We start from the raw sequence: 141,245 nt of genomic DNA, 5'->3' as shown, positions 1-141,245 counted from the left end.
GAAATTTGATGTTTTGTGGCAGTAGTAGAGTACAAAGATGAAATTGCAATATTCGAATGGATATTAAAAGATTGGATCATCAGTGTACATGCAACTGTCGCTTGGCTAAGAATAGATTTAACATGGGAAACTTGCCGTAGAAAGTGGTTAATGAGGCATCTTAATCGTTCCTTACATTTGATTAGTTCCTTATTTCTAGATTTTCTTTGTGGGTTTTTGTAGTTTTTCCCAATGTTGCTCTTTTTAAGTCTGAATTCTAAATGTGATTCTGTACCATTCAAAATGTTTGCAATGAAAATATGCTTCCTCTTACTACTAATGCCAGGATAACAATTTGCTGAATCTACAGAGAAGATTAACACACCACTGCTGCAGCAACATGATGCATTGATGTGTTTGTTTCATGAGATTATCAACATTAAACTGTTGAATTGCTCAGCAATGTAAATGAGTGCCATTGTGATGAGCAGTTTTCTTTTTTGAGAAAGGCAGTCAGCATTATCTCCATTTTGTTCAGAAGTTTTGTTTAAAGTTGCTAGTCCCTTCTAGTGCTTGAATCATGTATGTATAATACTACCTTGAGTAAAATAGATCAACTGCTGATACAGTATTTTAACACGCATTGTTTGTATTGGCTTGGTGTTGAGAGAAATAGTGGAGTAATTTCAACACCAGAAATACCTGTTATCTTCTACTGTAAAGATCTTTCCCTTCTCTTGACTCCCATGATTCTCCTTAAACTTGCATTTCAGATAGTTCCACAAATTTTGTCACTTCTGCTGAGCTTTACATTTTATATTTTTCTGTCTGGAATCCATTCCACCTTGAGTCTATTTTGAAGTCTTTTTAACCTCCTCTCAATGCAACACTTGTAGCTGCCTTTACAATTCCTTCCAGTGACTTCAGATTTGTGGAGTTTTGTTTTACTCCTTTTTCTGAGGATCAGAACATTTTGCCATTCGATGACATGTGCTGAAAAAGGCTGAACCCATACTGAATATGCTAGTTATTGACTAGTGATTTGCAGTAGCAAACATCTCCTTTTGAAATGTATCAACGTGTGGGAATCACTGAGGCCAAGAAGTGTTCCTGAATTAACTGCTCATTCAATATTGTTTTCAATTAACTTCTGAACTGCTGAAAATCTATTTGAGTGCAGAATAGAAATTCATTTGTAGCAGGTCAGAGGTTAAATGTGTTATAGTTAAATAGGAAATTATAAAAAGTGAATGTTAACTGCATTGTCTAATTACAAAATAGTTAAGTAGAAGTTATTCTTGTAACATCAGAATGTGCAGTACATCTCAGATGTGATTCTTACTCCACCAAACTGGTACAATGGAGAGTAGGAGAGCTACTCTTCCATTTTTTTTTAATGTAATGAAAGGAAAACTAAAGCTTTAGCATTCCAGCTATCTGCAACTGAACTAGTGTTTTGTGAATGTAGTATAGTTGGATGGAATTATTAGCCCTGTGTTCCTTTGTATAAGTTCAAAGTTAAAGTTCAAAGTAGGTTTATTATCAAAATACATATGTCACTATATACAACCCTGAAATTCATTTTCTTGTGGACATGTACAGTAAATCCAATAAACACAATAGAACTAAAAAAGAACACTGTTGATGGTGGGAGACTTAATAATGGCATTAAAACTTGAATATCAATGGTAGGTGGTTAGGGATTTGTGTTAGAAATGGATATTGACTGGAAAACTTGTAGCCACTATTAGTGTACAGAGTTGTTAAAGGGTCAAGAATTCTTTGGATTGGCTTGAAAAGCACAGGAAATGGTGACTTTGGGAAGCTATAAACTGGAAATTTTTATATGGGGATTGGGAACTGGAGTTCTAAATTGCAAGCAATGCCATTTCTGTATGGAGTGGATGTCCTTGCCTTTGGTAATTTAAGGAGTGTGCAGGTGCAATGGTATTTTTGACTGAGTAAGACCTGTATTCCTATGTACAATCAAATTTCCACTTTGAGTAAATACTTCTCTACAATGTTGCTTGAAAGTGCACTACACAAACCAACGATCAAATTAAATTATCTAATGTCTGCTTAATTGAGGCAAAGTAAGATAATTGCTTAGTCTGCAAATTGCAGCACTTTTTTTTTAGGGCATCTGTTTCTAGGGCTGAATTAGGTTTTTGTTGGTCTGTGCAGAAATCCATAATTTGATTTGTTGTCATCTTCTGAATATTGTTCATATCACCAATGCATTATTAGTGTTCAATTCAAAGTAAATGTATTATATGGAAGTAGGTATATGTCATATACTACCTAGAGATTCATTTTCTTGCAGGCATTTACAGGAAAATAAAGAAATACACAATTTATGAAAAACTAAACATAAAGCTTGACAAACAACCAAATTGCAAAAGAAGGCAAATGGTGCAAAACAAAAAATACTGGTTAATAACGTTCCTGTTCCTGGCGGTGTGGGACCTAGGGCTCCTGTACCTCCTGCTCGATGGTAGTGCTGAGAAGATAGTGTGGTCTGGATGGTGGGAATCCTTGATGCTTTTTTGTGGTAGCACAGCTTGTGGATGTGCTCAATGGTGGGGAGAGTTTTGCCTATGATGAGCTGGGCTGTATCCACCACTTTTGGTAGACTTCTATTCCTGGTCATTGGTGTATCCATATCATGGTGTAAACAGTCAGGGTATTTTCCACTGTGCATCTATAGAAGTTTGTCAAAGTTTTAGGTGACATGCAGAATCTGTGTAAACATCTAAGAAAGTGGAGGTGCTGTTATTTTTTCTTTGTAATGACGCTTGCATGCTGGTTCTAGGACAGATCCTCCGATATGATAACCAAGGAACTTAAAGTTACTATCTCCACCTCTGATCCCCGAATGAGGACAGGCTTATGGACCTTCAGCTTCTTCCTCCTGTAGTTGATATCAGCTGTTCGGTTTAGCTGATGTTGAATGAGTCATCGTTGTGGCACTGTTCAACCAAATTTTCAGTCTCCCTCCTATATACAGATTTGTCGCCACCTTTTGATTCAGCTAACAACAAATTTTGGTCATAATCCATTCTATCTCTAATGGTTTACATATTTGCAGATTTCTTTGAGTGCATACAGTAATAGAGAGAGTAGGGTATCTATGATACTTGAACCAAAGTTGGACTTCTCTAAGTTGTGCAGTAATTTAAATTCTTTAGAAAAGGTGAATGAAAAACGAAAGATGAAGGTATTTGCTTGCACCTCAGGGTGAGACCCAAAATATTTAGAAGAACATTAACTTTGAAAGGAGCTAATGTGTTTCTTTATCTTGCAAAACACTCTGAGCCAAATAGCTTTCTATGCTAGTTCTTGGAACATACCCTAAATCTTATTTCCCCTGCTTAATTCCCTGTAATCTATTCTCTCATGCCCCTCAATACCTTGAGTCTCCTGTCATCCCCTTTGGTTAGTTAGCTACTCAGCCAGGGTGTCTTGAGATGTGAAAGGAAATGGGAGCATAGGGTCACAGGGAGCATATGCAAACTTAACATGGACAGTACCTTGGGTATGGAATGAGCCTGGATTTCTGGAGCTCTATGGCAGCAGCATTAATTACTACTTCATTATGCAGCACTAGGGTTGCAATTGCCCTCGAGCTTAAATTTGAATCCTCCTCCAAACCTAGTCCAGAGTGTGAAACCTGAATCCAAGGGCCGTGTGTATTTGTGCAAATGATGCACAAAACTAGTCCTATGGAATTATTATTTTTGTTAATATTCAAAACAGCCAAATATAAAATTTGGAAATTGTTTTCTGATTTTGCGTACATATCAGCAAACTTGCTGTTACTGTTTGCAATGAGGGCAGTGTCTAGGGAAGATGTGCAGAATTGATGCACATTACAATAAGCCAAGATGAAATTGTTGAAAAATGCGGGTGAATAGAGCAGTGACTGTGTGCATGGTTATTTTTCCTCTTTCAAAGCCACTTATGGAACCTGAAACAGTTTACAGATGCCAAGAATTGCAGATTATCCATTCAAGTCTCAATGAATGCATACAATAAATATTGGAAAAATATTAGGGATAATGGGAGGGGAAAACTTGAAAATTTTGTTATCTTGTTTCAATTCTCACTACCAATCAATTGGCTGAAAAACATTGCAATCTCCAGAAAAAGGGAAATGATGCTGGTGTTTTGCGTTTTGACTTGTTTACTGTGGTGTGTAAATAAGGAACACATGGTATAATGTAATAGCCAAGGGTGCAATTTTTCATCCATTTTGTGGATATGATCCTAACTTATTAGCACCAGAGAGTGAGATACATTTTAAAAATTATATTTTGTGCTCCTCTGGATGAGGTATTTTTGTTAAAGAATGGAAAGCTGCTCCTCTTCCTAAGGTTCGGTTTAGAATAAAACTTTAATCTCATCCTGATGTTCTCAATTTTCAACTTCACAAAATCACTAAGCATTCAAGTTGTCTTTAATACTTTGTTTAGTGGAAAAATCCCAATCAGTGTTTGTTCCAAACTCACTTGAAGCCATTAAGGATTGTACATACAGGTAGTTCTGTTGTAGTGGCATAGTTGCATTCTTAAGAAACCTTGAGTTACAAAAAGTCAAGTTATAGAAACAATATGGGGGGGAAGGGGTTTGGGTGCTGGAGTTTCAGACTCGCAACATCAAGTTTATTTTTCCCACGGACTTTCTAAAATTAATGGTGTTTTCAATAGCTATACACTTATTACTGCAACCTAATAATACTAAAAGCTGTATGTTTTAAATTTTTACAATTAAATATCCTTGTACAAATACCAATAGAAGTGATTGCTTGTCATTTTCAACTGGCCTCCCATGGTGAAATTGGCAGCCTGTGTTCTTGAGAGTCAATGGTACTGCCAGGAGGTTGCAGGTAAGTTTGTCTATCTTTTTCCCACCTGCACCCTACCCCCAAACTTTACCACCAGCTCTTCTTTACTGTTTGTTGATTTCTACCGTATTTCCAAATCTAAATCACACTCTGACCTGCATAATACAAATGTTCAGAATTTATCAATTGTGTTATATTCAAGCTGCACCACCCCAGCAATCCCCAATTCTACCCTAGCCTAATCACAGGACAATTTACAATGAACCTACCAATTGGTATGTCTTGGGACTGTGGGAGGAAACCGGAGCACCTGGAGAAAACCCTACACATTCCACAGGGAGAACGTACATGCTCCTTACAAGTGACGTCAGAATTGAACTTTGAACTCAGATGTGCCAAGCTGCAATAGTGTCGTGCTAACTGCTATTCTACCGTGGCGCCCTAATATTTAATTTGTCTTATGGAAATGTCTGTTAGAGCAGAGCTACCTGTGTTCATTTCATCAATGGTTCTTGGATCCAATAAGATTTATCTTGTGGCCTTGAAGTCTGAGCTAGAATGGATTCTGGTACATGGGTAAAAAAGCAATTACTAGTCACTGCAGGACTTGATATTCATGGATAAATAAAAATGTATATGCAAAAGCTTACATAAGCAGGGAATTGGTGCATTTTTTTAAAAATGGTGAAATGCAAAAAGAAAATAATTGCTGGAATTGTATAGAATGATTGTGTTCCAAAATGGCTGCGTGTTTTAAAGCTGATTTCAAGAAGTTGTATAGTAATCAACCATGAAGGAAATGGCACTTATCACTTTTCAAGTGGTGTTAACTAAGTCAGGCCCATTGATTGTAGGTGACCTGTACGATACCTAACCTATTTTCTGGACAAAATTTTAATCAATTGTATTCACCACTCCATCTGAATTGCTAGTGTTTTCAGTAACTCAGACTGGTGGGTTGTGATGGAACATGTGTGAAGAATGGCTGTTGCATTGAGTAGTACACAGCACCTTGAATGTATCAGTAACATTGAGACTTAATGCATTATTTTTTGTTTCCAGCAGAGGCATGATGAAGAAGCTGTGGTGGACCAAGGTGGAACAAGTTCAATACTCAACATTCATTATGAAAAAGAGGAGCTAGAAGGTATATTTGTGCATGCATTACACTTTACAAGTCTGAGAAATATGTTTGGAAATGTTTCCTGATTGCATACCAAACCAGTAATTTAATATCTGGATCAGAAGACATTCAATCCCATTAGCAGATTAATATGATCTGCTGTGCAAACATGTTCTGATATATTTTGCTGTATACTCCTGTGCTTGATTGTCGAAGTAATTTTGGGTTATGAAAGATGTTTTAAGTACTAGAGTTGTTAGAAGCTATCATATCTCAGCTATGTCCACAATATAAAGGTAAATGGCACCAGAAGAATAGCTCCTATTGCTGAATGTTTTTTGATGGCAGACTATCCTGTTGCTCTTAATATTAGGCTTAAAAGATATCCAAATCTTCCAGTCAATGGCAAAAGGCCAGTGTTCACGGCTGGTTTTATAAAAGACTGTCCATAAAGACTTCTCCTGATGTGGTTTGCAATTAGATGCCATCTGTAGAGGATCTATAGTGTCCTGAAAAGATGATTTCACTGAGCTGTCTTAACAGATTGACGTTTTTGAGATCTTGGATCAGGAAGTGAAAGAGGCAAATTTTAATCTTTTCAATGTTTTACAGAAAGATTGGAAAATGCGTATCAGATTAGAGTGAATTGTATTAAGACCAAGGAATTCACATCTATCATTTTAGCGGAATGACTATTTAAACAAAATTTGCTGCATCAAAATTTGAGAAATTGTTCAGCAGCAGTTGTGCTCGTCGGATGTTAAACAGCTGCATCTTTCTTGGGCCATTTTCAATGTTTTCGATACTTTTTGCACCCAGAGTACTGTATAACATTGAAATCCATGTCAAATCACTAATTCTGTGTGCTTACACCCACAAAGATGAACGGGAACCATGCTGTGACTTCAGCTTCTGGATTTCTGTTTTTGAACTGCGTAGGTGCAGATATGGCAGAAGCTGCTGTCAGTGACTATGAATCCTGATAGTTATGCTTGTAGTTTCTCTGCAAATTCCAGACCATTATTACTGTAGTCAAAATAAACTCTTCTGAATTCCAATGTGAATTTTTTGATAAATCAGGAATCATACTTGATGTAAATCAAACTAGGCAAATGATATTAACAGTAAGGATACAGTACCTTTAAGGAAGAGTGAAATTGCAGTGTGTCAAGCTTGCATCTGGTGCATCCAATTAAACATGTCATTTTGGTAATTAGGTATACAATTTTTTTTTTTTGATTGGATGAAGGTATTGGGGTATTTAGTTCTCTACTTCAGTTTCACTAAATCCATCAAGCAATACCTGGTCAGCTAAGAATGGGTTGTGGGGGGAAGGGTGGAACACAGTATTACAGTCGAAATACTGTCAAAATTTCTTGAATCATTATGTTTGTGCTGGATGAAGCCCATCTCTGGGTATGCAAGGTTGTTGTATCTGCTTCCCTGATTGCAGTGTTGAGATTTCCACCATAAACGTGGCCTGAATTTTCAATTGCAGATTTTTGGTTATGTTCATTTACTCACAAGTTTGAGTATTTATGCCAGGCATGGGCTTTGAAGTTTGACTATCTATTTTGTATTGCCATGGAAATGGATAATATTCTATTTCTATTGACGAGACAGAATGACACAAGTTATATTCTAAGAATTTTGTATTTCCATCAACACAGTGTTAAATGAGGCTCCAGGAATTTAAAATCTTGATGCAGAGAACAGTCTGTAAAGATTTAGAATTCTAACTGAAGCATGTTCTGAAGATGAATTAATATTTTTAAAAAAAGAAGTTGCATTTTCTGTTTTTAGTTGTATTGGTTCTAGAAACATTCAGCAGGATAATCAGTATCTGTGGAAGGAAGAGCTGAAGTTTTTCGGTCAAAAATTATTTTTTTCCCCCCAAACTAAGAAAGAGGAAAATCATAGTCATAAGTTGTAGAGAAGCTGAGGTGAGAGCATATACAAGACAAAAGAAGAATATCTGATAGGAGGATAAGATGAAAGATCATCTTATTGATGGGTTAATGGGAGCAGTTGGTGTGAAATTTTAAACAAGGGAACATTAAATCTATAAAATAAGGGCAGTAAGTGAGAATGTAAAGATTGTGAAATGTAGAGCTTTTGGACATGCCCAATAGATCATTCTGAGCTATTGCAGATGGACTGATACAGACAAAGAATGCTTCGGGCAGTTGAGTTTAAAATTCAATGTAGCCAGATGGAAGATGAGGTGCTATTTCTTAAGCTTGTGTTGAGCCTTGTTTTTATGAAGCAGGAAGCCGTAGACATACAGGTAGGAGTGTGATAGGAAACACTGGATTGCTGAACTGCCCATATTAACCTATTGGCTGGATGATCTAATGTACAGCACATCTCCATGGTAACATTGGTCTTGTCAGCCATGTTCTATCCACCCTCTCTGCAATTTAAAGTCAACTTGTTTTCTTTCTTAGCACTGACAAAGGGTCTTCAACCTGAAGCTTTAATTCTTGCTCTTTCAACAGATGTTGCCTGAAGTTTCCAGCATTTTCTGTTTACTTCAGATTTCCAGTATCTCAGTTTTTGATTTTAACATCAACTGCTATTTATTTTAATATACTGAAAGAGCTAATACATGATTAGAAATGCCAATGTGTCCAGAAAGCAATGTGTTCTGGACAGTGGGTGGCAGGCCCTTATGAAATCAGGAAGCTGTTCCAGCTATTCTGTGAACACAAGAAATTGCAGCTCATTAAGTCTAATTGATCTTTTTGTGCCAGATGTATGACTAATGCACTGCACCTGAGCTATTTTTAGCCTCCATAACAGCTTCCTATTCCTGTCTCTCTCAGACTAACTGTTTTCTGGTTTGCATGATCTTGCAGTTCACAGAATAGTGTGTAGATAGATGTGCAATAAAGGACCAGGATAAGTAATTATAACATGAAGATAAGTAAATATAAAACATTGAGATTGATACTTGTAAATGTTAGTTTGAGAGATGCAACCACTGCTTTTCAGTGAAGTGTGAGCAAATATTTTATGTCATTATATATTAATAACGTTGAGCACTGAATGGCTTTAGTATGGCTGCTTGGAGCAATGTTGTGCAAGGTGATTCAGTAGTTTTTAAATTCTTGTCTTGGCTATTTGGAATTTTTGTTCCTAAATAGAAGCAAGAAGTCATTGGTACAAGTGTAGGGAATGGTATTACAATTAATTGTCATTGTCCTCCAATTTCATGTTCTCTTTTCTCATCATTGATGCTTCTTTGTAAGATTGTGTGTTCTCCCTATGACCATGTGGATTTCCTCTGGGTGCTCCAGTTTCCTTGCTTTACAAAGACATGTTAATTGTAAGTTAATTGGTCATGGGTTTAATTGGGTAGCATGGACTCATTGGGCTGGAAGGGCTCTTACTGTGCCGTATCACAAAATAAAATTTAAAAAAATTAAAAATTAGTCTGCAGCATAAAGCCAATTTTGAAGGTATGCATAGTAAATTGGTCAAGATAGACTGTTTATCTACTGGTTATTATATGAAAATTCTGTTGGAAAAACCAAGACTGCATCAGTGGTGATGCACGTCTGACTGAGGTGAATGATAGCTGTAGATTTAAAGAAGAGCCTTGCAGTATTGTTGAGAAAAGGATATAATCCTGATGATTGAGACAGTTTTGTGAAGCAACAACAACTGACTAAAAATTGAGGGACAATAATGAGAGTAATTTAGTAAATAATTATAAAGCTAAAACTTCTAAACTAGGAAAAAAAAAGAAAGGTAACCCTGTAAAGACAATGGCAAAGTTCAAGGTACATTTATTATCAAAGTATGTATACTATATACAACCTTGAGATTTGTCCCCTGCAGGCAGCCACAAAACAAAGAAATACAATAGAACCCATTTTAAAAAAAAGACTGTCAAACACCAAATGTGCAGGGGAAAAAGAAACAAATCATGCAAACAATAAAAGTAAACAAATAACATTCTGAACTGAAGTTCACAAACGTGAGTCCACAGCCATAAAGCCAGTCATCACTGCAGCCAATTCAGGAGCCCATTTGTTGCAAGCCATAGCCTCACAGATGAATAAACTTCGAGCTGAACTCCAGCCATCGCTCTCCTTTGGCCCTGACTCCTTGATCTTTTCAATCTGGCCCGGAACTTAAATCGGCCAAACCTTGGGTTGTTCCTCGCTCTTGAATCAAGGCCCTGCCACTTCAATATGCTCTACAGCCTGGGCCCTGCAGGCTTGATTCCACCTGACCTTTCCAATCTGGCCCGGCACTTAAATCTGTCAAACATTGGCTTATTTCTTGCTGTCGAGTCCAGGCCTTGATTCTGTTGCTTCAAATTGCCTCCAAGTCTGCTCCAGCAATGTCCAGACTTTAGCTCATTCCCTCCTCTTGGGCCCAGACCTCATCAAAGTTGTATGGTAAAATAAAGAATTGGTTGAGGCATTAAACAATTATTTTTTCATCTTGTTATTTTGGCCTTTTTGTTGTGGGGTTGGAGAACTGAAGTAAGTCTTGGTGAAGGCTTCAGTGAAACTCTGAAATTTTGTTTGCAATATTGATCTCAGTACCTCAAGCACATTGGATTCTGGTTAATTGGTCTATCAGTTAATCAGGGCAGCTGCTTATTTGGGATGGCTCTTAAAGATCGAAAGCTAATTGAGAAAATAGCTGGGGTTCCGTTTGTTTATTTGGGACAGGAGACTGTTGACAAACAGTTTCTAACTAGCGTCAGTCAAGTCTGCTCGTGTGGTCATTAGACACTACACTGTGCTTGGAGTGAATGGCTTTTAAATAGCATCAGTTGCGTGTGTTTGTTTTGAAAAAGCAGTGACTTTTGTCACTGATAGTTGGTGAGAAGTAAACAATAAGACAATTCAGAACTGTCTTGCTCACTGGTTGCAACCATTCTGGAGATGCCAGAAATGGCCAGGAATGAAAACAAAACAATTTCACTTCTTCAATAAATTAGGAATTGCAAAAAATTTGAAGATAACGGCAACCATAGTGAATGTTACAATGAAAATGAAGATTTGGAAGATGCAATCATTGAAAGCATTGTATGACAGCAGTCCACTATCTGCACTGACTCTCTGTGCTGATTCTGTTCATTTACAATCAATCAAAAGAACACAGTAGTGCATTGGTTATCTGTCATGTCAGATAATGACATTAAAACCTATGCAAGAGAGTTTTTAAAGTGGAAAAGCCGTTGCACTGGTACAGCTCCAGTTCCATTCTCTTGACCTCGAAGGTCCAGTAACATTAACTGGGGTCTTCCTTGGTTGCAATGGATAACCATGACTAGTCATGCTTCACAGAACATTACAGTACCACCTTAGCCGTTAAATCTCACTGTTGATTTCATCCACCCAGTCCACTAGAGCTGACTTCACGTTCTAGGACAGGCATGTCCCTCTTTTACTGTGGTATAAGGCCCGCTGACTACCATCACCTGGTTTAGCCTGCCTATCAAAGCAGTATACCGGGGTGTTGCTGTTATTGCATGCAAACAGCTACTTGGAGCCACAGGTGAGAGCTGAGTGGTGGGGACCAAAGGTGAGTGAGCTGCCCCATAATGGACACAAAAATCCCCTTCACCAGAAGAGCTACCCTTCCATGGACACCCTATACATGGCAGTGTACACTGGATGAATTGCTCCGTCGATAACTATTATGAACTAATAGTTATGTAGAACTGTAGTAGCATTGGCAGTGTTCTAATTTGTTCTGTACTTCATTTAAATACATGTTGCTCGGTTAAATGGTAGTTTTTCCTTTTTATACATTTTTTTAAACCTATTTCTATGAAACTTAGGACAGCTGCGTAATTGGGCCAAGATGTACTGGTCCTGATGTGTGCCTGCGTGCACACGCATCTGTGTGTCTGCGTGTGCGTGCTTCTGTGATGATGTCTTTTTCATGGCTTTTACAAAGTGCGGAGTGAGAGAGAGAGACTGTGTGGCGTGCCACTCCTCACACAGACATTTTCGCAGTATTTTTCCCCTTTATTTTATGAGGTTGAGTTGCGATCTCGACACTCAACCCAGCACAGATGGAAAGTGTACTTGGGAGCAGACCCGACTGGTTTCGAACCCGGGAACCTCCGCTCCCGGGTCCGACGCCAATGTCATTGCACCACCAGCTGGCCCCCTATTTCAATATGTCTTTCCATGGCCGCCTCCACTATCAGGATAAGGCCACACCTGGGTTGGAGGAACAACACCTTGTATTCCATTTGGGTAGCCTCCAACCTGATAGCATGAACATCGATTTTTCAAACTTCCAGTAATGCCTTCACCAACCCCCCCCCCCCGCCCCATCAGTATTTCTTGTCCCTCTCTCATGTTATCTCCTTGACCGCCTATCACCTCCCTCTGGTGCTCCTTTCCCCTTTTACTTCCATGGCCTTCTGTCTCTCACCAATCAACTTCCTTGCTCTTTGTTTCATCCCTCACCCCCCAAGTTTCACCTATCACCTGGTAGTTCCCTCATCCCTCCCCCAACCTTTCAAATCTACTCTTTGGCTTTTTTTCTCCAACCCTGCTGAAGAGTTTTGGCTCAAAATGTCAACTGTACTTTTTTCCATAGATGCTGCCTGGCCTGCTGAGTTCCACCAGCATTTTGTGTGTGTTGTTCCCAAGATATTTGTTCGGTTGGTGATGAAACATATTAACATCTGCCTGAGAAGTGACTTTGATCCACTCTAATTTGCCTACTGGCACAATAAGTCCACAGCAGATGCTACCTAATTGGCTCTTCACTCAACTTTGGAACATCTGGACATCAGGTTACTTTTCATTGACTACAGCTCTGCATTGAATACCATCATCCACTCAAAACTAATCAATGAGCTTCAAGACATTGGCCTTAATACCTGCTTGTGCAACTGGATCCTCTATTTCCTCACTTGCAGTTCAGATTGGCAACAACATCTCCACAATCTCCATCAACACAAGTGCACCACAAAGATATGTGCTTATCCCCCTGCTGTACTCGCTTTTCACTTATGACTGAGGCTAAGCACAGCTCCAATGTCATTTTCAAGTTTGCTGATGATACCACTGTCTTAGGCCGAATCAAAGGTGGTGACGAATCAGCATGTAGACTGAAAATCTGGCTGAGTGGTGCCACAATAATAATATCTCACTCAACATCAGCAAGACCAAGGAGCTGATTATTGATTTCTGGAGGAGGAAACCAGAGGTCCATGAGCCAGACCTCTTAGAAGGATCTGAGGTGAAAAGGGTCAGCAACTTTAAAATCTACTGTGTTATTTCAGAGGACCTGTCCTGGGCCCTATGAAGAAAGCATGGCAACACCTCTACTTCTTTAGGAGTTTGTGAAGATTTGACATAACTTCCAAAACTTTGACAATCTTCTGTAGATAAATGGTGGTGAGTTTATTGAATGGCTGCATTACAGCCTGGTATGGAAGCACAAATGTCCTTTTTGTGGAATTTTCCATTCAAGTAGTGGCTACGGCCCACATCCACCATGGGTAAAGCCCTCCCCCACCAATGTTCTCTCTAATTTTTAGTAGTCAGTGTGCGCAAAAAACTTATGCTGTGCAAATTTTTTTCCTGTGACATAAGTATGTGTGTACTGAATGCACACATGGCACAGTTTATGTAGGTTTACAAAATATTTGACATAAAACTACACAGAATAGCAACAAAATACCATATATATTTAAGTCACTCAGTTATTTTTTCTTTGGCATTTACCCATTCTTTGTAAACTCTATCTAGACTAATAGTTTCTACTATTTTGTTAAGCCATTCAACTTCAAACAAATTTGCAGTTCTTTTGCGCTTCACGACCTTCGCTTCTTTTGAATTCGACATAGTGAATCAATATTTTTTTCAATAAAAACTTAGTAAGCTATCTACGGGATTTGAAACAGATCTTTGTAAACTTTAGGATATGAACATGGTCCGCCAAACATGGCTGCCGCCGTGATGCAGCTGTACAAACCGGAACAGGAAAGGTGCGGTGACGTAAATTAGTGACGTGCATTGTGGTATTTGAAAAACCGACTAGTTAACAGAAACATTTAGCTAAAAGATTATTTTCAATAAGTATAATTATTAATTGCATTATTTGAGGTAACTAACCTTTTGTGCGCACATTAATTTCCTTTGTGCGCTGGTTGAAAAACGTGTGTGTGTGTGCACGCGCATAGCTTAGAGGGAATATACCTCCCCACTATTGAGCATGTCTACAGTGTTGTCACAGGAAAGCAGCATTCATCATCAGGGACCTACACCACCGAGGTCATGCTCTCTTCTTGCTGCTGCCATCAGGAAGGTGGTACAGTAGCTTCAGGACTCGTGCCACCAGGATCAGGAACAGTTATTACCCCTCAACCATCAGACCCTTGAACCAAAGGGGATAACTTCATCCAACTTCACTTGCCCCGTCATTGAAATGTTCCCACAACTTAAGGACTCACTTTCTCACATTTGTCTTTTTATGGACAAATGTTCTCTATTGCTTGCTTATTTTATTTATTCATTATTATTATTTCTTGTATTTGCGCAGTTTGTGTCTTTTGCACACTGGTTGAATGCCCAAGTTGGTGCAGTCTTTTATTCATTCTATCATGGTTATTATACTATGATGGATTTATTGAGTATACCCACAGGAAAATGAATCTCAGGGTTGTATATGGTGACACATATGTACTTCGATAATTTAATTTGAACTATTTACATTGAAGGGAAGTGCAATCACAAAATGCAGAATAGTGTTAAAGAAAGTGCAGTGCAGGGAGATGAGGTGCAAGGACCATGATGGCGTAGACTGAAGTGGAGTTCATCTTTATCCTGCAGTAGTCTTGTAACAGCAGCATAGAAGCTGTCTTTGAACCTAGTGGTACATACTTTCAAGCTTTTGTGTCTTCTACCTGATAGAAGTGGGGAGAAGAGCGAATGTCTGGGGTGGGAGGGATCTTGGATTACGTGAGGGGCTAGCCAGATGGAATACTAACCAGCACATTTCTAAATTTTGCAGTCATAATCTGACAATGTTAGCATTTGCCATTGTTACTCTGTGAAACAAGACAGTAACCAAGAATTTTGTTTAGTTTGATATGGAAATGCCCAAGGTACTGCCAATGATTCTATGTTTGAACAGACTACTTTGTTTGCTGCCAGCTCTACAGCAATCAAGAGAAATCAATAGAAATTGTGAATTTGAGTGGTTATGAACCAAGCTTGCTGAAAAGCACTCTGAAAACCTTAGAACATGAGGTTGATGTGAACTTTTAATGGTGTACTTAAGAATAATTACTATTAGAAGGTAGACCATCTGATGAGAGTGCTTTTGGATAAACCCAAGTATATCAGAATCGGATTTATTATCACTAACATTATTTTGCAGCAGCAGCACATAGGAAGGTATAAAAATTACAACAAGTTATGAAAAATAGTGCATAAGAGGAATAAAGAGGTAGTGTTCATGGACTGTTTAGAAATCTGGTGGAGGGAATGAAACAGCACGTAAAATCTTTACAAGACCATAAGATATAGGAGCAGAAATAGGCCATTTGGCCCGCCATTCAATCATGGGCTGATCCAATTATTTCATTCATCCCCATTCCCCTGCCTTCACCCCATACCCTTTGATGCCCTGACTAATCAAGAACCTATCTATCTCTGCCTTAAATACACCCAATGACTTGGCCTCCACAGCTGCTCCTGGCAACAAATTCCACAGATTTACCACCCTCTGACTAAAGTAGTTTCTCCGCGTCTCTGTTCTAAAAGGACGTCTTTCAATCCTGAAGTTGTGCCCTCTCGTCCTAGATTCCCCTACCATGGGAAATACCTTTTCCATATCTAATCTATTCAGGCCTTTTAACATTCCAAATGTTTCTATGCGATTTTCCACCCCCCCCCCCCCGTTCTCCTGAACTCCTTTCATTCTTGGAATCATCGTGAATCTTCTCTGAACCCTCTCCAGTATATCCTTTCTAACATAAGGAGCCCAAAACTGCACATGATACTCCAAGTGTCTCAACATCACATAGTCATAGTCATACTTTATTGAGCCTCAACATCACATAGTCATAGTCATACTTTATAGAGCCTCAACATCACATAGTCATAGTCATACTTTATTGATCCCAGGGAAAATTGGTTTTCATTACAGTTGCACCATAAATAATAAATAGTAATAGAACCATAAATAGTTAAATAGTAATATGTAAATTATGCCAGTAAATTATGAAATAAGTCCAGGACCAGCCTATTGGCTCAGGGTGTCTGACCCTCCAAGGGAGGAGTTGTAAAGTTTGATGGCCACAGGCAGGAATGACTTCCTATGACGCTCTGTGTTGCATCTCGGTGGAATGAGTCTCTGGCTGAATGTACTCCTGTGCCCACCCAGTACATTATGTAGTGGATGGGAGACATTGACCAAGATGGCATGCAACTTGGACAGCATCCTCTTTTCAGACACCACCGTCAGAGAGTCCAGTTCCATCCCCACAACATCACTGGCCTTCTGAATGAGTTTGTTGATTCTGTTGGTGTCTGCTACCCTCAGCCTGCTGCCCCAGCACACAACAGCAAACATGATCGCACTGGCCACCACAGACTCGTAGAACATATCCTCAACATCGTCCAGCAGATGTTAAAGGACCTCCGTCTCCTCAGGAAATAGAGATGGCTCTGACCCTTCTTGTAGACAGCCTCAGTGTTCTTTGACCAGTCCAGTTTATTGTCAATTTGTATCCCCAGGTATTTGTAATCCTCCACCATGTCCACACTGACCCCCTGGATGGAAACAGGGGTCACCGGTACCTTAGCTCTCCTCAGGTCTACCACCAGCTCCTTAGTCTTTTTCACATTAAGCTGCAGATAATTCTGCTCACACCATGTGACAAAGTTTCCTACTGTAGCCCTGTACTCAGCCTCATCTCCCTTGCTGATGCATCCAACTATGGCAGAGTCATCTGAAAACTTCTGAAGATGACAAGACTCTGTGCAGTAGTTGAAGTCCGAGGTGTAAATGATGAAGAGAAAGGGAGACAAGACAGTCCCCTGTGGAGCCCCAGTGCTGCTGATCACTCTGTTGGACACACAGTGTTGAAAGCACATGTACTGTGGTCTGTCAGTCAGGTAATCAAAAATCCATGACACCAGGAAAGCATCCACCTGCATCGCTGTCAGCTTCTCCCCCAGCAGAGCAGGACGGATGATGTTGAATGCACTGGAGAAGTCAAAAAAACATGACCCTCACAGTGCTCGCTGGCTTGTCCAGGTGGGCGTAGACATGGTTCAGCAGGTAGACGATGGCATCCTCAACTCCTAGTTGGGGCTGGTAGGCGAACTGGAGGGGATCTAATTGTGGCCTGAGCATAGGCCGGAGCAGCTGCAGAACAAGTCTCTCCAGGGTCTTCATGATGTGGGAGGTCAATGCCACTGTTCTGTAGTCATTGAGGCCACTGGGGCGCGGCGTCTTTGGCACAGGGACGAGGCAGGACGTCTTCCACAGTACAGGAACGCTCCGGAGCTTCAGGCTCAGGTTGAATACATGGCAAAGTACTCCACATAGCTGAGGGGCACAGGCTTTGAACACCCTGGTACTGACACCATCTGGTCCTGCAGCCTTGCTTGGGTTGAGATGTTTCAGCTGCCTTCTCACCTGTTCAGCTGTGAATCACATCCCTGCTCTTGTATTCTATACCTCTAGAAATGAATGCCAACATTGCATTCGCCTTCTTCACCACCGACTCAACCTGGAGGTTGACCTTTAGGGTATCCTGCACAAGGACTCCCAAATCCCTTTTGCATCTCTGCAGTTTGAATTCTCTCCCCATCTAAATAATAGTCTGCCCATTTATTTCTTCCACCAAAGTGCAGGACCATACACTTTCCAACGTTGTATTTCATTTGCCACTTCTTTGCCCATTCCCCTAAACTATCTAAGGCTCTCTGTTTCCTCAACACTATCCACTCCTACACCTATCTTTGTATCATCAGTAAATTTAGCCACAAATCCATTAATACCATAGTCCAAATGATTGACATACATCGTAAAAAGCAGCAGTCCCAACACTGACCCTTGTGGAACACCACTGGCAATGGGCAGCCAGCCAGAATAGGATCCCTTTAGAAAATAGGTGCAGGAGTAGGCCATTCGGCCCTTCGAGCCTGCAGCGCCATTTATTATGATCATGGCTGATCATCCAACTCAGAACCCTGCACCAGCCTTCCCTCCATACCCCCTGATCCCCGAAGCCACAAGGGCCATATCTAACTCCCTCTTAAATATAGCCAATGAACTGGCCTCAACTGTTTCCTGTGGCAGAGAATTCCAGAGATTCACCACTCTCTGTGTGAAGAAGTTTTTCCTAATCTTGGTCCTAAAAGGCTTCCCCTTTATCCTCAAACTGTGACCCCTTGTTCTGGACTTCCCCAACATCGGGAACAATCTTCCTGCATCGAGCCTGTCCAATCCCTTTAGGATTTTATACGTTTCAATCAGATCCCCCCTCAGTCTTCTAAATTCCAACGAGTACAAGCCTAGTTCATCCAGTCTTTCTTCATATGAAAGTCCTGCCATCCCAGGAATCAATCTGGTGAACCTTCTTTGTACTCCCTCTATGGCAAGGATGTCTTTCCTCAGATTAGGGGACCAAAACTGCACACAATACTCCAGGTGTGGTCTCACCAAGGCCTTGTACAACTGCAGTAGTACCTCCCTGCTCCTGTACTCGAATCCTCTCGCTATAAATGCCAGCATACCATTCGCCTTTTTCATGCCTGCTGTACTTGCATGCCCACTTTCAATGACTGGTGTATAATGACACCAAGGTCTCGTTGCACCTCCCCTTTTCCTAATCGGCCACCATTCAGATAATAATCTGTTTTCCTATTTTTGCCACCAAAGTGGATAACTTCACATTTATCCATATTAAATTGTATCTGCCATGAATTTGCCCACTCACCCAACCTATCCAAGTCACCCTGCATTCTCTTAGCATCCTCCTCACAGCTAACACTGCCACCCAGCTTCGTGTCATCCGCAAACTTGGAGATACTGCATTTAATTCCCTCATCCAAGTCATTAGTATATATTGTAAACAACTGGGGTCCCAGCACTGAGCCTTGCGGTACCCCACTAGTCACCGCCTGCCATTCTGAAAAGGTCCCGTTTATTCCCACTCTTTGCTTCCTGTCTGCTAACCAATTCTCTATCCACATCAATACCTTACCCCCAATACCATGTGCTTTAAGTTTGCACACTAATCTCCTGTGTGGGACCTTGTCAAAAGCCTTTTGAAAATCCAAATATACCATATCCACTGGTTCTCCCCTATCCACTCTACTAGTTACATCCTCAAAAAATTCTATGAGATTCGTCAGACATGATTTTCCTTTCACAAATCCATGCTGACTTTGTCCGATGATTTCACCGCTTTCCAAATGTGCTGTTATCACATCTTTGATGACTGACTCCAGCAGTTTCCCCACCACCGACGTTAGGCTAACTGGTCTATAATTCCCCGGTTTCTCTCTCCCTCCTTTTTTAAAAAGTGGGGTTACATTAGCTACCCTCCAATCCTCAGGAACTAGTCCAGAATCTAATGAGTTTTGAAAAATTATCACTAATGCATCCACTATTTCTGGGGCTACTTCCTTTAGCACTCTGGGATGCAGACCATCTGGCCCTGGGGATTTATCTGCCTTTAATTCCTTCAACTTACCTAACACCACTTCCCTACTAACATGTATTTCGCTCAGTTCCTCCATCTCACTGGACCCTCTGTCCCCTACTATTTCTGGAAGATTATTTATGTCCTCCTTAGTGAAGACAGAACCAAAGTAATTATTCAATTGGTCTGCCATGTCCTTGCTCCCCATAATCAATTCACCTGTTTCTGTCTGTAGGGGACCTACATTTGTCTTTACCAGTCTTTTCCTTTTTACATATCTATAAAAGCTTTTACAGTCAGTTTTTATGTTCCCTGCCAGTTTTCTCTCATAATCTTTTTTCCCCTTCCTAATTAAGCCCTTTGTCCTCCTCTGCTGAACTCTGAATTTCTCCCAGTCCTCTGGTGAGCTGCTTTTTCTGGCTAATTTGTATGCTTCTTCTTTGGAATTGATACTATCCCTAATTTCTCTTGTCAGCCACGGGTGCACTACCTTCCTTGATTTATTCTTTTGCCAAACTGGGATGAACAATTGTTGTAGTTCATCCATGCAATCCTTAAATGCTTGCCATTGCATATCCACCGTCAATCCTTTAAGTGTCATTTGCCAGTCTATCTCAGCTAATTCACATTTCATACCTTCAAAGTTACCCCTCTTTAAGTTCAGAACCTTTGTTTCTGAATTAACTATGTCACTCTCCATCTTAATGAAGAATTCCACCATATTATGGTCACTCTTACCCAAGGGGCCTCTCACGACAAGATTGCTAATTAACCCTTCCTCATTGCTCAAAACCCAGTCTAGAATAGCCTGCTCTCTAGTTGGTTCCTCGACATGTTGATTCAAAAAACCATCCCGCATACATTCCAAGAAATCCTCTTCCTCAGCACCTTTACCAATTTGGTTCACCCAATCTACATGTAGATTGAAGTCACCCATTATAACTGCTGTTCCTTTATTGCACACATTTCTAATTTCCTGTTTAATACCATCTCCGACCTCACTACTACTGTTAGGTGGCCTGTACACAACTCCCACCAGCGTTTTCTGCCCCTTAGTGTTATGCAGCTCTACCCATATCGATTCCACATCTTCCCGGCTTATGTCCTTCCTTTCTATTGCGTTAATCTCATCTTTAACCAACAACGCCACCCCACCTCCTTTTCTTTCATGTCTATCCCTCTGAGCTCCCATCCTTGGTCACCCTGGAGCCATGTCTCTGTGATGCCAACTATATCATAATCATTAATAACAATCTGCACTTTCAATTCATTCACCTTGTTACGAATGCTCCTTGCATTGACACACAAAGCCTTCAGGCGCTCTTTTACAACTCTCTTAGCCCTTATACAATTATATTGAAAAGTGGCCCTTTTTGATGCTTGCCCTGGATTTGTCGGCCTGCCACTTTTACTTTTCTCCTTACTACTTTTTGCTTCTACCCTAACTTTACACCCCTCTGTCTCTCTGCACTGGTTCCCATCCCCCTGTTGTGAACTAACCTCCTCTCGCCTAGCCTCTTTAATTTGATTCCCACCCCCCAACCATTCTAGTTTAAAGTCACCTCAGTAGCCCTCGCTAATCTCCCTGCCAGGGTATTGGTCCCCCTAGGATTCAAGTGTAACCCGTCCTTTTTGTACAGGTCACGCCTGCGCCAAAAGAGGTCCCAATGATCCAAAAACTTGAATCCCTGCCTCCTGCTCCAATCCCTCAGCCACGCACTTATCCTCCACCTCATCGCATTCCTACTCTCACTGTCGCGTGGCACAGGCAGTAATCCCGAGATTACTACCTTTGCAGTCCTTTTTCTCAACTCCCTTCCTAGCTCCCTATATTCTCCTTTCAGGACCTCTTCCCTTTTCCTACCTATGTCATTGGTACCTATATGTACCACGACCTCTGGCTCCTCACCCTCCCACTTCAGGATATCTTAAACACGATCAGAAATATCCTGGACCCTGGCACCAGGGAGGCAAACTACCATCCGGGTCTCTGGACTGCGTCCACAGAATCGCCTATCTGACCCCCTTACTATTGAATCCCCTATCACAACTGCCCTCCTCTTCCTTTCCCTACCCTTCTGAGCTACAGGGCCGGACTCTGTGCCGGAGGCATGGCCACTGTCGCTTCCCCCGGGTAAGCTGTCCCCCCAACAGTACTCAAACAGGAGTACCTATTGTCAAGGGGCACAGCCACCGGGGTACTCTCTATTACCTGACTCTTCCCCTTCCCCCTCCTAACCGTGACCCACTTGTCTGCCTCCCGTGGCCCCGGTGTGACCACCTGCCTGTAACTCCTCTCTATCAACTCCTCACTCTCCCTGACCAGACGAAGGTCATCGAGCTGCAGCTCCAGTTCCGTAATGCAGTCCCTTAGGAGCTGCACCTCGATGCACTTGGCGCAGGTGTAGACGTCCGGGAGGCTTGGAGACTCCAGGGCCTCCCACATCCGACACCGAGAACAACAAACTGCCCTCACACTCATACTGCCCCTCTCCTCAAATAACAACAGAAAATGAATACTAAACCTTCCTCGCCTCGCCCGTTTCCACCTAAGCCCGTTGAGCCGAAGCCCTTAAGCCTTCACTCTGCTCCCAGCTCACTCCGCCGCCCGTAAACTACGCTGCCCACTGTATGAGGCTCTGTTCCTTTTAAATATGCCGCACTGCACTGCCTGACGTCACACGCCTGCGCAGTCCCACCTCTCTGAATGCCGTTGGAGAAAAAAAACCCGAAAATTTCAAAAACGTCTTCCTCTGCACTCCCGCTCCGACTCTCAGACTTCCTCCTTCGAACTTTATTCCCACTCTCTGTTTTCTGTCAACCAGCCAATGCTCCATCCATGCTAGTAACTTACCTGTAATTGCACAGGCCCTCGTCTTGCTAAGCAGCCTCATGTGCAGCACCTTGTCAAAGGCCTTCTGAAAATCCAAGTACACCATGTCTACTGCATTTCCTTTGTCTACCTTGCTTGTAATTTCCTCAAAGAATTGCAGTAGGTTTGTCAGGCAGGATTTTCCTTTCAGGAAGCCATGCTGGCTTTGGCCTGTGTGCCTCCAGGTACTCTAAACTCGTCCCTAACAATTGATTCCAATTGTGGATCTTCCAGCTCCTGTACCACATTCCTGATGGTAGTAATGAGGAGAAGGCATATTCTAAATTGTGAGGGTCCTTAAGGATAGATGCTGTATTCTTGAGGCATCACCTTTTGAAGATGTCCTCAATGGTGGGAAGGGTTGCGCCTGCGATGGAGTTGGTTGAGTCTGCAATCCTCTGCAACCTTTTATGATCCTGTTCATTGGAGCCTCCACACTAGTTGGAGATGCAAGCAGTCAGAATGGTCTTCACCATACATTTGTACACCTCTTTGTCACCATCTGAAATTCTGCCAACAATAGTGGCAAATTTATTGATGGTATTTGAGATGTGCCTAGCCACACAGTGTAGAGAGAGTAGAGCAGGGGACTAAGCATACATCCTTGAGGTCTGCCTGTGTTGATGGTCTGTGAGGAAGAAATGTTATTACTGATCTGTTCTGACTGTGCTCTCCCGATGAGGCAGTCAATAATCCAGCTGCACAGGTCTAAGTTTTGGTGTGTCAGTCACATTTGGCACATTGAGTCTGCTCGATCATTTGGTTAAAACTAATTTATTTTCCTTCTCCACCCCATTCTGCTGCCTTCTCCTGTAATATTTAATGCCCTGACTAATCAAGAACCTATTAACCTCTGCTTTAAAAATACTCAAAGACTTGGCTGTCACAGCTATCTGCAGCGAATTTCACAGATTCACCACCACCTCTAGCTAAAGAGATTCCTCTTCATCTCTGTCCAATCGTCCCTCCCCACTGGTCTCCCTCCTGGCACTTATCCTTGCAAGCGGAGCAAGTGCTACACCTGCCTCTGCATCTCCTCCCTCACTACCATTCAGGGCCCCAAGCAGTCCTTCCAGGTGAGGCGACACTTCACCTGTTAGTCTGTTGGGGTCATATACTGTGCCTGGTGCTCCCGGTGTGGCCTCCTGTATATCAGTGAGACTTGACATAGATTGGGAGACCGCTTTGAGTACCTATGCTCTGTCTGACAGAAAAAGCAAGATCTCCCAGTGGCCACTCATTTTAATTCCACTTCCCTTTCCCATTCTGATGTCTCTCCATGGCTGCCTCTACTGTCGAGATGAGGCCGCACTCAGGATGGAGGAACAACACCATGTATTCCATCTAGGTAGCCTCCAACTTGATGGCATGAACATCAATTTCTCAAACTTCCAGTAATGGCCCCACCTTCACCATTCCCCATCCCCCTTTCCCTCTCACCTTATCTCCTTCCCGTCGCCTCCCTCTGGTGCTCTTCCACCCTTTTCTTTCTTCCATTGTCTTTTGTCCTCTCCTATCAGATTCCCCCTTCTCCAGCCCTGTATCTCTTTCACTAATCAACTTCTCAGCTCTTTACTTCACCCCTCCCCCTCCCAGTTTCAACTAGTGCCTTGTGTTTCTCTCTCCCCTCCATCCACCTTTTAACACTATTCCACATCTTTTTTTTCTCCAGATCTGCTGAAGGGTTTCGGCCTAAACATTGACTGTACTCTTTTTCCATAGGTGCTGCCTGGCCTGCTGAGTTCCTCCAGCATTTTGTGTGTGTTGCTCACAATATGCAAAATGTGGTCTGACCAATGCTTTATAAAGCCACCGCATTACAGCCTTGGTTTTTGTATTCTAGTTCCCTCAAAAATGAATGCTAACATTGCATTTGCCTTCCTTACAACTAACTCAACCTGCAAGTTAACCTTCAGAGAATCCTGCACAAGGACTCCCAAGTCCCTTTGCACTAACTATTTCTGAATTTGCTCCTCACTTGGAAAACCTGTGCCTTTATTTCTTCTGCCAAAGTGCATGATCATATGCTTCTCTACAGTGTATTCAATCTTCCACTTCTTTTCCCATTCTCCCAATCTTTCAAGTCCTTCTGCAAACTTCCTGTACAGATGTAATTTAATTCTCCCTTTCAAAGTGTGCATAAAAGGTGTTGAGCTCATCGGGGAACGAAGCATCACTGCTATTTATGATGTTGGGTTTTGCCTTGTGTCTCCAATCTGATTTGTGTCTCTAACTCCACACAGAATTGCTTTTTTGCTCCCACGATGACCTTCCATAGGTTGTACCTTGACTTCTTGTAGGGTTCTGTTCTTCAATGCGACAAATCTAGCCCTTAGTAGACTGCAAACCTCCTGGTTCATCCAGAGCTTCCAGTGTGGGAAGACTTGGTATGTTCTCAAAGGCACGCAGTCACCATCAGTTGTTCAAAGGTTAATTTATTATCAAAGTATATAATTGAGGTTCTTCTCTGGGTAGCCATGAAACCAAGAAAGGAAAGAAAGGCAGCAAGATCATCGACTCTTACATCCCACCTCCCTGCAAAAAATGAAGTCAGTGACGGCTGTGGCATATTCATTGAGATTGATGGTGAATTGCTAAATGTGGTGCAGTCCACCCTTTCAAGGCAGTCTTTTAAACACTCCTCTATCTCCCTTGACCATACTGTGGCTGTCCTCACCAATGGTACTGTGGTCCTCAGTCTCTGCCTAAATGCCAGGAGTAGAAGTGAAGCTAGTTGATCAGTCAAACTGAAGTGTGGGCATGGGATGGGACTGGTAAGTATTCTGTTGGTGAGTGTGTTGGCTCCTCTGGTTTCACAAGTGTCATGTTGGCGGTGGTTTGTCAGAGACTGCCAGCTAGCCTGGTTGAAGTCCTGCATCAGGGTGTAGCAAAGCATGAATACAAGGGATTCTGCAGATGCTGTAAATCCAGAGCAATACACAAAATGCTGGAGGAGCTCAGCAAGTTAGGCTGTATCTGTGGAGGGCAATAAGCAATCAATGTTGCAGGCTGAAACCCTTCAGGGCAGGGTGTGATGTTTTGTGACTATTGATCACAAGTTGTTCAGTTCCCCCAGTGCCTGCTGTATTTTTGCTGGGGTGAAATGTACACTTATACCAGGATGATTGTAGAAAACTACTTTGGTCAGGTCAGGTGAGCAGGACTGGAACAGAACCGCCATTTCTGTGCACTACGATGAGTTAATCATGAAATAAACACCTCTCCCTTTACCTTATGCTACCATCTGATCCAATTGGTGGAAGGAATGGTAGATGAAATTTAACTTGTTCAAGTGTAAAGTAATGCATTTTGGGAGGTTAAACTAGGGTGGGAAATGCATGGTGCGTAGCATGGTCCTGGGGAGTGTTGTGACATAGAGACCCAAGGGTGCAAGCACAGGTCGACCTTCACTAATCTGGCACCACTAGGACCTGAGGAGTGCCGGATTAGTGAAAATGCCAAATTACAGAAGGATCATATTAAGCAATAGCTCACCGCCTCATCATACCTTTAAAATATCATGTAAATCAGTACAAGTTAGATAATAATGAAACAAAAATATTAAATGAGTAGCAAGTGAAGTTTTAATAAAGTAATATACTGTACAGGCACAGATAAAATAAAGGGTACAGGTAAGTGTACAGGAATTAACTTATACAGAAAAGTTGAGCACTTCTGCTTCTAAAGTGAGACGTTTAATATACCTTCAGGCAAAGTTACATGTCTGCGTGTAGGGTTGTCAGGATCACCAACATTTTCATCTTGAAAAATGAGCGAAGCATCAGGAACTGGTGCTGAAACTGGCACAACAGTTTCTTCAAAGACTGTTGATGTTGGTGGCAGCACATCTGGGTGAGCAGAAGTTGATGGCACTGGATTTTGAAGTGTTAGCTCCCCTGTTGCACTTTTTCTAGCAATTTTTTTGAACATATCTTCCAAGGTAAGTTGTTTCATATATTTTGGTCTCTCTGATTAGCTTATCCTGCAGTATATAAACACTCATTATTTCTTGCTCAGTTATAAAACATCATTGCTCTAATCCTTTCAGCAATTCACCTGTCAACTTAATTAGCCTGTCAATAGAAAGTCTCTCTGCTACAACTTGTTCATCTTCATCACTGCTTTCTCTTCCAATATCTTCCTTCTCTGGATTTACAACCATCTGCACAATTTCCGAGTCAGTACAATGATGAACAGTAGGCTCATCCTCATCTGTATTCATCCATTCTTCAACATTGTCATCATTGAACCTTGATGCAAGATCCTTGGCAGCAGGATTAGTTAGTTCTTGAGCCAAAGAAAGCAGTTCACGTATCATCTGTTTTTTCTTGGAAACTCTAAAGCCTGTAAAGTCATTTCCAGTGTCTTCACCAGGTGCAGACTCAAACATTGAACCTGGCTGTAATTTATGCCAACCATTCTTCAGTGTGGATAGCTCTACAGACCTCCAAGCATTATCAGCACAGTAAAACATCTCTTTCATATTAACGCAAATACGAGAAGATCTGCAGATGCTAGAATTTCAAGCAACACACACAAAAAATGCTGTGAACGCAGCAGGCCAGGCAGCATCTATAGGAAGAGGTACAGTCGAAGTTTCAGACCGAGACCCTTCGTCCTGAAAGGGTCTCACCCCGAAACGTCAACTGTACCTCTTCCTATAGATGCTGCCTGGCCTGCTGCATTCACCAGCATTTTTTGTGTGTCTTTCATATTAAAATCCTTTATAAATTCCTTTACCGGTCTACCAGCATTAACTGCACTCAAAAGGCGCCTCATAAACAGGGAACGATACTTTGACTTGAGAGAACGTAATATGTCATTGTCCAGGGGTTGAATTAATGACATACAGTTTGGTGGTAGGAAGATACCGAAAATGTTTTTTTACCAGGAGTTCTGCTTTTGGGTGTGCTGAACAGTTGTCTAAAATAAGCATTATCTTGCAGTTGTGGTGCAGGCCAACAGAGTCACAGTGAGCTTGTGCTTCGGGAACGAAATAATTTTCAAACCATTCTAGTGTGATGCTAGTTGTAATCCATCTGTTTTTGTTAGCACGGTAAATTGCATCATATCTTTGAAGTCCCTGGGACGTAATCTTTTGCCAATGATCAGTAACTTACATCTGTGGGTTCCTGCACCATTAGAGCAGCCCAGAAAAGTCACATGATCTATTGATGCCTTATGCAATGTTGGTAATTCTGCAGCTGCTATTGTTAGTGTCCTTCTTGGTGTACATCTCCAATACAAAGCAGTCTCATCAGCATTGTACACCTGCTTGGGGCTTAATTTTTCATTGGAGAGTAACTTGGCAAACTCCTCAAGAAACTCTGCTGCTGCTTCCTTGTCTGCTGAACTACCCTCAGCAGGCTGAGGGTAGCAGACACCAACAGAATCAACAAACCCATTCGTAAGGCCAGTGATGTTGTGGGGATGGAACTGGACTCTCTCACGGTGGTGTCTGAAAAGAGGATGCTGTCTAAGTTGCATGCCATCTTGGACAATGTCTCCCATCCACTACATAATGTACTGGGTGGGCACAGGAGTACATTCAGCCAGAGACTCATTCCACCGAGATGCAACACAGAGCGTCATAGGAATTCATTCCTGCCTGTGGCCATCAAGCTTTATACCTCCTCCCTTGGAGGGTCAGACACCCTGAGCCAATAGGCTAGTCCTTACTATTTAACTATTTGTGGTTCTATTACATTTATTATTTATGGTGCAACTGTAATGAAAACCAATTTCCCCCGGGATTAATAAAGTATGACTATGACTATGTTTTTCACCACACACTGCACGGAACTGTAAGCCATGACGCTGCTTAAACCGATGAAGCCAGCCTTCACTATAGTCACACTCATAATCTAGTCCTAGTTCTTAATGAAACACTTTTGCTTGTTCCTTCACCATATCTCCAGATAGTTCAACACCTTCACTTACATAAAGATTAAACCACGTTATCAGCACTTTATCTGGTTCCGAACTTCTTCCGTCTTTCATTGTTTTTCTTACGCACATCTGTTTCTTTGAGCCACTATCAGCAAAAAAATGTAGCAGTTTTTTTTTCTGTTTCTTTATATCGTACACTGTGGAAGAGCCAATGTTGTAACACTCGCACAAGCTTTTCACCAATACACCACTGTCCAGTTTTTTTTCCAAGAGTTCAACCTTATCTTTAATGGATAATGTGCAGTGTTTTCACTTCACAGCACGAGGTGCATTTGCTTTACTCACTGGGCCCATAATTGGGGCTAAAAAAGAGCCAATGATATTAATAAATGCAGGAATCACCTGTCTGTGCTTACAAGAGCAAGCCAACACGTGAACAGATCTAGCGCAATCAAAACAATGTGCAGCAGATTGGTACGGTGGCCCAGGACATTTGAAATTACAGTTGCGCAGAAAATTTGAAATCAGTGCCGAATTATCAATGGAACCGGATTACAGGTAGTCAGATTAGTGAAGGTCGACTGTACATAATTCGCTGAAAGTAGTGACCAAGATAGATGCGGTCGTGAAGAAGTTCATTGGATGATGCATTAAGTACAAGGGTTGGAATAGTATGTTTCAACTGTATAAGATGTTGGTGAGACCACACTTGTGTATTTGGTGCTTTTTTTTAAAAAAAAATTTAAGATACATTAATTTATTGAGAAACTCTTCAAGCTGCACCATCCAGCAATCCCCTGATTTAACTCTAGCCTAATCACGTCTGGTCACAATAATGGAAAAAAAGAAGTGGTTAAGGAAGAGGGATTGGAAAAGTTACACCGGGATGTTGCTGGGACTGGAAAGCTAGAGTTATAAAGAGAGATTGGGTAGGACCTATTTTCTATGTTTCTATGTTCCAGGTGAAGAACCAGTAAGGGGAAAGATAAAGGGGTGGGGGAGGGGAAGCAGGGAGGTGATAGGCAGGAAAGGTGAAGAAAGAATAGGGGAAAACACAATGGGTAGTAGAAGGAGGCGGAACCATGAGGGAGGTGGTAGGCAGCTGGGGAAGGGGGCAGAGTGACATAGGGATAGGGGAAGGGAGGGGAAGGGAATTACCGGAAGTTGGAGAATTCTATGTTCAATTCCCTCCCTCTACCCCTATCCCAGTTTCACTCTGCCCCCTCACCTAGCTGCCTATTACCTCCCTCATGGTTCTGCCTCCTACTACTACCCATTGTGTTTTCCCCTGTTCCTTCTTCACCTTTCCTGCCTATCCCCTCCCTGCTTCCCCTCCCTCACCCCTTTATCTTTTCCCTTACTGGTTTTTCACCTGGAACCTACCAGCCTTCTGTTTACCACCCTCCCCCCACCTTCTTTATAGGGCCTCTGCCTCCTCCCTGTTCAGTCCTGACGAAGGGTTCCGGCCCAAAACGTTGACTGATCGTTTCCACGGATGCTGCCCGACCTGCTGAGTTCCTCCAGCGTATTGAGTGTTGCTTTTACCCCAGCATCTGCAGAGTATTTTGTGTTTAATATTTTGCCCAGGGTAGGGGAGTCTAAAACTAGAGGACATACATTTAAGATGGTTGGAAATTGGTTAATAAGTTTATTATTGTCACACATACCTGGGTACAGTGGAAAAACTGTTCTGCATGCATTCCATGCAGATCATTTAATGACTGATTTAAAGGGGACTTGGGCTGTAAGCTTTTCCACATAAAGGGTGGTGGTGTATGGAATGAGGTGTCAGAGGAAGTGATAGAGGCTGGTACAATTACAATATTTAAAAGGTATTTGAACAGGTTCATGGATGGGAAAGATTTACTGAGATGTTGGCCAAATGTGGGCATATGGGACTGACTCAGGTAGACACCTTGGTAATCATGGATGAGTTCAGCCTAAGAACTTATTTCTGTGCTGTATGATTCTATTTGGCACTGAAATATTGCATTAACTTTTCCTATTCTGGTGCTTAAGTTCTAAATTAATTTTTCAAATTGTAGAGGCAGATCTCTTGTGTACTACAATAAAAGTACTGTATTGGGAATAGACTGTAACAAGATCAAGTCAAAGAGACAGACATGAGGTTGCTTGTTGAGGGTATTGTGATACCAATGCTGTATTTAAGAGCTGCTTTGGTCAGTCCCTAAGCTGCTTCCATTTTTTTTTTTTTTTTTAGAAGTAATCGATAGATCAATGTATGATGATGAATCTAGTGTAACTTATTACTTTTCTAATGATTTTTGTCCAGCGACTATACAACTATACTACTCTTCCACCGAATAGCCTAACTGTGCAGCCCTGAGGTTAAAAATAATAAATGCACTGTGTAGCTGTGGGCAAGCAGATCTATTTTGGAATGGCAGGCAACACACACAAAAGTTGCTGGTGAATGCAGCAGGTCAGGCAGCATCTCTAGGAAGAGGTGCAGTCGACATTTTGGGTCGACACCCTTTGTCAGGACTGACGAAGGGGCTCGGCCTGAAACGTCGACTGTACCTCTTCCTAGAGATGCTGCCTGACCTGCTGCATTCACCAGCAACTTTTGTGTGTTACTTGAAATTCCAGCATCTGCAGATTTCCTCGTGTTTGCTATTTTGGAATGGTATTGTTTTGCTCATCAGATTTGACAAACACTTCCATTTCAGAAGATCAATATAATTTAAATTATTCATGCCCAAGATGTCTGAGCAGCATAGTTCCAATCACCAGATTAATAAATTTTCAAATTGGGATAAAGAGTAGGTATTTGAGAATAATCTGAAGTGGCCCAGGTTCAGAGTTTTATTAATCCCTGGTCATTTCAGTTTTTTTAGCAATTTAACACAAATTGTTGTGTGTTCTTGCTAAATAATAATAGTTTATAATTGTATCTTGTGTGATGTCCTACGTGTTAAGCTGTCAGCTTCCATATCATTAAATAAACCACTGAGCTTGGTGTCAGTTCACTCACTCCACTTGGAAATTTTCACAACAGCTAGTCAAATCTTAAGATAGCAGATTCTTCATGCTTTCATCAGTATGGAAGTTAACATCTTATCATTTGGATTTGTTGCTTCAAAATTCTTAAGGTCATATAATCGAAAGCTCACTGTGGAAGGTGGTCTCTGAATTCAATGTGACCAGTGTTGGCATGCTGAACAAGCTGCACTGTCAGCTCTGTTAATGGTACTGATAGTTTGGATAAATAGTGAAAACACAATTGATATGCTTTCTAAGCAAATTTGTTAGAATATGGTTAAATGGTTTAAGGGAAAATATTGTGTGGGTGAAAAGATTGAGAGATACGAGAAAAGGTAGTTGGATATTGCCCAGCTTGGAAAAGTGGTCTCCCTTAGAAGTTTGAACTGGATCCACTTGTGTGCACTTTGATAACTTCAGTTTGTATATAGAACCACAAAACTTCCTGCCAGTATGAATTTTGCCAAACAGCAGAAGGTCAGGTTTTTTAAAAATATTAAAAACTAAATTTAAAAAAATTAATTCAGTTGAACATAGTGAAATAAATTTAATATGGAGAATTATGAGCTCATGTATTTTTTTAAGTCCCCATCTTGCCATTTCAGGGACTTATATAGATGTACACCAATAAGCTTTATTTTTGTGTAGTGTCTGTTTTGCTATATATGGAATATTTATCACCAATAGTTGTGTGTCATTTCCCACAATTATACTGATTGTAATCTATGACAGAGACTTTTTTTAAACAGTGTGAAAACCTTTTATAGCCTTGTCTTAATTATATGTTTTATAGTCTGTATTCAGCATGGTGGCAGGTTTGATAGGAAGTCCTGCCTTCTGTAATGTATAAAGAAGCTTCAAAGCCCACCAGCGTAAAAATAGCAAAGAATCTTTGACTTGAGAGCAAATCACAGGGTATGGATGTTGAGTATGCAAATTAAGCTGATTGGGAATATATATTAATTAGTTTATTCCCAAGTAAGGGAAAATTGTTGCAGCTCTCTATTAGAGTCATATGCATTCAAAAAAAATCTGTAGAGAATATTTAGCTTTGCTTGTACTTAAAGAGCAAGTGTCGTTTACTACCACAAATACAAGAACATGGGTGTCAAATTGTATGTAACTTTTGCCATTATTAATTTTCACAGTCAAATATTAATTGGCTAAATTACATTAATTAGAGTGCAGTTAACTCTTGATTTATCAAATATATCAAAACTTAGCAGATTCTCTTGGATAATTATGGGTGAGGGAAACCACTGGGTAAGCCCATCCATTGAAGTTGTAGCCTCCCATTCCCTCAGTGGAGCATCTGAGTGTCTCTTAAATGATTCCAGGTTTTGCCTTTCATCTTTGTCACTGTGTGCAAGCTTATGCTGGTCCTAAAATTCTTTTGCCTTGTTAAACACTTGTCCTCTTATTTTATTACCACACCTTGAATTAAAGTAAGCCATGTATTTTTATCTATTTCATGTATACTTCAGCATGTTTATACAGTTCCAAATTAAACTCTCGTCTTTCTATTTCTCCAGTTTTCTTCAAAGCTCAGCCTCTGACATTAGAAATGTCTTGTGGCTGTTCTCTATACATTCTGATGTTTGAATCTCATTCTTCCATATCATAGTGACCAAATGGAATATACTGTACATAAAGAACATAGAATAGTACAGCACATTACAGGCCCTTCGGCCCACATTGTTGTGTCGACCCTCAAACCCTGCCTCCCATATAACTCCCCACCTTAAATTCCTCCATATACCTGTCTAGTAGCCTCTTAAACTTCACTAGTGTATCTGCCTCCACCACTGACTCAGGCAGTGCATTCCACGCACCAACCACTCTCTGAGTAAAACACCTTCCTCTAATATCCCCCTTGAACTTCCCACCCCTTACCTTAAAGCCATGTCCTCTTGTATTGAGCAGTGGTGCCCTGGGGAAGAGGTGCTGGCTGTCCACGCTATCTATTCCTCTTAATATCTTGTACACCTCTATCATGTCTCCTTCCATCCTCCTTCGCTCCAAAGAGTAAAGCCCTAGCTCCCTTAATCTCTGATCATAATCCATACTCTCTAAACCAGGCAGCATCCTGGTAAATCTGCTCTGTACCCTTTCCAATGCTTCCACATCCTTCCTATAGTGAGGTGACCAGAACTGGACACAGTACTCCAAGTGTGGCCTAACCAGAGTTTTATAGAGCTGCATCGTTACCTCACGACTCTTAAACCCTATTCCTCGACTTATGAAAGCCAACACCCCATAAGCTTTCTTAACTACCCTATCCACCTGTGAGGCAACTTTCAGGGATCTGTGGACATGTACCCTGAGATCCCTCTGCTCCTCCACACTACCAAGTATCCTGCCATTTACTTTGTACTCGGCCTTGGAGTTTGTCCTTCGGCCTTGGAGTGTGTACCACCTCACACTTCTGCCACTTCTCAGCCCACTTCTGCATCCTATCAATATCTATCTGCAATCTTCGACAATCCTCTACACTATCCACACCACCACCAACTTTTGTGTTGTCTGCAAACTTGCCAACCGACCCTTCTACCCCCACATCCAGGTCGTTAATAAAAATCACGAAAAGTAGAGGTCCCAGAACAGATCCTTGTGGGACACCACTAGTCACAATCCTCCAATCTGAATGTACTCCCTCCACCACCACCCTCTGCCTTCTGCAGGCAAGCCAATTCTGAATCCACCTGGCCAAACTTCCCTGGATCCCATGCCTTCTGACTTTCTGAATAAGCCCACAGTGTGGAGCCTTGTCAAATGCCTTACTAAAATCCATATAGATCACATCCACTGCACTACCCTCATCTATATGCCTGGTCACCTCCTTAAAGAACTCTATCAGGCTTGTTAGACACGATCTGCCCTTCACAAAGCCATGCTGACTGTCCCTGAACAGACCATGATTCTCTAAATGCCCAGAGATCCTATCTCTAAGAATCTTTTCCAACAGCTTTCCCACCACAGACGTAAGGCTCACTGGTCTATAATTACCTGGACTATCCCTACTACCTTTTCTGAACAAGGGGACAACATTCGCCTCCCTCCAATCCTCCGGTACCATTCCCATGGACAACGAGGACATAAAGATCCTAGCCAGAGGCTCAGCAATCTCTTCCCTTGCCTCGTGGAGCAGCCTGGGGAATATTCCATCAGGTCCCAGGGATTTATCTGTTCTAATGTATTTTAACAACTCCAACACTTCCTCTTCCTTAATATCAACATGCTCCAGAACATCAACCTCACTCATATTGTCCTCACCATCACCAAGTTCCCTCTCATTGGTGAATACCGAAGAGAAGTATTTATTGAAGACCTCGCTCACTTCCACAACCTCCAGGCATACCTTCCCACCTTTATCTCTAATCAGTCCTACCTTTACTCTTGTCATCCTTTTGTTATTCACATTATTGAAGAATGCCTTAGGGTTTTCCTTTACCCTACTCGCCAAGGCCTTCTCATGCCTCCTTCTTGCTCTTCTCAGCCCCTTCTTAAGCTCCTTTCTTGCTGCCCTATATTCCTCAATAGACCCATCTGATCCTTGCTTCCTAAACCTCATGTATGCTACCTTCTTCCACCTGACTAGATTTTCCACCTCACTTGTCACCCATGGTCCCTTCACCTTACCATTCTTTATCTTCCTCACCGGGACAAATTTATCCCTTACATCCCGCAAGAGATCTCTAAACATCGACCACATGTCCATAGTACATTTTCCTGCAAAAACATCATCCCAATTCACACCTGCAAGTTCTAGCCTTATAGCCTCATAATTTGCCTTTCTCCAATTAAAAATTTTCCTGTCCTCTTTGATTCTATCCTTTTCCATGATAATTATAAAGGCCAGGGAGCAGTGGTCACTGTCCCCCAGATGCTCACCCACTGAGAGATCTGTGACCTGACCTGGTTCATTACCTAATACTAGATCTAGTATGGCATTCCCCCTGTATTTAATGATCTAGCAAGCTCACTGCTCCTAAGCATTAGTTATGAAATTCAACAGTATATGGAGAGTACTACATAAAAGTGCATATTCTGTGCTTTGTGTTTCAGGGCATCGGACCTTGTATGTTGGAGTACGTATGCCCTTGGGTCGACAGAGTCACCGACACCACAGGACCCATGGATCAAAGCACAAGAAGCGAGATAGAGTGAAAGGTGCCATCCAGGAAGAAGGAAAGGGCAATCTCCCTTACGGTGAGGCACATTCAATCTCTCAATTACAATAACTGATTTTTTTTTTTGCATGGAGTCCCTACTTAATTTCAATTCTAATGTAGCTAATGCACAAAAATATGTAAAGTTGGAGAACAATGTTCATCGTACATGGGGAGGGAGTATTTCATGTGCAGGTTGGATTTGTGGATGTCACACTAGAATGCATCATGTTTCCATCTACTTTATAAATTTAAATATTGACTTGTGCAATTTTAATATTTTGACCTGGTTAGCTCCTATCAAGGTTGTAGTCTGTTTAATGTCTGTTTCTCATAGTTTGTGTATGTATGCACTATTTTGATTTATGCTTGTTTGCAACACAGTTACTGACCTTCAAGTTCCATTCTTCTACAGAATGGGTTGAACTCCTAACCTTTGAAGCAAGGTAATTTGTTAGTGCAAAGCATTGGCTAACGCAATATAGTGCAGCAATCTCTTTTTGCTCTGGATTATAGAGTAGGTCTTTCTTAGTCCATTAATTGAAATGTACAGTTTTGGCTGCATCACAGCAAATTCACACACTCATAGGTCATTGTGTTGGTTCCATCATTTGAATATCACCCTTGTTTCATGGAAACGAAGTTGAAGGTTTGTAGGGTACAGTAGCCACATGGGTCTTGATGGATGGGTATCTTTGGGGGGCTGTTCTATTGATCCAGAGACATCAATTTGAACTCTCCCATGATGACTATATTTGGAGGTTCAATTCTGGGCCTATCACTGCAAACTTTGGTCAGACCCAAGACTATCAAACTTCCATTCCATGAGATGAGGGAAAAGGGGTTGGTTGATAGATGTATTTCACATCCTGAAAAGTAGTGAGAAACTGTTCCCATTGGATTGAAAGGTATAGTAGTAAGTAAACCAAGACTCCTGTGAGAGATTGAAGGTGATTGGCAAAAAAACAAAAGTGACAGCAGTTTTTTTTAAAAAAGCTTGCATAGCAAGTGTGTATTCACAAGACAACTGGATAAGTATCTGAAAGGAAAGCCTTTGGAAGGCTATGGGGATAGGGTAGGAGACAGGATAAGCTGGACTGCTCTTGCACAGAGCTGATGTAAACAAATGGCCACCTTTGGTGCTGTTACCAATTTGAGCTTCACTTGCTGTTGTCTGTGTGCATGATGCATTAATGAACTGAGGCTGCTGGTTAGCAGCAGTGCTGTCATTATCTCTTCAAGATGATTTAATGTTTCTGCTACAGCATTTGTGCTTATTTACACTAAAGTGGACCTAAACTGGAAAAGCTAACCATAAAAGGCTTCTCCAATATAAATAAGCCTTGAATTTTTCATTTTCGTATTTGACTCCGTGTAGTAGGGGGCATTGTTTGCTTTGTTTTCATTTGGCAAAATCAAGGATTTTGGATCATTTAAAATTTTCAGAAATGCATTGTATCTTTATTTTAATATTGAATTAATGGTGACATTTATGGAGCAAGAGAATCGTACCTTTCTCCAAGGAGAGGCTGAATGATTTTGATTGATTTTTCTCCTTAAAGTGGAAAGAGGACCATTAGTGTGGCACTTATACACATTTGGAGATGAGATGAGCATTGCTGTCAATACATTAACTTGCCCTGACACTTAAACAACCAAAGATGGGTGACTGTCATCTGTTGGTTTTGACAATGTTTCCTCTGCATAATTATCTTGTACTTAGAACTCTGGTTTGGATTTGGGGTTGAGGCTTTCTTTGTGGTTAAAAATGTTTCTTGGATGAGGCCCATTATCTTAACAAATTTCTCATAGGAATCTTGTGATAGTTCTTGTATGCTGTTACGAAGAACAAGGCTGGGTTTTTTTTTTGGGGGTAGGATAGAAATGCACTTCTGTTTTACTGTTAATGTAATATGTAAGAGTCAGGGTTGAGGTTGGTACTCTCCATGTTATATGTTAATGATTTGGATGATGGAATCGATGGCTTTGTGGCAAAGTTTGTGGATGATACAAAGATAGTCGGAAGGGCAGGTAGTGTTGAGGAAGCAAGGAGTCTACAGAAAGACTTGGACAGGTTGGGAGATTCTAGACGTAGGGATAGACTAGGAGATGGGCAGAAATGTTGCAAATGCGCTTTGTGTATGTTCATGCACTTTGGTAGAAGGAATAAGGCTTATACAGTTTTCTAAATGGATAGTGAATTCAGAAATCAGTGATGCAAAGAGACTTGTGAGTCTTCGTGCAGGATTCCTTAAAGGTTAGCTTGCAGGTTGAGTTGGTGGTAAGGAAAGCAAATGCAATGCTAGCATTCATTTCAAGAGAACTAGAATATAAAAGCAAGGATGTAATGCTGAGGCTTTATAAGGTATTGCTCAGACTGTATTTGGAGTACAGTGAGCAGTTTTGTATCCTAAACCTAAGAAAGGATGTGTTGGCATTGGGGAGTCCAGAGGAAGTTTGAGAATGATCCCAGGAATTAGGAATGAAAGGATTAAATGATAAAGGATTTTTTAAAATGGCTCTAGGCCTGTCCTCACTGGTGTTTACAAGAGTGGGGGTGGGGGGGGGAATCTTATTGAAACCTCTCAAATATTGAAAGATCTTGATAGAGTGGTTGTGCAGAGGACGTTTCCATAGTGAGTGAATCTGGTGCAAAGGGCACAGCCTCGGAATTGAGAGGTATCCTTTTAGAACAGATGAGTGATTTCTTTAGCCAGAAAATGGTGACTCTGTGGAATTCGTTACTACAGATAGCTGTAGGTCCAAGTCATTGGGTATATTTAAACTGGAGGTTGATAGGTCTTGATTAGAAAGAGAGTCAAAGGTTAAGAGGAGAAGGCAGAAGAAAGGGGTTGAGGGGGATAATAAATCAGCCATGATGGAATGGCAGAGAAAACTTCGGGTCAACTGGCTTAATTCTGCACCTATATCTTATGGACTTAATTCTTCAGGCTCAGTTCAATCCACTACAATATTTTTGTCAATTTCTAGGTTTTTAAATCCTTGGAATCTCTAGTAATGTTACTGACTGAACATATTCTAGTATGTCTGCATACAAACGTGATTGTTTAATCATCTCTGCATTTTGAAAACCAAATTTTAAAAGCAAAACATTTTGACATTATGAAATGCTATATGTTGTCAATAGTTATGCTTCATAAACTACTTTATTTTTAAAAGTGAGTCCTTTGAGGTTTCTATTTTCCCTTCATTATAAAACAAAAATATTGACAAGTCTAAGTTGAAGGCAGTGTTTGAGCTGCTGTTTGAGTGTTCACCTGAAGACCACCATGGTCTTCTCTGGATCTGATGTTCCAGGTAAGCTTGTTTGCTTTCTTTGGGAAAAGGAGAAGGGGATCCTGACTGCCTTGTTGTTTTCTCTTGATATTTGCCTATCTTTGCAATTTCCAATCATCTATCAGAAATGGGCTGCCCACTCCTGTGGCTGTCTCCATGTGTGCATTTAAGATCATCTGATTGAGGCTCACTAACTGAAGTAGAGATGCCTTTTGAAAAGGTTGCTTTAGAAGCTCCTATTTGAGTATAAGAAATGGGATGTTAGCAGCTGTACAAATCATTGGTCAGGCCACTTTTGGAGTGTGGTGTACAGTTCTAATTGCCGTATTACAGGAAGGATGTGGTCGCAATATTGCGCACAAGAAATTCACCAGGATTTTGTCTGGAATGGAGGGCTTTAGTTACAAGGAGAAATTTTGTTTAAATTGGGTTTATTCTCACTGGAATGTAAGGGGCTAATAGGTAACCTTTTATTGAGGTTAGTATAATTGAGGAATGTGGATTGGATAGAAGGTCTTTTTCATAGGGTGAGAAAGGCCGAAACTAGAAGGCATGGGTTTAGGTGAGACCTATCTGAGGGGCAAACTTTTTCTATGCAGAGAATGTGGAAATATGGAATGAGCTGCCAGAGGAAATGTTGGAGGTGGGTACAACTGCAATTTTTTTTAAAAAAAAAACAGCATTTGGGCAGGTACACAGATAGGAAAGGAACAGAAGGATAAAGGCCTAATGTGAGCAAATGGAATTAGTACAGATAGGTTTGAATGAGTTGAGCCCAAGGACCAACTTCGGAGCTGTGTAGCTCTGACTCTTGACTCCCAGCCATGTTGAGAAATCGTGCAGGTAGGTTGATTGATGTAATTTTATAGTGTGGTTTTGCACTTTTGTGTAGATCAAGTAATTTCCCTGTGCCCCTCAAGAAACTGCCACAGCTCAGTATTTCCACAACTTGTATTACAGTACAATTTTTTTTGCAAGATTAAATGCAAGGCTATTTAAAACATCAAAATTTTTAAAAATGTAGATGCTGGAAATCTTAAAAAAAAAAAGAAAATGTTGCAAATACTAAGCAGGTCACTCTGCATTTGTAGGAGGCAAACCTTGTTGGAGAGTGATATGCATTTAGCATTTGAAACAGAAGCCATATCATTTATTCAAAGTAAGGTTGTATAGATGGTTGAAAAGAAATTAATAAGTGTTTTGCCTCATTTCAGTTAATTATCCAACTTTTCTCACCAATGGAGTTTCAGTTAATACTGATTTCGCAATCACACTGTCAAGTAAGCAAATTGTTACAATATCCCTAAGGAATGTCTGATGGAAGAGGACATTACCTCCCCACTGGTCCTAATCCAGAGAATTGGAGTAAAAAAATAAAATCAGTCCACAATATCAGTGCTTAAGAGATGTGTTCATGCTCCAATTTAAACTATTGCTGTTAGCTCATTACTTGGACAACATTCCTGGTTGGGTGCTGAGGGATTGTGCAGCCCAGCTAACAGAGGTCTTAATGGACATCTTGAACATCTCTCTGTCACTGTCCACTGTCTCTGCAGGCTTCAAGGTAGCTAGCTATCATCATTCCAGTGTCCAAGACTGCGACAGTAACTGCCCTAAATAATTACCGCCCAATGGTACTGACTTCAGCAATCATGAAGTGCATTGAACAGCATGTAATGGATTGTGTCAAATCCCATCTTCCAACTATATTGAACCCTTTCAAGCTCACCTACCACTCAAATAGGTCCACTGATAATGCCATTTCCCCAGCCCTCCACTCCATCCTGTCCCACCTAGAAAACAATGCCTCATATTCCAGGATGTTGTTCAGCTCTGTTTTTAACACAATTATCCCTCAGAAGCTGGTGGGTAAACTGTTTTTGTTGGGACTCAACACCCATCTCTGTAACTGGATCTTCGATTTCTTGATGGAAAGACCCCAGTTGGTCTGAGTTGGTAGCAACATCTCAAGCTCCATCAATACTGGTGCTCCCTTTCCAGGGCTGTCTGCTCTGCCCACTACTGCTCATGCTGCTGACTCATGACTGCTCTGCTAGGTCCAGCTCAAACCTCATCAAGTTCACTGGTGGTACAACAGTGGTTGGCCTCATTGGCAACAATGATGAGTCCGCATACAGAGAGGAGGTAAAGAGGTTGTCAAATGGTGTGAGAACAGCAATCTGAGTCTCAATGTGGAGAAGACAAAAGAGATCATTGTGGACTTCAGGAAGGTGTTCCATGGCTCTGCTGTGGAGAAAGTGAAGAGCACAAAGTTCTTAGTGTGCACATATCAGCTGATTTAACCTAGACCCGCCACGCTGGTATGCATGCGAATCATGGACTTTGACAGCAGAACTGCAAAAGAAGGTCCAGGCAGTAGAAATAAGATGCTTCAGAAGGGTCCTTGGCATTTCCTATACAGACCATGTCTCAAACGACGAAGTATGAAGAACCATCACCCAGCACATGAGACACTACTGAGATCTACTGTCCACAGTAAAGGAGAGGAAACAGCTGGCAAGGCCACATAACAAGATCAAGTGGACTCTCAAAGACCATTCTTCAGGGAATGGTGCAGGGGGAAAATGGGGACAGACAGAGGAAGAAATGGACAGACAGCATTGCATAGTGTACCAGAGAAAGCTTTGCCACAACCTGGGCACTCGCCCACAACTGTGAGAGATGGAGGCAACTGGTGCAGCGCCTATCTGTACAGCACCCCTACAACCCAGGTGGGTTGTAGGATCTATAACCGTAGTCACCACACCACCTCATTAGTCAAGAAGGCACAGCAGTGTCCATACTTTGAGGAGATTAAGATATGCAAGGCTACCCACCCCCATTCTAACTCCTTTCTACAGGAGCACCATCAAGACTGTCCTGTCTGTCTGCATCATTGTGTGGTACTGAAGACTGCAAGACCTTACAGAGGACAGTAAAAACCGCCAAGTGGAACACCACAGTCCCTCTCGCCCCTATTTGTGACATTTACATGGAGCTTTTGTATACAAAGGGCCCAAAGCATTGTTGAGGATCCCTACCACCCATCGGGGGGAGGTAGAGGAGCATCAGGATTAGGACCACCAGCCTGGGAACAGCTTCTTCCCTCAGGCTGTAAGACCTAATGAATGCCCTGCCACCACCTAGGCCTCATCATTAGGACAGCGAGCAGTTTACTTGTGCTATGCATTTCACATGCATTTTGAATTATTTCTTACTAATTTGTGGTAATATTTTGTTTCATGTGCGTTTGATATGGTTATGTATCGTGGGTGCACCATGGTCCAGAAGAACGTTGTTTCATTTGGTTGTACAGTGCCTTGAAAAGTATTCAGACTCATAACTATTTTCACATTTTACTGTCTCATTTTGTAAATTTAAAATGTATTGACGTAGGATTTTTTTGAATTGATCTACAAAACTGCATCATGTTAAATCAAAAGAAAAATGACAAAACCTGTCAAAAATTTACTAAAAATTGAAAACCAAAATTGTGGACCTGAAAAAGTATTTATCTCCTTTGTAATTGCATTCACACTAACATTCCTCAGGTGTAGTATATGTATTACCTTATCAACTCACCCAATTTGTTGATGTAGAAAATTTGGAGGATCACCTCTCTCTGTAAAATCCATCAGTATGATTCGAACAGAATAGGAGTGTCCCGCTCCCTCCGGATGAACCGGACCTGGTGGCATCAAGATTCATCGACACGAGGAGGACGTCAGAAGGGCCTTCCTGAAGATAACTCCAAAGAAGGCGACGGGCCCAGATGGCATCCCGGGATGGGTTCTCCGGGCTTGTGCAAGCGAGCTAGCTGGAATGTTTGATGACATCTTCAACTGCTCCTTGCTTCAGTCTAAGATCCCCTCCTGTTTTAAGAAGGCAACGATAATCCCAGTGCCGAAGAAGAGCAAGGTGGCATGCCTGAATGACTATCGACCTGTGGCTCTGACATCAATTGCTATGAAGTGCTTCGAGAGATTTGGTTACAGCACACATCAACCACAGTCTACCGGTCAACTTCGACACTTTGCAATTTGCCTACCGGAGGAACAGGTCAATGGCAGATGCCATCTCTCTGGCCCTACATTCCTCCTTAGAGCACCTGGAGAATAAAGATGCATATGTAAGGCTCCTTTTCATTGACTATAGCTCTGCCTTTAATACCATCATTCCAAATAAACTGATTCCTAAGCTCCGGAACCTGGGCCTTAGCACTCAGATCTGCAGCTGGATCTTCAACTTCCTCACAGACAGGGCCCAGGCTGTAAAAATAGGGGACAAGTTCTCCTCTACAATCACTCTGAACACCGGTGCCCCACAAGGCTGTGTACTCAGCCCCCTGCTGTACCCACTGTACACCCAAGTTTCCATCAAGCTCAATATATAAGTTTGCTGATGACACCACAATTGTAGGCCGTATCTTGGATGATAATGAGTTTGAGTACAGAGAGGAAATTAAGAACCTGGTGGTATGGTGCGAAGACAATAACCTATCCCTCAACGTCAGCAAGGCGAAGGAATTGGTTGTTGACTTCAGAAGGAGTAGCGGACCGCACGACCCAATTTACATCGGCGGTGCACAAGTGGAACAGGTCAAAAGCTTTAAGTTCCTCGAGGTCAATATCACAAATGACCTGACTTGGTCCAACAAAGCAGAGTTCACTGCCAAGAAGGCCCTCCAGCGCCTTTACTTCCTGAGGAAAGTTAAAGAAATTTGGCCTGTCCCCTAAAACCCTCACTAATTTTTATAGATGCACCATAGAGAGTATTCTTCTAGGGTGCATCACAACCTGGTATGTAAGTTGTCCTGTCCAAGACCGGAAGAAGCTGCAGAAGATCGTGAACACAGCCCAGCACATCACACAAACCAATCTTCCGTCCTTGGACTCACTTTACACCGCATGCTGTCAGAGCAGTACTGCCAGGATAATCAAGGACACGACCCACCCAGCCAACACAGTTTTCGTCCCTCTTCCCTCCGGGAGAAGGCTCAGGAGCTTGAAGACTCGTATGGTCAGATTTAGGAACAGCTTCTTTCCAACTGTGATGAGACTGCTGAACGGATTCTGACCCGGATCTGGGCCGTACCCTCCAAATATCCGGACCTGCCTCTCGTTTTTATTTTTTGCACTACCTTATTTTCCTTTTTCTATTTTCTATTTATGATTTATAATTAAAAATTTTTAATATAGAACATAGAATAGTACAGCACATTACAGGCCCTTCAGCCCACACTGTTGTGCCGCCCCTCAAACCCTGCCTCCCATATAACCCCCTACCTTAAATTCTTTCATATACCTGTCTAGTAGTCTCTTAAACTTCATGAGTGTATCTGCCTCCACCACTGACTCAGGCAGTGCATTCCACGCACCAACCACTCTCTGAGTAAAAAACCTTCTTCTAATATCCCCCTTGAACTTCCCACCCCTTACCTTAAAGCCATGTCCTCTTGTATTGAGCAGTGGTGCCCTGGGGAAGAGGCGCTGGCTATCTACTCTATCTATTCCTCTTAATATCTTGTACACCTCTATCATGTCTCCTCTCATCCTCCTTCTCTCCAAAGAGTAAAGCCCTAGCTCCCTTAATCTCTGATCATAATCCATACTCTCTAAACCAGGCAGCATCCTGGTAAATCTGCTCTGTACCCTTTCCAATGCTTCCACATCCTTCCTATAGTGAGGCGACCAGAATTGGACACAGTATTCCAAGTGTGGCCTAACCAGAGTTTTATAGAGCTGCATCATTACATCGCGACTCTTAAACTCTATTTACTATCGATTTGTACTCCAGGGAATGCGAAGCGCAGAATCAAATATCGTTGTGATGATTGTACGTTCTAGTATCAATTGTTTGGTGACAATAAAGTATAAAGTAAAAGTAAAGTATGGTAGATTTTCAACCGAGCAAACCAAAATGAAGAGCATTCAAGGCAGGTCAGGGAAATGATAATAGAGAAGCACAAATCTGGGGAAGGGTACAAGACCATCTTAAATGCACTGAACACATTTTGGAGCTCAGTGCAGTCCATTGTGGCGGGGGGGAGTGGAAAAAATATGAAACCACAGCCACACCTCTAAGCTTAAAATGGCACTTTTAAGAGGGGCTACTGTGGCACCAACAGTCACTCTGAGTGAGCTGAAGAAGTCAGTGGCTTCAACTGGAGATGAAGTTCATGGCTTTGCATAAAAAAGGTATTTATGGAAGAGTGACAAGGAAAAAGCCCTGGCTTTGGTTTTTTTTTTTGAAAAGCACATCCTTGCCTGTAAAGACTTTGAAAAGCATCACTTAGAAGAGTTTGTAAAGACATGGAAAATAGTCTCATGTGACCATAAAACTAAAGTGGAGCTTTTTGGCTTCAACACTAAGCTGTACGTATGTCTGGCGCAAGTCTAATACTGCACATCAGCCAGGTAACACTCCCCCCTACTGTAAAGAATGGTGGAGGTGGCATCATGCAATGGGGGTGCTTTTCAGCAGCAGGCATTGGAAATCTGGTCAGGATTGATAGGAAGATAGATGTTGCTAAATACAGAGATCCTGGATAAAAACCTGCTAGCTTCTGCCAGAAATCTTAAACTGGGGAGGAAGTCTGTCTTTCAGCACGGCAACAGCCCAAAGCACACTGTCAGAGCAACCATATTACAGTTTCAAATGAAGAAAATTGATGTCCTTGAGTGGCCCAGTCAGAGACCTAACCTTAGACCTTACCTGATGAGAGGCATTGATCGTGTGGATAGTCAGAGACCTTTCCCAGGGCTGAAATGGCTAACACAAGGGGGTACAGTTTTAAGGTGCTTAGAAGTAGGTACAGAGGAGATGTTAGGGGTAAGTTTGTTTGTTTGTTTTTTTTTACACAGAGTGGTGAGTGTGTGGAATGGGCTGCCGGCAACAGTGGTGAAGGCGGATACAATAGGGTCTTTTAAGAGAGTCTTGGATAGGTACATGGAGCTTAGAAAAATAGAGGGCTAGGGATAACCCTAGGTAATTTCTAAAGTAAATACATGTTCGACACAGCTTTGTGGGCTGAAGGGCCTGTAATGTGCTGTAGGTTTTCTCTGTTTCTATGTTTTAAACCGATCAAACGTCTCTGGCAAGACCTCAAGACTGCTGTCTGCCACCATTCCCCAACTAACCTGACACAAATTGAGCAATTTTTTCATGCATTACAAGTTTCTCTGTTCTTTTGAGAAGGAGCATGTGATTCACAAATAAAAACTCAGTGAAATTGCTCAAAACCTCTGGTTGTAATACTCATTTTTATGTGAACTAAGTGTTGGGGGCAAAATACTTTTACAAGGCACTGTATATGTACAGTTAAATGACAATAAACTTGAACTTGAATTAGGTTTGCATCCACCACAACCCAAGCTATTCATTTTGGGGGAACTGGGAAATTTGGCTCCCCTGTGGCCACTTAAAAGCAGAGTTGACCTTATAAAAGGAGGTTTACTCTGCAGAGAGCTGGAATAAAAAATGGCAATGTAAGGTGTTGCAAGAACACTCTGGTTCTGAGGCAGCCTTTGGAGGGCTTGATCAGGAGGAGAAAGGGGGAAGGAGATCACATTCCTCCCTTTCCACTCTCATTCTTCATTTTCAGAATATGGGAAGAAACCAAAGCACCTGAGGAAAATTCCATGGCATGGGGAGGACTACATGCAGACAGTGCCCAAGGTCAAGCTTGAACCTGGGTTGCTGAACTCTAATAGCTGTGTCAATGGGCAGCCCCTTCACTTTTCCACAGTCCCTGCCACCATGCTTAATGCTATATCCTTGTCATCTAGCCTACGTTGTTCATTACCCACTCATACCACTGATGTAAACTTCAACTCTCTGCATTCTTGCATAAAGAGAAAATGCTCAACATGTCAGGTAATATCCGTAGAGCAAGAGTTAATGTTCCAAGTTGGTGACCTTTCATAAGTCTGCAGAATTGATGAAACACGTGTATTTTAAGTTGCAGAGATGGAGAAGGTGGAGAGAATGGACCACAGTTGTTCTAGTAACACATGTCAGTGCTGTTTAAGAGGGTGTTGAATGTGTTTAAATCAGCTGATTTGTTTGGCAGAGGGGAGAAATGAGGACAGAGATGAAGGAAAAATATGCACATTTGCTGCTTTGGCATGCTGAAGCCCTTGGAACTCAACAATTTTGGGTAACTGCAGCCTTTCTTGTTTGCATAAGAACTGGCCATTTCTGAAAGGCCCTGAACCTGAAACAGTAATTGTTTTTTGACCACAACCTGTTCGGGCAAAACCAGCATCTGTTTTACTTCTGGTGTTAACTCAGTTTTTCTTTCTCCACAGATGCTGCATGATCTGCTGAGTATTTCTGTCATTCTTTTTTTTTTCAGATTTCCAGCAACTGCAGTGTTTGCGTCGCTGTTCCAGAACTATTCACAAAGAATTGACAGCACCAATTTAACACCTTACAAAATGAAAATTAGAATTCAATTATATATCCCTTTACTCTCATCTTGTACTGCACATTATGGAATACATGACAGAAATGTGCACCATTTCTAACCTCTAAGGATACCACTTAATGCACCATAATTTTTGACAGGGGGACCTATCCAGAGGAGACCAAGTCTGCTAGTGCATCATCCCCACCATGAAAGAAAGGCCATCATAGAGGCAGATGAGATTCATGGCCATGGTGAGTGGCAGTGCTGGAAGAAACATTGTGTAGGATTTCTACACACTCTTGCAGTCTTTCTTCTATGTTGCCTTGCACTTTGCATTACCAGACTGGCAGCTGCTACGAACAGCCCCTTCACTCTCCATTCTTTGTTTTTAAAAAAAAAAAGACTAACCATGGCCTTCTCTTTCATTGCAGATGCTGAAGATATGTTACCCCATGTGCAACTTCAGGAACAGGAGTTTAGTTTTCCTGAAGATGCATTATCACTCGATCTGACCCATCAGCTAAAAGACTGGCAGAAGATGCATGGTGAATTATTTTTCTTGATTGCAGGAAATAGGATGGAAACCAGCCAGAGGCATCAGCTTGTCTGTGGACGAGATAACGTTTTAGCTCTGTTTCAGAGATCCTGCATATTGACTTTGAAGAGCTATCATACCAAGGAAAACAGATTGGTAGACACCAGGAAAAGCTAGACATTCTAGGCAGTCAGGCAGCCAATGAGTTTGTGCATAATGGCTCAAAGAATGAAGCATCTGAATCAGAATGTGCGCAGGACATGGTGACCATTCTGTCCAAAGCTGAGCATGAATTCAACATAGATACCCAACATGTTGGAAACTCTTGGCTTCCACAGAATCTTGCATTGGTCTGAGGAGGTTGGGTAGCTCTCACCTTACTTTTCGTTGTGTCACATCACACTACATACTGTTTGCAAGCAGAGCTGAGGCACAATCTTGCATATTGCAGAGATCCATGGGATGCCATCTGTTGCCCTTTCTGGGCATGATAGTATCTCATTAGTGTTCCTGTTGATGCCATGCAGTCAGTTAAGCTGTTGCAGCCTAGAGCCACTTGTGATTATGCACCATATCCTAGAAATTGGATTTTGCCTTAGCTGGTGTGTTAAATGGTTACTACATTAAAAAGTGCAAATATGGGTAAAATTTTGCCTGCTTTTTCAAAAGGGTGGTTTCTTCCCAGTTAAATATGCATTCTTTTTTCCAATGGATCAGCCTATAGAAACTTGAAAAAACATTGGGATAATTAAGTCTCCATGGCCAGATAAGATATCCCCCAAGTTGCTATGGGAAGTAAGAGAAGGGATTACTGTGCCTTTGGCGATTACCTTTGCATCCTCACTGGCCACAAGAGTAGTGCCAGAAGATTGAAGGGTGGCAAAAATTCCTTTGTTCAAGAAAGATAATAGGGATAACCTTGGGAATTGTAGACCAGTGAGTTTTACATCAGAAGTGGGCAAATTATTGGAGAGGATTCTTAGAGACAGGATTCATGAGCATATGGAGAAGCTTAGGGATTAGAGATAGAGATCATGGCTTTGAGAGGGGCAGGTTGTGTTTCACAAGCCTGATTGAATTCCTCGACGCAGCAAGAAAACAAATTGGAGGTAGAGAAATGGCTGTGGTGTAAATCGATTTTAGTAAGGCATTTGACAAAGTTCCTCATGGTAGATTCATTTAGAAAGTGAAGAGGCATGGGATCCAGGGAAACCTGGCTGCGTGGATTTGGAATTGGCTGCCCACAGAAGGCAGAGAGTGGCAGTTGATGGAGCATATTCTGCCTGGAAATCAGTGACCAGTGGTGTTTTACAGGGATCTTTTCTGCAACCCCTGCTCTTTGTGATATTATAATGATTTTGGGGAAATGGGGAAGTGGGGGTGGGGAGGGGTTGTTAGTAAGTTTGCAGATTGCATGAAGATTGGTGGTGTAGTGTATATTGTAGAAGGTTGTTGGTTACAACAGGACATTGATATGGTGCAGAACTGGGCAGAGAAGTGGCAGATGGTGTTCAATCCTGAAAAGTGTGAAGTGATTCACTTTAGAAGGTCAAACATGAAGGCAGAATACAAGGTTAATGACAGGATTCTTAGCGGTGTGGAGGAACGGGGATCTCGGGGTTCTCCTGTCCATAGATTTATCGTAATTGACTTACAAGTTGAAAGGGTGGTTAAGAAGACGTGTGGTGTGTTGTCCTTCATTAGTTGGGGGATTGAGTTTAAGATCTGTGAAGTAAAGTTGCAGCTCTATAAAAGTTTGATTGTACCATGCTTATAAAGGGTGGGGTAAGAGGAAGATGTTAGAGGTTGGTTTTATTTGCACGGTGGTTGGTGTGTGGGATGTACTGCCAGGGTAGGTGGAAGAGTCAAATGCATTGGGGATATTTAAAACACTCAGATAAGAACATGGATAAAAGAAAAATGGAGGCTATGTAGGAGGGAAGGATTAGATTGATCTTGGAGTAGGTTGAAAGGTTGGTACAATATTGTGGGTGAAAGGCCTGTACTGTGCTGTACTCTGTTGTAATATTGAGTGTCCTCAGGAAATTTCTAGGCATGGCTTTCATTATTCAAGCAGAGACTGCAGCATATCTGTGCTCTACATGATTATGAAAATTTGCAATATGTGATATTGTAACATGTACAGCATTGAAAACTAATGCAGGAGATGCAAGCTATGATACATCAATGCCCCTGCCTGAATCCTTGAAATCACATCATCTCACTGATTTGTTGTAGGATTTGTCAGTCACTTTACTAGGGTTTATACATGAAAGCCAATGAGTTGCATGTTATTGCTTCAAATTCTATTGATAAGGCAAGAATATTGTGCACTGGATAAAGCCATTGCATGCACGAACGATGCTGCAGAAATACAAGGCATGTTAAGATGAATTGTGCTCACAAGTGCTTGGTCTAATTTCCCAACGTGCGGATACTGATCACTATCAATATTAAAATTTGTGTAAAATGGCTTCTGTAACACTTGTGCTTAAAAGGAGGGGTAAATTGGTCTAAATTTCATTCTTGATGGAAATTCAGATCTCTTCTGTCCCAAGCTAAAACCACCTGTGGGTTTGTTTTGTTGGAATAAAAGCAGGTAAACAAATATCTGTGGCAGGAAGTGGTTGTATAAGTGACCTTTTAATTCAGTTGTATTTCACACATTAAAACTTTTCTTGAAGGATACACACAGTGGAAGATCAAACAAGTTCAAAGTAAATTTATCATCAAAGTACATATGTGTCACCATCTACAACCCTGAGATTCACTTTTTTGCGGGCATACTTAATAAATCCAATAACTATAATAGAATCAATGAAAGACTGCACACAAGACAGACAAACAACCAATATGTAAAAGACAACAAACCTAATAATAAGTAAGCAATAAATATTGAGAACATGAGATGAACAGACCTTGAAAGTAAGTCCATAGGCTGTCGGAACAGTTCGATGTTGGTTGAGTGAAGTTCCCTCTGGTTTTTAAGAGCCAGATGGTTGCGGGGTAATAACTATTCCTGAACCTGGTGGTGTGGGACGTTATGCTCCTGTACCACCTTCCTGATGGCAGTAGTGAGACAAGAGCATGACCTGGGTGGGGGCTGGTGGGGGCGGGGGTGAGGTTCTTGATGATGGATATTGCTTTCCTATGACAGGGTTCCTTGTTGCTCAATGGTGGTGAAGACTGGACTGCATCCATTACTTTTTGTAGGCTTTTCTGTTCAAATGCATTGATGTTTCCTTACCAGGCTGTAATGCAGCCAGCTGGTATATTCTCCACTGTGCATCTATAAAAATTTGCCAAAGTTTTAGATGATGTGCCAAATCTGCGCAAACTTCTAGGAAAGTAGAGGCACTGCATGCCTATTTTCTTTTATAATAGCACTTGCGTGCTGGACCCAGGACAGATCCTCTGAAATGATAACGCCAAGGAATTTAAAGTTGCTGACCCTCTCCACCTCTGATCCCCTGATGAGGACTGGCTCATGGACTTCTGATTTCCTCCTCCTGTAGCCAATAACTAAATCTTTGGATTTGCTGACGTTGAGTGAGAGGTTACTGTTGTGGCACCACTCAGCCAGATTTTCAACCTCCCTCCTTGGCCTACAACAGTGGTGTTATCAGCAAACTTGAATATGCCATTGGAGTTGTGCTTAGCCACACAGTCATAAGTGTAAACAGAGTAGAGTAGGGGGCTAAGCACCCCGCCTCGTGGTGTACCTGTGCTGATGGAGACTGTGGAGGAGACGTTGCCTATCTAAACTGACTGGGGTCTGCCAGTGAGGAAATACAGTTTCCAGTTGCATTCTGCATTGTTAGGTTTCTGGTAGTGTCACAATTCATTGAGTCCAGTATCCTGAGGATCTAAACACACATTCTGGATGGATCTTGTTGCTTAATAGCCAACTAGGAAAGGTTGAGTGAGCTTAGGGCTTTTTCCTCTTTGGAGTGACGGAGAATGAGATAGAAAACATAGAAAATAGGTGCAGGAGTAGGCCATTTGGCCCTTCGAGCCTGCACCGCCATTCAGTATGATCATGGCTGATCATCTAACTCAGAACCCTGTACCTGCTTTCTCTCCATACCCCCTGATCCCTTTAATCACAAGGACCATATCTAACTCCCTCTTAAATATAGCCAATGAACTGGCCTCAACTGTTTCCTGTGGCAGAGAATTCCACAGATTCACCACTCTCTGTGTGAAGAAGTTTTTCCTCATCTCGGTCCTAAAAGGCTTCCCCTTTATCCTTAAACTGTGACCCCTCGTTCTGGACTTCCCCAACATCGGGAACAATCCTCCTGCATCTAGCCTGTCCAATCCCTTTAGAATTTTATACGTTTCAATAAGATCCCCCCTCAATCTTCTAAATTCCAGCGAGTATAAGCCTAGTCGATCCAGTCTTTCTTCATATGAAAGTCCTGCCATCCCAGGAATCAATCTGGTGAACCTTCTTTGTACTCCCTCTATGGCAAGGATGTCTTTCCTCAGATTAAGGGACCAAAACTGCACACAATACTCCAGGTGTGGTCTCACCAAGGCCTTGTACAACTGCAGTAGTACCTCCCTGCTCCTGTACTCGAATCCTCTTGCTATAAGTGCCAGCATACCATTCGCCTTTTTCACCGCCTGCTGTACCTGTATGCCCACTTTCAATGACTGGTGTATAATGACACCCAGGTCTCGTTGCATCTGCCCTTTTCCTAATCGGCCACCATTCGGATAATAATCTGTTTTCCTGTTCTTGCCACCAAAGTGGATTACCTCACATTTATCCACATTAAATTGCATCTGCCATGAACTTACCCACTCACCCAACCTATCCAAGTCACTCTGCATCCTCTTAGCATCCTCCTCACAGCTAACACTGCCACCCAGCTTCGTGTCATCCGCAAACTTGGAGATGCTGCATTTAATTTCCTCATCCAAGTCATTAATATATATTGTAAACAACTGGGGTCCCAGCACTGAGCCTTGCGGTACCCCACTAGTCACTGCCTGCCATTCTGAAAAGGTCCCGTTTATTCCCACTCTTTGCTTCCTGTCTGCCAACCAATTCTCCACCCACACCAATACCTTACCCCCAATACCGTGTGCTTTAAGTTTGCACACTGATCTCCTGTGTGGGACCTTGTCAAAAGCCTTTTGAAAATCTAAATATACCACATCCACTGGTAGTTACATCCTCAAAAAAATTCTATGAGATTCATCAGACATGATTTTCCTTTCACAAATCCATGCTGACTTTGTTTGATGATTTCACCACTTTCCAAATGTGCTGTTATCACATCTTTGATAACTGACTCTAGCAGTTTCCTCACCACTGATGTCAGGCTAACTTGATAGAAGTATATAAGATTGTGAGGCATAGATAGTGGACAAGCAGCACTTTTTACCCAGGGTGATAATGGCCAAAACCAGAGGACATCCTTTTAAGGTGAGTGGTGGAAAGTTTAGGGGAGATGTCGGAGGTAGAACTCTCTACGAGGGGTGGTAGTGGTAGAGTGGTAGAGGTTGATACAATAGAGATATTTAAAAGACAGGGGCATGGGTGTTAGAAATATGGAGGGTTATCAACTGTACAGGAAGGAGGGGTGAGATTGATTGTGGAGTAGGTTTATAAAGGTTGACACAACATTGTGGGCCAAAGGTGCTGTACTGTTCTATGTTCTATAATCTGTCTGGAATAAAGGCAGCACAGAGCACTAGTAGAAGAAACAAATCCTGCCAACTACTGAGAAACTGGCATGGAATTGTTCCTCTTGGTCAATGGAGAAAAATATCATAGGAAAGGAAAACAAGTGTTTGTGTTTTGAATGCCCTCAGACCAGTTCCATACTACAGTAAGGGTACAGTCACTGAGGCGCAACTTTTTCTTGCAACTACAGCTGCAGTCTCAGAGCTATTTCACTGTAGTTGCTGAAATCCTTAATCTATTCAACATGATCTCAAAATCTTTCTAGGATCTTCATGGTGATTACATGCGTCCTTTATTGTCAAAAGCAATCAATTACAGTCTAATTACCTGCTATGCTACATTTGCTTTTTAGACACACCTTCTCAGCGAGTTCAGTTCATTCTGGGAACTGAAGATGATGAAGATCACGTTCCACATGAACTCTTTACAGAGCTTGATGAAATCTGCATGCGAGGTGGTGAAGATGCCGAGTGGAAGGAAACTGCCAGGTCTGTGAACTGTGTAATGTTTTCATTCCGAGAAAATCTTGCAGGTAAGAGGTTTTATGGGGTTCGATTCCAGGAGTAATCAGCAACAGACTTGCCTAAAAGAAGCTCCATTTAATTTGTCAAATTGGTTGTCACAAAGCTTTCTCAAATTATAGTGACACATCTTTTTTAGTCTGTTATAATTCCTTGCAATAAACTGTAATTTATTATCCCACAAATATGTGATCACATGAAAACACTAAATCATCCATATGAATGAGAGCAGAAGAAAGGTTTTAGCTGTTAACATGATCTGTTGTCAATTAGAAAACCTCTTATTGTGTGTCCTTGGGATACTAAAAACAAATACAGAAATCAATGTTTGTATCTGGTTGACTCGTGTATTCACTCTTCCTCCACCCATGTAATCAATGGTCTTCATAACAGCTGTGTTTTAGCAGTAAACTTTTTGGTTCCAAATGTTTTTGCAAAAGCTTAGCATTCAATTCAAACAGACATGCTCTGTGGTTTGACAGGTGGTTGAAATTTGAGGAAGATGTTGAGGATGGTGGAGACCGTTGGAGTAAACCGTATGTTGCCACGTTGTCATTGCACAGCCTGTTCGAGTTGAGGAGTTGTATCATTAATGGGACAGTTTTGCTGGACATGCAAGCAAACAGCATTCAAGAAATTGCAAGTACGTCTAATGCAAGAACAGTGGTTTCATCAAAACAGTTTGTCATATTAGCAGTACAAATTGTGAAAAAATGTCAATCATTATGCCAGTTTTATCATTCCTAACATTAATTTAACATGCCCTTAACACCTTTTAATTTGTATTGTGCACAGTTCTAAAGTCCCATATTCTCTGTATTTGCTTACTTTGGCTTCTCATGGTTAATTTGAATTTGGTTTCCTCAGTTGAGCAATGGGGGTTTATATGGATTGTGTAGTTCTCAGTTTTTAATTTAAGCATGTTACTAGTCTTTGGGTGCAAGAGATTAATTATTTCATTTTCTTTTCATCTGTCTCAACTGTTGATTTCATTGCCTGTGATCATGGAAGATGAATGGGTAAAGGTGGTGTTAAATATCAATAATAACTTTGCTAAGTGAAATATGGTAAGCCAGGAAAGAAGTCGTCTTATGAGCAAGTTGTGGCTTAAACAACTTTGCTGTGCAACTTTTCTATCTCGTGTTACTATGGAAACCTTAACAATGAGCATTTCTCTACAACATGAGTCACCATGTAATTGGAATACAAAGGTGAAGGTGACTTAAACTATGTTTATTTAATTTAAGAAGAGCAAAGAAAGGAAAATGCAATAAAACTTGTTTTCATAGTTTCATATTAGACTTGCTTGAAGAAAAAGTAGTTTCAAGCCTCATCTGAACAGCTGCTGCTTCCAGTGAAGGCCATTATCACGAATGAAAAGACAAAAATGATAGAAAGATAGACTTGGGAATTCCAGCAAAACGAGTAGGTTGAAAAAAATGAACTGAGCCTTGAAATTCATCTTTAAGTTCTGTGTCATAATAAACCCTGCTCTGCTCTTGCCCCCTCCTTTTTCCATAATTTTGTAGCTTTCGGTGACCTTGACCTAACTGCTTCAGTTGTTCATGAAGTGGAGCAGGATGCAATTGTTTAAACTTTTTCAACATTTTTAAAGTATTAATAATCCACATTCACTTTGAAACTAATTGCAAATTAAAACATTACATTAATATTAAAAAATAACACTCATCGTTTTGAAGTGGCTCCATTCAAATGCATTCATATTTTTCATGCATCAGCTACAGCTGCTATAAAGCCAAGGGCCAGATACTGTACTCCACCTTTTTTAAATTCAAGTTTTTTTTCTATAATCTTGCCTCTTATGGAGATGAATGAATGAAATTAATGGAAGGGTGCTTAAAACAAAACTACCTAATACTGTTGGATGGAAGAATGCAAGTTCAGATGGCATGGTGGAATCGGTTTGGGGAATGATTAAATTCCTTTCATCTACCTAGGTAACATTGTGTTAATTGATTTCCTATTTCCATCATTAATATCATTAAGGGAGAATGTTCACAGGAAACCTTGATCTGCAATGTGTCCATTCCAGTATTGTTGTTAGTATTGGGTAGGAATTGCCTAAATTGTATTCATATGAAACAGTCATCATTGTGAGATCAAAAACCATTTGCCAGCCACATGGATCAGCCACCTTTATATTTTCATTTGACCACTAAGGATGACAACCAAGAGAGTCTCAGCTTTATGCATTATCTGCATTTACAATACTGTTGTTATCAACAGGTAAATAAAAATAACTAATGGGTTAATGTTATATCTCAACTGATTTCTCAGTAAATCTGGCCTCTAAGTTCATTTTAAATTGCAAGGTGGACTGGAGGAACGTTCTAGAACTACATTCTTTATTTTTCTTGGTGGCCATTTATGTGTGATAGCCAGACTAGTGGCTGCTCTCTTGTGCACAACTTCCCCAAAGGTCTTTTTTAGAAAAGGATTTAAATGGTTTCATGGTGTGAATGTTCTTCCAGATAAGCAATTCCCAAATGATTTTTCCAAATATATTAAAGAAAATGTATAATACAAACATCTGTTCTATATATTTGGCAATTAAATGGGATTTGTTTTATTATATGGGAAGTTTTAAGGTAGCTAAATTGACTCTTTCAATTGCAATTTTTTTTACTTGTGTGACAATGTCTGATTTCCCCCTCTTCTCCCCCCCCCCTTTAGACATGATTCTTGATCATCAGGAAGCATCCATGGAACTGGATGAAAACATTCGTGCGAAAGTGCGTGAAGCTCTTCTGAAAAAACATCACCATCAGATTGAGAAGAAAAGAAACAACCTCATTCCAATTGTCAGATCTTTTGCTGAGGTTGGGAAAAAGCAATCTGAACCTCATTCCATGGACAAAGCTGGTAAGGAAAAGGTTTTAAATCTAAATGAAAACTTTTGAGCTTGAGTGTTTCAGTGCAGCATGTATGAGAGTGACTCAGTGGTTAGGTATAAATGAGTACAAGACAAGGAAGTGACATACATTATATTTTTTAAAAAGCCAACTGAAAACTGTTTGCACAATTCCCCAAAAGTGAAGGTGCCGTGCTGTTGAAAATTGTCTTAAACCAGAGTAGGGCAAGTTCTGATATCTAGTTATCTCTGAAACTTTGCAACCTGTGTTTTCAACAGGATTTTCATTTGTTCCAGCAGTATTTTTCCAGCATAGAACTCAAATTAAACATCAACATTAAAACAACACAAAATACACTGAATTGAGATTTTTAAACTTGTGTGAGATAAATGTCAACTCTCATTCACTTAGAGCCACCATGTTTTACTAATCCTGTACCTTCTAAAACTGCTAATTAAAGAGCCACAATTCAAACTCCATTCTTTTTCCTCAGATCTATGATTACCTACAATCTCAAATCAGGGCAGAGCCTTGATTATTCTTCACGTGGAGGTCAGGTTCTTGAGTGACTCCCAGCTTGTGAACTTTGGGCTTTTGCTCCTGATCCCTGCTATACTTCATTTTGCTGCTCACTTTTATGTTAGAAAGGTCCCCCAAACTTTAGAGAGAATACTTCATCTACTTAATACCTTGGGAGCAGGCAAAGGGAACATTGCAGGCATCTCTGCAGGTGAGGGGGAGGAGAAGGGAGACTGCTTCCCTTGTTTCTCATCCACTACCTGCTCCACCAATCAGTGCAGTATCCATTCATTTAGTAACAAGTTCCCTACCACCAGGGTTTTGAGAATTATCCATTTAAATAGAAATTACTTCTACTAATTTGTGCCTGCCAAAACTGACAAGGTAAATTAAATAGTAAGATAGTGTTACTTAAGAAAACTTAACTACTCTGTTCTACAAACCCTGTAATTGAAAATCAACTTTCACAGATGTCTTTGCATGAAATATGATATACTTCACAGGTCACCTTAACCTGTTGGGTCATAATTACCTGTTGGTAATAAATGGATTTATACGTGCATTTCCTCTGGTTTCCTTGAGAGTGATCTACTGATATACAAATACATTGATAGATTAAGCTCTTTTGGAACTATTTATTCCACTGCTTATTTTCCATATTTGTCATCAGTACAATTCTGCCCAAACAAGAGTAACTAGAAGTATTGAAATTTGCCTCTATTCCCATTGCAGGCAATGCCTCTAAAAGGCAACTATGTCCTTCCTATTGTAAAGAGTTAAGTTACAGTGTATCTAAATGCACTGGCAACAGTAAATATGTCTCACTGGAAATTGGTTTATTTTGCCTGCCAAGTCAGTGAGGTTGAATATTAAAGCTTTTGAGCTCTGTTGTTTTTAAGTATTTACAGATATTGTAAGGGACACTGAGAGATATTTAACAAAGTTTCTACTGAAATTCTTTAGCCAGCTTGTGACCTCTGATACATCTGCAGATGGGTTTGCAGTGGGGTGACATAGGTGACAAGGGTCCAAGTGTTAGCCTTAAGTTTGCTGAGCATGCATGCTCAGTACTTCCAGCAGACTAACTTGATTTTTTGTTATTTAAGTTGGAGCATTCTATTGGATAAACATTATGAATATTTGGGTTAAGTTAAATCACAGCCCTGTTTCATTGGGGCAGCATCAATGGATTTGTCATTTTCACATTGGAGCAAAGTCAGACAAAATATAGTTATGAAGACAAGATTGCTTATTGTACACAATGGATTCCAAATTAAAGCTAATTTAGATTAATTTAAATAGTGTTATCAAGATAAATTGTTGAAATCATTTCTGTCAATGTTTATTCTAAATATTGAGATTAAACTGTCACCTGACACAGTTACTGTACTCAAAATAGACAAATGAAGATACTGGAGTATTGGATAAAAGTAATTGTATTTTAAGATGCAATTGTGATGTTCAAAAAGTGATATTGTTCAGTGTCACTTAGCACTGTTTAGTCAATGACTTTAATAACTGTCTTATTGAAACTCCAATTCCCAGAAATGGGAATCAAGAGCAAATATTGCAGGAAATGCTGATGGAATTTTTTTTTTAAATACTTTTGTTTAGCTGTTAAATGTCCTGTGGTTCAGCACATTAATATAACCACACTGTTTGCAAATGAGTGGCAGGGTGTAAATTTGTTCCCAGGATTATTCTGGTAGGAACTTGCACTCCAAGCATGAAGAATTGTTGATGCTATCAAGCTCATTAACTTGATTGGTTCACTAGTTGTCTCTGAATTGGCATAATTAATGGCACTGACACAGCTAATATCCTACCTGTGTGTGTGTAAATTTGATTCGTTGTTGTCTCTGGAATCTGAATCTAAAACAAAGATAGATTTCAATGCTAAAATATAAATATGTAAAACCTTAAAATCACAATCAAACACAATGAAGCTATCCAATGTTTCACTTGCCAAAAATGCAAGAGCATTAATATCAGAATTGTAAAAACATAAACAAGAAATTCTGCAGATGATGGAAATTCAGAGCAATACACAGAAAACACTGGAGGAACTCAGCAGGTCAGGCAGCATCTTTGGAGAGGAATAAACAGTCGATGTTTCAGGCCCAGACCCTTCATCAAGACTAGAAAGGAAGTGGGGAGAAGCCAGAATAAGAAGGTGAGAGGAAGGGAAGGAGGGCAATTCAGAAGATGATAAGTGAAGCCAGGTGGGTGGGAAAGGCAAAGGGCTTGAGAAGAAGGGATTTGATAGGAGAGAGAAAAGTGGATCATGAGAGAAAGGGAATGAGGGGCATTGGGGGAGGTGATAGGCAGGTGAGAAGAGGTAAGAGACCAGAGTGGGGAATAGAAGAGAGGAGGAGAAAAGAAAAAGAACAAAAAAAGGGGCAAAAAATTACAGTAGGAGAACTTGATGTTACTATTAGGCTAACTGGACAGAATGAGGTGTTGCCCCTCCAACCTGACAGTGGCCTCATCGCGACAGAAGGGAAGGCCATGGACTGACACGATGGAATAGGAAAGAGGATAGGAATTAAAATGGTTGGCTGCTGGGAAATTTCACTTTTGGTGGATGGAGTGGAGGTGCTTGACAAGGCAGTCCCTCAATTTATGTCAGGTCTCAGCAATGTAGAGGAGGCCGCATTGGGAGCACTGGATACAATAGACGACCCCAGCAAATTTGCATGTAAAGTGTTGCCTCACCTGGAAGGACTGTTTGAGGTGAGGGAGGAGGTGAATGGGCAGGTGTAACATTTCTCTCACAGGGATATATGCCAGGAGGGATGAATGGACAGGGGAATCACGCAGGGACTGTTCCCTGCAGAAAGTGGAAAGTGGTGAGGAGGTAAAGATGTGTTTGGTAGGATCCCATTGGAGATGATGGAAGTTGCAGAGAATGTGTTGGGTGCGGAGACTCATGGGATGGTAGGTGAGGACAAGAAGGACTCTATCTCTGATGTCCTAGAAAGGAAAGCTGCATCCTGGGAACAGATTTGGTGAAGGAAAAAGGAACTGAGAAAGGGAATGGCATTTTTACAGGAGAAAGGATGGAAAGAGGTATAGTCAAGATGGCCCTGGGAATCCGTAGGTCTATAAAAGATGTTGGTAGACATTTTGTCTCTAGAGATGGAGACAGATCGAGAGAGGTGTCAGAAATGGACCAAGTAAATTTAAGGGCAGGGTGGAAGTTGGAAGCAAAGTTGATGAAATTAACAAGCTCAGCATGGGTGCATGAAGTAGCACCAATGCAGTCGTTAATGCAGCACAGAAATAGTTGGGAAGCATTACCAGGGAAAGCTTGGAACATGGGATGTTTTACACAGCCAACGAAAAGGCAAGCATAGCTGGGTGCCCATTCACCACCTCCCTCATCTGCATTCAGGGCCCCAAGCAGTCCTTCCAGGCGAGGCAATATTTTACTTGAGAATCTGTTGTTGTCATCTATCATATTCAGTGCTCCTGATGCCGCCACCTTTTCTTGGTGAGACCCAACGTAAAATGGGGGATTGCTTTGTAGAGCACCTCCACTCCATCTGTCAAAAGCAAAATTTCTGGATTGCCAACCATTTGACTTCCTATTCCCATTCCAGTTCTGACATATTGGTCCATGGCCTCCCCTTATTTCACAATGAATCCACTCTCAGGTTGGAGGAGCAACATCTCTTATTCTGTCTAGGTAGTCTCCAACCTGATGGCATGAATATCAATTTCTTTTTCTGGTAATATTTTTCTCTTTTCTGTTCCCCACTCTGGCCTCTTACCTCTCTTTACCTGTGTATCACCTCTCCCTGGTGTCCCTCCTACTTCCCCTTTTTCCTTGGTCCAGCCTCCCATATCAGATTCCTTCTTCTCAAGCCTTTTACCTTTCCCACCCACCTGGTTTCACCTATCACCTTCTAGCTTGTCCTCCTTCGCCTCCCCACTCCTTTCAAGAACTGTGTTTTCCTGCTTCCTTTCGTTAATCACTGAATTAAAATAAAATTGTCCTTTAGTAGTTTAAGTTGCTGAGGTCCAAGGCAACCCAGCTGAGGTAGGTAGCTTGGCAACAATGTTTGTATTTATAGCAAGGGGCCACTGCATGCACTCCTATGGAAATATTTTTTCCTCAGTTATTATCCCATCTATGTGCCAGTACTCTGCTAGGGAAGCAACCCACAAACAACCTCGAAGAGCTGTTATGTCTGTAATAGCTATGAGGTGATTTATAGATTTTCTTGGCAGGGGCTGGGGAAGGGGTGCAGGGTGTAAAGCAAAAGACTATTATGGAAAAATTAAATAAAAACAACACTGGAAATTATCAGCAGGTTAAACAGCATCTGTAGAAAGGGGAAAAGTTGACACCTCCAGTCAATGGCCTCTACATCAGCACCATTCCTTTGCTGTTTTATTATTTCTTGCTTGTGGAGCTGGAATGTTGGCGTAACCTGGGACCAAAGACTATTGACTTTGGTGAATGTAATTATGTTTAATTTTCAGTTATTTTAAAAGAATAAAGTCCTTCTAATAGCAGCAATGTCCCATTTCAAATATGGACTACTTCTCAAGTTTCTTAATTTTATTTTCCTTCAGGTCAAATGTTATCCCCACAGTCCATTCCAACTCAACCTGAAATAAAAAATGGAGTCAACCACGACAATACAAACGTTGAGTCAAGTAAGGTAAGATGGTCACTTTGACCTGTCTGGTTATGATGCCTGTTGGTAGGATAGATCCATTCATTTCTCCCCCTGCTGCCAGTTCAAGCTGGGATCTTGGATTCTCTTTTGTGGTGAAGCATAAATCTGCAGCCATTGTTCTTACAGAGCACTACATAAGCTTTCTTGCCTCATTTATAAATGGATAGTGAGACCAAATGCATTTGTTTTTAATTCCTATCAGATGATGGGAAGTCCAAGCCAATATTGCATAATGTTTTGTGCCTTGAGCTTCAGGTGTGGGGTATGGTTGTACTAACCTAGCTGATCATTACTCTGGAGCAGTGATATAACAAGGTCTAATTGTTATTGCTCTTGCAGTTTTTCTAGGTTGGTAGTTGACTGTCTTTCCTGGGGAGGGTCTAGACTATCTGAAGGTCCCAAAACCAAGAAATTACAGCTTTTGTTCTGTTTCTCTTTTATACATTTTTCATAGATCATTTAGCTAGAATTTGTTAATAAGTCTGAAAGACGTCTTTCAAAGCATTGCTAATTTGAATCTTTTTTTCCAGCAAATATGAACTGAACTAGGGTCCAAGGGAACACCTTGTCAGGCCCTGAGGATTTGTCCACCCTGACTTGCCTCAGGGTAACAAACACCTCCTCCTCTGTAATCCGTACAGTGTCCATAAAGTTGATGCCGCTTTGCTTCCCTTCTATAGACTTTGTTTCCTGAGTAAATACAGATCCAAAGAATACATTTAAGATCTCCCCTATTTCTGTCAGCTCCACACATGGACTATCTTCCATAGGACCAATTTTGTCCCTAGCAATCCTTCTGCTCTTAACATACCTGTTGAATCTCTTAGGCTTCTCCTTCATCTTGTCTACTAGAGCAACTTCATGCCTTCTTTTCGCCTTCCTGATTTTCATAAGTGTTCTCTTGCATTTCTTGTACTCCATAAGTAACTCATTTGTTCCTACTTGTCAATACCTGCTATGCATCTCCTTTCTTTCTCTTAACCAGGGCCTCAATACATCTTGAAAACCAAGGTTCCCTACTCATGTTATCCATTGAGCTCTGCTACTTGAGATGGTTAGAAAGTGCCCTGGAAGCTACAGAAAGTTGTAAAATTAGCCAGCTCCATCTTGTGTACTAGCCAATGTCCATTATTAAGGACCCCTGTCACGCAGGGCATGTCTTCTGATTTTTTTTTTGTTTTTTTTCCTTTCTATATTATCGTATATTGCATTGAACTGTTACTGCTAAGTTAACAAATTTCACAACAGATGCCAGTGATAATAAACTTGATTCTGATTCAGACTTGTTATCTTTACCTTTTTATTCTGACCGGCCCATATAAGCTTTGTACTCAAATTTCATTTTTGAGGGCCTTTCACTTTCCAAATACATCTTTGTCAAAAAACAGCCTGTCCCAATCCACACTTGCCAGATAATTTCTGATACCATCAAAACTGGTCTTTCTCCAATTTAGAATCTGAACCTGCAGACCAACCCTATCTCTTTGCAAATTTAGTTTGAAACAAATGTCATTGTGGTCACTGGATGCAAAATGTTCCCACACACAAACCTCTGTCACCTGCCCAGTCTTGTTCCCTAATAGCAGATCCAGTATTGCACGCTCTCTCATTGGGAGAGGGTTAATGGGATCTTCATGATTATGAAAATATTCAGTCATGAATCTGCAATCTCATTATACACATCAGGGAAGAGGAAGATATACTTTGGGTATTTCCAAGATGCTGTTATGAATTGCTTCAAGGAAGGAGACAAGTGCAATTGTGATGACATAAGAGGGGACTCCCTGCTATCTGCTATAATACAAGTCATCACCAGGATCCTTAACTACCTCTCCCCTGTTGTTTTCCCAAAGCACTATAGATTTTTGTCCATCTAAAGCAGGGGTTCCCAACTTGGGGTCCACAGACCCTTTGCTTGATGGTATTTGTCCATGACATAAAAAAATTATTGGGAATCCCTGGTCTAAAGGCACAGTGGAAGTGATCTTTATCTACAACTCTAAGAGTAATGTAGGGAGCATCACCTGTACATACTGTGGTGCTAGAAAGTTTGTGAACCTTGTAAAATTTTCTCTATTTCTACATAAATATGACCTAAAATGTGATCAGATCTTCATGCAAGTCCCAAAACTAGATAAAGAGAGCCCAATTAAATAAATAACACAAAAACATTATACTTGTTCATTTACCTATTAAGAAAAATGATCCAATATTACATGTATTTGTGTGAAAAAGTATGTGAACCTCTAAGGTAATGCCTTCTACAAAAGCTATTTGGAGTTGGGTGTTCCAATCAATGAGATGAGATTGGAAGTGTGGGTTGTAGAGGTCCCCGGCCCTATTTTTAAAAAAAAATCACACACACCGTCAGGTTACTGACAGAGCCTGCTCTTCTCAAGAAAAATCTGTCTATGTGCACCATGCCTTGATCAAAACAACTTTCAGAGGACCTTGGATGAAGAATTGTAGAGAAGCACGAAGCTGGAAAAGGCTACAAAAGCATTTCTAAAAACCTGAGTGTTCATCAGTCCACAGTAAGAGAAATTGTCTGCAAATGGAGGAAATTCAGTAACTGTTTCTACTCTCCCTAGGAGTGGGCATCCTGCAAAGATCACACCAAGAGCACGATGTGCAATGCTGAAGTAGGTAAAAAAAAAATGAACCCAAGGGCAGCAGCAAAAAACCTACAGAAATCTCTAGAACTTGCTAACGTCTCTGTTCATATGCCTACTATACAACAAGAATGGAAGGACACCATAGAGGAAACCACTGCCCTCCAAAAAAAAAAACATTGCTGTACCTCTCAGGTTTGCAAAAGACTACCTGGATGCTCTACAATGCTTCTGGGACAATGTTCTGCGGACATGAGACAAAATTTAAACTTTTTGGCAGAAACGCACATTGCTATGGTTGGAGGAAAAAGAGCACTGCACACCAACACCAAATCCTCATCCCAACTGTAAAGCATGGTGGAAGGAGCATCATAGCTTGGGGCTGCCTTGCTGCTTCAGGGCCTGGACAGCTTGCAATTGTTGAGGGAACAATTAATTCAAAATTGTATCAAGACATTTTACAGGAGAACGTCAGGGTAGCGGTCTGTCACGTGAAGCTTAATAGAAGTTGGATAATGCAACAAGGCAATGATCTGAAAGACCAGAATACGTCAACAACAGAATGGTTTAAAAAGAAAAAAAAATTGTGTTTTGGAATGGCCAAGTCAGAGTCCTATAGAAATGTTGTGGAAGGACCTATAGCAAGCAGTTAATGCAAGGACACTCCTAACATCCCAGAGATGAAGCAGTTTTGTAAGGACGAATGGCCTAAAGTTCCTCCAAGCCAATGTGCAAGACTAATCAACAGTTATTGGAAATGTTTGGTTGAAGTTATTGCTGTACAAGGGGGTCACACCAGTTACTGAAAGCAAAGGTTCACATACTTTTCCAACAAATGCACATAATCACATCTCAATAAATAAATAAATGAACAAGTATAATTTTTGTTATTTAATTGGTTTCTCTATCTATTTTTATGACTTGAGTGAAGATCTGATCATATTTTAAGTCATATTTATGCAGAAATAGAGAAAATTTTACAGGGTTCACAAATTTTCTGGCACCACTGTAAGTTTTAGTGACCTCAGTAATGCATTTGACTTCATCAAGCAGAATAGATTGTGGAACATGATTCTCAGATTTTGCTGCCTATTGGAATTTGTCAGCATTTTATGTTTCCTTCATGTCTGCATGCAAGCTATGACCCTAACGAACAGATCTAATAAAAGAGCAGTTCTCAATGAGATCAGTATCGAGCAAGGTTGTGATTTCCACCCCCCCCCCCCCCCATTCACCTTCTTCAATCTTTATTGTCTTTCTGACAAGGTGCCAATAACTTTGGCTCCAACAAGCATTCTTTAGGTGTGGAACCAACGTTCAAAATAATTTTTTTTTCCCCAACCTATTGGCAACTGTGCCCCAGAACCAGAGTCGCTTCAGCTTCCAGTGGCCGAGTTGTGATATTGTGACAATGCTGGTGTTTGCTTATACCTAGAAACTGAACCTTTGGCCAGTGTTATGCCTGAGAAGTTCAGTGAAACTCATTTTTACATCCATCCTTGAGCCTTGAAGTGTGTTGGAAAGATCATGTGTAAGTAAACTCAAGGTTTTTACTGAATGAAGCAAAAATGATGAGACTTTGTTTACGAAGTCAGACAAAATGAATTTATCTTAAATTGCTGCTGGGCTACCCTGGATTTCAGTATTGAATTAATAGGCTGATCCCCATTAGATAGCAGTAGGAGTGTTGACTGATTTGTATCTCCCCTTTGTAGTTGAAGAACACTGCAGCCTTGATATGAGATGCTGGTTAAAGCCATGAGGTTTTTATTCTATAAGATCTCCTTAAAGAGCAACTAAACTACAGGTATATGGGTTCCTCCCCACACACCCACCTCTGCACCACCACCATATCCAAATTTTTTTAAAAAATACTAATTTCATTTGGGACTGTTACATCTAGAATCCATGTATTTTTGCTTTGGCAGGTTGATCTCCATTTCATGAAGAAGATCCCGATTGGTGCTGAAGCCTCTAATGTCCTGGTTGGTGAGCTAGATTTTCTCAACCGGCCAATTGTGGCATTTGTGCGTCTCTCTCCAGCTATCCTCTTGACAGGACTTACTGAAGTTCCAATACCTACCAGGTAACTAATGATGTTTTCCATTTTTCATAGTTTGCAGTAATGGATGGTTTACAATGAAGGTTGTAGTGCTCTATTGCACCAAATTATGTATACGAGTCACTGATTTTCAAATGATTAATATGTGGGTAGATGTGGAAATCACCCAGGCCAGTAACATGCCATGGAACAGCTATATGTTGAATCACAACTTATTCTAATTTTATGTGGTATTAGTTGAGCAGGAATTTTAGACAAAACCACCTCCCAGTACTGTGATCTTCAACATCCATTTCTAAAGCGGGAAGGGGCAGTCAGATAAAGTACCCCAGCTGAAAGATGGATGTTCTGACAATGCAGCACTCCTATAAAGCAGCATTGGGGTAACATCCTAAATTAAGTTGTCAGCTCAGTGTGTGGATGCCAACTTTTTGTACAAAAACAATACTGGAAGAAGCATTTTCCTGCTGAGTTCTTCCAGTGCTCTAATTTTTGCACTAGATTGCAGTATATCTGCAGTCTGTTTTGCCTTTATAACTTTTTGTGTCTGTGTTCACACATGTATATAGGATCTTTTAAGTTCCTGTATTGGATGTGTATCCACTTGCAAAGTAACTCAGTAACATTTATGAACGAGAAAATCTACAGATGCAGGAAATCCAAGCAACACACACAAAATGCTGGAGGAACTCAGCAGGCTAGGCAGCATCTAGGGAAAAGAGTACAGTCTCAGCCTGAAAAGTTGATTGTACTCTTTTCCATAGATGCTGTGTGGCCTATTGAGTTCCTCCAGCATTTTGTGTGTGTTGCTTGGATTTCCAGCATCTGCAGATTTTCTTTTGTTTGTCAGACATCCCACCTCTCCTGGAAGTTCCAGGAGTCTCCCGCATATTGATAGCAGCTCCCTGACGCCCGGAAATTATATACAATATCCAGAAATTGATTTTTTTAACAGGGAGAACGAGCATCCTGATTGGTCTCTCTTTGTGCTAAGTAGACCTGTCAGTTTTCTCTGTGGGCGGGCTTTACAGTTGACGTCAAAAATAATGACAGTGTTGCTCGCTGCACTGTTTGCAACAGTGACTTTTCTATTGCCCATGGTGGGTTAAGACTGTAAAAGACATGTTGAGGTGAGTTTAACAGGTGTCAATTGTTCATTAGCATAGCCAACGTTATTTAAACTAGTTGGCTAGCTGCTAAGGAGCTACTCTATTGATGTCCTACGTGATGAGGCCAAACTCCCTGTAGACTTGCTTAAAGTTGTAATAGAATTAAAAAAAAAAGACTCCATGATAATATAAGTGCATATTTTAATGTCACATTCTCTGCATACACCCAACTTGGTTTACAGATTAGACAAAATCACTAAATAAAGTATTACATACACACTTGGAGGTTGACTGGTGGGGGGGGGGGGGGTGCGGTGATATGGGGTTGCAGGGGCCAGGGGTGCTATCTCCCTGAAATGAATTTTTGCAGGGTGGGATGTCTGGTTGTGAATACTGTATAACTCCCTTACCCACTTCCCAAAGTCGCATTAGTGGAATTTTGTTTTCAACTATTAATATGCACCTCGGAAGTCAAGTAATTTTTAAAATACTATTTCAGAATCAGGCTTATTATCACTGTCTCCTATGATGTGAAATTTGTTTTGCAGCAGACTAGAGTGCAAAGACATAGGTAGTGATCATGGATTCATGGACCATTCAGTAATATGACAAAAGAAAAGAAGCTGTTCTGAATCTTTGAATGCGGGTCGTCAGACTCCTGTACCACCTCCCTGATGGTAGTAACAAGGAGGCATGTCCCAGATAGTCAGAGTACTTAATGATGGATGCTATGATGGAGCCTTCATACCAAAGTGATGCAATCAGAATTTTCTCTACCATACATCTGTAGTAATTTGCAAGCTATTTTTCTCTCCACAAATGCTGCCTGCCCTGCTATCACTGGTATATTCTATTTTGTTCTTCAATTTCAAGTTTTTGGTCACCTGTTTAGTGCATACAGAATATGCTGATTGACTTGCATTTTGCATTCACTTAAATATCTTTTCCACCCAACTTCGTTAATGTGTCAAAATTACAGTTCAGAAAAAATGCACGTCCCTGCAAAAAATAATTGATTTTCAGTCATGCTAATTTTCCCACACACACCACCATACAATCCTGAAATCTATTTATTGCATTAGCAAAAGAAAAAGTAATTATCTTTTGTCAAAAACAAATTTCTGCCTTTGCAGATCTCCTCTCAGGGGATTCCCTTCCTTGAACTTAGGATTCAAAATCCAGCTGCAATATTTGATTTGTATTTGAGGCTTTGTGACCTGAGCACCTTTCAGATACCTCAGGTTTTTGTTCTTGTACCTGTAGGGTTAAAAGAAACCCTTTTGGATTAAATGTATGGTTTTTAAAAATTGGTCAAGCAGTAGGACAACAGTGTTTGGAAACTCAACACAGCATATTTTGCAGTATTAAGTGAAATGTTTGAAATTGAGGGGGACAGTATTATGACTATTTCCAGAAATTGATAGTTGATGGGAATATACAAGTTCTAGTGCTTCTAATTTTTCTTAAATGTTTCTGATTCCGGAAACTTAACTGTGGCTGTACACAATTGCATCTTTGTATAATACTAAATGGAAGATTTTGTTCATTTCATTTGTAATTGAAGAAAAATGTACACATTTTACAACACCTTGAAAGTGGTTTACAGCACTATCCCACATCTTGAGCAGGAAACTGCTGGAAGAACTCAACAGGTCAGGCAGTATTTGTGGAGGAAAATGGGTGGTCAATGTTTTGGGTTGAGACCCTTCATCTGGACTACTACTATTGTGAGCAAGAGAATAAATAGTGCTCCTTCTTTCCTGTCTCATATTACATCCTGCCTATGATTATTTTTGGGAGGAGTTGATACCCTGTTGTAAATTGACCTTGTATTGAGAATAGCCTCAGCTTCACCCAATTTTCTGAAAGCAGCCCACCCAAGTCTGGGGATTCTAGGTCCATAGTCAAACCCATATCCTACCAATCCACGATGTCAGGCATCAACAAAATACCCTTTCATGGGGCTCTTTAAGAAGGCCAATTCCAGTGTTTAAAATATTGAATCTATATAATACTAAAACTCTCATGCTCTGTCTGTCTGTCTGATTGTCTGTTTGTGACCTCCAATTAGTGCAAACAGTGCATTACAGCGGCACTTTTTTTGGCTAAATCGAATTAAAATGTGCTAACTTTCAGAATGCAGGCAAAGTTCAGGGTTATATATTCGTATAAAATTGCTCATTCCCCAAAGATCAACAGGCTGGCTTTCACCCGAGACCTGATTGGTCATCATGGAAATCGGGACGCGACAGCCCAACGCATGCGCATGGCCAGCCTCAGCAGCGACACCTACCGGAGCAAAAGGGCAGAACAGCTCTATTTTGAGGGGTCACATTCTGCTTATCACCATCAGCATGTGCAGGACTGGGACAGATCTAACTGCCACCCAGCAATAAGAGATAATTAAATCTTATTGTAATGGCGTACTTCGAGACACCCATAAAACCCTTTGCTGCAGTCAAAGGACAGCAGTGACTATATCACGTCCATTTAGGAGAGCGCCAACCACATCATCAAGAATAATCAGCATCCTTTGGTGTTAGTGCTTCGTATCTTCTATCCAGCATTAGGGTAAAAAAAATGGTCAGCCTAATTATGCCACATGGAAAGGGAAGGGTGACATTATGGTCAAGAGATGACGCCAAACGTCGTCGGGAAGCAGCAAGGAGAGGGTGAGAACAAAATCAGATGAGGCCAGGGCCGCACAACTCCAGGATCAAAGAGTCAGGACAAAAAAAGATGAGAGAAGAAGAGACAGAAGAGAGAAGAAGAAGAGGCATGCATGTCTCCAGGATCAGAGACAAAGAAGAAACAACAGAAGAGATGAAGAGACAGGGGATGAAAGGGCTGCACATCTCCAGAATGACAACGAGAGGCACAAGGGTGGCAGATAAACCAGAAATGATGCCATCAAAAGTGTCCTGCATTAAACAAGGAGCAGCTATATTTGCTTTGCTATGCATTGTTCTTCTTTAATAAACTGAGGTTTTCTACTTCAGTTTCCAAAGCAAAGCAATACCAATAGCATTCAGGAAAATTTAATGTTCATTCTGGTCACATCAGACTGCACCACCCTTCTCTCAAATGGTGCCCCAATGGCTCACCCCATTGTCTAGTATTGTACTAAAGACCTAGCATCAAATTATAATAAAATCATGGAAATTAGCATTCTGCTCATGCTGTCAAAAATTGAATTATATTGCTACTCTGGAGAAAGCTATTATTTTAGGTGCTGTTAGTCCTTAAGTTCAATTACTTATCGGTATATACTTCCTGTGCTGGGAACCTAGTGTGAGCCCCTACCTTCCTGTGCTCCTACAGAAATGAAAGTGATTGCCCAACCACTTGGTGTGGAATAAACTTAGTGAGGCAATGTGCAGTGTTCTGTCTGTGAAAGTTGGTATTATATAGGCTGAGACAAACTATGGCTGCTCAGCACTGAGCTGTGGGGCTTGGTACTGCACTGTGGTCAATATGGTGAGTGTGGTCAATGCTGGAGACTAGCAGTACCTGTTCTGGGTGTTGACAGGCTGCCTGGATCTTGGTCTTCCTCATTACCTCCTGTTGGGTCTGATGGGCCACCATTGAGGTCTGTACTGGGGAAAGTTATACAACCAAGTGGAGAGAGGAATCATCAGCAGCTTCCATCACATCCAAACATCCAAATATTATTATTCTGCTCAACACCAGCTCTCACTGGCAGCTAGTACATATTTCCTTGGTGGCTTATTCTGCTTTCACCTTTCCACTGATTATATCACTTTAACTGTTCCATTGCTTTGGGAGTGCAAGAGGAGGGCTGTGCCCATATTTAGCTTCCTGGAACAGGGGAGGGCAGTACTTTGCTCCAGGTTCCTGGTTCACCAGTGCTAACAATAATAACCTCTTAATTTCGTGCTCCTTACATTTGCTTTCATTATCTTGCCTTTTCTGCTTCCTTCAGGGAACTGTGAACATATATTCCAGCATCTCTTTATTTTTGTACAGGCCACAGTATACTCTTATCATGGCTTGTTTTCCCATGCACTTTTTCCTTCAGATATTTTACTTTGCAATTCATATTCAGATTCAATTTCATGGACACAGTTATCATCATCCTCCACCAGAACAGAGCATTTAACATTTGAAACAGTACAATAAGCCTCTGCTGTGGGTAAGTTTTTAGAGGACATTGACCATTTGATGCAAGAGGAAAAATAGCTTAAGATATGTCCTGGGACAAACATTCTTTGCCAATTCAGAAATCTAATGCCAATGCAAATGATATATTGAAAAGGAGGGACTAAATGGATACTTAATAAAAAATTGGTTCATAGCCAGAAGAACCTGTACATATAATAGTTTAGAATTTCAAATGGAGACCTTTTCCTGTTTGCCATGATTGATATGCCTAATTTTTGTTAAATTTAAAGACACATTTCTTTGCCAGATTTCTAAACTTTTAACAGCTGACCCGGACATGCTTAAACCCCTCATCTTAGCTCCATAACAATAACAAGCAAGATGAAAATCTTTTGTGTGATGTTTTGTTTGATCAGATGAATAGGATGGGCTATCTTGCAGTGATCTCCACAATCAACATTGACATGGTGTTCACTCATAGCTCTCTGCATACATTTTCATTTTCCACTGCAGATTGATTATATATCTAAATTAATCTTACAAATATCAAAGTGTTCAAACTTAATTTTTTCAGCAAACATTCTTCATCATCTGAACTAGAACTACAAGGCTGGAGGGACACATCAGAACCAGTATATTTTGGCCCCATTTTCAGCTACCTTATACCTTCTAGACCATCAGCCCACATGCAATGCCCCATTATTTTTAATGAAGTTTCCTGGCTGGTACTGATTTAAATGCCCAATTCTCTTCCTCCACCCTCCACTTTCACACAGCCACCAAACAAGTATATGCAAACTGCTGAACCATGCACACAGCTCTTGGCAAAGAGAGGATAAATTACTTGCAAAATTTTCAATCTAATTCAATCAAGCAAGCTAAGGGCACTTCAACTATGAGGTATAAATTTTAAGCAACTTATGATCACCAAAATGACAAAATTGAATTTCTGTTTTTAAAACCACTGCCAATTAACTGGGAAATATTGGGTATTTTTAAACAATTTTAAGAGATAACAACAAAATTAAAGACGATCTCAATGTGAAGATAATAGTAATTCTAAGGAAGTTAAATTATACTAAGAATTCCTTAGTAATTCCTAATAATTGTTAAGGAATTCCTTAATATTAATTCTTGATAGTTCCTTAGAGTTATAAACCACAAAGAGTATATAGGAGCCTGAAGTTTCAATGTTTCAGGAACAGCTTCTACCCATCTGCTATCAGATTTTTGAATGCACAATGAACTCGTGTACCCTACCTCACTTTTTTCATTGCTCTCTTTTTGCACTACTTTTAATTTTAATTTCATATATTTTTGTAATTTATAGTTTTGTAATGTACTGCTGCCACAAAACAACAAACTTCTCAACACATCCCAGTGATATTAAACTGATTCTGATCCACCCAAGACATTCATTGCTCCCATGAAGGAGGTGCTACAGGAGCCTGAAGACACACTCAATATTTCAGGTCTACCACTCTACCATCAGGTTTCTGAGTGGATATAATGAACCCATGAACACTATCTCACTATTTTTCCTTTTTGTTTTTTATTGCTCTCTTTTTTTTCACTACTTATTGTTTTTATTTACAGTGGGTTCCGATTAATTGGGACACATCAGAACCAGTACCTTTTGGCCCAAATAAGTGGCTGCTCCAATTAGCTGAAGCTTCATGGAAATAATTTAAAAAGTAAAAAAAAGACAAACTGAGTTAAATTATGTATTCAAATGAAATAAAAAAAAAAACAAATTAGAACACTACTGATACTACAAAACTGTATTAGTTCCTAATAGTTATTGACGGAGGAATTCATCCAGTGTACATTGCTGAGTTCTTTTGACTGTAAATGAGCAAAATCAGTGCAGACCTAGTGTAGATAATGGGCTGCTGTCATACAATGCTTTTGACAATTACATCCTCCAAATCTTCATTTTTATTGTAACATTCAAGATGATTATCAATACCTTAATTCTTCATAGTGCCTAACTTGTTGAAGTAGTGAAATCATTTCATTGTCATTCCCTGCCATTTCTGGCCTCTCCAAGCCTGTGAATGCTTGAAAGTGCAGTGAGCAAAACAGTTCTGAATTGTCTTAATATTTATTTCTCACCAACTATCAGTGACAAAAGGCACTGCTTTTTGAACATAAACACATACAACTAATGCTACTTAAAAACACTAAGCATGATTTAGTGCCTAATGGCTGCAAGTGTATGTGACTGACACTAGTTAGAAATTGTTCAGCAATAGACTGCTGCCCCACTTCAAATGACAGTGTCCCAAAAAAAGTGAAGGGAACCCCAGCTATTTTCTCCATTTAGTTTTTGTTCTTTGAGTTGTCCCAAATGAGCAGCTGCCCTGATTAACCAATGGCTTTAATTAACTGGAATCCACTGTATATATTTCTATTGTAATTTATATTTTTAAATTTTGTGTTGCAATGTACTGCTGCCCCAAAACAACAAATTTCACAACATATGCCAGTAATATTAAGCCTGTCTCTGATTGACTATGTATCAATAGAATGGTTAGGCAAGCACAGATGTGGCAAATGGAATTAAATCTGAGCATGAATCACAAAGTAAAATATCTGAGGGCAAAAGTGCATGATAAAAGTATACTGTGACATGTACAAAAGCAAAGGGATGCTGGAATATATATAAATGAGATTTAAATGTGAGGATAACAGGGTGGCACAGTGATACCTGTGGGTATTGGAATGTAAGTGCCTATATGCCAGAAAAAGGGGATTTAATTCTTGTTAAATACAAGATATGCAGATTAAAATTGTGCATTTTGAATCGGTGTTAGCTAAGATCTTAAATTCAGCCACTTAGTGGTGTAGTGGGATCTGCACCGGACTTCAAGGCAAATGGTCCCTGGTTCAAATCTGGCTGGATCCTTACACACTTTCCTCCCATGCTGGCTTGCACGTTGAGCCAGCAACTCGGCCTCGTTAAAAATAAAAACTTACAAAAACACTAAAGAAACAGCCTGAAACGTCGACTGTATCTCTTCCTAGAGATGCTGCCTGGCCTGCTGCGTTCACCAGCAACCTTTATGTGTGTTGCCTTTTGTATAGCGATCTACAGCCATCACTGTTAATAGTCACAAACAAGAGAAAACCTGCAGATGCTGGAAACCCAAGTAACATACACAAAATGCTGGAGGAACTCAGCAGGCCAGGCAGAATCTGTTGGGGGGGAAAATTACAGTCAAGGGTATCAGGCCAAGATCCTTCAGCAGGACTGGTTTTCTTGGTTTTGTGCGGTATGGAAAGTTTTAAACAGACAATTATTCTTCACTCCCACCCTACTAAGCCCAAGGGGATTTACTGACATTTCATCAGAACAAGTTGCAGTTTGCATAGAACACAGTGAGATAAATGGCCATGCTTTTGGTGTTTGTTGCGGGAGAAATATTCAAAGTAAGTTTATTATCAAAGTGCATATGTCACCATATTCAACCCTGAGATCCATTTTCTTGTGGGAATACACAGTAAATCCAAGAAACATTAACTCTTGGATATGTGATAGAAACATGGAAAACCTACAGCACAATACAGGCCCTTCGGCTCACAAAGCTGTGCCAAACATGTCCTTACCTTAGAAATTACCTAGGGTTACCCAAAGCCCTCTATTTTTCTGAGTTCCATGTACTTGTCCAGGAGTCTCTTAAAAGACCCTGTCATATCCACTTCCACCACTGCCGCCGGCAGCCCATTCCATGCACTCACCACTCTCTGCGTTTTTTAAAAAAACACTTCCCCCTGACATCTCCTCTGTACCTACTTCCAAGCACCATAAGACTGTGCCCTCTCGTGTTAGCCATTTCAGCCCTGGGAAACAGCCTCTGACTATCCACACGATCAATGCCTCTCATCATCTTGTACACCTCTATCAGGTCACCTCTCATCCTCCATCGCTCCAAGGAGAAAAGGCCAAGTTCACTCAACCTATTCTCGTAAGGTATACTCCCCAGTCCAGGCAACATCTTTGTAAATCTCTGCACCCTTTCTATGGTTTCCACATCCTTCCTATAGTGAGGCAACCAGAACTGAGCACAGTACTCCAAGTGGGGTCTGACCAGGGTCCTATATAGCTGCAACATTACCTCTTGGCTCCCACGATTGATGAAAGCCAATGCACTGTTTGCTTTCTTAACCACAGAGTCAACCTGCGCAACAGCTTTAAGTGTCCTATGGACTCGGACCCCAAGATCCCTCTGATCCTCCACACTGCCAAGAGTCTTACTATTAACACTATATTCTGTCATCATATTTGACCTACCAAAATGAACCACATGACACTTATCTGGGTTGAACTCCATCTGCCACTTCTCAGCCCAGTTTTGCATCCTATCAATGTCCCGCTGTAACTTCTGACAGTCCTCCACACTATCCACAACACCTCCAACCTTTGTGCCATCAGTAAATTTACTAACCCATCCCTCTGCTTCTTCATCCAGGTCATTTATAAAAATCACGAACAGCAGGCTTTCCAGAACAGATCCCCAAGGCACACCACTGGTGACCGACCTCCATGCAGAATATGACCCGTCTACAACCACTCTTTGCCTTTTGTGTGCAAGGCAGTTCTGGATCCACAAAGCAATGTCCCCTTGGATCCCATGCCTCCTTACTTTCTCAATAAGACTTGCATGGGGTACCTTATCAAATGCCTTGCTGAAATCCATATACACTACATCTACTGCTCTACCTTCATCAATGTGTTTAGTCACATCCTCAAAAAATTCAATCAGGCTCGTAAGGCACGACCTGCCTTTCACAAAGCCACGCTGACTATTCTTAATCATATTATGCCTCTCAGGATCTTCTCCATCAACTTACCAACCACTGAAGTAAGACTCACTGGTCTATAATTTCCTGGGCTATCTCTACTCCCTTTCTCGAATAAGGGAACAACATCCGCAACCCTCTAATCCTCCTGTCCCCATTGATGATGAGGCTCAGCAATCTCCTCCTTCACCTCCCACAGTAGCCTGAGGTACATCTCGTCCAGTCCCAATGACTTACCCAACTTGATGCTTTCCAAAAGCTCCAGCACATCCTCTTTCTTAATATCTACATGCTCAAGCTTTTCAGTCCGCTGTAAGTCATCCCTACAATCACCAAGATCCTTTTCCGTAGTGAATACTGAAGCAAAGTACTCATTAAGTATGTCTGCTATCTCCTCCAGTTCCATACACACTGCTCCACTGTCACACTTGATTGGTCCTATTCTCTCGCATCTTATCCTCTTGCTCTTCACATACTTGTAGAATGCCTTGGGGTTTTCCTTAACCCTGTCTGCCAAGGCCTTCTCATGGCCCCCTCTGGCTCTCCTAATTTCTTTCTTAAGCTCCTTCCTGCTAGCCTTATAATCTTCTAGATCTCTATTATTACCTAGTTGTTGTTATTATTTTTTTTGAACCTTTTGTAAACTCTTCTTTGCTTCTTGACTAGATTTACAACAGCCTTTGTACACCACAGTTCCTGTACCTTACCATCCTTTCCCTGTCTCATTGGAAAGTACCTATGCAGAACTCCACACAAGTATCCCCTGAATATTTGCCACATTTCTTCCATTCATTTCCCTGAGAACATCTGTTTCCAATTTATGCTTCAAAGTTCCTGCCTGATAGCTTCATATTTCCCCTTACTCCAATTAAACGCTTTCCTAACTTTTTTGTTCCTATCCCTCTCCAATGTTATGTAAATGAGATAGAATTGTGATCACTATCTCCAAAATGCTCTCCCACTGAGAGATCTGACACCTGACCAGGTTCATTTCCCAATACCAAATCAAGTACAGTCTCTCCCTTGTAGGCTTATCTACATATTGTGTCAGGAAACCTTCCTGAACACACCTAACAAACTCCACCCCATCTAAACCCCTCACTCTTGGGAGATGCCAGTGGATATTTGGGAAATTAAAATCGCCCACCACAACAACCCTGTATTTATTACACCTTTGCAGAATCTGTCTCCCTATCTGCTCCTCAATGTCCATGTTACTATTGGGAGGTCTATATTCATAAAAAAACACCTAGTAGAGTTATTGACCCCTTCCTGTTCCTAACTTCCACCCACAGAGACTCCGTAGACAATCCCTCCATGACTTCCTCCTTTTCTGCAGCTGTGACACTATCTCTGATCAACAGTGCCACGCCCCCACCTCTTTTCCCTCCCTCCCTGTCCTTTCTGAAACATCTAAAGCCCGGCACTTGAAGTAGCCATTCCTGTCCCTGCACCATCCAAGTCTCTGTAATCGCCACAGCATCATAGCTCCAAGTACTGATCCACACTCTAAGCTCATCTACTTTGTTTATGATACGCTTTGCATTAAAATATTCACATCTCAAACCATCGGTCTGAGCGCGTCCCTTCTCTATCACCTGCCTATCCTCCCTCTCGCACCGTCTCCAAGCTTTCTCTATTTGTGAGCCAACTGCCTCTTCCTCTGTCTCTTCAGTTTGGTTCCCACCCCCCCCCCCCCCCCAGCAATTCTAGTTTAAACGCTCCCCGATAGCCTTAGCAAACCTCTCCTCCAGGATATCGGTCCCCCTGGGATTCAAATGCAACCTTGTCCTTTTTTGTACAGGTCACTCCTTCTCCAAAAGAGGGTCCCAATGATCCAGAAATCTGATTCCCTGCCCCTGCTCCAATCCCTCAGCCACGCATTTAGAACTATAGAACATTACAGCACAGAAACAGGCCTTTTGGCCCTTCTTGGCTATGCCAAACCATTTTTCTGCCTAGTCCCTCTGACCTGCACCTGGACCATATCCCTCCATACACCTCTCATTTATCCTGTACCTCATTCTATTCCTATACTTGCTGTCACGTGGCATAGGCAGTAATCCCGAGATTACTACCCTTGTGGTCCTGCTTCTCAACTTCCTTCCTAACTCCCTGTGGTCTGCTTTCAGAACCTCCTCCCTTTTCCTGCCTATGTCATTGGTACCAATATGCACCACAACCTCTGGCTGTTCTCCTTCCCAGCTCAGGATATTGTGGACGTGATCAGAAACATCCCGGACCCTGGCACCTGGGAGGCAAACTACTATCCGTGCTTCTTTCCTGCATCCACAGAATTGCCTGTCTGACCCCTTAACTATACAGTCCCCTATCACTGCTGCTATCCTCTTCCTTTCCCTACCCTTCTGAGCCACTGGGCCAGACTCTGCGCCAGTGTTGCGGGCATTGTTGCTTCCCCCGGGTAGGCTGTTCCCCCCAACAGTACTCAAGCAGGAGTACTTATCTTCAAGGGGGACAGCCATGGGTACTATCTAGCATCTGCCTCTTGCCCCACCCTCTCCTGAATGTTACCCACTTATCTGTTTCCTGAGGCCCCTGATTGACTACCTGCCTATAGCTCCTCTCTATCACCTCCTCACTTTTCCTGACCAGACGAAGGTCATCGAGTTGCATCTCCAGTTCCCTAACGCAGTCCTTAAGCTGCAGTTCGACGCACCTGTCGCAGATGTGGCCATCAGGGAGGCTGAGTGTCTCCCGGACTTCCCACATCTGACACCCAGTACAGAACACTGGCTGCACACACATTCTTTCTGTCTGTATTCTACACAGATAACCTACCTTGCCTCGACCTGTTATCGCTAAAGCCCCGTTGAACCAAAGCCTTCCCACTCTGTCTCCCTCTACTCCAAAGCCCGCTCTATAAAGCTGTCTCCTTTTAAACTCTTCTCACTGTTCTCACTGGCTGACATCCATGCGCTTGCGCAATTGTACCCTGATCAAACCCCTGAAGAAATAACTCAAACGCTGGACATATTTTTATGCAATTTTAATATCTTATGTGGATCATAGCATCACCTAAAACAGCAAATAAATCATCTATAAATGCCAAAAATCATGAGAAATTAGGAGTTAACTAAAGGAAAATAAATGAAAATCTCCACACCAGGGGACTGTAACTGCTATATGATCACCATTAAAGTCAATGGAGGATCAGATCCTGCACCACTTCTTCAGCATAATTGTTAGGATACTATAGCTAGATGGGTTTCTATGGAGTTTAGTGATAGAGCATTTTGCCTGATTGACGGTGTAGAAGTTCTGAGCTTAAGTTTAAAGCCTAAAGCCATCTGGGAGCCATTGATATTTGTAAGGGGGATCTAGCCACTTTAAGATCTCTAACAAAAGGAATAAATCTCCATAATTGTGAGTATAGCTTTTTATTGTCTGATGGTTATTTGGCTATAAAGTGCTTATCAATCTTTTTCCACCTGCAACTTGAATAAATCGTTCTTGAATTTTAGATATGTTTAATGGACATCCAGTGGGTCGATAATACAAATCTGTACTTTTTAAATTTATGCAGTCGACGTTTCAGGCCGAGACCCTTCGTCAGGACGAAGGGTCTCGTCCTGACGAAGGGGTCTCGGCCTGAAACGTCGACTGCACCTCTTCCTACAGATGCTGCCTGGCCTGCTGCGTTCACCAGCAACTTTGATGTGTGTTGCTTGAATTTCCAGCATCTGCAGAATTCCTCGTGTTTTCCTTTTAAATTTATGTACAGCAAGTGTTTTGGTATCATGGTGTTGAATTAATATGTGGAAGAGCAGGTAACTCAGTCCACAACTTGGTTTCAGTATTTATTTGTAACTTTACAGATATTAAAAGGTGCTGTCTAATTTGTTCAATAACAATGGGAGCCTTTGTACTTATCATTATTCTTGCAGCAAGATCCAAGCCAAATGTCTTCTGTCTGTAATTTTCAAAGCAAAGCATTTCTTGGAAACAGCGTGTTTTTTTAAAAAAAAATGTCCCTTGCCCTCAAGTATCAAGAATTTTGTGGGTCATGGATGTTTATTGGCAAAACCGGTGTTTGTTGTCCATTCCAAATTGCCCTGCACTGAGGAGACAGTAAACAGTTGTCTATATTTTGTGGGCTTGACTCGTGCAGGCTGGAGTGACATAGACTTTTTTTTACAAAAAGCTTGTGCTGGTTTTTAAAGAAATTTTTGGCTTTTTTGTGTTGCAATTACAACCTAAGGTAGTATGGAGCCTAACCCTGTGACTTGTGTAATTATGACAGCAGTTGACTTTTTTTTAAAAGAGGTCGGCAAGTTACTCAAATGTTTAATAACACCCATCTTATTGAAGTCTGTCCTTTTCCAGATTTCTTTTCATTTTACTTGGACCAGTTGGAAAAGCACAACAATACCATGAGATTGGTAGATCTATGGCCACTATAATGACTGATGAGGTAAGTCTGCCTTGAGACAATGGTGTGCATGTCATTGATTGGGTTGGTGCTGTTTTAGGTGATGCTATGATCCAGATAAGATTATTAAAATTTCATAAAAATATGTCTAGTGTTTGAGTTTCCCTTGTGTTCCTTTCAGGATAAAGTCCAGTTTTCTTTCCTCATTATTCAGCCCCATGACACTGTAGGATTTTGAAACTAGAACATGCAAGAGACATTTTATGTGCTTTACAAAAGCTACAGCCCATCATTTCCATTATGAACAAACCTAAAGCAATTGCCTTACACCAGCATCATTATGTCAGATGCCATCCCTTAAAGTGAACGCAACTCAATGAGTGTCAGTTCTTCCCACGCACTGCCTGAACATTTTCTGTTTTTTTTGTCTTGGACTTCCAGCACCTGCATTTTTGACTGGGCTATGGAATTTCAGACCTAAATTTCTCCACTTCACCTCTTTCTGAGTGGCCTTTAAACCTACCCTTGAAACCATTTGCATGCATTTTACAGATTACACTGATTTTGAGCTGTTATGCCAATCACTGGCCCTTTTGACAGGCAAATGTCACTACCTAGTCTGCAACCCCCACCCCAGCACACATCTTCCTGCCCCCCCCCCCCATTGAAGTGGCAGCAGCAACTATCCTTTGGAAATTATTTCACAGTGAGATTTAATTTAACTGTTTAATTTTAAAGACTTTTTAAGAGCTAGGTAATGTAAGGCTGGTTCATTTGCTCTGGAAAACTGAGATGACACTGAGATGAAGCTATTTTTCATTTCTATTTCTGAATTCTTTACGAAATATGTTAGAGCAAGCAGTGAGCTGGATGTAACATCAATTAGATTATTGTCAGCTTCATGTCTGACAGGAAATACAATCTGCCTGTACTGGCTAAGACATGTTTTATTTGCATCACAGATTTAAGATGGAATTCCTAAACTAGTAATATAATAAATTGGGAAGTGTTGTGGGTCAAGAGCAATTGCAGCAGTACTCAGCCTCTGGATTAGAGGAAGTGAAATTTGCCTTTGCTGTTTAAGGAGAAGTTGGATAGTAAGGAAACAAACTTGGAAATAATTTGTAGATTTAAAACAATTTTGTTGATGCATGGAGTTAGTTATAGAAAAGTGCAGCACAGAAACGGGCCCCTTGGCCCATCTAATCCAGTTTGATGGATGCAATATAGTGCAGTTATCCCTGCATTGAAGAAAGATTTGGCTTAGTAATGTATAGGAATGTAATCGTGATTTAGGCATAGATCCCTGGATAAAATTAGAACTATTTAGATTATTTGCACTTAAAATGGACTTCACTATTTTCTTCTTTATTTTGAATGGTAGGTACTACCATGATATTTTGAGTTGGTGCCAGCCTCAGAAAAGTAAAAATGATAATATTATAGAAATTGCTTACAATGCAGTATTTTTTGTGGCTTTGCTCTCTTTCGAACAGCAGGCTGAATTTCTGTAGATATCTGCTAAATACGTGCAAGGAACGTGACTCTCTCTTGTGCCTATATTACTGATTACAGATTGACTAAAAAACTGAATTGCTCAGGTGTACACCATTAAATGCATTCAAAGGGTAAAAGTTGCTGTTTCCAACCATTAATACACCATTACGTGTAACTAAACCAGTAACTAATCTTGTAGGGCATTAGGCAATTTTTATTTAGTTGCTGCAATTTGTTTTTTAAATACAGTAGATTCCAATTGAGGACACATTAGGACCAGTATATTTTGGCCCAGTTAAGCAGCTGCCCCAATTAGCTGAACTTTCTTTGAAATTGTTAAAGTATAAAAGAAAAGGATGAACTACTGTTCAATTGAATAATAAATTTTATGTCTAAATGAAATGCAGAACAAATTAGAACACTATCAATACTACTACAGTACTATAAAACTGCGTATTAGTTCTTAATAGTTATCAATTGAGAAATTCATCCAGTGTATATTGTTGTGTTCTTTTGACTGTAAATTAACAAAATCAGCGCAGACACCCAGTGCAGATAATGGACTGCCTTCATGCAATACCTTTGATGATTGCATCTTCCAAACTTCATCTTCATTGTAACATTCAAGATGGTTGTCAATACCTTCCAATTCTTCATAGCTTCTAACTTGTTGAAGTAGTGAAATTGTTTCATTTTCATTTTTGCTGTTTCTGGTATCTCCAAGCCTGAATGCTTGAAACTGCAGTGAACGAAAGTTTTGAATTATCTTACTACCTATTTTTTGCTAACTATCAGTAACAAAAATCACTGCTTTTTGAATGTATTCGTACATAATTCACGCTATTTAAAAACAGTAAGCATGGTATAGTGTCTGATGGTCACACAGGTGCACACGTCTGATGCTAGTTAGAAACTGTTCGGCAACAGTCTCTTGCCCTAATTAAGTGGCATGGTATCCCAAATAAATGAAGGGAATCACAGCTGTTTTCTCGGTTAATTTTTGTTCTTTAAGAGCTAACCCAAATAAGCAGTTGTCCCGCTTAACCGATGGGCCAATTAACCAGAATCCCCTGTATTGGCATTTTCTCCCAAATCTGTGAACTATGCATGGATATTTTTAAATGAGATTCCAAAGTGATTCAAAAGGTACACCCTTTACGAAACTGGACTTGAGGTTTGTTGGTGATTAGATCCTGCAATATGAAAGGATCAAATAATAGGCACTTCACTCAGTGTATGTTTTTTAAAAAAAAAATACAAATGGCCCATAAATTTGCAACCATCATTAAATGAAAAGGCAGTCTTCAGAAATGGTACTCATTCAGTGGTGAAAAATAACTCTTAAACTTCCCTTTCTTCTTTTCCCCCCTCCCAGTATACATATTGCTTATAATCCATATTGTTTGAGTGTCAGCATCATTTTTGTTTAATGTCACTATTTGAATAATCGATGTGGACATGTAGACACGTAATCTGGTCCAATACCATTTTAGAGCTGTTTCCTTTGTTTGTGGTGAATGTTAGTATCAATGATTGAATGTGGGGTATTGGATTGGTGTTTAGTGCAGGAAAGCTAAGCTGTATTTTTGCATTCATTTGACATTTGCTGACACACAAGTAATAGAGAAGTAGGAAGGAAAGGACAGTGAAGCTAGTGGAAGATACTCCATGATGAAGCCTGGTGGTACAATCTGTGCATACGTTTGCATGTTGTAACAAACCTATTGAAGGGAGTAGTACCCAAGTGATCACGAACCTAAAAATGCACATTGCTACTTTTAATAATTAAAAAGTGAAAACTCCAAAAGCTCAATCAGACAGCATCTGCAGAAAGAAATAGGTAACATTGCAGGTTGATCTAGGACAGAGAAAAGGAGTTTGCTACTTAATTTTTTTTAATCAAGCAGAATAGTACCAAAGCAGGTTATAAAGAATTAATGATGATCCTTGAATTACTTGTGTGATTGAAACAATCATAACATTTCTTGTCAGGGTGTCTCTGATTAGAGGATTTAAATCAAAACATTTTAATATAAAGAACAGAATGAGATAATGGCAATGTGAAAATGGGTGAGCAGTTTCCACAAATTAAACTCTGCTCAGCTGGAGTAGAGAAATCCTGCCGAACAGTAAGTTGCAAAGATGCTTTATGAAACATGATCAAAGGATAAAGTTGAGATATTGTAGTCAACAGTGCAATTATATTACATCTTGATTATCTAAATTAGAGTTCTGATGGGACCACAAACAAGAATTTCACAAACTTACAAGCCTCTTACAAATGTTATTAGATGGCATTCAAAAATAACATGCATATACACTTTAGTTTTAAAAGATTAATTTAAAAGATCATTGTTCTGCATGCATTTCAGATTTTCCATGATGTAGCCTACAAAGCCAAAGATCGCAGTGATCTTCTTGCTGGGATTGATGAATTTCTTGATCAAGTGACTGTTCTGCCCCCTGGTGAATGGGATCCCTCCATCCGAATCGAACCTCCAAAAAATGTTCCATCTCAGGTATGACTTTTCCATTGCAATCAAAAAGATCCTTGAAGAGGGTACTTGTGCATTACTTTGTTTTTGTTGCCAGCATGTAACACTGGCAAATTTAACTGTTAATCACAATAATATAATAATAGATGGGATATAGAGAAGTGCTGAGCTATTGAAAGGGACCAGAAGACATTTACCCTTTAAAAAAAAAAAAAAAATTTTTAAATCTTGAAGTACTAATTGGGAATAATTGTGTCATCACTTTGTGTGACATTTCCACATGGATATCTATAGACCTGAAGAATCTTCAGAAACCATGTGGATGTCTCATTCATATCTCCATTTGTACATTAGGAGAAACGGAAGCAGCCAGGAATCCCAAATGGTAATGCTTGCCATATTGAGCCTGAACCGCAAGTGGGCCACACAGGTCCTGAACTGCAGCGCACTGGAAGGTTTGTTGTAACTACTTGTATGGCATTTTTAACTCAACTTAAATTTTGGCACACTCATTCTCAACATATACCCACTCTGTTTATCTCATTTTCCCTCTTTTGTGAATGGTAAACTTCAGCTAAATTAACATAGCTACAGTGTGTGCTTTTGCTGTGACCTTAGCTGAAACCAATGCAGCTGTTTAACATTGTAACTGAGAGACATATGGCAAGTTTTAGAACTAGGTTGCTTTTTGCCTCATGTGGCACATTAAGATTACTCAGCCAGAGACCAGAAGTTCAAAACATTTTTCTTCTCTAAAAGCAAACTGTGTTCACAGAAAATGACTTTGTGATTCCATCAAAATAAAGCATTCCTTTGCATATTCAATTTTAAAGAACTCATTATTTGCCTTATTGACAAAACATCAGCAATTGTCTATTGAATTGTAACTAGTGCCTGCATTTTTTTTCCCCTGATGCTTTGTAATTGTCTACCTCAATCAAATTGCAAATCCCTATCGATACAAGCTGCCATGGCACTTCATATCATTATTATATCGTATAAATTCATAAGGGATCCAGATCAATTACTGCTGGGACAGTTCTGATGTTCAGCAGTGAAAGTACTGATTTGTGACAAATATGATTACATGATATATATGTACAGTATCTGAAATACATCTTATGGATATGTTTGATGATGAAATTCAATAAAAAATAAATTACAAAAAAATAAATATTTTATTGGGGTAACAATAATAAAATGAGAAATCTAAACATACCAGCTGACAATCTAGTTTAAACAAAATGAGTAGATTTGTTGGTATGAAGTAGCATTGGTGATTAAGGCTGAATCCACTTCAGTAATAAGATGGGATGTAACAAAGACAATCTGGCAGTGGTCACTGAGTACAAATAAGAAATAGGAAAGTGTGGAAGAAAAATAAATTTTGAATTAAAAAAATGTTGTTGTTAAGTTTGACTTTGCCCAAGATGTAGGTCATGAGGGTGACAGGATAAGACGCTGGCTCTGTCTTGCTTGGGCTAGATAACATTATGTCATGCCAATGATGTGGTATTACTGACCTTTGTCCAAGAAACAAAGTGACTAGCAGCTTGTCTGTTACATACAAATAAATAAGTATTGCTAAACTTTGTTCAAGTCTGTCTGGCTAATAGGGGAAGTGAATGTGGATATGCAGTTCTAATGTTGTGTACCACGTGGAAGCATTTGAAGACTTGCTGGTACCTAACAGGTGCTTCTTAAAATTGTTGACCAAGTAGGATTAGCTGTTGGCTCTTCCCCAAAATTTACTGTATAAATTTAAGATGCAACCTGGCATTGGCAGAGTCTTGAAATGGCTTTCCATGATCATGTATTAAAAGATTAACTGTATACCGAGGTCTGTGTCTTTATTTCTGTTTGATAACCAAATAAAGTCTCTTACGGTAAATTGGCGATGAATTCTTTTACAATAAAATATGAACAGGGTAGATTTCTTTAACAAAAAGATTAAGCCATTAATGAGAATTGTGTACATGCCCACTGATTGTGGCTGGGAAGTAGTAGAACATATAAATTGAGAGATTAAACAAGCATATAGTAAAAGCAGAGTGGTTTCAATGGGGGAATTTGAACTTGGATAAAGATTGAAAGCGGACAAACCTATAGATGAAAGACAGCTGGTATATTTTTTAAAAAAAGGTGAGAGGGAGGGATGAGATGGGCTGGTAAGTGATTGGTAGAGCTAGGTGAGGTGGAATTGATGGGCAGATGGAGCCAAGTGGAGGAGGGTGAATGTTGAATTTTGTGACAAATGTTGGTGGGTAATAGGTGGATTCGGGTAAGGAAAAATGGGCAGATGGAGCCAGGTAGGGTGAGAGGAAGAGAAAGATGGGTGATACAAAACCAGATAAAGGAGGGATGATGAGTGGATGAGAAGGTGATAGGAGGGGTGCATTAAGGGAGAAGAAACCCAGGTAAGTAGGTACATGGATAATGGGCAAATGGAACCAGTTGGAGGAAGAGTCCCATTGGGTTGCAAGCTTCACAAATGGAATACAAGATGTTGTTCCTGAAGTACCCTATGGTATTTTCCCATTTTGGGGAGCCTGTGCTCCCAGTATTCCTTTCCCATTTCTACCTATCTAATTAAGTGCTCTACCTTTGTTCACCTTTTTCATTCCCCGTTAGCTAGATTCACTACTCTCCCATACTTGACTCCATCTACCCAGGTTTCTTTTCCCATGGCCTACCCTTGTCATCCCCTTCCCCCATCTGGTTCCACATCAACTTCTGTTTTTACCTTCTCCCTCCCCTCCTCTCTTCCTATCTGACTCCATATGCCTAATTGTTATTTCTTCCCTTGTTTCTACTTGCAGTATCTATCAACTACCAGCCTCTTTCTAAATTTCTCTCCCTTCCCTTCCTTTTTGCTATTTGTATTCATCACCTCACCTGATTTCACCTATCATCCAGTAACCCCCATCTCACCCCTCCCTCTCACTTCTACGTACTGACTATCTGGCTTTCTGTCTTGATTCAGGAGCGCGACCTAAAATGGTGACCATTCATTTCCCTCTAAAGATACTTGCTGAGCAGAGTTTCTCTAATATTTTGTTTTACCCCAGGTTTAACTTCTATGGTCTCTATTTGATAGAAAGATGTTTGCTGAAAAAAGATCAATAGGTCCTGAACTTGTAACAGTAAATAGATCATAATAAAGTGATTGCACTAAAAGTAGTGAACTATATATGAATTAGGGTGACCAGGGAACATCATATAGGATGCTTTTATTTTTTAAAAAAAAAAGTAATCTGTGCTGCCCAAAAGGTCTCTAGATAACTTGTTTCACTTTACAGGCACCTTGGTCTGTGGACCCAATGGTGCTATAATTATGGGGATAAAGGGTGCCTCGAGCAGCTGGGTCATTGGTCATTGCTTGCCATTAGAGATCTTTTCAGTGTTGGCCAATTTCATGTTGGCATGCAGATGATGCAACAAGTGCCTGTAGAAACCATTTGACATCTGTGAAACATGCAAGTCTTGTTTTAAAGCACTTAGAACATAGAAACATAGAAAACCTACAGCACAAGACAGGCCTTTCAGCCCACAATGCTGTGCCAAACATGTACTTAATTTAGAAATTACCTCGGGTTACCCATAGCCCTCTATTTTTCTAAACTCTGTGTACAATCCAAGAGTCTCTTTAAAAGACCCTATTGTATCTGCCTCCACCACCATCACCGGCAGCCCATTCCACGCACTCACCACTCTGCGTTTTTTTTTAAAAAACAACAAACAAACTTGCCCCTGACATCTCCTCTGTACATACTTCCAAGCACCTTAAAACTGTCCTCTTGTGTTAGCCATTTCAGCCCTGGGGGGAAAAGCCTCTGACTATCCACACAATTAATGCCTCTCATCATCTTGTACACCTCTATCAGGTCACCTCTCATCCTCTGTCGCTCCAAGGAGAAAAGGCCGAGTTCACTCAACCTATTCTCATCAGGCATGCTTGCCAATCCAGGCAACATCCTTGTAAACCTCCTCTGCACCCTTTCTATAGTTTCTACATCTTTCCTGTAGAGAGGTGACCAGAACTGAGCACAGTACTCCCAAGGGTCCTATACAGCTGTAACATTACCTCTCGGCTCCTAAATTCAATTCCACGATTGATGAAGGCCAATACACTGTATGCCTTCTTAACCACGCAGTCAACCTGCGCAGCAGCTTTGAGTGTCCTATGGACTCAGACCCCAAGATCCCTCTGATCCTCCACACTGCCAAGAGTCTTACCATTAACACTATATTCTGCCATCATATTTGACCTACCAAAACGAACCTCCTCACACTTATCTGGGTTGAACTCCATCTGCCACTTCTCAGCCCAGTTTTGCATCCTATCGATGTCCAGCTGTAACCTCTGACAGCCCTTCTCACTATCCATAACACCCCCAACTTTTGTGCCATTAGCAAATTTACTAACCCATCATTCCACTTCCTCATCCAGGTCATTTATAAAAATCACGAAGAGCAGGGGTCCCAGAACAGATCCCTGAGGCACACCATTGGTGACCGACCTCCATGCAGAATATGACCTGTCTACAACCACTCTTTGCCTTCTGTGTGCAAGCCAGTTCTGGATCCACAAAGCAAGGTCTCCTTGGATCCCATGCCTCCTTACTTTCTCAATAATCCCTGCATGGGGTATCTTATCAAATGCCTTGCTGAAATCCATATGTACTACTTGCTTAAAAGGAAGCAAACTACTCTGATATGAAAACAAAGATATCCCAATTTAACTTTTGTTTGTTGTGATTCTAGGTTTAGCACTTGTGCTATATACAGTGCCTATCTAGACAACCAAAATGGCCTTGAATTCAGTTTCTAGCTGTATTCCTTTTTGTTGTTTTAAATGTCTTGCTGGTACTTTATGATCTCGACTGTAACTGCTAATTTCTATCCAGCTCTACAGTACTTGCAGTTTCAGTCACAGCATTATACTGTTGATCCTCTAATTCTATACAAAACAGTTTGTAATCTTGAAATAATGTGCAATTATTTATGGATGGTCTGGGTCTAGTGCAATATACTTGTGATTTGTTTAAATCAAAAAAAAGATGTGCATGGAAATCTTCAAGCTGACTTTACATATTTGATTGCCTCCTGCTCATTGGAGTGTTTGATCTATTTCACATTTTAATTGCAGCAATCTTGAGTGCTGCCTTTCAATTATGAACACTTTAAAATTAAACATAAGAGCTGGTTTTCTTCATCACCTGTACCATATTCAATCTCACACCTGTGCCTTATCCCTAAAGCTTGATTTTTTTTCCAGTTTTAAATTTTGGCTTGGTGTTTTCCATTTTATTAGTATTAAGCAAAATTGGGTATTTATGGTGTGTGTGTGTGTATGTGTATATGTATGTATATATGTATGTGTATATGTATATATGTATGTATATATGCATATATGTGTGTATATGTATATATGTGTGTATATGTATGTATATATGTAATTTTTTTTAGAAACGTTTACTCTGGAAGCACTCACTTTTTATGCTTTGACAACGGCAGCTAATTGAATAAGTCTGCATTTTTAAAGTATGTGAATTTTTTATTCAAAAAACAATGTAAGATGTTAATTCTGTATGGTTGCTATATATTACCATCACAGTTTTTTTTGTTCGTAGAAGTGAAAGAACAGTTTTCCAATGTCCTCAGGTGCTTGCTTTACATTATCTACTGGTTCAACCTGAATTTGAAGGCCTGCTTATTTTGCATTTAAATCCCCCTCATTCATTACCTTTGAGCTTGCACACATCTAAATTAATATTCTTATTTTGTTTAATTCTCAAGGCTACCACCTTACCTGTCTCTCAACCCTCCTAAAGCCTTGCAGCAAGCCACACCTGATTTCCTCTCCATCCCTCAACTATGATTCCTTGAATGAGTAGGACACAGAGAGTATGGCATTAATGCAGGCAAATGAGATTAGTATAAGTGGGTATGATTGTCAGCTTAGATGTGGTGGACTAAAGGGCCTGTTTCTATACTGTACAGTTTTAAGTCCTCTGATTTTTGCCTTTTAACCTATGATTGATAAGTGTCTTCATTAGTAAAATGAAGTGTCTTCATCTTAGATCCTCCAATCAGGAATGTTCTTCCTGTCTCTCAGTAGATATAAAACCTCCTTTAAGATTACATTTTCCTGATTAACTCTGTTTGCTATTCATTTGATATAGCTTACACTTGTGAGGTATTTTTTGTGTTCCTTTACATTAAATGTGCTATGTCTTCTGTAGTTGTTATTATTTATTTCTTAGCATTCAATGCAGTTTTCCAGAAGTAGTTTTAATGAAGAGATTGATGTTTAAATATTTTTGTTGGGGCTGTTATGACTCTGGTTTGCTCTGGATAGCCTGCAGTTTGTTTGTTTTTTTTTGGATTTCTACCAGTATTTCTATCTTTATTGTGAACCTTAGTATCTCTAAATTTCTGCATATGTCCAACTCCTCTAAACTTCCAGTTTCCTTTTGTAATTTGTAAACATAGGACCCAGCTTGCTTAATTTTGTTAAATTTGAATTGTTGGTTATTATAAAACTAAAAAAAATGCTAAACACTTTTTGAAAGAAAAAAATGTATTTAAAAAAACGAAGTTTTATCGTACTTGTCTATTTTGTACTATTCCATCAACTAATTAATGTCATGCATAGTTACTGGGTAATCAGCATGTTGGAAATTTTTGTTTCATGTGATTCATTTCAATTCTTTCAGGCTATTTGGGGGTTTGATCCTTGACATTAAACGGAAGATGCCTTATTTCTGGAGTGACTTCAGAGATGCCCTTAGCTTACAGTGTGTGGCATCCTTCCTGTTCCTGTACTGTGCCTGCATGTCTCCTGTAATCACGTTTGGTGGCCTCTTGGGAGAAGCAACAGATGGATGCATAGTAAGAAAGTCAAGGATGCTGATGCATTTAAATTGCTGATTTGACCTAAGTATAGTATTTCTGTCATATAACACAAATGAGAATTAATCTTTAAAAATTCAGTAGTATTGAAATAGAAACATTGCCTTTGGGAAATTTGAGATGTGTAAGTTATTGATGAACTTGTCAAAATAGCAGTGATTACTTTGCAAGAGTCACAAAGCATGGCAACAGGCCCTTCTGTTCAACAAAATCCACACTGACTAAAGATTAAGATCTTTTAAAGATTAGCTTTATTTGTCATACTGTATGTACATCAAAACATCAAAGCATAGTGAAATGTGTTATTTGTGTCAATGACCAACAGTCGAAGATGTGCTAGAAGCACCAGCAAATATTGCCATGCTTTTGCTGCCAACATACCCACAACTTAATAACCCTAACTTGTATACCTTTGGAATACAGGAAGCACCAGGAGGAAACCCATACAGTCACAGGGAGGATGTACAAATTCCTTGCAGGGAGCAGAATTGAACCCTGATCTAACGGCTAGTGCTATAAAGTTTTGTGCTAACAGCTACACTACTATCTGCTCTCTACCAGTGTGGTAGTCTGTGCTGTGACTATCAACCCATCTGCACCCATCCTATACATAAGAAAGTCTTCAGTCTACTGCAACTGTGACCCATGTTAATGCAATTGTATGGGTGCAATTTGAAAATATAGATTTTGATTATATGAAATTTTCACTATTGTGAAGAGGTACATGTATTTAACTTCCTGTAACTATTAATTAATGATTATTGATTCTGCAGAGTGAGGTAAACTTGTCTTCATTGCCTTGGATTAGTGTACTGTCTGGAGATGAGAAAAGAAAATTTGGCAGGAAGGATTGCACGCTAGTAATGAAACATGTTAGACTGTCTTCCCATTCCTTTAAGTTGTTAGAAAAGTTTGTAGGCTAAAGACTGATTTATACTTGTGCGTCAAATGTACGCCGTAGGGTATGCAGCTATGCCGTACCTACGCTGTACTCTATGCCAACCCTACGCCGTAGCCCAACGCGCACCTCTCCCAAAATGTAACTACGCGTCGCGGCAACGCAGACCTCAACAAGTGTGATTGGTCTGCTTGGTAGCATCACATTTCCCCCTACGCTGCAATAGCTTCCCATTGGGCGACTGAAGGGCAGGGAAGGAACTCTGGCTGCAATGCTTTCCATAAAGCTTTACAGACCTCCAAAATTATGGAGGACCCTGTGCTTGACGCCAGTTTGTAGCTAGCTGCTACAGCCTGTTGACTTCTACCTGAAGCTAAAACTCGAATAGTGATTGCCAGTCCCTGAGTATACTGTACGTACACTGATGCGAAATAAATGGTTGGAGACGATGAACCAAATCATCAAATCTACCTGCCGACGTCCAAAAATATTTGAAATGGATTTTCTCGTCCATGTCTCTCAGTGGCCGGACAAGCACAGAGAATTCACCCTCCTTCAGTTTCAGTCGCCATTGTTTAAAGTTTGAGTTTCTTCGTGTTCAGTTTCAACACGAAGAAACTCAACACAGTGGCATAGAAACCCCACTGCCAACTAGTGTTTTGGCAGTGAATTGCAGAGCAACGCAGACACACCAATGCACAGGTATAAATGCTCTCAACAGCGTAGCCCACTTGCGTAGGCTATGGCGCAAGCTAATATGCACAAGTATAAATCAGCCTTAGAGGAGTACAACCCATCCAGCCAAAATAAAGATGAGCACCTGTCACAGTGTAACTGGATCAGTGTTCTGTACTGTTGCTGTTCTACATTCTATGCTGCATTTGTGGATGCATACTAATATCCACTGTGTACTATTGACTCTAAGACATGTATTAGTTTAAACTGGTTGTTTATGAGGTGTTTATTTTAACATCCTTCACATCTTTCAGGATACCCTGATGGACTTTTTAGAATCAATTTACCTTGTACAAAAGGTAGACTGTAATTAGGCATAGCATGAGATGATCTTTTTAGTGATAATTAATCATCTCATGCTATGTCTGAGATCTGCTGTAGGCTGCAGTATTGGGAACAGCACCCTTGATCTTTGAAATAGTGAGATCTTGCCTTCACCTGAGAGCTGACAAGGATCTTATCTGAAAGTCTGCAGATCTAACCGTGCAGCAGACTCTCATTATTGCATTGAAAAGTTAATTTACATTTATTGTGCTGGAGCCTCTTCAGTGAGACTTGTGCTGAAAGTCCTGACTCAGTAGTGAGGGTGCCACCTACTGAGCCAAGCCTGACAGTAAACAATTGATTAAGTCAGTATTCTTTACCTCACCAGATAACATAATGGGTTTGTTTAGTAAGTGAACAAAAGATGTGGAAATAGTGTACACAAAAGCAGAAAAGAAACAGAACACTGGTTTATTTGCAGTTAGAATAGCTACAGTGTCTTGTACAGTGGCCAATTGCCTGCTAATATAGTACGTAAACTCAAACACGAGGAAATCTGCAGATGCTGGAATTTCAAGCAAAACACATGAAAGTTGCTGGTGAATGCAGCAGGCCAGGCAGCATCTCTAGGAAGAGGTACAGTCGACGTTTCGGGCCGAGACCCTTCGTCAGGACCCACTTTTAAATCTCTTACTAGCTCTTCTTTCAGTTAGTCCTGACGAGGAATAGATATGTCTACTATAAGCCTACTGACTCTCACAGTATGTCTACTATAAGCCTACTGACTCTCACAGCTATCTGGACTATTCCTCTTCTTACCTCGTCTCTTGCAAAAATGCTATCCTGTTCTCGCAATTCCTTCGTCTCCACCGCATCTGTTCTCAGGATGAGGCTTTTTATTCCAGGACGAAGGAGATGTCCTCCTCCTTTAAAGAAAGGGGCTTCCCTTCCTCCACCATCAACTCTGCTCTCAAATGCATCTCCCCCATTTCACGCACATCTGCTCTCACTCCATCCTCCCGCCACCCCACTAGGAATAAGGTTCCCCTTGTCCTCACCTACCACCCCACCAGCCTCCGGGTCTAACATATAATTCTCCGTAGCTTCCGCAACGTCCAACGGGATCCCACCACCAAGCAGATCTTTCCCTCCTCCCCCCCCCTTTCTGCTTTCCACAGGGATCGCTCCCTACGTGACTCCCTTGTCCATTCGTCGCCCCCATCCCTCTCCATCGATCTCCCTCACGGCACCTATCCTTGTAAGCGGAACAAGTGCTACACATGCTCTTACACTTCCTCCCTTACCACCATTCAGGGCCCCAGACAGTCCTTCCAGATGAGGCGACACTTCACCTGTGAGTCGGCTGGGGTGATATACTGCGTCCGGTGCTCCCGATGTGGCCTTCCATATATTGGCGAGACCCGATGCAGGCTGGGAGACCATTTTGCTGAACACCTACGCTCTGTCCGCCAGAGAAAGCAGGATCTCCCAGTGGCCACACATTTTAATTCCACGTCCCATTCCCATTCTGATATGTCTATCCACGGCCTCCTCTACTGTAAAGATGAAGCCACACTCAGGTTGGAAGGAACAACACCTTATATTCCGTCTGGGTAGCCTCCAACCTGATGGCATGAACATTGACTTCTCTAACTTCCGCTAATGCCCCACCTCCCCCTCGTACCCCATCCGTGATTTATTTATATACACACATTCTTTTTCTCTCTCTCTCCTTTTTCTCCCTCTGTCCCCCTCACTATACCCCTTGCCCATCCTCTGGGCTTTCCCCCCTCCCCCTTTTCTTTCTCCCTAGGCCTCCTGTCCCATGGTCCTCTCATATCCCTTTTGCCAATCACCTGTCCAGCTCTTGGCTCCATCCCTCCCCCTCCTGTCTTCTCCTATCATTTTGGATCTCCCCCTCCCCCTCCCACTTTCAAATCTCTTACTCGGTCTTCTTTCAGTTAGTCCTGATGAAAGGTCTCGGCCCGAAATGTCGACTGTACCTCTTCCTAGAGATGCTGCCTGGCCTGCTGCATTCACCAGTAACTTTTATGTGGTATGTAAGCTGTTGAGTTGTACTCTAGTCATGGTCTGTATGAAACTGATCATGATGGCAAAAGCAGCAGCCATTTGGCACATATTGTTCAAAAGGGCTGCCTAACTGGGGTGGTAGAGTGGTGCGACAGTTAGTACAGATGCTCTAACTCCAGTGACTCCTGTTCAGTCCTGCAATAGAGCTGTCTGTGTAGAGGTTACATGTTTTCCTTGTGACCATGTGGGTTTCCCTTGGCTTCTTCCAACATCCCAAAGTATTTCTGGTTATTTTATTGGCTACTGTAAATTACTCTGAATGTAAATGACAAAAGAAGCAGAGGAGTAGGTGGGCATAAATGTCATAGAGAATAGATTGCAGGGAAATGGGACTCAAGGGATTGCTGTATAGAAAACTGGTTTGGCTGAAATGGGCTGAATAACTGTCTCCTGTGCTGTAATAAGAAAGTAAACGCCACTCCTACTGTTCTTTTGCAGCTCTGTCTTTTTTTTCTTTCAAGTATGTATTTACTTCCCTTTTTGAAAGCTGTTATTAAATCTATTTCCACTAGCATTGGAAAGTGAATTCTGGATTATCATAGCATGTGTGGGATGGGAGATGCAGCAGGTGTGGGTGGTAGGAGGAGAAGCAAAGTAGAAGATGGTGGAATCTGTCTTCCCTCCAGTTACTTAAAACTGTCCTTCGACTAATGATCTTCCTAGTGGCGGAAACCATTCCTCCTATTTACTTTTTTTAAAATACTAATGGATATGGGTCTCTCTCAAGTAGCTCTTCGCCTACTCCAAGGAGAATGTTACTGCCTTTTGTAGCTTTCCATGTAACCCAGGTCCTGCATTCCCGGCACTTCACTGGTAAATCTCCTTTGCAACCATTTTGACTTTGTTATTGAAGTTGGGTGTCCAGTATTAAACAAAATACTCTAGCTGAGGCCTGGCCAGTGATTTTCTGAAGGTTTAGTCTAACTTGTGCTCCTCACTAAATATTGCTATTTGTAAAAAAAAAAAAAATAAATAAATTATTCTAACATATTAATTGATAGCTGCATTTATTTCTGCAAATTAATCTTTGGATTTCTTTTTCAGAGTGCAATTGAGTCATTGTTTGGAGCTTCCATGACTGGAATTGCTTATTCCCTCTTTGCTGGGCAGCCTCTCACTATACTGGGCAGTACAGGTCCTGTGCTAGTGTTTGAAAAGATTTTATTCAAATTCTGCAAGTAAGTAACTGTTAGAGGGATTAATAAAACTTCAGACACTGCACATTTCCTGCTATTTCATTTCTATACCATAACCACAAAATGCCAGCAAGTCCACAACTGTGGAATAGGTGGGAAATCGAATGGTCTTGAAAATTCCCTAAAATTCTGAAATCTGTGGAGCTTGAAAAGCTTTGTTTAACAAGTTTTCCCCATCAGTAGATTCTTTTCCCCAACAGGTAATACTGAATATTTTGAGTGCTTCATTTTGTTTTTCCTCTCCTGGTTAGGTCTTCTAATATTTTGTTTGCATTATTAAGTGTGATTAGGGGAAATTACTTTGAGGGACAGCATAATAGTGGGCATAAAGGTTTTTCTCATTTCACTTGTGTACAATTGTTTTTCTCACATTGTCAAATTCTGTCTCCCTCCCGACAGTTCCTTCAATGTCTTCATTGAGCTGGTATTTGAAAAACGAATTTAAGTTCAGCTAAGTCCTCGTACTGTTCAATCAATACAGATTTGATATGTCTCATACTCTCAAAATGCAGATCTAGAGGGTGCAAAGATTTATAATTTTAATTCCCCACCTTTCACTCCTCTGTTGCAGAGCTCACCTATCTTACTTTGAAGGTAATTCTAAAGCATTACTGAGTTAGATAATTGAAATGTAAACCTAATTTCACTTATTAATTATATTTTTTTCTTTTTATAGGGACTATGACTTGTCCTACCTTTCTTTGAGAGCGAATATTGGACTTTGGACATCATTCCTGTGTATACTGCTTGTTGCCACAGATGCAAGTTCTCTTGTCTGCTACATAACTCGTTTTACTGAGGAGGCATTTGCCTCTCTCATCTGTATAATTTTCATCTATGAAGCCCTGGAAAAGTTGATCCATTTGGGAGAAACTTACTCTTTCAATATGCATTCAGATCTGGACCAGCTTACTCAATACTTGTAAGCATTATACTTTTGCTTCCTTGTCAAATTGTGGACCCAATCAGTCTGACTGATGTCTCTATTTTCATTGCCTCACATGCAGCTTCCATTAAATATCTACGAGGGATGATTGATAAGTTTGTGGCCTAAGGTAGAAGGAGTGAATTTTAGAAAACCTAGCACATTTATTTTTCAACATAGTCCCCTCCTACATGTACACACTTAGTCCAGCGGTCGTGGAGCATACAGATCTTGGACCTCCAGAAAAAGTGTTCACAGCAGGGGTGATTGATAAGTTCGTGGCCTAAGGTAGAAGGAAGTGAGTTATACAGCTCTTGTTACATGCACGTGCAGTTCAACTCTTTGAGTGATTATGCAGAAAGTTTGAAGCTTCTCCTCATCTCCTTGCATGGAAACAAAGGCATTAGGAAATGCAGAGGTGTGATGCGTTTGACATAGTCAATAGGTTTGCTGGAGTTTACAAACAGTGATGATGTTGGTTGTGGCTTTTATTTTTGCACTAAGGTCAAGATGACACTGCGGTGGTTAGTGACTAGAGGATCTTGTATTGAATTGAAATTGTGATTACTGTCATCTCAGTCAGATTAATTTTTTACCTGCAACTTTGGCAAGAAGGGACTGCTTAGCTTCCTTTCGCTTTCCACCCCATCCCTGTATTTCTCTCTTCTTCCTGCTTCTGGCTCTTTGACTTCTCTTTTGATACCTAGTGGCTAATGTCATGGAGGAATCTGCAATCCAAGCACTTGTCTGCTTGTCTATGGCAAGAGAGTGAAGTGTAATTGGCTGTTTTCAGATAGAGAGTATCAGCAACCACCTTTGTTACAGTGGATTGCAAATTTGTGACATATGGAAAATGCCCCCAGTTCCAACCTGAAAGAATTTGAATGCATGAAAGTTCATCGCTGCCAACTTCACAGCCACTGATAATGTAGGCCTTGCTCTGCTGAGGCTGCAGTGGTAATTACAAAAGTAATCTGCCCACAAGAGTCTGCAGCTATGATTGGTAAAGCTGTTGCTAAATTTTGTTCAGAGTGTCTTGTCTCATACAATTTTTGTTGAGGTTGTTGGGGATACTTGGCCTTGTTAGGACACTTAGCCTGAAATGTCGACTACACTCTTTTCCATAGATGCTGCCTGGCCTGCAGAGTTCCTCCAGCATTTTGTGTGTGTGTGTGTTACTTGGATTTCCAGCATCTGCAGATTTTCTCGAGGTTGCTGGGAGAATTGTTTTCTGAACATGGACAAGTTCTGCTTCCTATTCAGAACCCTTCTACCCCTCATTCTCCTTTCCTCCTCCTCGCAATTTGTCCTGCATTACTGTCCTGCTTGTCCTTCCATTCATGCTATGTCTCTAGGAAATGCTTACTAATGCACCAGTTAGTAATTGATTTGTAACTGATTTGTGCACTCTAAGTATTGCCACATGATTCAATCCATAAGTGTTTCAAAAAATAACCGAATTGTGGAAAATGCCATATGCTTATAGAACTAAAGTATCAACCAGCAACTTGCATGCAAATAACTGACGATCCCTTTAAAGAGTGGTTAGGGCTCTTACATTTCACAAGGTGTGCTCAACAAAGACACGAGTTCAAACATAGAGCATTTATGTCCAAACACTGTTATGGTGGGTAATGTCATGTTCTAGTTGCTTTGTACACTTCAGGAGGATGTTAGCCACGTACACACTGTCGCTTTCAAGTTGGCATATGTTGTGATTCTCAGAAAAGGTATGTGCACGGGCCATGGATCCCATTTTAAGTATGAAAGTGCAACCATAGTGCACAACCAGTTGGCACTCTCAAACTCAATTTTTGTTGCTGGTAATTTTAGTGAAACACAATTTTCTTTAGGTTAAACTATTTTTACTATGTGGATTGTGCTTCAATTTCTTTTCTGCTAATAATTTGCTCAAGTTTGGTTCAAATTGGAAATAAACACATTTGGTTACATTCAAATATCTTAAAAGTTTATTTTCTGTTTGTGTTCACTGTAGCTGTATGTGCACAGAACCGCATAATCCTAACAACAGAACTCTAGAGTACTGGAAGATGCAAAATATTACAAGCTCATCAATTCCTTGGGCAAATCTGACTGTCAGTGTAAGTTACAAAAAGTAAATGTTGATTGGTTTAGGAGAATTATAAGCAGTTTGATTAGTCTTACTGATAACGTGAAGAAAGTAATGGATAGGAAAACACATTACATTCTCAAGATTTTTCAATATTTTGTTTTGCTGTAATTTTAGTGGGCTGCTAATTAGAGTGAATGTTCCATTGTTTTAAAGATCATTTCTTGGGCTTCAAATTTAAGAGAATGGTCTATCATTGCCATTAATGACGTGAAAGGATTATGTTTGTGATGCATATTCTGACGTTTGTTACGTCATTAAAAACATTTGGCAGAAGAGAATTTGGTGTGTGGAGTTATGTGGGAGGTCAATGGGGACTACAGGGAAAGCAAAATGATATCAATATCGTTTTAGTGTAAATGGGTGGTTGAGAGTTGGTGCTGACTGGGTAGGCTCAAGGCCTGTTTCTGTGTCTCAGTCCTGGTATAGAGTTTTGACGACCCAAAATATTGACTGTTCCTTCCTTGTGCTGCACTTCATCAACAGATGCTGGTTGACCCACAAAGTTCTTCCAGCAATTGTTGTTCCAGATTCGAGTATCTGCAGAATTTTGTCTGTTTCCTATAGCTCTGCATCTTGCAACTTTTGCATTCCTTTGTGTGCTCTTGCTCACTTACTGCCCACATTAACTTATCAATTCAATGACTTCATCTGTAGCTTATCCCCATAGCAATCCTAGTCTTGCCCTACCAGCTATTTTGTCCTATCCATTCCTCCCTCACCCTGTTTTCTTTCTTTCCTAATTTTGGTGAAAAGTCTACAACATGAAACATAACAATTTATTTCCATAAATACTGCCTGACCTGTTGAGAGTTTCCAGTATTTTCTATTTTTATTTTGGGACTTGATCGCAAGTGTGTGTATGTGTGTGTTTATGTATTGTATATGATAAATAAATTGATTTATCAACTATTCGGTTACCTTCAACGTGAGTTCCTAAAATGAAAAGGACCATTATTTTATGTTGACTTGTGGCTTACAGTTGATAAATAGTAAGCCCCACATGGATCAACTATATTTAATTTAACATTCTGCCATGCTGCATCACTATTTGAGGCAGATTTTACTTGATTACTTGAATTTCAGTACACATTCTTTCAATTTTGTAACCTTGTATATAGAAAATAGAAATCTACAGCACATTACAGGCCCTTCAGCCCACAATGTTGTGCCAACCATGCAACCTACTCTAGAGACAGCCTAGAATTTCCCTAGCACATAGCTCTCTATTTTTCTAAGCTCCATGTACCTATCTAAGTGTCTCTTAAAAGACCCTATTGTATCCATTTCCACCACCACCACCGCCGGCAGTGCATCCCATGCACCCACCACTCTCTGTGTGGAAAAACTTACCCCTGACATCTCCTCTGTACCTACTTCCAAGCACCTTAAAACTATGCCCCCTCATGTTAGCCATTTCAGCCCTGGGGAAAAGCCTCTGACTATCCACACGATCAATGCCTCTCATCATCTTATACACCTCTATCAGGTCACTTCTCCTCCTCTGTTGCTCCAAGGAGAAAAGGCCGAGTTCACTCAACCTATTCTCATAAGGCATGCTCCCCAATCCAGGCAACCATCCTTGTAAAGCTCCTCTGCACCCCTTCTATGATTTCCACATCATTTCTGTAGTGAGGCAACCATAACTGAGCACAGTACTCCAAGTGGGTCTAACCAGGGTCCTATGTAGCTGCAACATTACCTCTCGGCTCTTAAACTCAATCCCATGGTTGATGAAGGCCAATACACCGTATGCTTTCTTAACCACAGAGTCAACCTGCACAGCAGCTTTGAGTGTCATATGGACTCGGACCCCAAGATCCCTCTGATCCTCCACACTGCCAAGAGTCTTACCATTAATACTATATTCTGCCATCATATTTGACCTACCAAAATGAACCACTTCACATTTATCTGGGTTGAACTCCATCTGCCACTTCTCAGCCCAGTTTTGCATCCTATCGATGTCCCATTGTAACCTCTGACAGCCCTCCACACTATCCACAACACCTCCAACCTTTGTGTCATCAGCAAATTTACTAACCCATCCCTCCACTTCTTCATCCAGGTCATCTATAAAAATCACAAAGAGAAGGAGTCCCAGAACAGATCCCTGAGGCGCACCACTGGTCACCGACCTCCATGCAGAATATGACCCGTCTATAACCAATTCTGGATCCACAAAGCAAGGCCCTCTTGGATCCCATGTGTCCTTACTTTCTGAAGGATCTTTACATAGGGAACCTTATCAAATGCCTTACTGAAATCCATATACACTATATAACTGACTATGCTTTAGATGCTCTCCAAGTTTTGGATAACTGTCCCTTGCAATTTGGGCATTATCAACATCTGTTTCTTTCTCGTGGTGCAAGGATCAAAGAATTCTATCTCAACAAATGTACCTAACACTGCTTTTACCTTTCAGATATAAGGCCGGGACAAGTAAATCATTCACCTCACCCACCATTCTTAAACTGTTTTCTGTGCATATCTGAATAACATGCTGAGTGATGGTCTACATGAAGTTGCTTTGGTTATTCAAAGGCAGTTATAAAATGCAGTACCTATAAAAAAGAAAAATTAACTCCCCCCCCCCCCCCCCCCCAGAAATTGTCATGCTTTATTTTTTTTTACAACAATGAATTACAGTGGAATTAATTTGGCTTTTTTCTTGACACTGATCAACAGAAAAAGACTTCTTTGTGTCAAAGTGAAAGCAGATCTGTACCAAGTGATCTAAATTAATTACAAATATAAAACACCAAATAATTGATTGCATAAGTATTCACCTCCTTTAGTATGACACACCAAATCATCACTGGTGCAGCCAATTGATTTTGGAAGTCACATAATTAGTTAAATAGAGATCTGTTGCTTGAGACCTGTGTGCAGTCAAACTAGTCACTGAATATCCCTTGAAGTACAGTTAAGACAATCATCAAGAAGTGGAAAGAGTATGGTGCAACTGTAAATCTGCCTAGAGTAGGCTGTCCTCAAAAACTGAGTGACCGTGCAAGAAGGGGACGAGTGAGGAAGACCACCAGGAGACCTATGACAACTCTGGAAGAGTTACAAGCTTCAGTAGTCGAGATGGGAGAAACTGCACATACCACAACTGTTACCTGGGTGCTTCACCAGTCTCAACTTTATGGGAGAGTGACAAAGAGAAAACCACTATTTGGGAGGAGGGGTGAGGGGAGAACACTCATACAAAATCTCAGCTAGAGTTAGCCAGAAGGCATGTGGGATACTCTGAGGTCGACTGGAAGAAGGTTCTGTGGTCTGATGAATCCAAAAATGCTTTGTTTGGCACAAGCCAAATGCCGCACGTCATCAAAAACACACCATCCCTACCGTGAAGCATGGTGGTGGCTACATCATGTTGTGGGGATGCTTCACTGCAGTAGGCCCAGGAAGGCTTGTGAAGGTAGAGGATAAAATGAATGCAGCAAACTACAGGGAAATCCTAGAGGAAAACCTGATGCAGTCTGCAAAATAACTGTGAATTGGGAGAAGATTTGTTTTCCAGCAAGGCAATGACCCCAAGCATAAAACCAAAGCTACCCAGGAATGACTTTAAAAACAACAAAGTTAATGTCCTGGAGTGGCCAAGTCAGAGTCCAGCCTTCAATCCAATTGAGAATTTGTGGCTGGACTTGAAAGGGCTATTCACTCTCGATCTTCATACAATTTGACAGAGCTTGAGCAGTTTTGTAAAGAAGAATGGGGAAAAATTGCAGTGTCCAGATGTACAAAGCTGATCGAGACCTATCCACACAGACTCAAAGCTGTAATTGCTGCCAAAGCTGCATCTACTAAATACTGACCTGAAAGGGGTGAGTAATTATGCAATCAATTATTTTGTGTTTAACAATTGTAATAAATTTAGACCAATTTGTAGAAATCTGTTTTCACTTTGACATAAGAGTCTTTTTCTGTTGGTCAGTGTCAAAAAAGCCAAATTTATCCACTGTGATTCAATGTTGTAAAACAATAAAACATGAAAACTTCCAATGGGTGATGAATACTTTTTATCGGCACTGTATATGGTTGGGCATTTTTAAACTGTCTTGTTGCACATAAAACATAGATCATGGTCCAAGTGGAGTTCAAGTAAGAAGGATAGGTAAATATGAAGCACATTGAAGTAATGAATGATTCAAATCTTGGTGGGAGCAACAAATTGCTGGTCAGCAAACACGAGAAAATCTGCAGATGCTGGAATTTCAAGTAACACACTAAAATTGCTGGTGAACACAGCAGGCCAGGCAGCATCTATAGGAAGAGGTACAGTCGACGTTTCGGGCCGATACCCTTCGTCACCTCTTCCTATAGATGCTGCCTGGTCTGCTGCGTTCACCAGCAATTTTTATGGAAATTGCTGGTCAGTCCTGTTATGATGTGTGGGACAGGTAAAGATTACATCAGAAAGACCGATAGTGATATCATGTGATAAACATCTAATATTATGGATATCATAATCTGATTTTCATTTACTGAAGATTGTTTCAGTGGTGTGTGGAACATTCTAAACAATGAAGACACCAATGCAACAGTGCTCCAAACACTAGTCCATTGTAACACATTTAATTTGATCTGTCTGTTGCTTTTCATTATTTAGGACTGTAGGGCATTTCATGGTGAATTTGTTGGCCCTTCATGTGGACCCCATGGACCATACACCCCAGATGTCCTTTTCTGGTCTGTTATATTATTCTTTTCTACATTTGCCCTATCAGGGTTTCTCAAGCAGTTTAAAACAAGTCACTATTTCCCAACTAAGGTATGTACAAGTTGCTTACCGTGTTTTCTTTTAAACAATTTTTTTTAAGTTTGCAGTTTCTATTTTGCAGAAGATTGTTTTGCACTAAAAAAAAACAAGTAATGAATATGGATACAGAACACCAGTAAGGAATGTTCCCAACTTCTAGTATACAATATACTGTATACCTTGGTTTGGGATAGGTCATCACTAGTAAGGGAGTTCTACTAAAAAATGTAGACCCATTATTTATAATGTATTCCTTTTTGTCTACAATTCCTATGGTAAGGCTACTCTGTTAACTTTTCATTTGGTTCCGTATACCATTGCTTGCATGAAGCTAAAAATAATTTCTGGCGAACTTAAATTATTTTTGAAAAAAGCTCCCATTATTACTTGTGATGGCTAGTAAAACTACTTTGTTCACTAATGATATTTAATGGCAGGTACGGTCGATGATAAGTGATTTTGCTGTTTTCCTGACCATCCTGTCCATGGTTCTTATTGACTATGCCTTGGGAATACCATCACCAAAGCTTCAAGTTCCCAGCATCTTTAAGGTAACAATGAAAACCTAATTTGGGGAATTGTTCAGGGTTCTCAAAGGGACAAGTAATTATTACTTTGAGGCAAGCAAATTAAGGCTACAATGAGAGGGGAATGTCTATTAATACTGAGTACAACTATCTTTTAGGTATTTAGTATTCTTAGAGGCATGGTAAAGCAGACCACACAGATTTATTATAGCCATAAATGAAATCATCAACAAAGTGCACTGCACTGAAACTCTGTGCCAGATGGTTTAATTTTAATTACCTAGCTCAGCCAGTGGTGATTACCCAGAGATAAAATACATAAAATTAGCAGGATGAGCAATGAAGGGATATGAGCATGAATAATCTGTGGTCAGGTAAAGTTCTGCTTCTGTTCATATTTGTGTCTGCCCTTCTTCCCTCTTCCTCCCCCACCCTGATTGCTGGTCAGCACTATTTTCCAGTTAAATGCTTTGGTTTTAAAATACTTATGCTTTGTTTTCAAATCCCTCCATGATTAATGCCTTTCTTTATCTGTATACTGCCCTCAGGTTTTGTGACTATGCACCTTCCCCAACCCTCAAATATTTCCGCTGTTCCAATTCCAGCCACTGGTACATCCAAAGTGTTGTGACTAGTCAGTTAGTGTTCATTGCCAGTGATGTGGGAAAAGATCTGATTCGCAAGTGGCGAACACTCCCATTATGACTCTAAGTCCATTTGCCAATGGAGTTTGCAACACAGTACCTCCTTGGCTATCTGCTGGCCATTTGTGATAACTGCAGTAGCCTTGTCCAGTTTGAGCAGTTGTGCAGTGTGTTCTCCCAGTTGTTAGTAGGACTGCTGAATTTCTTGCTGTTGCCTGACTCTTGCTGTATGAGAGCTCTGACTTTTTTATGTGGCAGATGATACTTGAGCTGGCCATGCATCAGAGCCTGTGGCTGCCATGCCACAAGTTGTCTCACTCAATAAAGATTATGAATATGTGACCAGCTTTCACAGGCATAAAGGGAGGCACTGAGAACAAAAACTTAGTAGATGGATAGTAATATTATCCATTCACTTTAAATGAGAGCCTCAAACTCCAGCAGAATTAGAACTGTAAGTGAATAACTTAAATTTAGCTGACTCCAGTATTCGACTTGAGATCTGCAAAACAGGTCACGCCATTAGTCCTTAGAATACATTGCTAATGAGAGGGTGTAAGATTGCACTGATGCTAGTAATTTGCGAAAATATTTTTGAAATTAAAAACAGAACTAAAATCCTTGTACTGTGCTTATTTGCAGCCTACAAGAGATGATCGTGGGTGGCTAATTAACCCCATTGGCCCAAATCCTTGGTGGACTGTCATTGCTGCCATCATCCCAGCTCTACTCTGTACTATTCTTATATTCATGGATCAACAGATCACTGCTGTCATAATAAACAGGAAGGAACACAAGCTGAAAGTATGAATTCCTGCTGATTTTGAGATTTTGTTGGAAATGAACGTACACATAACTTAAAGGAATTAATGTAATTGTTCAGTGTTTTGTATATTGTATTCATATGGATCCATTGCAAAATCAATGTAGTATGCAAATGAAAGCTGCATTTTGACTTTTAGTTTTAACATTTGTACATAAGATGTACAAAATTGGTAGAGATTCTAATTATCAACTTTCTTTCCACAGAAAGGATGTGGCTATCACCTTGACCTCCTGATAGTGGCTGTAATGTTGGGTCTGTGTTCAATCATGGGTCTGCCTTGGTTTGTAGCTGCAACTGTTCTCTCCATCTCTCATGTGAATAGTTTGAAGCTAGAATCAGAATGTTCAGCTCCTGGTGAACAACCCAAATTCCTTGGCATTCGAGAACAGCGTGTCACTGGTCTGATGATCTTCATTCTCATGGGTTGCTCAGTCTTTATGACTGCTTTCTTAAAGGTAAGTCGATAACAGAAGTATTAGGCAATTTGTAGCCGTAAATTTCAGTGAGGCATGCTAATTTGGAGCATTTGTCTGCAAATTAGTGTAAAATGAAAACAAGACTTCTAATTTATAACTGAAATTCTGTTTAATGTTTGTAAATAAATAGATTTACACTTTCTGATTTGTTATCGTAAACTTGGAACTTGGATTGCATTGTTTCTCTGAAATAATGAATTCACAACCACTTTTTTGTACTTTTTTTAATCAGACAGTTTTCTAATGAGAATTGCACCATATTCCTTCTTAACAAACTGTCATGTCCTAATTTCCTGGTGTATCATAGGTGAGATGCGATTTGTATTGTGCCCTGTCTTGACTGCGCATAGGTAATGAGTGAGAAAGATGAAGAAGGTTTCCCTAATTTGTGAAAGCTCCCAGTATACCCCTTGATATTTTATCATATTAAATTGAATTAATATTAAACGAAATTGTTAGTTGGTTACCTAAACCCAGATATTTTTGAAACTCTACACTTAAAGAGCATTTCCATATAACCCTGGCTGGTGAAAGTGTGCTGCAAGTATCTGAGAGGAATAGAAGAAGAGCAGTTCAATTACTAGTAGTCAGAAGCCTGACCTACTGTTCCAGGGTTTAAATCCCACCATGGTAATTGAGGGATTCAAGTGTTATAAGACCATAAGATATAAGAGCAGAAGTAGGCTATTCGGCTAATCGAGTCTGCTCTGCTATTTAATCATGGGCTGATCCAATTCTTCCAGTCATCCCCATTCCCCTGCCTTCTCCCCATACCTTTTGATGCCCTGGCTAATCAAGAACCTATCTATCTGCCTTAAATACACCCAGTGACTTGGCCTCCACAGCAGTCATGGCAACAAATTTCACAGATTCTGACTAAAGTAATTTCTCAATATCTCTGTTCTAAATGGGCGTCCTTCAATCCTGAAGTTGTGCCCTCTTGTTATGGACTCCCCTACCATGGGAAATAACTTTTCCATATCTAATCTGTTCAGGCCTCTTAACATTTGGAATGTTTCTATGAGATCCCCTCTCATTCTCCTGAATTCCAGGGAATACAGCCCAAGAGCTGCCAGACGTTCCTCATATGGTAACCCTTTCATTCCTGGAATCATTCTCATGAACCTTCTCTGAACCCAATGTCAGTATATCCCTTCTAAAATATGGAGTCCAAAACTGCATTCCATCAGGTCCAGGAGATTTATCCACCCTCAGACCATTAAGCTTCCTGAGCATCTTCTCAGTCGTAATTTTCACTGCACATATTTAGCTTCCCTGACACTCTTGAATGTCCAGTATACCGCAGATGTCTTCCACTGTGGAGACTAATGCAAAATACACATTCAGTTCCTCTGCTATCTCTGCGTTTCTCGTTACAATATCTCCAGCGTCATTTTCTATTGGTCCTATGTCTACCCTCAACTCTCTTTTACCCTTTATATACTTAAAAAAGCTTTCAGTATCTTCTTTGATATTAGTCACCAGCTTCCTTTCATAATTCTTTTATTTCCTAATCACCACCTTAGTTTCCTTCTGCAGGTTTTTAAAAGCTTCCCAATCCTCTATTGTCCCACTAGCTTTCGCTTCCTTGTATGCCCTCTCTTTTGCTTTTACTTTGGCTCTGATTTCACCTGTCAGCCACGGTAGTGTCCTCCACCCATTCGAAAATTTCTTCTTATTTGGAATATATCTGTCTTGCACTTCCCTCATTTTTCACAGAAACTCCAGCCATTGCTGCTCTGCTGTCCTTCCTGATAGTGTCTCTTTTCAGTCAACCTTGGCCAGTTCCCCTTTCATGCCATTGTAATCTCCTTTGTTCCACTGAAATACTGACACATTGGAATTTAGTTTCTCCTTCTCAAATTTCAAAGTGAACTTGATCATATTGTGATCACTGTTCCCTAAGTGTTCCTTAACCTTAAGCTCTCTTATCACCTCCAGATCATTGCCGATCACCCAATCCAGCACAGCTGATCCCCTAGTGGGCTCAACAACAAGCTGTTCTAAAAAGCAATCCCTTAGACATTCTACAAATTCTCTCTCTTGAGGTTCAGTACTAGCCTGGTTTTCCCAATCCACTTTCATGTTAAAATCCCCAATGACTATCATGACATTGCCCTTCTGACACGTCTTTTCTATCTCGGTTGCTGTTTGGAGGCCTGTATACAACTGCCATTAGGATCCTTTTACCCTTGCCATTTCTTAATTCAACCCATAGAGATTCCACACCTTCCAATTCTACGTCATCCCTTTCTAATGATTTAATATTATTCCTTATACACAGGGCCACACCACCCCCTCTGCCTACTGACCTATCTTTCCAATACACCGTATATCCTTGGATGTTCAGCTCCCAATGGCAGCCATCCTTTAGCCAAGTTTCAGAGATGGCCACAATGTTATACTTGCCAATCTGTAGCTGAATTTCAGATCATCCATTTTATTTCTTATGCTGTGTGCATTCAAACTTAACACTTTCAGTCCAGTATTTGCTTTCTGTTTTAACTGCACCATGCCTCTATTGCCCTGTAACTTATCCCACTGGCTGTGATTATGCCTCATCTCCTGCCCGTCCTTTCTGTCATCTCTGTTGCACACTATCTTTGACTTATTTCTGTTTTCCCCTTCCTCACCCCTGTCATGCCATCCCCCTGACAAATTAGTTTAAATTCTCCCTAACAGCTCTATTAAACCTGTCTGCTAGGATATTGGACCCCTTTGGGTTCAGGTGTAACCCACCCTTTGTGTACAGGTCGTACCTCCCCCAGAAGAGGCCCCAATGATCCAGGAACCTGAAGCCCTGCCCCCTACACCAGTCTCTCAGCCACACATTAATATGCCTGATCTTGCTATTCTTGCGCTCGTTAGAACGTGACACAGGCAGCAATCCTGAGAGTACTAGCCTGGAGGTCCTGCTTTTCAGCTTCCTACCCAACCCCCTGAATTCTTTCTTCAGGACCTCCTCCCTTTTTCTACCTATGTCATTGGTACCAATATGTACCAAGACTTCTGGCTGTTCACCCTCTCCCTTCAGAATACTCTGCACCCAATCCGAGACATCCCGTACCCTGGCACCTGGGAGGCAACACACCATGCGGGTATCTCTATCAGGCTGACAGAACCTCCAGTCTGTTCTCCTTACTATTAAATCCCCTATGACTACTGCATTCCTCATCTCCTCTCTCCTCTGCACCACGGAACCAGGCTCAGCGCCAGAGACCCAATTGCCGTGGTCGTCCTCTGTCAGGTCACCCCCCTCAACGGCATCCAAAACAAGATAACAATTACTGAGGGGGATGGCCAGAGGGGTGCTCTCTATTATCTGAGCCCCTCCCATCCTTCCCTGACAGTCACCCACTTATCTAACTCCTGCAGCCTTGGGGTGACTAACTCCTTGTAGCTCCTATCTATCTTCTGCTCACTTTCCCTCATAAGCTGTAGGTCATCAAGCCACAGCTCCATATCCCTGACATGGTCTCTCAGAAGCCGCATCTCAGTGCACCTGGCGCAGATGTGGCCATCTTGGAGACTGGAAGATTCCCACATCTGACACCCAGAGCAAAGTACTTAACCTACAGACATGCTCTCTATTCCTCCGAAAAAAAAATGCAGGGGGTGGGGGGGAATGAAGTCCATCTACCTACTTACCTTGCCAAAGCCCTACTACTCTGTCTCAGACCACTCCATTGATGACTGCTCTGCTAGGCAGTGGCTCATTAGTGTATCTGGAATAAAAATCTAGCATCAGTAACTTTGGCCCAGAACAGCCTAATTCTCAATCAAAGCTATCTGCTTCAGGAAATCTGCCATATTGAACTGATCTAGACAACATGACTGCAAATCGTTGAAATGACCAAGAAAGTAATTAAGGAAGACCAAGTAAATGCAACTCTTTGCCATTGATATCCATGTCCTGTAAAGCAATTTGAAATAAAAACTTTTCTAATTGCTGGAGCTTACTAATTTTGACCTTCTATTGTATACATGCAGTTTGCAGTCTTATAACCTGATAGCACCCAAATTATTCTCAACATCCATTTGCTTGAACGTAAAGACAAAAGCCTCATTAGTGTATTTTATATTGTTTGCTATGGAGGCAAAAAATAGAGGCCCTGATGAAGACAGTTAACACTATTTTGTACTTGTTCTAAATCAAGAAAATAAATCATTATTAACTGGAAATTGGGAAAGAGGCAACATGTTAGATCCATTGAATTCCTATTATAGAAAATATGGCTTAAACCTGATAAAAGGAAAAAAAAATAAAACAGATAATCAGCATGTATGGAAGAAAATTATTTGAATGATGCAGAGGGCTGTAAGTAGATGTAAAATGGGAATACATCATTGCAGTTGTGGGGAAAGTGCCAAAGTAGATACCTATTCATAGCACAAATATTTAATTGTCTTCATCCATTAGTAACTCTCCTGCAAATTTCAAGCTAGAACAAAGCAGCCTGTAAATAGCTTAGTTTATAGTAACTTGTATAGTTTTTAGATACCATGTGTGGACTGATAGTCAAAGCAAGTACAGGTCAACCTTCACTAATCCGACAACCTGTAATCCAGTTCCTTCGATAATCCGGCACTGATCATGCTTAATGTGATCCTTCTGTAATTTGGCATTTTCACTAATCCGGGACTCTTCAGGTCCCAATGGTGCCGGATTAGTGAAGGTCGACCTGTATTGAGAATACATAATGCGAATAAAATACTAATACAGCATGCATCCAAAATGTGAACATAAATGCTTTCATATTTCTCTTTTACCTTAATGTGTTTTCCATAGATTTTTCAATGAACTATTAAAAAATCCTCTTTAGGATCCATTGACTGCAAATACCTGGTTGGAACAGTTGACTATCATTAAGAATTTTTGGGCTATACATCATTCCTATACAAAGTCAGTGTTTAACTGATTTGGTCTCAAGTTTCTGTCATATAATTGAGTATTAGCTACAAGCAGGAATAGCAGCAACTCTGGATAGTTTTTCTTTGTACCTCCAAGTAGGGCTTAACTGTTTTTTATTCAGAGACATCTCAATAGTGCAGCTCAGATTGGGGAAAATATGCAACACAGTGAAGAAAGCTCAATAATTTCTGCCAGTCATTTTCAAAATGTGATAGTTCAGGTAGTCAATGGTTCTAATATTAGGTTGTAGGCAGGAATATTTGGGAAATAGGATTGTGGCATTTAATGGCGGGCTCTGATTTATAATTTTTTTTGTTTTAGAAGAAACAGACATAGAAAACTTACAGCACAATACAGGCCCTTTGGCCCACAAAGCTGTGCCAGACATGTCCTTAGCTTAGAAATTACCTAGGGTTACCCATAGCCCTCTATTTTTCAGAGCTCCACGTATCTGTCCAGGAGTCTCTGAAAAGACCCTATCGTATCCATTTCCACCACTGTCACCAAGCAGCCCATTCCACGCACTCACCACTCTCTGCGTTTTAAAAAAAAATAAAAAAAAACAACAACAACTTACCCCTGACATCACCTCTGTACCTACTTCCAAGCACTTTAAACCTGTGCCCTCTCATGCTAGCCATTTCAGCCCTGGGAAAAAGCCTCTGACTATCCACACAATCAATGCCTCTCATCACCTTGTACACCTCTATCAGGTCACTTCTCGTCCTCCGCTGCTCCAAGGAGAAAAGGCCAAGTTCACTCAACCTATTCTCATTAGGGATGCTCCCCAATCCAGGCAACAGCCTTGTAAATCTCCTCTGCACTCTTTCTATAGTTTCCACATCCTTCCTGTAGTGAGGCGACCAGAACTGAGCACAGTACTCCAGGTGGGGTCTGACCAGGGTCCTATATAGCTGCAACATTACCTCTTGGCTCCTAAACTCAATCCCACTGTTGATGAAGGCCAATGCACCGTATGCCACCTTAACCACAGAGTCAACCTGCACAGCAGCTTTGAGAGTCCTATGGACTCAGACCCCAAGATCCCTCTGATCCTCCACACTGCCAAGAGTCTTACCATTAACACTATATTCTGCCATCATATTTGACCTACCAAAATGAACTACCTCACACTTATCTAGGTTGAACTCCATCTGCCATTTCTCAGCCCAGTTTTGCATCCCATCAATGTCCCACTGTAACCTCTGACAGCCCTCCACACTATCCACAACACCTCCAATCTTTGTGTCATCAGCAAATTTACTAATCCATCCCTCCACTTCCTCATCCAGGTCATTCATAAAAATCATGAAGAATAGGAGTCCCAGAACAGATCCCTGAGGCACACTACTGGTCACCAACCTCCATGCAGAGTATGACCCATCTACAACCACTCTTTGCTTTGTGGATCCAGAACTGGCTTGCCCACAGAAGGCAATGTCCCCTTGGATCCCATGCCTCCTTACTTTCTCAATAAGCCTTACATGTGGCTAAAGGATGCATGTCTTTGGGAGCTGAACGTCCAAGGATACACGGTGTATCGGAAGGATAGGAAGGTAGGCAGAGGGGGTGGGGTGGCGTGGCTTTATTGGTAAGAAATTATATTAAATCATTAGAAAGAGGTGACATAGAATCGGAAGGTGCAGAATCTTTATGGGTTGAGCTAAGGAATAGCAGGGGTAAAAGGACCCTGATGGCAGTTATATACAGGCCTCCTAACAGCTGCCGTGATTTGGACTACAAATTACAACAGGAAATAGAAAAGGCTTGTCAGAAGGGCAGTGTTATGATAATTGTGGGGGATTTTAACATGCGAGTGGATTGGGAAAATCAGGTCAGCACTGGATCTCAAGAGAGAGAATTTGTAGAATGTCTACGAGATGGCTTTTTAGAACAGCTTGTTGTTGAGCCCACTAGGGGATTGGCTGTACTGGATTGGGTATTGTGCAATGAACCAGAGTTGATAAGAGAGATTGGGGTAAAGGAACCCTTGGGAGGCAGTGATCATAATATGACTGAGTTCACTGTGAAATTTGAAAATGAGAAGCTGAAATCTGATGTGTCGGTATTTCAGTGGAGTAAAGGAAATTACAGTGGCATGAGAGAGGAACTGGCTAAAGTTGACTGGAAAGGGACACTAGCGGGAAGGACGGCAGAGCAGCAGTGGTTGGAGTTTATGTGAGAAGTGAGGAAGGTGCAAGACAGTTATATTCCAAAAAAGAAGGAATTTTCGAATAGAAAAAGGATGCAACAGTGGCTGACAAGAGAAGTCAAAGTTAAAGCAAAGGAGAGGGCATACAAGGAAGCAAAAATTAGTGGGAAGACAGAGGACTGGGAAGATTTTAAAAGCATGCAAAAGGAAACTAAGAAAGTCATTAAGAGGGAAAAGATGAACTATGAAAGGAAGCTAGCAAATAATATCAAAGAGGATACTAAAAGCTTTTTCAAGTATATAAAAAGTAAAAGACAGGTGAGAGTAGATATAGGACCGATAGAAAATGATGCTAGAGAAATTGTAATGGGAGATAAGGAGATGGCAGAGGAACTGAACGAGTATTTTGCATCAGTCTTCACTGAAGAAGACAGCAGTATACCAGACACTCAGGGGTGTCAGGGAAGAGAAGTGTGCACAGTCACAATTACGACAGAGAAAGTACTCAGGAAGCTGAATAGTCTAAGGGTAGATAAATCTCCTGGACCAGATGGAATGCACCCTGGTGTTCTGAAGGAAGTAGCTGTGGAGATTGTGGAGGCATTAGCAATGATCTTTCAAAAGTCAATAGATTCTGGCATGGTTCCAGAGGACTGGAAGATTGCAAATGTCACTCCGCTATTTAAGAAGGGGGCAAGGAAGCAAAAAGGAAACTATAGACCGGTTAGCTCGACATCGGTGGTTGGGAAGTTGTTGGAGTCGATTGTCAATGATGAGGTGGTGTCTGAAAAGAGGATGCTGTCTAAGTTGCCTGCCATCTTGGTCAATGTCTCCCATCCACTACATAATGTACTGGGTGGGCACAGGAGTACATTCAGCCAGAGACTCATTCCACCGAAATGCAGCACAGAGCGTCATAGGAAGTCGTTCCTGCCTGTGGCCATCAAACTTTACAACTCCTCCCTTGGAGGGTCAGACACCCTGAGCCAATAGGCTGGTCCTGGACTTATTTCATAATTTACTGGCATAATTTACATATTACTATTTAACTATTTATGGTTTTATTACTATTTATTATTTATGGTGCAACTGTAACGAAAACCAATTTCCCCCGGGATCAATAAAGTATGACAATGACTATTTAGCATGCTAATTGCAAATGTGACCCAAGTCGAGAGTGCACAAACCTTTGTGCAGTTTACACCCAGAATTGAGTGCTGTAATAGAGTTTGTATGATTTTTGAAAGGTACTCAATTCAGTGCAGTTCCCAACACTGCTGTGAGGCAATCAGAAAACAGACAGCGCTTCTGAGGTACATTCCTCAGTTTGGCAACCACAGAGCAGTATGCTATCATGAAGGAGACAATATACAGAGAAGAGGGAAATAGCTCCCACATTCACTCAAAGCCACATGCTGAAACAGAGGTTCTGAGTGTGAAGGGCTCAGGAAACCTGTCAGACAGGGAATAAGGGAATGATGATCAAAGCATGATGGTGCAACGTGGGAAGAAATTTCATATCCTCAAGGCAAGTTGAAATAATCTGAATATTTACAGAGTGGTGAACATTGCAGAAGAAAATATTTAATGTAGACCTTTGAGTTATTTGAGCAAGATAACCATCATCAGGGAAAGATGTGGTGGAGCAAATAATATTAGTAATTGGATCAGGGATTCGTTATTTATAAGCAGTGTAGGTGGACTTGCAGAGCAAGATGTGAGGAAATTTTGTCATTGGGGCTCTCCCAGCTGGTTATGGATGTACAAAATTGATATAATAATTGGAGGTAACTGAGAGTCACCTAACTTGCTTTGGGGACTTTTGATGTTGCAGAGACGAACCTCTGAATTTGGGAATCCATTATAGCCTATACAATCTTTCCCTTGGCTAAAAGAGGAGACCGTGGATTTTGGACAAGGAAAACCCTCTGGAAACCGATGTTTTCCTGGCCACCTCGCTTATTCCGCTCTTCTGATTCTGCCTCGTGGTCTTTAATCTCTAGATTTCCTTGCTGCTCTTTCTCTGGGACTGTCTCCAATTTGTATGTTTTTGCAACATGTGGCAACAAAGTCTACAAATCTCCTTGGAATGCCGCATTGGGTGCTTCAGTCAGAAGCAGGTAGTGAAATCTCAACACAAGACTAATGCTGTTTTCCACTGCTGTCCTGGTACTTTTATGCTCAGCTGTACTGGCATGTGCTATTAAAAGCAAAACTGCTATCATCAGGAGACAGGACCAGGTGACTTTTGTACTGACTAGAGACCTTGGAGTGCGAGCCATGCAATATTAGGTTTTAACCAGAGTGGTCTACTTCAGCAATCATTTCCAGGCAATGATCATATTGATCACACAATTTGACCAAGTATTTCCATGCACAATCTACCTTAGCAAGCCTGACCTATTTCATGCATTGTTCTTAATATTATCATAAGTTGCACACAGCATATTTCAACCCATACAGTCATAAATTAAGCTCAAAGCTCTATATAATTGACAGGTATGGAAGAGGCTCAGTTGAGCTAGGTGCATATGACAATGCCAGTACTAACCAATTCCTCAGGCTCAATAAATTGAATTACGATGGCAAGTTCCTACTTTAATTGTTTTTTTTTTTGAAATTTGATTGAGCCTATCATAAATTTAATAGAACAACATGAATCTCAGAATAAATCTATATAATTTGTGAATCAATCCAGGGGTCTGCTAGTTGATAAAATGAAAATCATTGTTTGATAGATTACCATTTGTCGCTCATCTTTTATTATGTTGTTTTTTTTCTGTCACTTACAGCTAAAATCATTAGGTTACGTGATAGCCAGTTTATTGCTTGATCTTTGATTAAGAAAATAACAAGTGATTTTTTTGTTTAAAAGATAAAATGTGACAATCTTGAAACAAAACACAGATGCTGTAAAAGATGACTTGCAGCAAAAGTTCGTCGTGATTTCATCAGTTTAAAAAAGTGCATAGCCAGGTTGATCCTATCAACATTTATGATCTCGTGAACTAATAATCTGGATGAATAAACTCTTCTCAGGCTTCCACCCTGGGTACAGGTATTGAATACAACCGATGATTCGACAACAAACTCTGTCATCTTCTTCAGGGATGATGCCCGAAGAAGATGGCAGAGTTTGTCATCAAAACGTTGGTTAATATCGATACCTGTACCTGGCTGGAAGCCTGAGAAGAGTTTATTCATCATATACGCCAGGAAAGCAATAGAATCTTTTTTAATAAACTAGATGTTCGTTATTGCTTAACCTGGAATTCAAATTTTATTCAAATGATTCCTTTGTTTTTTGCAGAAATGAACTAAGTAAGGTCCTGTGTAGAAAGCATATGGCAGGCCTATTTTGTAACCAAATAGGGTTAATAGTAAGCCTAGCTTTTCCCTCCAGCGTTTGAAGTGGTGAAGAGGGGAGAGATGCATTAAATCAGAATGACTTAAACAGAACAGTAGTCATTTGAAGGTTCCATTGTGATATTTCCAATCACTTTGTATTTTCAGTTCATTCCAATGCCTGTGCTTTATGGAGTCTTTCTTTACATGGGGGTTTCATCGCTGAAAGGAATTCAGGTGAGAATTATGCTTGCAAAGTGGACCTTATTCCATAGCTATTTTATGTGAAAATGGTGATGAATATAATTGGAGAGAATAATCATGCATCTGCCAAGAAATTTATTGGCGTCTTTTAAATGTTTTAATAATTGTCATGAGGCGTATGAGCAACTGCTTTGTTTGTGGGCCTACTGTGTTAAAATTGAGTAGCTCTATTATAGAGTATAAGCACTACTGAATAAGTATTGCACAAGCCAAGGATTTTTCTTCATGGCTGAGGGAAGGGCAGAGAACTAAAATGAACATTGGTAACTTTGGGGCTGTGGGCACAAGAAGGGTTTGCAGATGGGAAGGAAAATTGAGGGCTTGGGTCAGATCATAGCAACAAGTGGGCCAAAGGCTTGGAATCAGTGGTAAGGAGGAGGGTAGATATTGGATTAATGGGGCTTTGTGGGGTCAGGCAAAGTTCAGGACCTTGATGGGCATAGAGAGTTACTAAAAAGTAGAATCAGGAAGTGGTCACTCAGCCCTTGTGTCTGCTTTGCCATTCTATATGAAATTAACTTTCATTATTTAAAAATCTCTGAATGTAATTGGCAACCAACCTTCCACAGTCCTTTCAGGCAAAGAAATTTCCTATGACTGACCCCTTAGTTTGATTCTGCCCCCTGATTTAGACATTTCAAACAAGTGATACATTGGCTTCCCATCTACCATCCAAATGAGAGAATATGCCCAATCTATTTGTTTTGTCAAATCTGGTATCCTCCTCACAATCCACACAGCTATTTAGTTTGGTATTTTCATAGGTATCCCTCTTAATGCCTTTGTCCTCAGAATTCTGAAATCTATCTAGTCCTCAGGTTTGCTGTTTTATGCCTTTTCCTTTGATCTAATATTATTTTTGACCGTAGAGCCAAGGCTGTGCCACTTTTCCTTTTTGAGTTGTTTCTCAAGCTATCTATTAATTCTTTAAATGCAATATTGATGGAAGGGATCAAATGAAAGCTAACAATGGAATAACTTAAAGGACATGCCTAAGTGATACAAACGGAATACTGGAGGAACTTAGCAAGCCAGGTAGCATCTATGGAAGAGAATAAGCAGTCAATGTTTCAGGCTGAGACCCTTCATCAGGACTCATCAACTAATGTCTGTTGCTCAAGATTTCCAGCAATTGCAGAATCTTATGTTTAGGGACACACTTGAACAGTGCTGGGCTGGGATCTGCTTGGAGTAGGTGCTTTGATCATGCAGATCAAGTAGGTTATGAAAACTTAAGTGAGTTCTGGTGACCAACGATGGACACATTTTTGAACATGACCTAATTCTTTACCAGCCTTGTTCTCAGTGCTGCACCACAAATTTCACTGTTAAGTATGTGTGCACACAAAGTGCTCATTCATTAAGCATAATTGTGATTGGAAGGTTTCTGATGAAATTACCAGCATTGAACTTTGATTCAGAATTTATATTCCACTTCAAGGAATGTTGATTTTCCTTTGTGTAGCAGTAATAAAGATAGCACTATGCAATCACATTTATTGGCAAATTGATCCTTTTATTTGTACAGAAATATTTCAGCTGATTTTGCTAAACAAGTTGAGCAACCAAATTAGCAAATAGTTTTCGGTACTTACTGTTGAGATACTGCAAGAATTTTCACTTGTAGAGGGGAATCAATGATTTGGTGTGTCATCAATAGATTGTCAGTAGATTATTGCACTGAAGCTGAGATCACAATTTCCTTTGGAACTATTTAATTAGTAGCTCATAATACGCCATGATTATATGTATTAATGGACTAAATAGAACTGACTGATATCTGGCAGTTGCATTGGAAGTACAAAATGACCACAAAGTCAGATAACAATACATCTGATGTCAGTCCACCTGCTATAATCATTTGATTGGGATTGCCACCCCTTGGGGGGAGGGGGGGGAAGGGTTAGAAAAGGTAGGTGTTCAATTTATTTTACTTTTAATGCTTTAATTATTTGTTAGCATTTTGTTTTTGCTTTTAACTTGTCATTATCTACCATTGGCCATATTTCTTCATACTTTAATGCATATGCACATATTCCCCACTTCCTCTTCCTGGATGTTTCTTACTTAGCCACTCTGTTAACTTTTTATTATGGTTTAGCCCTTACACAGTTTACACAGATTTCTGTGGCATGACATCTTGACAATAAAGTGTGAGATGGTACACTTAACAAGATGAGCTAGATTGTTATTCCATCTGTGATACAGTGGTCTTACCGTGGCTATTGCATAGCTTAGCCCTTTCCATATTCAATACAAGATAGCATATGTTAGTAATTGAAGTGCTTGTAAGTATTCTGATTAACAATCATAAATAGTTTTTGTCAGATTACCACTTCCCTTAGCCTATTACTTGTTATTCCAATCAAAAGCAAATAAAACAATTTTTCTTTCCATCGTTATACTAAATTTTTGAGCTTGTAAAGTAAGACCATAAGACATAGGAGCAGAATTGTGCCATTTGGCCCATTGTGTCTGTTTCCACATTTGATCATGGCTGATTTATTATGCCTCCCAACCCCATTCTCCTGCCTTCTCCCCATAAGCTTTGACACCATTGCTAATCAAGAACCTATTAATCTCCATTTTAAATATACTAAATGATGTGGCACCCACAGGCATCTGTGGCAATGAAATCCACTGAAGCACCACCCTCTGACTGAAGAAATTCCTCCTCATTTCTGTCCTTAAGGAGCATCCTCCTATTTTGAGTCTATGCTGTTTGATCCTAGACTGCCCCACTGTTGGATATGTCCTCTCCACATCCACTCCATCTAGTCTTTTGAATGTTTTCAATGTCATTTTACAGTGTATTGTCATAATTCAAAGTAGGAAGCATCCTGAGACTGAGTAATAAGGGCAGTAAAATGTATTCATATGCAGAAAGGCATACTAGAAATGCCTCTCTGAATTGTGTTTGTGAAAGAATATTGAAACCTGAATATTTCAAGCATTTTATTTTCTTTATAAACATATAATGTCATCCTCAGCATACAAACTGTCAACATGTGCAAGTATTTGATAAGTGCGTATGTAAAGATTTTTTTGATTCCTTAATTTTACTTTAAAATTTGAAACCTTTAGAGGTCTGAATTAGTAATGTAAGTTCATACAATATTCATTACAACTGATCTTGAATACTTTTCACAGGTGATTCTGATCAAAATGAACACCCTTTTAATTGTACTAAAACTTGCTTTTTTCAGTTCTTTGATCGTCTGCAACTATTTGCGATGCCAGCCAAACACCAACCGGACTTTATCTACCTGCGTCATGTACCACTGCGCAAAGTTCACCTTTTTACACTCATACAGCTCACCTGTCTAATCCTACTGTGGGTCATCAAAGCTTCACCTGCTGCTATTGTCTTTCCCATGATGGTAAAAAAATTGACTTTTTAATGTTTTTGTATACTAATAAAATTAATTTTCTCTTCCTTTCTTCATTTAGGTCTCTCTTGGATTTGCACTATTCTCTTCTAAATGGTGTACAGGGGACTTTGCTGAATGGCCCATCCCAAAGTTCTGTAACTTCCTTTTAGGCAGCATACAAAAATGAGCTTCCTAGGCTTATTGTCTGCATTTTGGTGGTTCTGTCTTTGCCAAATTTTTGTGACATTTGAACTGTACACAAATTTGCACCTCCCCTTAAGAAAGGCAGAAAATGATGGAAATACTCAGCACTTCAGGCAGCATCTGTAGCAAGAGGAATGGAATGTTTTGGGTTGATGACTTTTTTTCTGAACTAAGAAAAGTTACTACACTGCAGAGCAGGGAGAGATTTGGAAAGAGTGGTAACCAAAAGACTAAATGATATAGATGGTGATGGCCAAGAGGTAGTGGTAAAGTACCGTTAATTGCATTTAACCTGTCAGGAGGAGGTGTAAATGGTGGAAGATGAAAGAGAACAATATAGAGAAACAAAAATACTGGAACTGCAAGATCCAGAACACTGCAATGAGAAATCTGAAATAAGAGAAAACTGGCCAGGCAGTACGTTACCTTGCATCAGAGCTGGCTAGAACAAGATCAAAAGGCTGGTTTTCTGAGGGTGCTGATTCAATAACTTGCCCATCTGCATCCTCCCACTCCATGCTGTAGTGTGAATTTAAAATTGTTTTTTTCATCAATTTGTATAGCATATTATCCAAATAAAATGAGCAGTAATGTGGAGTCATTTTTACTTTATTTTTCTGGTGAGCTTCCAGAAATTCCTTCCTTGTGAAAGCTGTTGTGGCAAATATTTATGACTGTTGTTAACATAGTCTCTACCTTAGTTATCTAAAAGCTCTGAACCCTTTAGAATATGTCCTTGCTTTTGGCTTGTACAAAATACTTCAAAGCACAAAAATGTAGACTGACAAACCAATGCAATATTGAGAGAATACTCCACTATTGAAGGTGTGTTTTTCCTTTGTATCAGATGTTTAACCAAAACCTTGTCTAGTAAAAATAAATGATCTTGAAGCACTATTTTAAAGAAGAGCAGGGGAGTTGTCCCTGTTTTTCTGGTCAATGTTTATTCCGCAATTGACATAGCTTTGGGGAGGATTAAGAAGGCACAAATCAATGTTAATCATCTGTGCAAGGTTGCTCTGCGCAAATTGGCCGCTTTCTTTTGCATTGTAACATTGACTATGCTTCAAGTATAGTTTTGCACGTAAAGCACTTTGAGATGTTCTAAGAACATGAAAGGCAAATAGATTCATTCTTAGATCTACAGCAAGGAGTCAATTTGAAAATGGGAGAATAATCACAATGGGGGAAGAGGTTTTTCAATATTTTATGGCATGTGTGACAGAACATCAAAATCAGGATGCGAACAGGAGTACCAGAGAACATCTACTGTTGTTGAGGGTTTGAGGCAACCCACTGCCTGTGTCCAAGTGGAAGGTGGATTGTGTGATCATGAGCTTCCTTGGTATCTCTGGATGAAGACTGGGTGGACCAGGGCTCAATGTAATTGTTCTTATTGAAACCTTGATTCATAGAATTACAAGTTCTACAGCACAGAAGCAGGCCCTTCAGCCCAGTTCATCATGTCAATCAAATTTCCTACCTGAACTATTCCTATTTGCTTGCATTTGGCCCATATCACTGTAAACCTTTCCTACCCAAGTACCTGTGTAAATATCTTTTAAATGTTGTAATTATACCCCCCCCCCCCGCCACTTCCTTCTCAACTCATTCTACATGCCCACTGCCCTCTGTTTGGGGGGAGAAACATGCCCTTGGGTCGCCTTTAAATCTTACCCCCTCTACTTAAATTGATGCACTCCTGCACTCCTTAGACACTCCTACCCTGGGGGTTGGGGGGAAAAGAGAAAGATTGTGATCATTCACCTTGTCTACCCCCTCATCAGCCCCCCCCCCCACTCCCATGATTCCTTATACCTTCTAGAAGGTCACTCTCAACCTCCTACGTTACAGGGAAAGCAGTCACACCCTGTGCAGTCTCTGCTTATAACTTAAGCCCTCAATTCCTGGTAACATTCTTATAAATCTCTTCTGCACCCTCTCTAGCTTAATGACATTTTTCCCATTGCTAGTGGATCAGAACTGCATGCAATGCTCAAAGTGCTGTCTCAAAATGTCTTGTACAGTCATGATATGACATCTCAATTCTTGTACTCTCAATGCCCAGACTATTGAAGGCAAGTGTGCCAGACACTGCCTTTATCACCCTGTCTCCGTGTTGCCACTTTCAGAGAACTATATGCTGCTGCTCCTAGGTTTGTGTTCTACAATGCTTTCCAGATCCCTGCCATATATTATGTATGCCCTACCCTATTTAACATATTTGCCATGTTGATATTGTGTAGATACACAGGCCAATATTTGTGTTATACTGCCAACCGGTATCAGTCCCAGCCTGCATCTGCACTAACAGCCACTCTATCAGCTAGTTTTGCCATACACTTTGCCATAACTAAAAATAAATGGTGGAAGGTCCATTTCACTGTGCAAAAACTAGATTTCAGCAGCATTAGTTAAGTCAAGTGAAATTTTGACTTTCTGGTGTAGTGGGTCATCATAAACTTTATAGGTTGTCATTTGTGCACTTGTATGCAAATTTTTACTTTTACCAAGTGAGTGCCTTAAACTTTCCAGGAGACTACTTGTAACTCCCATGCTGTCAATTTTGCAGTTATAGTCCAACAGTGCTATGTTGTCTTACTCAGCAGATTAAATCCGTTTTGGGTATAATTCTGGAGAGAAAATTCATAATGCACATCAGATATTTTGAATTGTCAGTCTGGGTTGCTACGATGTACCTTGGTTTCAGATTTAATCATTTTGTGTGACATGGCACACATTATGAAGAACAGTTGCTTGTTACACAATGTGAGCACCAGTAAGAAGTCGTATGTGGTCACAAAATGCAGGGATCATTAGTGCAAAAGCATCCTGTGTAGGAAGAATGTCTACTGTCATAAACTACAATAACATATTCAGGAAATGGCACCACACATTTCTTTTTTTTTATAAAATTTGGTCTTGTAGAATAGATTCTTTAACTATTATCTTGTTGCACCTAGTGCAACTCCTAGCACACGTTTTGGATTTCTAATGGATGTATTAAAAGACTTGAGGCCTTTTTTCCAGTTGTGTAATAATGATTGCAGTAAATGTCAAAAAGCTTTTCTTTCTGCTCAAAGATTATGATCTATCTTGAAGTAGCTTTTAAACTCCTCCTATACGATTCTCTAATTGGTAGTTCGTAATCCTTGCAAGCTTAAAGTTCCAGTAGCCATTATTCCAATCTACCTATGATTCAGAGGGCTCTGTGCCTATTTCCTATATTTGTAGTTTGCATCTTTTAAAAGATATACTTTGTACTGCAATGTAATTGGAATAATTTTGGACTAGCCCTTTTTCTGCGCAATCATCTACATGTTGCAACTGGAAACTTAATCCTCTCTTGTGCTACTAATCAGACCAAGCACTGCAAAAAAATGTCTGTTTCTTTGCTTGTGCTTGTTCTAATTGGGGTCCAAGTGTACACACATCCAACTTAGTACTGTACCAAGAATGTTATTGATTGCTATTAATAGACTAAGATTTGTCTGCATCAGTGTGACCTCCTTAGTAATTGGCAGACAACTACAGTCGTAGAACTGTCCGTATTTGGTACCAACAGGCTACTCAGCTAGAAAGTGCAATGAGCATTACAGTGGTGTGTGTACACACTGATGCTAAGTATCCCATCAGTTTTGAACTTTGAATCAAAGTAGCAAGTCCAGCTGACATCCTAGATCTTGAAGCACCTGGCTTCCCTTTCCTGGTCATCAGTATTACCTACTGCTCACCAATATCTTGCCTTGTGATTGCTCCCCTAGGCCACTCATAATTTTGTTGAGGTGTATATTTTTAATGAATGCTTTCTGATTTGCAAAGAAATGTTGCTTCATAAATTGTTGTTTTGTTATCACGTGAGATGCTGGAAACAGCATAGTCATGTGCTACTTTTTAAACATTGTCATCACAGTCTTGCAATTATTCATATCATTTCTCTATTGACCAGCCAGATTCTATCCACCAACTCTGCTGTCTTCTGCATCCTTGTTAATCTGCACCCATCCCCATCCGAAATGCCTATTGTAGGGCAACAGCACTCTGACTCCTGTTCAATGTCTCTTGCAAAGATGATGGCAGTAGTTATTAACGGAGTGAACTGCATAATGATTGTATTAGCCATGTTGCTACTTTTGTATTCTTAAAACATTTTAAAATTATTTTTCTGTTATTTTACAAATCCATTTACTTTTGGACATTGTACATTTTGCTACTTGGATACATCTTTTATTACCTACAAGTTGATTTTTGATAATTGTTCAATTTTCAATTAAGATTATCTCTTCAATTCAGACAATGGGCACGTGGCGCTTTTTTTAAAATTAGATGCTGCATTCCTACTCTGAAGAAGCTAATTTGGCACACAGCACAATTTAAGAGCTGGACAATGTCAATTTGAAGAAGATTTGTCCTTTTAACTTGGCATCATTCTTAACAGATTCTGTACTTCTCATTTTGAATTTGGGAGTAAGGAAGAGCATTTGTTTGATGCCTTTTGCGCATAATTGGTGCTTTGCCACAATAATTATTTATTCCAAAAATCCAGCATGTTTTTCATGTTTGCTTTAAAATGTGAAGGCCTTGCAATGTATTCCAGTTCCATTTCCAATTCCAATAATTTCTAGGTTCTTAGATCACTGGGTTGTCTTTCATCTTTACTTTTCAGTTTTTGGGATCTGGGCATTGCTGGCATTCATTATAAATAAATGTGATGAGTTGCTGCCTTGAACTGCTGCAGGATGTTTCCTAATTTCTGAGGAATCCTTCAGGTGCTGTTTCCACATAATTGCACCCCTTGTCCTTGGTGGTAGAGGTGTGGGAGGTACTGTTGGAGTAGACTAGGCAAATAACTGCAGGACTGCCACTGCTAGTGATGAAGCCAATAAATGTTTTGGCTAATTAATGGAGTGACAATCAAGAGACCTACTTTGCCTTGAGTGTTGACGAGCTTTTTGAGTTGTTGGAACTGCATTCATCTGGGCAGATGAACAGGATTCCATTGCATTCCTGTTTTGCACCTTGTAGCAGGTTGGAAGTGCTTTAGTGTGTCAGGAGGTGAGTCACTTACCACACAATGCCCACCCTCTGACCTGCTCTGTATTCATCACATTTGTGTGTCCAGTCCAGCTGAGATTTTGGCCACTGCTAACCAGGGGGCCACTGTGATTATAAAGCCTTTGAATGTCATGCGTAGATGGTTAGCTTGTTGATGACTGTTATTACCTGCACTTTTGTGGCACAAATTTTACTTGACACTCATCAGCCTTTGTCTGAATGTCGTCTAGATCTTGATATATACAGAAGCAAATTGAGCACTGCACATTCAGCAATCATCCCTATTTCTGACCTTCTGAAAAGAAGGTCACAATGAAGCAGCTCAAGATGATCAGGCCTGGAGATTATTTGGAGAGTACTTGCTATCTGGTTACCTAGTTTGATTAATTTTATTGAAGACAAATTTGTATGCTTAATACTTAGGGCATTCTTATGAATGTTTGGACTTCCATGGTAATCTGATTCAGAATGTCAGAAAATCCATTCTGCCTATATGACAGAAAATATTAGCAACAAACTAAAGTGATGTACATTCATTGAGATCTGAAAATTTTAGATATGTCTTCATGCAATAAAATGCATTATCCCTTTAACTGGGAGGAAATGACTGCAAAAGACTGCACTGTAAATAAAACTTGCTAAGTTAAAGCTAGTAATTTTGTATATTTTTAGTAGAAATATACAGTCATTATTAAGAGAATGTTTTTTCAAGTAAGTTGTGTGTTGTCTCAATATTTCTTAATGTAATCTCTAATGATATATTGCAGGTATTAGCTCTAGTTTTTGTTAGAAAATTGATGGACCTTTGCTTTCTGAAGCGTGAGCTAAGCTGGCTTGATGATTTAATGCCTGAGAGTAAGAAGAAAAAGTTAGATGATGCCAAAAAAGTCAAAGAGGATGGGGTAAGATTTAATTGTCATAATAGACTCATTCTATGAACATTTTTGACTATAACAGGTTTTTAATCACTTTCCCTTGCCTTTTAATCATTTGGAAAAATCCAATAAACTTTCAGTGCAATTCTCTCCCAAAAAGTAAAAGAGCACCCAAAACCACTTTTGACATGTAAAACCTGCTTACTTATGATTACCTTGGGGCTGAAGGTCTCCTGCTGATCAGGTGATATCTGGTATATGTATGTATATGGTAACTTGACAAAACATGCTGTCCCTCTACTATCATCACACCTTAGTTCATTAGTTGTCAATATTCAAAAAAATGTGATGAAGCTTGGGTGTTTTTATTGCAGAGCCTTAGAAACTGTGCAATAAGTGACCAGACATTCACAAGTTTAAAGTGACAAATTTGTTCCATGTAACCTTGTATAAATGTCCTTTTTTAAAAAAAAGCTATGTTCTTCTACTCATTGAACCTCCCCTTCCCTCTCCAAGTTATGACCATGCCTGATGGGAACAACTTTACAATCTTCCCCCAAACCTTTCAAATCACAATTTATATTTGTCATAAGAACAGTAAAAAAAATTACTGGCTTATTTTACCTTTTTTTTCATTTTTCCCTTCCTCCTCACCTGTCTGAGGGAATCCACCTGAATTCAGAGCAAGGAATTTAGCTGAAGTTGCATCATAATGATACAGAAGTGTGATTCAACACTCTACCTACATGCAACCCATGACATTGAGTAAATTATTTCACGGGTTGTTTATAATCTTATTTTGGATTACAGCAAGTGACTTGATTTGTAGATGAGGTTGTATTCAAAATTTGCATGAAGATCTCTCAATTCTATTACCTTCAGGAAGAGATTGTTCATTGAAAAGGAAGATAGTGAATACTTAAATTAATTAAAATATTCTCTACCTTCTGCAACTTAAAGCCACTTATACGTATTATTAATTTTAACTGGTTTTCATGAAATAATTAGGTAATATAGAGTTGAGTGAAAAGGGTAATATCTCCTATGGGATTGCTTGTTTAAAGTTTTCCTACACAAGGCTTGTACAGAGTGCAGTTCTGTTTTGGTACACATTACCGATTATAGATAGGCCAGAGATACTGACTCAACTGTTTCCTTTAGCAATCTGCATGTTTTGCATCCAGTAATGTGGCCATGCTGCTCAATATTTAGTTACCCAAACACCTAACACAGGATGTAACAAAATGATACGTGTATATCATCTACAAACGTTTGTAGTTCAGATCACAATTTACATACAATTCTCAATTTACTTTTTTTTGCGTGTGCGTCTGCGTGCGTGTGTCCGTGATGATGTCTTTTTCATGGCTTTTACAAGGCGCGGAACAAGGGAGAGACTGGCGCGCCACTCCTCACACAGACATTTCGCGGTATTTTTCCCTTTATTTTACGAGGTCAACTTGCGATCTAGACACTCAACCCGGCACGGATGGAAAACGTACTCGGGAGCGGACCCGACTGGTTACGAACCCGGGAACCTCCACTCGCGGGTCCGACGCCGATGTCATTGCGCCACCAGCCGGCCCACAATTCTCAATTTACATAGTATAAAATTTTCCCTAGAGGTCTGTGTTACATGGCTATGTATGCACTTGCCCAGTTTTTCAGCAGGCATTGAAAACACTTCAGTAAGCGGAGGTACGAGTTAAAACACTGCACTACTTTATGGTACAATTAGCAAGTTGAGCATACAGAGAAATAGGTTTGCCAACACTCCACCACCTCTGCACAATTTCACTTTTCTGGAAAAAAAACACCACATGCCCTTGTAAGCCTATAACTTATTTGGCACAAAGTTTTTTTCGACAACTTCTAACTGTAAAAACGGACATTGTAAATATTATCTTCTGATCCGATTAACCCTTCTGTGTCTCGGTGCAATTTTTAAAAATAAGATTAATTTAGTGTTTCCCAGTGAGATTGTATAATAATGGTATATGCACAATTGGTGTAAAATTTAGTATATAACTTATTTTCCAGCTGTCTCAGTAATATTACCAAAGAAAAACATTACCTATGAGTATCAGTATAACTGGCTTTCTACTGATACAGTGCTTTGTAGAAGTATTCAGCTCCCAATCCTTTGTTCATGTAAATAAGTATTACAACCAGGGATTTTGATCAATTGAATTGAGAATTTTTATTTGTGAATCGCGTGCTCTTCCCCCCCCCATGGTTGATCCCAAAAAATGGGAAATTGCAAAGCATAAAAAACTAAAAATTCAAAAACTGAAATGTCAGCAGTTCAAAAGTATTCATCCCCCTTTTGCTCAGTACTTAGTTGAACCACCTCTCACAGCTATTACAACCAGAGTCTTTTTGAATAAGTCTCTATTAGCTTTGCACAATGTGATGGAGCAAGATTTGCCCATTCCTCCGTGCAAAATTGCTCAAGGTATGCCAGGTCAGTTGGGGAGCAGCAGTGGACTGCAATCTTAAGGTCTTGCCAGATATGTTTGATTGGGTGAAGGTCAGGACTCGGACTAGGCCACTCAAAGACATCAGTTTCCTTCATTTGAAGCCACTCTATGGTTGCTCTGGCAGTGTGCTTTGGGTTGTTGCCCTTCTGAAAGACTTCCTCCCTAGTTTAAGCTTTCTGGCAGAGGCTAGCAGGTGTTTAATCCAGGATCTCTCTGTATTTAGCAGTATTCATCCTCCCATCAATCCTGACCAGATTTTCAGTCCCTGCTGTTGAAAAGCACCCCCATAGCATGATGCTACCTCATCATACTTTTGAGCTGATGTCCAGTATTAGATTTATGACACACACATTGCTTAGTGTTGAGGCCAAAAAGTTCCACTTTCCTTTCATCCGACCACAAGACCTTCTTCCACATCCTTACAGCATCTTCTAGGTGACGTTTTGCAAAGTCTTTATGGGCAGGGGTATGCTCTTTTTTTTTTAAGCCAGGGCTTCTTCCTTGCCACTCTTCCATAAGTACCTTCATCTCCTGTTGCAGCCATTGACTTCTGAAGCTCACTCAGAGTGACTGTTGGCATCACAGTACCCTCTCTTCAAATGCCATTCTTCTCTGGCAACTAAGTTTAGAGGGGCAGACTGTCCTAGGCAGTGTGGCTGTGGTTTCATGTTTTTTCTACTTTTTCACAATGGACTGCACTGAGCACTGAGGTATGTTCAGTGCCTTTGAGATGGTCTTGTAGCTTTTCCCAGATTTTTGCTTCTCCATTATCATTTCCCTCACTTGTCTTGAATGCTCTTTTGCCTTCGTTTTAGTTTGGTCTGTTGAAAATCTACCACACTGTTGGATCTTACAGAGAGAGGTTATTTTATTCAGGTGATCTTCCAGTTTTCTATATCAATAAATTGAATGAATTGGTTTGGAGATGTACAGCATTGCATCTGAGGAAAGTTAGCATAGCACGTAATTACAAAGGGGATGAATACTTTTTCAGCCTCACAATTTTGGTTTTCATGTTTTAGTAAATTGTTGACAGGCTTTGGATTCTTTTCCTTTTGATTTGACATGGTGTACAATGTTTTGCAGATCAGTTCAAAAATCCTACTTCAATGTATTTTGTATTTAGAAAATGAGACGGTAAAATGTGGAAATACTTGTGGGGTGAATACTTTTTCAAGGCACTGTAGTTATTTGTGATAAGCTGTGGAAAATATTTTTAACATCAACACTTTTTGGATAGTTTTTTTGATCTAGTACAGTGTTTTTATTTCTCTAACAGGAATCAGAGAAAATGCTGGAACCAGGGGACAGTGGTGTGCAACTACCAATGGAAAGTAGAAAACTGCTTCAGAGTCCAGTAAAGAGTAATATTTATAGGTAATCCAGTGAATAGTGTTTCTAATACTCCTCCCCAATTGTTAATTTAATTTTATTTGCCATTTGGAATTTTCATGCTATTTTCTGCATCACCCCTCATTTTTTATTCAAATATCAGATACCATATTGGTTTCTTCAAAACAGCAATACTTGTAAATCTATCTGTTTAAATGTTCATTGTAAGTATCAAATCCAGTTTCTGAATATTTCTTATTTACAGTTCAATTGTCTATCAGGTAAAGTTAAGTCACCATTGTTCTGAAAGCTGCTGATGATGCCATTCTTTCAAAACTAGAAATGGTTCACTGGAGGTACACCAGCAGTCTTATGACTTAACCAAAGTCTTCTGCATAATATGATTGTAGTCACAAATGCAGCACTGCTATATTGGTGTATGACCAGTATATTAAAAATTGCAACAACATACTCTTATGTTAGATTTCACATTTACGGTAAAGCAATACAATTATATACTGAATAAGCAGATATTTTAATTTGTTGGATAACAATATGATGACAGAAAGCACAGTGCATACAGCAGGCAGGATTTCCATAGGCAGCCTTATTTACTTCGTGAGTAGCATCAAGACTTGTGTCGTGTCTAAAGTTTTTTGCTCAGGTTGTAATCGTGATATGCAATTTTAGATTTTTTAAGCATTATTTTGATTTCAGTGACTTCTAACTTGCAGCTTTGCGCTATTTTCTTAAAAGCAGTTTTTGCAAAGTAGAGTGCATTGCAATGGACGCATAACTGAAGAGTTGACCATCTTGTTCTTGCCATATGACTGAATCATTTGCTAAAGAGTTAGCAAAAAAACTAAAATCTGCAAAACGTGCGCATTGCCTAGCAGCATTAGCATATCCTATTTTTCTTTATTCTGGTTGTCAGGTGAAAGTGTAGGATAATTACACAAAGTGTTGTGCATTCGCTCTGCTCTATTTATAAACAAAGCCTTGTAGTGTCAGATTTAAAATTCCTGGCATTGGTGCTTCTTGTTGTCCCTTTCATAATGCTTGTTACTAGAACCACGGTACCAACCAAGGTTAGTAAATCTTTGAAATGAAACACAGCAAGTCGGTGCCTTTATGAGATGTGTTTACATAGAAAATAAATGTGCAATTGTGCACAAAGATTAGGAGCAATTTTTTTGTCTGTGTTCATGACATTTTTAAAAAATTGATTTTGCACTTGGAATGAATAAAAATGCATTGAATACAATTTTAATTTGAATGGCATAGTCTTTTTCCTTTCCAAAATTTGTGCAGTTATGTGCAATCACAATAAAATGACATTGCAGAGAATGGTTCTGTTTGACAATTTGTTTTTGTATTGTGGACCAAACTGTCAAAGACTTATTGCCATTAGAAAGTGATATTGGGCTGCCTTGAACTGCTATTGTTCTTGTGGAAGTAGGGAATTGTAAGAAGTTCTTCCAGTGACAATAAAGGAAGGGACATATCTGTCAAATTAGGATTATGTAAAACTTGGATGGCAATTTGAAGATGCTCTCATGTTCTCAAGACATAACTGCTTTAGTCCTGGTTCGCTCAAGATCATGAGAATGACTTAAAATGTTAGGTAAGTTTCTGCAGTATACTCTGTAGATGCTAAAGCCGCAGTGTGTTGCTTAATAAAAGAAAAGGTGGTTAATGAAGTCCGATGACAGAAACACTGATCATATCAAGTAAGTGACACCCTACTTTACTGCTTCTAAAATTGGATGTAAATTTGAAGAACATAAGATGGAAAATTCGTGGATTCCATCACATTTTAACCATTATTTTTCCTTGTAAACAAAACAAATGGTGGGAATTCCAAATATGAACTACCAGCATAAAATGTTTGACAATCTTCGCCTTATCAAAATGCATGGTTTTCTTATTTAAATGGCCTTATTGGTGGATTTGATACATTCAAAGGTGTACCAGGCTCTCAAATTTGCAAAGATCTGTATTAAAAACAACTTCTCTAAGTGTACTTAAAGACAATTTAATTTTGTTTTATAAAATACAGCAGTATTGTATAGGCAGCATCAATCTAGTCACAATTTTTTTGGTTGTATTACTGTTAAAATCTGAAGATGGAAGGGAATACTTCCCCCATAGCTAACATAAAACTGCAATAGCTGACAGCAACCACCACTCAAGGTGCAGGAGTAGTAAGCAAAGCTGCAGTTTTTGGGCTGTTATGAGTTAGAATCATAGAGTAATGTAGCATGGAGACAGGCCCTTTGGCCTGACTCAAACATGCTGGCCCTGGTGCCCACTTAACTTGGTCTTATTTGCCTGTATTTTTCCCGTGTCCCTCAAAACCTTTCTTAACCATGTTTTTTTAGCTGAAATAAATTTTTGACAAATGACTTTATTTCTTTATATTGTAGATGACTAAAATTGTGTGGGGGGGGGGCGGCACAGGGACCAACTAAGTTGATCTACTGTTAATCACTATTTGATTAAAAAATCTGTCCTTGCCCTCTTCTCGCATTGTTTTTCAATGTACCCTGAGGACATGTAATTCAACCTCATCATCACCTCTCAATTGCTTGACTAATATCCAGTACTAAATGAACAAAACTTTACTTCCAATGAAATACTGGACTGAAGCTATTATCTTTGGTTCCCCCCATAAACACATTACCACTGAATCCATCCTTCTGATAAATAAGGCTGAGCAACGTTCTTTACAATCTTTGTGTTGCATTTTGCCCTAATAAGAGCTTGGGAGATTTATGCCATCATTAAGAACGTCTTTCTCCATACCATTGCCCAAATCTACCTCTGCCTCTGCTCAATTATTGCTGAAATTTTCATCTATTATTTGTTACCTTTGGTTGTGACTGTGCCAATATAAAAATGTGTGATCTAAAACCTGTGTTCTAAACCCCAAACAGTTGTCTCCACTCATTAACCTGCTAAGGTGAATGGTATTTCTTAACCAGGAGCCATAAATGATAAAATTCTCATTCATATCCTGTTTTTATATTCTGCTGTGTCCTCTCCTCTTCCTTGCTTTGTAATCAGGCCTTATAAACCTCAAATATCTGTGCTCCTCTGACTCTTTCTTAGCACCCCAACTTTAATTGCTCCACTACAAATGCCTGTGCCGCAAGCTCCACCTTATTTTTTTTTAACTCCTTTTAAGATGCCTCTTAAAATCCACCCTTCTACCCAAATATGTCAAATTTTGTTTAATAATCTTATTGTGAAATACTTTGGGATATTTTCATTACTTTGCATACATATGCGTCGTTAATCCTCACTTGAATTTTGTTTGTAGGTGTGATCCATCTGAAATTAATATCTCTGATGAAATGTCCAGATCTACAGTTTGGAAGGCACTTAGTATGAATACAGAGAGCACCAAAACTAAAGATAATACAACTTCAAAAAGGTAAACAGCTGCTGATTTATTGTTGTTTTGAGATTTTTGAAATCCCTTTGTCAACTTGACCTACTCTTTCAAGAATATTGAATGGTTCTCTCTGTAAATGGAGCTTTCTGGTCAATTCACCAGGAAATGTTCTTGAGCAAGGAAATAGCCCTGTTCCGGTGAGCCTATCTCTCTGTCAGTATGTGAACAAACTCGGCCTTTGTAGAAATATTCGTTAAAACATGGACTCGAGCTTCCTCCTTCTGTTAACTCTGTTATTATCTTGGATTGAAAGAACTGGTAATCCACTGATTTGTGAGTTCATTGAATCAGAGGATAGTAGAAGATTTGGAGGGTACACCTTCAATTGACCTGGCCCTAGTTAAGGAAAGTGGACAATCTATCATGGTTCTCAGTCCTGACTGTTAACTAGTGGCACTTCACCAATGCTTGCTGTCTATGCTCACATGAACAAAACGTTGCTTGGATAACTGAGGCCAGGTGGCATCTGGTACTTCAGCAAAAGTCTACATCTTTAGGACATAAGAATCCTGACAATGGGCATTAATTTTATCAGATATGATTCATCTCACTGTTAGCGATTAGCATTAAACATAACTTTTTTAAAATGGCTTATTTATAACATTAGATTATAATGCAAGTTACAATTCTTGACTTCTGAATTAATCTTATTTCACAGTTATATTTTAATGAATAAGCATATAATTTTTAAGTGAGTTGGTAAATTTGTCCAGTACCCTATTTATAGTAAACAAGGGTGATAAGCAAACAAAATTACAAAAGCATTTTTTGAAAAATTACTGACCAAGATATCCTTGACTTGGTTTTACAGTACATTTCTAAAAGGGCAGCCAATTCTTCCATCTGATTAATGTGATAGGCTTGGTATACAAATTAAATTGGGGTCAGATACTGATGGTCAGTTAAATGCTTCATTAGCTTAATACCAAACATAACCAGTAATCCTCAGTGGGACTGCTGGAAGCATGAACTGAAAGCATGAATGGCCTCTTCAAATTTTCTATACAATTGATGTCAATTTGGTGGTCCTCCTATCCTTTAAATGCTTGCCTTTACTTTGGCTCAACAAAGGAATGACCAAATGTTTCACTTTTCCCTTCCTAACTGATAAATTAATCAACCATAGCTAATTTACCAGTGGCATTTTGCCAATCCCATTTATGAGGCCTGAGCATGAAAATGGTCCGAGTTCCTTGCAAGTATCAGGGTGGTTGCTCCACCTGATGCATATGAAAATAAACTCTTTTTATCAAAAAGAAACACCTTTGTTCCCTTTTGTCTTTCATATTTCTTTCTTTTTGCAACAGTTCCATTCAAAAACCAATGTAAGATGATATTCCTTGGATCAGGTGAGTCGACCATTTCAGCTCCTTTAGAGGAAAATGAAAGTATTGTTCTTATTAAAATGAAGAATGTTTGTCTGGTATACCATGGGCCAGTTCCAACAAAAGATCTCCCTACTTCATTTTAACAACGAGCTTTGAACCCCAGATTTGGAGCAGACTGATTTTTTTTTTAAATCTGCAGAACACCAGCCCAATACAACTACTGCCAAAACTATGGGCGCTTGTTTTAAAAAGCTTTTGTTTCTGGTCTTAATAATTATTTCTGCTTGCTTAAGTTATTAAGTTTGCTTAAAAAAACTATTCAAATTTAAGCCAGTACCTAAGTTAAAACTAGAAGTGAAAAAAGTGCAAATAATCGGTAGATTTGAGGGGATAATCCAGGGGTGGTGGAGTGTGGGTGAGGATCCACAGATGTTTTTCATTTCTTTGTGTCGACTTTGGCTTTGTGGATGGTACACTTGCCTTTAAATCAGAAACTGTGTTATCGTCCCAAACCCAACAATTGAACACATTGTTTAGATAGGAAAGTGAACTGAGGAGGATGTGTATATTGTGCAAAGGGATTTGGGCATTTTGAGTGAGTGGCAAGGATGTAGTAGATTGCTCACTCTTTTTCAGTAAGAAAAACTGAATCTAGCATTTACCTGTTTTCAGAGATCATAAAAATGCAGAAAGTTAATGTGCAAGTGCAACAAGCAATTAGGAAAGTAAATAATGGCCTTTATTGAAATGGTAAAATGGAGTCAAAAAGGTGCAGGCAACACACATAAAAGTTGCTGGTGAACGCAGCAGTCAGGACAGCACCTCTAGGAAGAGGTACAGGACTGACGAAGGGTCCCGGCCCGAAACGTCGACTGTAGCTCTTCCTAGAAATGCTGCCTGGCCTGCTGCGTTCACCAGCAACTTTTGTGTGTTGCTTGAAATTCCAGCATCTGCAGATTTCCTCGTGTTTGCGTCAGAAAGGCGTAGCACAATTTTGTAAGACAAAATCCTGGAATAAGAGGTTGAACTGAACTGAATTTGAAGAAATGAAATGGTACTAGAGCTTAGAAGAATGAGATAACCTTATTGAAATATGTAAGGTTTTAAGAGAATACTCTCTCAAGCTAGGTAAGAACTCCAAAGAACTAGGGAACATACTTTGTAAGGAGCCAGCTACGTAGTACTGGAATGAAAAGAAAATTAAGGTTGTGATTCTCTAGAATCTTCTACCCAGAGGCATTTGGATGTTCACTCAGTGAGTATATTTGAGGCTGACACTAAGGATTTTGGGACACTAGGGGAATTGAGGGACCTATAAAACAGATGGGGAAAATGGATGGTGTGGAACTTTTCAATTGTGATCTTGCAGGAAGGCTGATTCATTTTGATAAACCATATAGTCAATGTTCTGTTTGTTCTTGCAGTATATAGAATGAAGCTTCAGTGAATGAAGACTTTTTCATATGGTAAACTGGAATTCTGTCTGTTTCCAATGCTTATCAAAGATCTGAGGTAGAGATGGTCCACCAGGCATCCTGCCAAATATTTTTCTCCCAACAAATCCAGAACACAACATTAACTGATCATTATCACATTAGATTTGTTAGGAGTTGCTGTATGCAAATTGGCTGCTATCCTTGCAGTATTATATCGATAACTTTGAGATTATAAAAGGTTCTCAGTTTCTCCTTTCTTTAACAATTTTCAACTCTACATACTACTCTCTAGAAACAACCGATTGTCTTAAACACCACAGTGGTGAACAGTATAAATTAGTTCAAGGTGATTAATTTCATAAGATTCTTTCTATTCTTGCAACAAACTCAACCCATTGGGTCCATGCCAACTACCAACAGAGAAATCCTGACAATGCTGTTTCCCTCTTTTTCCACCCCCTCCCCATGCTCCTGAATCTTGTTCTCTCTCACATACCCACCAACCTTTAAAATTCATTTGGCATTTACCAATGCCAAGGTGTAATTTACAGTAGCCAATTGACCTTTCAGCATATCTTAGGGATGTGGAGGAAACCAGAGTGCCTAGCAGAAAACCATGCAGCCATAAGGAAAATATGCAAACTCTACTCCACACAGCATCCAAAATCAGGATCACACCCAAGTCTCTAGAGCTGTGAGACATTACAAAAGGAAAGGTTTTACCCAAAATCCTGCCTTATTCCCAGCTTCCTTTTCTTAATTTTATTGTCAGGTATTTACATTCTTTATATATCATTGTTTCAAAAGTTCCCTGCGTGTTATCTTGAAAATTCCAAAGAGTATAGACCCAATTTATTTCACCATCTTTAAGAATTTAAATTCTCGATACTCAAATATCGTAATCAGCTAGTCTTTTTTTTACTTGTTGATTTAGTTGCACTCATGTTTCATTATGGGGTTACACACACACAAAATGCTGGAGGAACTCAGCAGGCCAGGCAGCATCTATGGGGTAAAAAGCACAGTCGACGTTTTGAGCTGAAACCCTTCTGTAGATGCTGCCTGGTCTGCAGAGTTTCTCCAGCTGTGTGTGTGTGTCTTGGATTTCCAGCATCTGCAGATTTTCTCTTGTTTGTGATTGATTATGGAGTTTGTCATCAGTTACTCTTTACCTTCAGGACATTAATTGCTTCACACTCACTCCAAAAGCCCTTGTGTAGCCGACAGCTGGGGACTGCCTTTTCTTAATAGAAGCCAGAAAGGAAGCCAAAGTTAAGTTTCAGCCGATGAAGAAGTCATTGCTTATTTCCACTGGCTCACTTGGCTCCAAATGCTAAGATTGTAATTTTCAAATCCCAATATGGCCTAATTCCTCTCTAACCATACATGCCAGCTTGCACCTTCCATTCAACCAACTCTAGATTGCAGCATGTCCTTTATCCCCTCTATTCAAAGATCATACAGTTATCTGTCAGATGTCATGCTTATGTACTCTATATCTCTCTTTAAAGGTATTTTGTATTGTGACTGTTATCTGTCTTCATGTTTGAGTTTTATAAAATATTTAACCATGCCTTCATTTCTTTTAGCTGCAATTCCTCAATATTATCCTTACAACTTCAATTTCAAGTGCTCTGATGTAATCTTTTCTCAAAAACTGACTTGATATAAATGAACAGCCTTTTGTTTATTTCTTAGGATTAAATCCAAACCTTGATAAAGAAGGATGAAGTTGTAATTGACTCAGGGAGAGCCAAAACAGGAGGATTTGCAATTAAATATTCGCAGTGCATCATGGAAGATCCTTGGAAACTAAAACAAGTTGAAGGCAGCACATTGTCCTTTTAAGTACTCAGAACCCCAATAAGGCCTTTAAAAGAAGAGTCTAAAATTTTAATGAATTTGAATTTTAATTTTCTGTTTTGCACATCATTAGGTTGGCCAGAAGTTAATGAAAGTTTAAATTGGAGGAAAATCAGTGTAATTTTGCATATTTTTAAAATTTTCAGTTTTGTAATAAAAAGCCTGACTGACAGAAATCAACCTTTGAAAGGTTTTCATCTCTAACCAGCATATAATTTGAGATGTTTGATATATAGATTGTAAGAATTAGATTTGTTATATGTACTGTATCACAATTATTGTGATTATTAGTGCTGTTTAATGATTTCTACACTTAAATGTGTTTTCATGTTTCTGCATGAAAAAGTTCTAGACTATCAAAGATGTTTACATGTACCTTGATCACTAAATGTTACCTTACTCAGTAATAAAGCAACTTGCAGTGCAATATACTGTACAAACTAAAGTCACTACTAACATACTACATGGCCAGTTGTATAAAATAATGTTGAGAATGTTCTCTAATTCCTTGCCAATAGTTTTGAGAGGCTTCTGTCATTTGTACCCCTCATCAGCCTGCTAGCAGTGATATCCCTATTAAGAGCTCTGAGGAGGGGATTCAGAAACACATAGTTACCAATTACTATGAGCAGCAAAATCTTTGTTCCTCAAATGACAAGTAATTTGCAGTAGGGAATAGTTCTTTGAATCCCTTAAATGCTGCAATTATATTTAGACATTATCTAATTAGAAAATAACTATTTCCAAAAGCAACACTCACAAGAAGCTGGAGGAGCTCAGCAGGTCGGGCAGCATCCGTGGAAAAGATCGGTTGACGTTTCGGGCCAGAACCCTTTGTCAGGACCCGGCCCAAAACGTCGACCGATCTTTTCCACGGATGCTGCCCGACCTGCTGAGCTCCTCCAGCTTGTTGTGAGTGTTGCTTTGACCCCAGCATCTGCATATTATTTTGTGTTAACTATTTCCAAAAAATGGGACGTGAAAAGACATGCTAAATGAAGTATAATGAAATGTGTCTTGTACTTCTATTCCACCAAAGTAACGTACAAAGTCTCCCAAGCACTTGACATTTACTATTGCTAGAAAAGATTGTCATAGACAATCTTAACTGTTTCATAAATCAATTCCTTTGAGACTGTGGAAGTGCAATAATAATAGCAATACACAAAACATTATTGTTTATACTTCATACCTTGGAAGCAATATTAGGAAACCACTAAGTGAGATAAAATTAAAAATGTAGATTCCACCCTTTGCTATTTGTTTGAATGTGGTTCTTATGCAAGTGCCCTGATGGTAAATCTAATCCAAACAAAATTCAAATGAATAAACTATTGTGGGTAAATCATGAGATTGACGAACACTAATATCCACAGTCAATTGAGATTAAATACTTTTTCAAATTGCTGTATGTTTCTGAACTCAAAGTCAAGATGATGTCTGAAAGTGTTTCAAAATAATAGAGGAGAAGGGATGAAAAGAAGATTCTTTGGTGGGAGCTGGGGGTACAATCAGCTTGATTCCACTCCTCAAAGGGCCTTTGATCAAGTCTAACTTTTAGCTGAGGTATTGCAATTGTCCTTGTATCTTTATAACTTAAAAAAAA

General features: G+C 40.2%; 1 protein-coding gene across 1 annotated transcript; it reads left to right on the top strand.

Annotated features, from left to right (window-relative positions):
* The first annotated feature begins 35,442 nt into the window (after positions 1-35,442).
* Positions 35,443-136,362, top strand: LOC140191619 (electroneutral sodium bicarbonate exchanger 1-like). The gene is made up of 23 exons (XM_072249176.1): positions 35,443-35,572; positions 53,825-53,960; positions 54,476-54,636; positions 56,688-56,876; positions 61,967-62,055; positions 66,614-66,771; positions 81,126-81,213; positions 85,041-85,187; positions 85,518-85,618; positions 91,883-92,057; positions 97,111-97,244; positions 97,939-98,184; positions 100,184-100,289; positions 104,943-105,104; positions 105,530-105,643; positions 106,906-107,067; positions 107,293-107,544; positions 118,143-118,211; positions 121,445-121,618; positions 127,636-127,770; positions 131,503-131,600; positions 134,878-134,991; positions 136,320-136,362. The coding sequence occupies exons 1-23, from the start codon at positions 35,458-35,460 to the stop codon at positions 136,339-136,341; spliced, it is 3,147 nt and encodes a 1,048-aa protein (XP_072105277.1). The 5' UTR covers positions 35,443-35,457; the 3' UTR covers positions 136,342-136,362.
* The last annotated feature ends 4,883 nt before the right edge of the window (positions 136,363-141,245 follow it).

Source organism: Mobula birostris, chromosome X, assembly GCF_030028105.1.
Source record: "Mobula birostris isolate sMobBir1 chromosome X, sMobBir1.hap1, whole genome shotgun sequence".
NCBI lineage: Eukaryota > Metazoa > Chordata > Chondrichthyes > Myliobatiformes > Myliobatidae > Mobula > Mobula birostris.
Note: the sequence above shows the minus strand (reverse complement) of the source record. Positions and strands in the feature narration are given on the sequence as shown.

Excerpts from the sequence above, each read along its gene's own strand:
- LOC140191619 (XM_072249176.1), top strand. The coding sequence starts at position 35,458 with ATGCCCTTGGGTCGACAGAGTCACCGACACCACAGGACCCATGGATCA. Across the intron at positions 92,058-97,110 it reads AAGCAACAGATGGATGCATA|AGTGCAATTGAGTCATTGTT; the intron begins GTAAGAAAGTCA and ends TTTCTTTTTCAG. Across the intron at positions 105,644-106,905 it reads AAGTTCCCAGCATCTTTAAG|CCTACAAGAGATGATCGTGG; the intron begins GTAACAATGAAA and ends GCTTATTTGCAG.